The 108,986-nt window shown below is 32.3% G+C and overlaps 3 protein-coding genes across 3 annotated transcripts; all 3 read right to left on the bottom strand.

Moving 5' to 3' along the window:
* Window positions 1–216: 216 nt before the first annotated feature.
* On the bottom strand, window positions 217–38,078 carry LOC127701317 (uncharacterized). Its single transcript, XM_052205201.1, has 7 exons — window positions 37,714–38,078; window positions 22,551–22,656; window positions 18,935–19,057; window positions 7,644–7,741; window positions 3,362–3,497; window positions 2,656–2,711; window positions 217–1,966 (listed from the first exon to the last, which is right to left on the bottom strand). Exons 2-7 carry the CDS (start codon window positions 22,637–22,639, stop codon window positions 1,236–1,238), a joined length of 1,233 nt encoding a protein of 410 aa, XP_052061161.1. The 5' UTR covers window positions 22,640–22,656; window positions 37,714–38,078; the 3' UTR covers window positions 217–1,235.
* A 25,765-nt stretch (window positions 38,079–63,843) lies between these two features.
* LOC127701363 (uncharacterized) lies at window positions 63,844–65,854 on the bottom strand. The gene is made up of 2 exons (XM_052205258.1): window positions 65,755–65,854; window positions 63,844–64,329 (listed from the first exon to the last, which is right to left on the bottom strand). Exons 1-2 carry the CDS (start codon window positions 65,837–65,839, stop codon window positions 63,938–63,940), a joined length of 477 nt encoding a protein of 158 aa, XP_052061218.1. The 5' UTR covers window positions 65,840–65,854; the 3' UTR covers window positions 63,844–63,937.
* A 9,288-nt stretch (window positions 65,855–75,142) lies between these two features.
* On the bottom strand, window positions 75,143–97,299 carry LOC127702742 (putative uncharacterized protein DDB_G0277255). The gene is made up of 3 exons (XM_052207047.1): window positions 96,151–97,299; window positions 83,391–84,962; window positions 75,143–77,149 (listed from the first exon to the last, which is right to left on the bottom strand). The coding sequence occupies exons 1-3, from the start codon at window positions 97,297–97,299 to the stop codon at window positions 76,814–76,816; spliced, it is 3,057 nt and encodes a 1,018-aa protein (XP_052063007.1). The 3' UTR covers window positions 75,143–76,813.
* Between the last annotated feature and the right edge of the window lie 11,687 nt (window positions 97,300–108,986).

A 108,986-nucleotide genomic window follows, 5' to 3' on the forward strand; every position in this document is an offset into this window, starting at 1 on the left:
ATCATTCAGTTACATGAAATATGAACAATTAAATACTTCTTAATGTGCAATTTAATGTTAACAGATTTTTGCTTATGCCATGTATATTATCAAAACAATTTTTACTAATTAATGATCAATAATAACATATACATGTAATATCATTACATTCATTTATTACTAAAAAAAGATGTCTGTCAGTTCCTTCAAACATCTGCTTATACCCCCTCCCCCCCCCCCCCCCCCCCAAAAAAAAAAAAAACAAAACAAAACTAAACAAACATCATGAGGATATTTTTCTGAAATTACTTCCCAAAAACAAAATTGAGATACAACCCTCAACCTAATTTTAAGATTAAGAAACATAATGATGCATGATGCATGACCATTGTAATTTACCCATTTCTTATTTTCTCCTAATTGCTTGCCTTACATTTAGACCAAAGATTATCTTATCAGAATCAAAATGGTAAACTGATTACATAATTATCTACAAGTAATCACTGACAAAAAATGTTTTGGATGAAACTTGTGATCTATATTTATTTGGCAAAAATGTTCTCGAAAATGGCAAATTCTTGCTAAAATCTGTTTTTTCATCCTTTACACAGTCGCTGTGATGCTCTGTTCATAAGGAGGCCAACCATTACCAAGTACTGCTAAGTTATAATTATTGTAGTTAGCAAATTCAAGAATCAATTTATGTTAATAATTATTAAATCTAATGGATGATCTTTGTTGTATCAGTACTGAAAACTATTTAAAATCACATTAATATCAGACCCTGCTCAATTTACAACAAACTCATTTATTTTTCATTCGAAAGATTGAATTTCAAATATCAAATTCCTTGCATTCAAAAACAAGCTTGAGTTATTGAATTTTTTATGATATTTATCTTATATCCCCATCACTGACCACAGTTTAACCACACAAAAAAGTTAGCATACTTGACATTGCAAATATGACCTGCATTATACAAATTCTTTAAAATTTTTCCTAAAAAAAAAATCACTAAAGGTGACTTTTAAAAAGTCAAACTTCTATCACTACATTAACTTAATACCATATAAAAAAAAATAATTCTGCAAGCAGAATGTAGGATTTTCCAAGAATTCCTAGCATGTCAAAAGCTTATTTTATATTCATAATTTACATTCTAAAAAGTTAATGTCGATTTTATTTTATAATCCATAGGCAAGTCCGTATCAATTGCACAAAGAGATAAAAGCACAACCTGGCATAGGATATGATAGTCAGGAACTACTTCCAGTTGTTGACAAATTGCATTCGTTGACAGACACATGTAAGGCATCATATGTTTGTTCAAGGTTGTCTTTTTCACGAGCTGACACATCAAGTTGCTCATAGGAATGTATTTTTGCTGGTGGTGCTGCTGAATTTTGTTCATTATTTGGCACAACAACATTGCTAAAATCTATATAATCATTTGAGACACTGTTTTCTGAGCATTTTGATGGACTGTTACATCCATTTGTGTCACTTCTTGAACAAATGTCGGCATTGCTATCTAAAGAGCTATCTGCCTTATTACAATGCTGTAAACTATTTAATCTGATATTGTCATCAGAACTTTGTAAAAGATTTTCATTAATTGTGGTTCCTCCTTCTTGCACAGGTTGTAGCATTTTCATGGCTGCGTTTTCGTATGAACCAGAATTATTCTCCAGCGAAGGATATGTTTCATTGCTTTCCATTGATTTCTCTATTGTTTCACTTTCATTATTCCCAGAAGCAAGTGATATTAACACATCTCTTGTATATTGGTTATTGTTTGTCTGTTGCTCAGGAGGAGGAAATTCCTGTACATAGTCATTACCTTCAGACACACTATCAACAATAGGGTATTTATCCTTGGCATGATATTCTGGTATTTCTTCATATTCTGACTCGATCAATCTTGAACTTCCATTTTTGTAGTGATAATCACCTTGTCCTTCTAAATAAGGAGCTGATGGCTCTACACCTACAATAGAAATTTTTTTTTTATTTTAAAACGAGAATTTTAATACATTTTTTGTCAACTTTTCTTTACTTTTCAATGACAACTTTTATCTGTCTGGTCAGACTTAGGATTATATATCCAAAGCATGTATTAGGATAGTGTTATGTTCCTTACTCCTCCAAGAACCAGAGCAAAATCTCTTTGTATAGAGAATGTTTTAGTCAAAATCATCCACCCCTACTTTCCCTAGCACAGGCTTTCAAATTATATATCTTTTCAAATATTTACCACTGAACATTAAGCAGCCAACATTTATCAACAATATTATTTGAGCAGTCATTTTGGAACCAGCTTTTGATACTTCTATCAGGAAATTATAAATTTCAAGAATTTCAAGCTATGATACAAACTCGGACAGATTGAAATTAATAAATTTCCATTCAAGGCCACTAAAGTTTATCCTGTCTATGCATGTATGTATTGAACGTGCTGACCGACCACTGGGGACCAGTGACAACCTCTAGCAATTAGAAATCATGTCATGCTTAGACATAACATGCCACAAAAAAAGTAAAATGTATGCCATGCTTATTTGCTCTGAAAATCTTACAATTTAAGTTACACACTCAACTACTGCAAACTGTTATTATATTCCACATTTGCTTGTTTGGCTAATTTAAGAACAACATACAGTAATTCTTATTATTTACCTATTATATCCTCTTCATACATTCTGTGTCTCCTGTTAAAGAAATTTTCAATAAATCTGTAAAAAAAAAAAGAAGGTAAAAATTAACATCTTGTCCTTTATAAATAAAATGTACAGCACTTCTGGTTCTTTTTGTGATTTCTGATAATTTTTCACAACTGATCTTTTCCTCGGTTATATTTGTTGAAGGTCACTGAAACATCCGACAAGTACCTTTTGTATTATCTTTGTTTTTTTTTGTGCTCAATGCAGTCTCTTGACAACACCTCTAATTCTTATTTTCTTCCTATCACAAATCTGATGGTAGATGGTACTTAGTATTAAAAAATGACAAAAAAAGTTTTGTAAGAGACAGGTGGTCAAGATAAGGACTAGATTTATTTTATTTCATTGCTATATACTGATTAAGAATAATTTATACTATTGTTTACATGTTTCTATCATTTCAATGAAAATTTCGTACATAAAAATAAATTGCAGAGATCTTTGAAGCACCTAAGAGGTTAAAACCTTGATTTTCTTCATGATTTTGTTTTGTACAGACAGTACATTTATATATCAACCAACGTTAGGTTGCACCCTATCTTTTTCAAAGGTATAACTGGCAAAACCCAAAAATTTTCAAAAGTTGCTGGATCCATCATTGAATTAAATCAACAGTGTTACTTCAGTGTCCTTACTTATAGTGTTTTGTAAGGATAACATACCTTGGTTGTTTTTTTCGACAGAAACTAATTATAATAATTAGCAATATGATAACTAGAGCTGCTGTTGCTGATCCAAATGTTATAGCCAAGAACTTCTGATCATTTTCATCTAAACCACTTTTTCCCTTTTGGGCTTCTACAATGACATAAACATATTCATTATTTTGCTGAGCTTCAATTAAAATGAAAACGGTAAAATAAGGGAGGTTACAAGGATTTTTGTTTTATCTTGTAATAAGAATGTTTTCATTTTTGTTGTTGTAAAAATTGCAACTTTAATTTAAGCTGACTCATCTGACTTACTGTATTTGGTATACCTATATAATATTCACATTCAATGTGTAATATTATAATAAGGCCTGTATCTAAAGTGGTAGACACAAAATAAATTGCAAAGTCAAAATTAATAGCTACTTTCATGATAAGATGTACTTTTAATATCAAAATGACATGCTGGATAAGATGCATCAAGTATATGACCATATAAAAATCAATACAAGTATCAGAACTCACACGAAAAGAGTACTTAAGACCTTTACAAAACAAAACATAAAATAAAGTGATGGTGTGAAAAATAAAATTTGTTAAGTTTATTGTCAGCAACATTTGGTAATTAGAAGTACTGATAAGATAAATATTTTGTGTGTTAAAAAAAAGTAAAATTTAAGCTAAATCCTGAAATATCTTTCAAATACATGGTTTCACTCTTCAAATTAAACATCAAGAAAAAAGTCCATTTCAATATTTACACAGCATTGTCTAGGATTTAATGTATTTTTGAAGCTATATTACATTCTGTATTGACTAAATGGCCTGTGATGTGACAATATAATCCCCTTGTGACATTCCATCATTTTCCATTACCAATAATTTCTAATTATGTATTATCTCCTCCAGTAGAGATATGATATGATTGATGAAATCACGACAACCAAATGATCAGGTACATAAATATTGTGGTTGCTTGGAAAATATAAAAAGTACTTAGCAAAAGATTTAGTGAGGGTGTAGATATCATTTTCAGTTGGACCAAATTTTATCATTTCGATGAATAAAAAGTGATCTGAGGTATACAACAATAAGACAGGAACCTAACAACACAAAATCTTAAGGCATTTAATAATTAGCAAACAGTCTTCAACAATGGTGTGTTCCCATTTCGCCTTAGCTGGAAATTCCTGGTAAAAAAGGTAAAATAAATACTAAGGCGATATGGGAATTGTACTAAGGCGAAATGTGAATTTAGATGAAAAAATTAAATAAACAAATTAAACCTCTGTGTTTTTATAACAATATAAACAACATGTAATTAGGGATTTTTTTTTCTCTTGGATTATTATTTTAATATTTATTTATAAAAAGACACTTTTTATGATTTAAAAAATTGTGAAATCAGAAAAAAAAATCTACAATAAAACATAAGTCAGTAGGAAAGTTGCTTCTTTTATGCTTTATTTAAGAAAAGTTTCGATTGTATGAATTTTATGCAATTAAAAAATTCTTAATAATTCAATTATCCTTTACATTGTGCAACACAAAAAGTTAAAAAGAAAGAGAAAAAATACATTCCCACAGATTTATTTACATATATGACAGAAATTTTAATAAAATAAATAAAATAATAAAAAAAATTTTTTAATTGTGTTAATTATATATAATAAAGAAAATTTCGCCAGACCACAAGTAGAGAACCATTTCTACAAGCTGATGATGGTGACATCAACAAGCTACTCATATTTACAACTGCTGAAAATCTACGACAACTGTGCACTGCAGACACTGTATACTGTGATGGAACTTTCTACACAGCACCACCAATGTTTGACAGCATTTTCACCATTCATGCATTTGTTGGGACAGCCATGTTTCAAACATATTTGAAATTATCAATGTGTTCAAGAAAGAGCAAGCATCTAACGAGGTAAAGAAAGTACAGTATGCAGCAGGTGGCAAGATGAGGGGGAAAGCAAAGAAGTATAGAGAAATAGAAGAAAGATTCGCCAATTTGAAGGAAACCCTACACAATGGTACAACTGACTATATTCAGTATGGTGATGCAGCATCTTACATCCTCAAACTTGGAAACTAAATGAACTTTGAACATTCAAATGTGTACATCAGTGCCTTGTTTTTCAAAATATGAACTATATGGAAATAATTCTTATGTTTTATGTATAAGTGCTTATTCTCATGCTATTATTTATAACATTGTGCTTTGAATTCAGTGCTGATTCAGAAATAAAATATTTGTTATGATAGTTTGATATTTGTCTTTATTTATTCATTAAAATATGAAACATCCATATCCAATTTGTCATATCTAATAAGACTTTATTTACAAAATATAACACATGAGTAAAAAAATACAATTTCAGAAAAAGAAGAGCAACTATAAAAAAAAATATTTTAAAAGTGGGACACAAAAAATCAAAAAAAAAAATATCTTCTTTTAAATAGTATTTCATGGTAGAATTTGACATCAAAATAACAAATATCAACTAATTGCAACACAAACAAAAAATAACTTAATTACATTGTTTACACAAGCTCCCATTTCGCCTTAGTTAATTCTTGTGTACCTGAAAATTTGTACTAAGGCAAACTGGGATTAATTTTATATAATTATTTTGACAGCTAAGGCGAAATGAGAATAAGCCTCAACAATAGACAATTGCATTCTTAATTTGGTGATATCAGAAATGTTTAGACAAGTTGCTAGCCTTATTAATATCTATGAGGTGATTAATAATTTCAGGAAATTCATTTAATTCCTATTTTCTACATGTTTTTTTATTTTAAATGAACTTCAATTCCTTCTTCGTTTATTTTACAATTTCTTACTTACCAATCTCAAAACAAGATGATAATCAAGCACATATATTTTCTAATTTATTTAAGTTGTTGGGTTACTGTCCTATTGATATGTACCCCCAAATCTTTTATTGAATATGTATAAGTTGTTTGAAAGAAAATATTTTTTCACTACATGATGTGCATGTCCCATACAGAGCCTTAATGAACAAAATGAAACAAGAATATTTCCTAAATTGTTGCTAGATTAAGTAAAAGCTGAAAAATATAATCAATTATAAGTCAATCTTGAATGCCCTGTGGACTCTTGTTGGTTGTGAAATGTAATTTGTCTCAGAAATATCACTGAATATTATCTAAATAATAGCTAATCCGTTGAGGATAAGGTTCAGACCCTTAGGATTCTATCTGTCTGATGTAATGGCTAAATTCCAAGAAAACTTGTTATAAACCATTGATGGAGTTTTGATGATACATTCCCTAACACAATTTTCTGCCTCCATTAAGTCTAAAACATTATTATATTAAACATCTTCTTGTTTTATCGACAGGGCATGTTTTGTTTCTTGGGTAAATTTAATAATTTTTCCTGAAACAAGCAATGAATCTTGTCACTTCGGTATCCTTTTTATGATTGGTTATGGAGAAAATAACAAAAAGATTGTATCATAAATTTTGTTCAGACATGTAAACTGAGGGTGCTAACCAAGCATTAGTTCATTTTTTAAATTAATATAACATTATATGTTGTAAAATTAGTTGGTATTCTCCAGTCAACTATTGTGTTTCCAACAGAAATTCAATTATTTTGCTCTATTAAATGATTGCTTTTGTCACTTTGATGAGTGCTGTGTAATTTCTTATAGCAAATTTGTATTTATGTTCTCCCAAAATTTTATATTATCAACTTTCATATGACAGAAGTGTCATACCAATTTGCCTTTAATTTTAGGTGTAAAAAAATATAATTTGTCGAAACAAAAAACCCAAGCTAATGGTTTTGAATTTTTCTAATTCTCATTAAATATTAAACTGAAACATGAGTTCAACAAATATATTTTCGTGCCTTTTACTTCAACCAGAATTTATCAGTCTTTTTGATAACAAATACAAGCATTTTTTTTTCTTTTTCATGAAGTTAAAAAGACAAAGAAATGATTCAGTTGCTCTTTACATGGAAATCAATAGCAGATTTTGTTGTTTTAACATCTTTACATTGTGGTTACTAGTCATTCAACATATGCTAAGTTAATGTTCCTGAAAATAATATTTTTACTTGGTTTCAAAATTTATTGATATACATTAATCTATTGATAAAATACCAGGGTGTATTTAAACTATTTTTGAAGTGATCTTTGGTAAGCAATTCCAAAAGAATGTTTTGCAATAAATTTTATAGTCCTATACATGTTGTACTAAGAATGTTGGTCATCATATTTTCCATGTATTTTGCCTATAAAGTTATACCTACCAGATCCAGGATTTTTACAATTCAGTTCATGCTGACAACAAACTTTCTGCTCTTTATATACTTGAGTCTTTGCACTGGGAAAGTTCACTGTTTCTAACCTGTTAAATTTAAAACATGGATTTAATCAAAAGCTTTTTCAAAAGCTAATCTATGCATCCTGCAAAGAAATGTGATTTTTAACAAGTATTCACATTGTATTAACCAATAAAAAACTGCTACAATTCAGCAACTTAAATCAATGGCACTTAAACAATGTTTACATATTAAGACACCAACAATAGTTTTGTTTGAGTGAAAAATGTTTGTGCATGCTAGCATGCAAATTTATACCTACAGTAAAGAAGGTTAAATATTACATATGCTATATAGTATAAATATTTTTATCCCACTTATACATTATTACATATCCATTATAAAATACTAGTAAATGAACTACTGGAATCGAGGATTTATATAATATGTTTATTTATTTTACTGAATAATATTCAAATGTATCTTTGATCTCCTATTTGTGGTCCACTTTTGAGCAGTCAATTTCTTTGAATTTAAGAATGCAAAAGAAAAATTATATTTTTGCTAAGTATCTAATTGTCCTTTATGTGACGTGTTGCCCTTGGACAGATAGAATATGTGCAACATGGGGGAGATTGGAACTTTGTTCCTTTATCTAAAATAATATAAAACAATATAAGTTTTTGATATTTAATCAATAGTGGTCCCATTGGCAATCATACCCCATTTTTTATTGTCCCCCGCACAACACGTTGCGGGGGACATAGAAATAAAGGGCGTCCATCCGGTCTTGTCAGAGCTCGCACATGTACAATTCTTGCCAGATTTTTATAAAACTTATATCATAGATTTATATCAGCAAAGTCTTTGATGAGTTCGAAAATCAGTGTCGATCAAATATTTTTAAAAGAGTTATGTCCTTTGGAAATATTAATTATATGGAAAATTGCATTGTTAGCACTCTCATGTGTACAATATTTGCCAGATTTTTATGAGATTTATATTATAGGTTTATATCATCAATGTTTTTGACGAGTTTGAAAATCAGTGCTGATCAATTATTTTTAAAAGAGTTATGCCCCTTGGAAATATTGATTATATGGAAAATTGCATTGTTAGCGCTCGCATACTGTATATGTGTACAATTCTTTGAAATATTAATTATAACGGAAATCGCATTGCATTTGTTCTGAAGCCTTCATTTCTCTAAGATATTTATAAAAAGTTTTAAAAAGCAAAAAAAAGTATTTTTTTAGTTATTGCCCTTGTACCTTGGATAGATAAAATATGTGCAATGCGTGGGACATTGGAACTCTGTTCTTTTATTTTCATTGTTGAAAAATATATTAATGGAGTTTTTTTTTTATCAAATTAAGACAGTATTAGGAAGTTTAGTATAAAATGATATCAACACCACTGAAAATTATGTCCTGTGGTAAAATATCATTTGCTAATGTCATATGTATTAATAAGACATTGTTAAAGCAAGGCAGTTGACACCTTTTATAAATGATTCTTAAAGACAGCAAATATGTAAGAAAACATTAACATTGAATATGATATTATTGATTTCTTACAGAATAATGTCTTGTGTCTTGTCATAATAGTTAATAATTGTTAAGATTCATGACGCCTAGACTTTCAGTCATAAAACTTTGTTCAGTATTTAGAGTACAAAATTTGTGCTTGAAACACCAAATCCAGTATTTTGATTGATTGTTTTTCTGAGTCTGAGTACCACAATCCTACTCAAATTTTTTATGACATAGAGACCTAGTCTTTTTTTCAAATACATCTCTTACTTTTGTAAACACAACTTTCTTGTTTCTAAATTTAGTTCAAGAAAAATACCATATACATGTTTTTACTTCTTAATTTGACCTTCAGAAGAAAAAAATCTGCAAGTCATTAATTATGCTTATCCAGATTAATACAGATGAATAAATCATTTTTCTAAAACTATGTTTCCAATATCCTAGAGCAAAGCTGACCTTGGAAATGCCTGTTCTGGTCTCTCTATCCCCAATCCTGAAATGTTCAAAAATGTTATCTAGACCCTGAGCATTCCTAATGAGGCTTGACCAAGAAAAGTGCTGAGAAAATTAGCATTTTTCACTTAATTCAATCAGTTTAATTGTTTTGTTAATCATAAAAAAAATACTTAATAATAAATGAACATTTATTTCAAATATACAGCATGAAAGATATCCTGTATTAAACCCCAACTTGCAAAATTCAAGCTGAATATTTCTTATTTCATGTTTATAAATCCCTTAAGCATCAATCCAGAACAACAAAAAACATTATACATCATGTTGTAGTAAAATCTACATTAGGAAATTATCTTTGCATTCACAAATTTAAGTTTATGTGCCTATGAAATACGGGATTAATTAGTTAATGCAGCAGAATAATTATAAAAACACTCTAACATTAGTTTGTTTATAGTAATTACATTAACCAAGATCAATGCTTGGAGACCAATGTTCCCTAAAAACCATTAGAAAGATGAATTTTATCGCATAATATCTTTCCAATGGACATTAAGTCAGGCTTGAAAACAGCTATGTAGTTGGCTTTTGACACTTTATTAAGGCCAAGACAATAAATGGTTTGGTTGTTTTTTTGCATTCTCAACTAAACTGAAACTTTTCAATGAGCAATCCCTATTTATCCACACTTTTCCAGTGATGGTCAGAAGTTGTTGTCCATCTGTGTCCTATCATTCCCTTTTTGCTACAAGTTTTTATGATTTTAAGATATTTTTTAATAAATGTATGAATATGTAGGAAAAAAATTTGCTAATGGCCGTCATAGAAAAAGGTAAAACAACAAAAATACCAAACTGCAAGGGAAATTCAAAAAGGAAATTTCCTTTATAAAATGGCAAAATCAAAGGTACAAACACATCAAACAAATGGAAAACAACTGTTATATTCCTGACTTCGTACAGGCATTTCCTGATGTAGAAAATGGTGGATTAAACCTGGTTTTATAGCTAGCTAAACCTCTCATTTGTATGACAGTCGCATAGAATTCCATTACATTGACAACAACACGCGAGCAAAAAAAACCAGACACAATAGGCAAAAATGTCAAAAATTAGGGTACAGCAGTCAACATTGTCATATAATCTTAACCACTAGAACAACAAATAACTATTTCAACATAGAAAAACAAAATGGCATATAGACACTCTATAGACAAAGAACATAAACAAAAATGAAAGACAAGAATACAAAATTGACCATAGTACAATAACACAATGGTGGGATGTATAAGTACAGATCCACACCAAAAGTATATCACCAAAAATGGACTAAACAGTAAAAGTTAAAAATGACCAGGACAAATAAAAAGAACACTATAATATGTAATTAAGATGAGAAACAATGTTAGTATCTAGAATCTATACTTCAAGAACCAACATTCAATGACTAAACTGAAATTATATCTACAAATAGGATAACCTTTATTCAAATCAGAATGTTTAAAATACTATCAATTCAGAAATTTTTGGATGGTTTTATAATTGAAAAAAAATTAGGACAGCATTATGAGGATTCTCAAAAATAAAAACTCACATTTTTAATTTTGATAGCACACTTTTTGTAAGCAGTATATCCTGAAATCACAATAATTAATCTCGCATTTTTGTCCGTTGTTCAAAAATCGAAATAAAAAATACATCAAAAAATTTGTTTATAAATCAAGTATTTAGTATTGTGGATTCACTTTAAAATATTCTTAGAATACCAATTTTAGTGGATTTTGTGGGTATAGGTCAACCACCAATTTAGATGTTCAATTATGTGCAAATTATCTATAAGCTTGTATGGAGACTTTGACAAAACCCCTTTATCAAATATCCAGGAATACTGTAAACCAACTTATTTTCGCGACTTTCGCGAGTAGAAATACAACGCGAATATAAATCGTCGCGAATATGCAAAACTTGGATCTTCCTTTATTAAACTACATCAATTAAATTAGAAAATCGCGAAATTAAATAGCCGACTAGAAAGAGTAAAATGCGAAATAAAGTATCCGCGAAAATAAGTTGGTTTACAGTATACATCTTTTCCTCAATCCATGAAAAATTGGTACCCACCAAAAATAAACCAATCCATAGTAAGCCATTAATTCTTGGAATAAAATTGTTTTTCTTCTATTTTTTTTTTAATTCTAATTATACTGCCAACATTTAACCAGTGGTGTTACATCATTGGCATTATAAAATGTTTACCTTTATTCTATATATATATAAACAAAGGCTAATTTAGAAAATAACTTTTAAAGAGTCAAAATATGTGCTTGGCTCCGCTGACTATTCAAATTATAGACTGAATCCTTTATTGTACAAGATGCCCCATAAGCTGATTTGGCCTTGGTGATGAAATAAAAACTTACCAGACATTGAATGTTGATAAAAGATACAAATAAATGTATTTACCATAAAAAATCATAAAGACATGGACATTTTTTTGTACCTCACAATACTATTTATCATACTACTGTACTTTATATGATAAAGCATACCATCATCATACATTTAAAACAAACGTAACTTTCAATGTTTTCTCAAACTGCACTTAACATGTATAAATTTTGCTAGCATTTTGAAAATTGAGATATTGTAAATTCAGGTAAAATTGCATGTAGTTTTTTAATGTGATTTTTGACCCACATACAAAAATGCAAAATATTAAGTATTGAGATTTTAGGAAAAGCTGTATAAAATTAATATTATGAGTATGAGATTTTATTATACAACTTATTACTTTTTTATGTAACAACATAAATGGAAGTGGTTGCTCTAAGGAATTAAATCTCAAAGCTCAATATTCATTATTTATGCTACATGGTCTGTAGGATTTATTTAGCAAATTTCTATATTGATAGAAAGAACAGTCCCTTAATGTAAAAAGTCTACACTATTTATTTATTGTCACCAATACTAAATAGAAAATGAAATTAAAATTTCATAAATCTGGTGAAAAAACCCTATCCTTATCACAGCTGATATTTAGAAGAATTTATGAGGCATAAAATAAATATCGAAACTAATTGGTAAACCTGATCAATTATTCATCATAGAGCAAAACAATATTTGAACAGCTGATTTAAATAGTTGTCTCATTTGATTTTAAAAGATACAGAAGCTTTTTATATGATTAATAATCAATGTTTTACCCCTGAAGATCAATGCTTTTAGAATATTATATGAAATATTAAATATTAGATTATGAAATGGTGTCCAATATCTTAGATAAATTCCATTTTATTTATATCAAATTCCAAAAATGTAGTATGATTTTAATAATTTATACTTTTTACTTAAAAACTTTAGTTTATCAACTTAATTGCAGTTTATTGGTCATAGAAGTATGTTTTCCTGAACTGTGCAAGGTCAGGAGGTCGATCCATAGCCAGATGAAACCAGAATTTATACTTTAAATTTAAAGGAGACGTGACACAATTTTTTTTTTTTTAATAAATTTATAAATATTGGTCTTAAAACATGTTTCTTACAACTTTAATACAGCTAAGCACACAACAGGTATTGGTAAGAGCAAAGGCTTGTCCTTAATAAAATAGGAAAAACTATTGTGTTGATAGTGAAAACCACAAAATAGTCAATAATTTAGAATTCTTATACTCTTTTAAAAAATAAACATTATCTGTCAATAGAGGGAGAAATTGCAATATCAAATGGATAAGAGCAAGAACACATTAAATAAGCTAAAGTAATTTTAAAAATTTAAACATTAAAAAGGAATAGAAAAAAGGGGGGTTTATACAAGCGCGTGTGGTCAAAAATTAAATACCGGTATTCATATTTGTTTCTTTTTGCCTCCAATAATGAATGAATATTGATCCATTAAGTTTACTTGGAATAAGTAATCTACAAATCTCCAGTTTGTGTCCATTATAAAAGAATGAGCAGTAAAACTTTACTCAGTACTCAAAGATTTGTGCTTGAAACATCAAATCAAATATTTAGTTAGGTTGATTTCCATGTCTGAGTAAGATAATCGGACTCAAAATTTTGTGAAGGCAAGGCCAGATTTCTGTGCAAATGTATTTGGATGGTCTGGATAATAGGTTCAACTTTTTCCCTGTAGCAAAAAATAAATGGTGAAAAAAGTCACCATTTTGATACATTATGACAATGGTTTGTACACTGTTAATAGAAAAGGGGGATGATTGTGACACTTTCTCAGAGTTTGGGATCTTTAATTGGCAATTTGAAATTTACTACGAAAAATGAAACCCAGGAAAGTCAAAAGGTGAAATTTTGGACAATATATAATACTGAAATTTATGCAATTGTTTTGATATAACATTTTGTCAAGCTTACCAAACTAAAACAACTTTCTGGTGACAAATTGTTGTTCATTATTACGACAAGAAGTGTAAAATATACAGAAATGCCTTTGAAAAAAGCTTTAAGAAGATCTGTTAATTTCTAATCACAATCTCAGCTATGTGGGCTACTCGTATGAAAACTGTCACAAAAGTAATTACCGAGGAAAATTAACTTTGGTTTAACAGTCCTCTGAAAAATAGAAGTAATGGTTCAAACAAGCAAATCAACCATTTAGTTATACCTCTACCAATTTACTTTTTAATCAAGTCCCTGATTTTATTTCTAGATTAATGACATTAATGTTGACTTTTTATAATGAAGCACATGTATTAAAGAATCCCCATTAGAATAGAGTTTATTGATTAAAAGTAATGAATAAAACTTTACTGCACACTTTGGAAGCTATAAAACTATCTTTATAATGTTACCCAAAATGTTTGCTAAACAAAAAGATAGTCATTAATGGGAAAAGATTATAAAAGCTTTCCATTGGGAGTCTATGTAATCCAGATATCCTTTCCATTACAGCAACTTTTATCTCTAGAGAAACATTTTGGAAATTGTTTGACTATTTATTCGAAGAATTGATTTTCCTTCTGAAATACACTGCCATAACTAAGGCAGTGAAAATTGGTCATAGACATTGTAGAGTTAAGATAATGCTTGAACAAACATAAAATTGTGATATCACTGTCATTCCTTAAGAGCGAGATGTTGTATTTTTTTATTTTCCAACTAAATATTTGCATTTTGAGCTTATCTTTTGTCTCTGATGAGACTTATTTGTTTTATCGTTGACATTTTGATGAGACTTTAGATTGAACATCCCTGATAAATGATTCCCAGATAGTATGTGGTATTAGAATATCTGTACGACAGAAGATTGTCAGCCTATTCATGCAAACAATAACGGCACTTCATTTTACCAACACAAATAGTCAACTGATATCACTGACATCAAGCTTAATTGGAATGAGAAAAATAAGCATTCCATTTGCTCTTTTTGCTAAAACAGGCGTAAAATGCTAAAACCCATTTAAATGAACAAAAGGATTCAATTTTCTGCTTTTCTTTAGTATTGCATAAAAGTCAATTAAACTGTCAAGGGTTACATGACGTCAGAATAAAGGATTTATTTAAATCTGGTAAATTTATGGCATCAAAAAGACACTTTTGACATGCATAAATTAAAGTGAAGGTTTTATGTAAATGTTAGAACTCAAAACTTAGAATTACACCTCTTTTATTTATTTCTTGGTAAACTGTTTCCAATTTTGAATTTTTTATGTAGTATAACCAATCCTCATAACACACCAAGATTGGAGTTATATTTTAAAGTGAAGCAATTCTTAAGCTTTGCTTATTTTTGTCGAAAAAGCGAGACATAGCGATCCTACATTCCGTCGGCATCGTCGTCCACAAATATTCACTCTGTGGTTAAAGTTTTTGAAATTTTAATAACTTTCTTAAACTATCCTGGATTTCTACCAAACTTGGACAGAAGCTTGTTTATGATCATAATATAGTATCCAGAAGTAAATTTTGTAAAAAAAAATTCCTGTTTTTCCGTATTTTACTTATAAATGGACTTAGTTTTCTGCCAGGAAACATTACATTCACTCTGTGGTTAAAGTTTTTAAAATTTTAATAACTTTTTCAAACTATCCTGGATTTCTACCAAACTTGGACAGAAGCTTGGTTATGATCATAAGATAGTATCCAGAAGTAAATTTAAAAAAAAAAAATTCCTGTTTTTCCGTATTTTACTTATAAATGGACTTAGTTTTTCTGCCAGGAAACATTGCATTCACTCTGTGGTTAAAGTTTTTAAAATTTTAATAACTTTCTTAAACTATCCTGGATTTGTACCAAACATGGACAGAAGTTTGTTTATGATCAAAAGCTAGTATCTAGAAGGAAATTTTTATTAAAATTTTGTACTTGTTTATCCATATTTTACTTATAAATGGACTTAGTTTTTCTTCCAGTTAACATTACATCCAGTCTGCAGTAAAAATTTTTAAAACATTTATTAGATTCATAAACTATCCTGGATTTTTACCAAACTTGGACAGAAGCTTCTTACAATAAAAAAATTGTATCGAAAGGAATATTTTTATTAAATTTTTTCCTCATCTCATTTTTGTTGAGCCTGCGATTAACAGCAAAAGTAGGTGAGACACTGGGTTCCTCGGAACTCTTACGAATTTTTTATTTATGGAAGTTGTAGTTACTATGTAATTAATGCCACATGACACACTATGGATTCAGGCATACTGTTTTGTTATAAATTAGGCCGTTAGTTTTCTCAATTGAACTGTTTCATATTTTTCATGTCGGGGCCTTTTATAACCGACCATATGGTATGGGTTATTCTCATTGTTGAAGGCCGTACGGTTGCCTATAATTGCTTACTATGCATCCACTTCATTTGAACTTTGGTGGTTAGTTGTCTCATTGGCAATCATACCACACGTCCTTATTTTTATACTAATTTTGTTGATTTTGTTAGGAATAGTTGAACAAAAGATTTCAGAGTTTAAAAAAATACAATTTTTATGGCATTTTCTGCAGAATTTCTTAAAATCAGGGATTTCCATGAATATACAATTTTACCATAATCCCCAAAAATGAGGATCCAAGAAAATATATTAATTTACAGTATATACTTCAATCATGCTCCATATTGGTAACAGAAACATCATCACTTAAGGCCATAAAAAAGAATATGTTTGTTTGCCCTAATCCTACCTACCCAGAAAATATCTGCCTACTCAAAATCTTTTATTGTCCTGATGTAAAAAAGTTTTTTTTTAATCAGATACGCATGAAGACTAAAAAACATCTGACACTTCAATTTCTCTTTGCCGAAAAAAAAAGAAAATGCCTACCTACCTACCCACTGTCTCTACCTTTAGGTAGGGTTTGGGCAAACCAAAATATTTTTAAGTGTGGCCTAATGTGTGATCATTCATCACAATTTGTGTAGAATGATTATAAATAATATACCCCATATAATTATAAATTATAATCTGTATTGTCAACTTAAATGAAATATAAACAAGAATGTGTCCATAGTACATGGATGCCCCACTCGCACTATCTTTTTCTATGTTCAGTGGACCAATAAATTGGGGTCAAAACTCTAATTTGGCAATAAAATTAGAAAGATCATATCATAGGGAACATGTGTACTAAGTTTCAAGTTGATTGGACCTCAACTTCATCAAAAACTACCTTGACCAAAAACTTTAACCTGAAGCGGGACAGACAGACGAACGGACGGACGGACGGACGGACGGACGGACGGACGGCGGAACGAACAGACTGAAAAACATAATGCCCCTCTACTATCGTAGGTGGGGCATAAAAATATAACATTGACTTCATGATCCTCAAAGATGAAATCATAATCTTATAAAACTTTATAAAATATTCATATCATTTAACTGTTTTATTTTTGCCCCTAGGTATAGTTTGTTTTTAGATTCTTTTTCAAGGTCAGGTAGTCTTTTATGAATTAATTTTACCAAAGTTGAATTAAAATCTCTCCAAAACTTTTACCATTCAAGATATTTATATTTGCTGGTTTATGCTTTAAAAACACTGAAATCTAATAATTGTGTAAAACTACTTGTTCAATATTTTCCATATATCAATTTCTCAAAGAACTTTTCATTAACGTAAGTGATTGAAATAAGGGCTTTACCAGGAACAAATGTATGAGGGATTTGGCCGACCTTTTTGTCGAGCCTTCGACTTTAGTCGAAAAAGCGAGACATAGCGATCCTACATTCCGTCGGCGTCGTCGTCGGCGGCGTCCACAAATATTCACTCTGTGGTTAAAGTTTTTGAAATTTTAATAACTTTCTTAAACTATCATGGATTTCTACCAAACTTGGAGAGAAGCTTGTTTATGATCATAAGATAGTATCCTGAAGTAAATTTTGTAAAAATAAAATTCCATTTTTTCCGTATTTTACTTATAAATGGACTTAGTTTTTCTGCCGGGAAATATTACATTCACTCTGTGGTTAAAGTTTTTAAAATTTTAATAACTTTCTTAAACTATCCTGGATTTCTACCAAACTTGGACAGAAGCTTGTTTATGATCATAAGATAGTATCCAGAAGTAAATTTTGTAAAAAAAAAAATCCATTTTTTCCTTATTTTACTTTTAAATGGACTTAGATTTTCTGCCAGGAAACAACACATTCACTCTGTGGTTAAAGTTTTTAAAATTTTAATAACTTTCTTATACTATTTGGGATTTGTACCAAACTTGGACAGAAGCTTGTTTATGATCAAAAGCTAGTATCTAAAAGGAAATTTTGTAAAAAAATAAATCCATTTTTTCCGTATTTTACTTTTAAATGGACTTAGATTTTCTGCCAGGAAACAACTCATTCACTCTGTGGTTAAAGTTTTTAAAATTTTAATAACTTTCTTATACTATTTTGGATTTGTACCAAACTTGGACTGAAGCTTGTTTATGATCAAATGCTAGTATCTAGAAAGAAATTTTGTTTTCTTCCAGTTAACATTACATTCAGTCTGCAGTTAAAGTTTTTAAACATTTATTAGATTCATAAACTATCCTGGATTTTTACCAAAGTTGGACAGAAGCTTCTTACAATCAAAAGATAGTATCAAGAGGAATATTTTTATTGATTTACTTCCTCATTTTTGTTGAGCCTGCGATTAACAGAAAAAGTAGGCGAGACACTGGGTTCCGCGGAACCCTTACAAATTTTTTTTATACCTCACCGCCCATAATTTTTATTTTCATTTGCTTTCACCCCTATTAACCACATAAAAAAATATCATGTGGTGCATAACCCTCTAATACATTTTTTCCTGGAATAGCCCTAAGCATTAAATTTTAAATCATAATGGAAATATTCCTTACACATATTTTGTCCCACAGTCCATTCCAGTTATCCAAACCCATGCTTTATCCCAATTAGAACATTTTGCTGGTATCTTTCTGACCATGGTAACTTTCTTGTGCCTTCCAGTACCTTCTTCCACCCTGTAAATTTAATATTATACATATCTATAGGAGACAGTGACACTTTTGAAAAGAAAATTCTTATTAAAAATGGAACTTTCAATGTAGTCTTCTTGATTAACCACAAGCCTACAGCCTAGGCCAGTAATAATGTTGCCAAGTGAAAATGTTTTAGAAACATCCTGGTTCAATCCCCAGAAGACTTGAAAATAGGTATTTGCTGCTTTTCCATTTAGGAGTAAGAGCAAAGACTAGTTGGCCTGGAGTTGGAATAATATGTCTAGGTAGGGTGACATGTCTTCCTGCAGATTTTACTTTGTGAACTAGCTTTTTTAAAATCTGGCTCAGCATGTTGGTCTAGTACAAAGCAGATTTCATATTCATATCACATTAATATGTTCCTGTCCTGAATATGCATTTAATTTTCCACTATACTTTAAATAGCAATCCATCATCATCATTGATCAAAATTAGGAGACAATACTGGAAGAATGCATCAAATGATCTGTATATTTCCAAATAATTGATCTGACATCACCAAATACACTTTTATTGGACTTAGTAAAAATGAAAAAAGAATATCATTTAAATCAGGTACAATCACAAATAAACAAACAAAATTGAAATTATTTGAGTAATTGTTCTCTTTTTAGTTTAAGATTCAGGTATTTATTCTCTTTAACTTTAGATTTTCAGACTAAAAAGCAAGTTTGCAATTTAATTAATAACTCACATAATCATATTCAGTAAAATTCAACCATATCTGATATCAAACTTAAATAAAAATTAAACAAGAATCTGACCAAAATTATACAAATCAATAAATAAAATGTATTGGTAATTTTCCTAATATTTAATTAAAACCTTTGAATCTGAAAACACCTAAAATTGAAATGCATCCTGAATGTATAATTAAAAAAGATGTTACAAATTATTCAAAGTATCTAGATTATAAAATTATGATTAATTGATATTCTAAAATGCATTAATTGGACTTCATGGAAGATATTATTCAGATTTTAATTTGTGGTCCAAGGAGAGTAAGGAATTTTATTTATCATGTAAAGTTATTTCCCACAGGAAAACTTAATTAAATCAAGTCGGAAAAATTCAACCTTCACCAAAGCATGTAATGATGCCTGTGCATGCTTTCTCTTTCAAAGTTTGACATTCAAATTGTTTAAACAGTGACAGATATTAACCATGATTCCAAAGCTTTTAAAACATTCTGTACAAATCAATATAACAGACTAAATATCCTATTTCAATACTTTTATTATACTAAGATTAATTTGAAGAGGGTTTATTGAAACTTGATTACCATAAAAAACATCTCAATTTTCCAAACACTAATGAATCCTTCCAATAACACCTGGTTACAGGTAGCAAAAATCTTTTAATCCTCAGAAATTAATAACAGAATACAGAAATCTCTGGAGTTCTCCATTATTGAAAGATGTAAATACCAATTCCTCAATTTCCCTGCTTGACTATGGTTTTAATTAACATTGGATTACTAATGTTCATTTCTGTAAAAGGATAAATTTCCAGAACAGAAATTTCCTGTGAACTGACTGCAATCTTATTAGGGTTTATGTAATACTGATTAAACTGAAATTAATGGGTGGTATCACTGATGCAGTTATTGCTACCTGAGTATCTATATGTGAACATTTTCCTGAAATTTTGTGTCTATCTTTTAATGTACAATTTGTGTCTATAAAAATAAGAAGATGTGGTACTATTGCCAATGAGACAACTCTCCACAAGAGACTAAATGACACAGAAATTAACAAGTATAGGTCATGGTACGGTATTAACAATGAGCAACGCCCATACTGCATAGTCAGCTATAAAAGGCAACGAAAAGACAAATGTAAAACAAAATTCAAAATAGAAAACTAACGGCCTAATTTATGTACAAAATAATGAACGAAAAAGAAATAAGTTACACAGCAACAAACGACAACCACTGAATTACAGGCTCCTGACTTGGGACAGGCACATACAGAATGTTGCGGGGTTAAACAAGTTATAGGTGCCAACCTTCCCTTAACCTGGGACAGTGGTGTAACTACAACATAAGAACACACGATAAAAATCAGTTGAAAAAGGTTTAACTCATCAGACGGATACAAATAGAAATACATCTAACAAAAACACAGAGTGGACGTGGCAGGGTACTATTAGTATTACATCCCCACAACAAAAAGACACTAAAGACAGTTCTGAGAGTACTCACAGTTACAACTTACTGACAGCTAGTTCAAAGCCAATAACAACTAATAGAAAAAATTATGCATCTAAGGGAGCTACCATTTGATTTTTATGGGGGGCTAGGATGAAATTTGAAAAAAATAGGTAGGACAGGGGTTTTGAGTAAAAAAAAAGGCAGGATGAGATTATTTGCAAGAAAAAAGGCAGGATGACAATTTATGTAAAAAAAAAGTCAGGATAAACTAAAAAAAAAAGGCAGGACCGAATAGAGTGAAAAATAAAAAGGCAGGACAGAATAGAGGGAAAAATAAATAGGCAGGACAACATTTTTCATCCTAGCCCCCCCATAAAAATCAAATGGTAGCTCCCTAAGACTAAAATATCAATCAGTACACATCCAACATCCAATGGATTTAGTGTAAAGACGTCTTTAACAGTCAGAGAAAAACATGACCTTGTGCAATGGCAAGATATAGGTATCAACAGATTGTAGAGCCATGAATGTGAATAAGTATATAAAAATAATATTTAGTTTGATTTTAATTTACTGATAACAAAATCAGTATTAATACCATTAAAAACAATATTCAAAGATCTAATTACACTGTTGAATTGGAAACTTTTTAGAACAAGTTTAATTAAAGGATTGATAAGTTTACCCGGATCATTTCTAAATTTCTGGGTCTTTAAACAACATCTCCTAGTATGTATTCAAGTAAATTTTGTGTCTGGTATGTATTTTAGTACATTTTGTGTCTATTTGTTCAAATATATTTCTTGTCCTCAGAGGTACCGAAATAATAATATGCCAGACCGCCTGACAATTTTGGTTCTATCAGACCAATTGACGGACGAAGTGTTAGACAATTTTTTTTCAATTTTTCTATGTGATCTGCATATCTGCCATGTAAATTATATTTCGGTATTTAAGGTAAAAATTTTTCATTTGCCAAATTTTGAACTTCTGAGAAGACGGTCTCCTTCTTTTTTATGAATATATATATATACATTATATTAATGTCCAATTTGTGTCGTTCTATAAATGTATACTTCACATCTGCCTAGATTTACATATTGACTTTGCTCCCATCTTCTTGAAAATAGTCTCTTTATCAAATGTTATATATGTACATTTTCAAGAAATCTGTAAAGAGCAGTAATGCTGTTGAAAACTTTTTGAATTGTGTAACCATTGTCGTTAATAAATGTTTTATTTCACATTTCTTTTGAACATTTGAATTAAAAGTATAACAAAACAGCAATAATTCAATCGCATTTTTCAATAAACTATACTTACAAGACTTTTTGTGTACAGCTTTGAGCATAAATAACATGTACAATGCATCCTATAATCAAGAATTTGTAAACTGCCATCCTCCACACCATTCTTCATATATTATCACCTGAAACAGATAGAAGGATTGGTAATGCTGTTATGGTCTATCTCAGTATCTGATTCAAAACTTAAGTGGAACCTTGTTTTTATGTTTGTTGTTAAAGATTCATTTGGGGGAAACAAGGCACTTTCTTCATTGGAGATGCCTACAACACAGGCACTATTCTCTGAAAAAAATTACCTATATACCTTAATACAAGAAGTGTTGTATTGAGGTATATATGTAATTTTCTGGAATGTAACCTTCAGCAGGAAAGCTCTAAACTAAAACTTTATAAGCCTGGGATTTATAAAAACTCTAGGAGCTATATGATCAAAAGGGACCTAAATAGAACAGCCGATACCATGAAAGGTCAACTTTGCCTGAGCTTGGGGGAGTTGAACTTCTAAAAAAGTAGACCAATTTAGAGTTCCTTTTTATCAATGACCATGCTTTATTTGTTTATTTCAAAATGTAACCTCTTTTGAATTTCATTTACAGGATAAATTGAAGTGTAAAATTGAAAACTGCAGTTATCTGGTAGACTCCGTCCTTTATATGCAAATATGTTTCTTCCCCTGTCCGTCTGCTGTGTTGGTATGTCGTCTGCATGAAAAAATAACTAATGATTGTAGGAGAATATGGTCATTAATGATACCTCCACTTTTTAGCTAACATTCATTGCTAAACACTTGTGTATCCTGATGAAAATAGTCTCATATTTCTGGCTTGTTGCATGAATAGAAATTATAGGCCGAACATTCAGTAAACTTGATTTGCATCTTCGTAGCAACATACGTACCTCATTTAACAAGATTTATTGAAAGGGGAAGTAATTATGTTGGGTGGGTGTGTTCGTTTGTCAGTTTACAAAGCTTAGGATAAAAGAAAAAGGACTTGAGATATTTGGAAGCTTGTTGCTAGAACGCTGAGGAAATATGTTCGTTTCATAGATTTCATCTCAAATATCAAAAGCAACAGATTTATTTCAAAAACATAGCCTCTTTTAAATTTCAATGGCGGGATGACTCAAAAAGACTATAACAATCGGACGAGTGGTAGAACAATTTATAAAAAAAATGTCAATATGGATATTTTAGTAATTTTTATTTATGTTGATGAATTATAGGAGACACAATACTTATCAGTGGTACAAAGGAAACTATACGCGATCATATAGTACTACATTTGTCAGTTTTACGATTCATGAAAGCAATGTCACTGCGATAGGTATCTGTGACATGTTATTTAATCATTTCTAATATCCTAACCCCCACGATCACCTTATTTTTCTTTGTGTGATCTAATTATTTCCAAAATTTCTGAGAGAACTTCGTACTCTTAGCTGAAAACAGAAATCAAAGCGACTTTATCAATGGTCTATTAAGTAATTACAATGATACGTATCTGCACAGTGGTGTCTCTAATAAATTCGAGTTCACTTCAGATCAAAAAGAAGATATTCTAATGTCATACGTGTTAAAAGTAATTCATTTCCCGTTATTGCATTATTTCTAAAAACTAAATCAATTTCATTTGCTTCAAGCACTGAAGCGATTATTCATTAAAAAAAGATGTAATTATTTTTATCAATGTTTTATTAGCTGCAGGAAATCATAAGTTCCAAATGTTTTAGAGAAAAAGGTATTGACAGAATTACAGAGGCGATAGAACCTGTCACCGTGCCATGTGGTTATGTCATAGAACACTTCTGCTAAATATCCTAAAATTCAATAAAATTCAATAGGAATTTGTTCAATTTCTATAAAAATAAAATCTTATTCGTTCCCCGCCATCGATTTTCAACAAAAACTATAGGTAGAATATTTTAAACGTCTGAGTACATAGATATGCTATATTGGAGCTGAGTGAAAGAATAATGAATTATTAATCTGTACTTGCATGTGCACAACATTATTTTTTTTTTGTAATTTGGGACGAAGATGAGGAAGATAAGCATTATCTGTAAAAAGGATCACACGATTTGTTTTATTATTCATGTTATAGAACATCAGCGTCGGTGCATTATCATTAAAGTAATTTAATTCAAAGTTTTGAAGTTATGATATATCAAACCTATATTATAAAATTATTAATTGATAGATGGTTGTTTTCTTAACATTTAATTGCTAGTATCTCATGCATATTCAGGACGAGAATAAATTCAATAAATCTTAAAATAGATAGGCTCTGCAAAGTTGGTCGACCGGGCATTGAGGACTGGAAATTTTGACAACCACACTAAAATGAGAGCATGTTGAATAGTGGGAAAATGTAAGTTGCAACTGGCCATTTATGCCCAATGAGTTTTTGACACCTTTCCCACAAAAGGCAACGGTTTTAACCTGTTAACGTCAAAATTCAGACCGGTCGTGGCTGTGTATTTATACATCCCATAGATTAAAGGCAGCCCCTTATTATGGAGTCATAGCTCTCATAGGCTGATACAAATTTGTATACCTTTGGATACCCTCGGGTGGATGGGTGATTGAGAATTGAAATGGAGACTGAAAACCTCTTCGTTTATTATATTATCTTTAATGTACAGGTTTTGTTTTTGTTTTAGTTTCCTTTGATTCTTGTAAGTGTTGTTTAAAAATAGCCACCCATTATATCCGTGTTTAAAAAAAAAAGAAGCGTTATTTAGTGTACCAACCTCAACTTCACCTCACCCCAAACACAACCCCTAAAAATAAATAAAAACAAACAATAAAAAAACAACAACATACTAACACACACGCACACATAAATACACAATAACAGAAATATAACACAAGCAATAGTATTATGATGGTATGTTTTTTTATTATTATTCAGTAATTCATTAAAATCATTGGTTTGTACTATTATTCAAGTGATGATTTAAGACATAAAATATGATTTGAAATTATAGGATTGCTTATTTAAAGAATCAATATTAAAACCAGATAGTTAATCTCTAAATTTCGGGTACTAAGTGACCATCGGTCTTGGAAGTTGAAATGGATTATGAGACGAAAGGCTGCGTACATGTATAAAACTGGGTGACAAATACCGCTTTTTATCCCCCGCCATAGGCAATGGGGGCATTTCGTGTTACCCTTGACCGTCCTTCCGTCAGTCAGTCCGTATTTTCGTCCGTCCCATTTTCGTTTCCGCACTCTAACTTAAGTTTCCTCATCCAAATTTTATGAAATTCATATACAATGCTGAGAACCAAAACTCGCAGACCTAGTTCGAATTTGGGCAGCGAGTCATTAAAGTTCTAAAGTTATGCCCCTTTATAACTTAGAAAATTGCTTTTTTTTATTAGCTCACCTGACCCGAAGGGTCAAGTGAGCTTTTCTCATCACTTGGCGTCCGTCGTCCGTCGTCCGTCGGCGTCGTCGTCGTCGTCGTCGTCGTCGTCGTCGTCGTCGTCGTCCGTCGTCGTTAGCTTTTTACAAAAATCTTCTATGAAACCACTGGACAAAATTTAACCAAACTTGGTCACAATCATCATTAGGGTATCTAGTTTAAAAAATGTGTCCGATGACCCCGCCAACCAACCAAGATGGCCGCCATGGCTAAAAATAGAACATAGGGGTAAAATGTAGATTTTGGCTTATATCTCTGAAACCAAAGCATTTAGAGTAAATCTGACATGGGTAAAACTGATTATCAGGTCAAGATCTATCTGCCCTGAAATTTTCAGACAAATCTGACAACCTGTTGTTGGGTTGCTGCCCCTGAATTGGTAATTTTAAGGAAATTTTGCAGTTTTTGGTTATTATCTTGAATATTATTATAGATAGAGATAAACTGTAAACAGCAATAATGTTCAGCAAAGTAAGATCTACAAATAAGTTGTCATGACCAAAATTGTCAGTCGACCCCTTTAGGAGTTATTGCCCTTTATAGTCAATTTTTAACAATTTTTCGTAAATTTTTGTAATCTTTTACAAAAATCTTCTTCTCTGAAACTACTGAGACAAATTTAACCATACTTGGCCATAATCATTATTAGGGTATCTAGTTTAAAAAATTTGTCCGACGACCCCGCCTTCCAACCATCATGGCCAACTTAGTTAAAAATAGAACATAGGGGTAAAATGCAGTTTTTGGTTTATATCTCTGAAACTAAAGCATTTAGAGCAAATCTGAAAGGTGGCAAAAATGTTCATCAGATTTAGATTTATCTGCCCTGAAATTTTAAGACGAATCCGACAACCCGTTGAATTAGTAATTTTACAAAAATTTTGCAGTTTTTTGTTATTATCTTAGATATCATTATAATATCTAATATCTAATACTATTAATTATGATTTTAACCTTATTTTACATGATTTCCAAAGCATCAGTAAATACAGGTGAGCGACACAGGCTCTTGAGAGCCTCTAGTTTGTAACCCAAGGATGTTATAAGAACCGAAACAGTTGGAGAGCTATATGACCAAAAGGACATAAAAATGATAGCCAAATCCATCTATAAGGTCAACTTTGCCTAATGGAGTTGAAACATTAGTTTCTTAATAATTTCTAAATGTATAAAAGGACGATTTAAGAAAGGTTTGTTATAAATCGTGTCAGTACCAAAGTACTGATTACTGAGCTGATGATACCCTCGGGACTTATAGTCCATCAGCAGCGGTATCGACCAAGTGCTGTAAAAAATAAAAACAACACTTCATAAATTTCATGCTAAACGACGTGTATCAATAAAAAACCGCAGGCTCTGGACCTTTTTTTAATATTTGCAAAACAGCCTGATTGGCATTACTTCTTCCATATACTATCCACATTCAAAATGTTGAACAGTCTTGCAGAAACTGGTACATTTAACAAAGGTACAGCTGGTCAAGTAAAAAAAAATCCATATATCTGGATATTCTTTCTCAATTGAGCTCTCTCTCTCTCTTTCTCTCTCTCTCTCTCTCTCTCTCTCTCTCTCTCTCTCTCTCTCTCTCTCTCTCTCTCTCTCTCTCTCTCTCTCTCTCGAAATTCTTGAGAAGAGGCCATTTCTTATAAATTCTTGATTAGATAAGAAATATTAAAGACTGTAATTAAATTTCGTCTTTGTTGCTACCTGAAAATCAAAGCGTTTACGCAGCCTTATATCATCAAAATTTCAGGGAATTTTTGACTGAACAAAGACTATGTTTAATTATTTACAAGTGGTATTTAATGACATCATATGGATGATTTTAATCAATCCTTGGATCTGATTAAAACTTCTCTGCACCTAGTTATCTAATTTTGAAGGATAAAGTTTAAATGCTTTTAAAGACATTATCTTGGAATTATACGTATTAATATAGGAAACGTTGATGCAAACGCGCATCATGCGGTTAGAAAATTATGCATTCACATTGCATTTATAACAAAGAAAACAATCTATGACGATTGTTTAAATCGTTTATGGAATAATCATTATGCATACCAATTAGCATAAATATATATATAAAAAATATTCAATTCAACTGCTTAAGACGTTCTCGTTTTTCACCCTTTTCGAATGGACCAGATCATTGCTTATTTTCAAAAAATATTACCAAGGCAAAACAAAAGTGTGAAATCAGCCCGTTTCGTTAAATTAAAGTCACACAACTGCAAGAGCTCCGCATCATTCGTTGACATGTTCTTGGCTTCGAGGTAAAAATTAACTAATAAATCTCATGCATTATGTAACCCCAAACGAATGTCGGTCGACATATTGCTTTTCCTCAGTTTCTTTTTCCCTATTATTATTCTTCCATCTAATTTTGTCCGAGGCATTCATGGGAGGTTACTGGACCAGTGTTGATGAAACATCAGCACATTGAGAGGCACCATTTGTAGATGTACAGTTAGACTATTGAACTTTTAAAATGGCCACCGTTACCATGGAAACAGCACAAATGAAAAAAATAGGATAGTGTGCAAAACCTAATGAAACTTTATGGAAATGTTACCTGCTATGTGTGGAAGTACCAACAATATTTATAAATTCCAAAATAGCTGCCATTGCCATGGAAACAGGGAAAAGTTTACCGTTGAACCCTATGGGAAAATTCTTAAAGTGCATGCCATTTACTCAATTAACATGGTAGATCAAACACCAATATTATTTCATGGTATGTTCCCTGTCATGTGCCAATGAGGCATCTGTCTATGAAATTTTGGAAACGGTCACTGTTACCATGGAAACAGCACAAATACAAAAATGTCCAAAAATTTCAAAATGCTCCAAATTTTCTGAAAATTTACAGAAAGATGTATAGCCATGCATATATGTGCGTTCACTGTATAACATTTTTCGAAATGGCTGCCGCCTAGTGACAATTGGGGAGGGAGACATCCGCTTTTGCTTGCAATAGCAATTCTAGTTATATTGGAACATGCAAATAAATCGTACGAAATTGACAAAATCTATTTATTAACCAGTACAAAGCTATTGTTTGAACTTTCTATGTGTCATTGGTTGTTTACATGTATATTCACATATCAACATTTTAAGAAAATGGTAGAGATTACTCAGTAAACGGTATAGGTTTTGCTCATTGTTGAAGCCTGTGTCGTGATCTTTAGTTCAACTTGTTAATATCCTTTGGTTTTGGGTGGATAGTTGTCTCGTTGGTTATCAAACATCATCTCCTTATTTTTGTGTATTTTTTGTGCTAAAAACCTCAATGGTAGATTCAGTTAAAATTTTCTTCTTTTTTTTTAAACGAAATATTGCATAAGCTGCTCGATTCATTTCGATGATTTTGCCTTAATTACAGTTTGCTGTCATTTAGTTAATGCCGGTTAATTTTCTGATTTTGTGATATTTTTCAGGCAGTTTGCTTCGATCGATCTATAAAATATCGCACGTTTTACGTTTGAAAGAATTTAAATCAACACGTTCGTTAAAACTGATGAGCTAATTGTACTTTTTGCTGAAGAAAAATCAAGAATCTTTAAATGTAAAATGTCCAATTATACCAAACATGTCTTCAAGATTGACTTTGTTATGGATGAGATGTCACGTAAATCGTTACTAATACACTATCTTAAGGAAAACCTCTTTCCATATAACTCCATAATGAACTCATTACTAAGAAAATCTTAAAATACGAGTCGTTCTCGCGCTCCATTAATTAATTACATAGTGATGGCGTGCGTAATGGCGGTTAAATTGTGTTCATTCAAAATTAAAACATATTGTGGATGTTATAAAGCTATAAAAGGCTACCTTGTCGTGTCTAGAGTGCTAGCCTTTTTGTCAGCGACCGGATTTAATTAAGGAACAAAAAGACAAGATAAGCCATAGAAATGCAAAGACCTGATATGAAAAGACTTACAAAACTTTTTCAATCAGGGTACACGGAACGTTATCTCCGATAAAAATGACAAGATAAAATATATTTCCTATACAGGAATAGGCTTAAATCTAAGCTGCTTTTTAACTGCAAAAATTACGTTGGAAATTCAAGTTAAAGGTTTAATCAAAATTTTATTGACCTGTTCCTTAGAAATGTTCGCCAATTGACTTAGAGAGAAAAATTGTCTAGTAAAACTAAAAAAAAATAAATAAAGGAAAAATATTATGTTCGAACTAAATTCTATGGTTCTTTTTATACACGATGGACAAAGCTCAGGAAATTAAGCTATGTAAAATTAACCGATAATATTTAGACAGTCTTTCATTTCTTCATTCATGAATCCCACATTACACGATTAAGCGACTAATTTATTGTACACATTTTTTCAAAACACCGCAACTCGGGGGTCAAACGTGTGCCATTTGAATTTCGAAACCAAACAACCTCGTTTTCATTCGTTTTCCTATACCGCATCTTATCAACTAATGTTTGCAGTTTAACCCACGAACTACAAAAAGAATGATGGCATGTACTTCCATAGTCTCTTCATATATATTACTGAAGCAAAATGAGACCTGTGTATAGGGTCCATTTCATAGCTAAACAGTAAAAGAATGCAATCACTGTACACCTAATTTTTTTGAGTTCTGGAACCCCAGAGTTATAAAATGGATTCATATCAGTTGTATCAATGGGGTTTACTAAATGAGTAACACTGAATTGAAATAAAAAGGGGGACTGCAAATTGTTACATGAGCTGTTTTTAGCACTTAGTAATCTTGACTGGAATGAAGCGGCTTCTTAAGTTGTTGTTGCTCTCTTGGTACTCAGTAACGGCCAACATATACTGGCTAAGGGGAAGGTAAATAGTGGTGACAATATCATCATGAACGTGAGCAGTGAACATGCAGTCACAGATTACCCTGTATTTAATGGAACTTGCACTAGTAAAGAAGCCGTTTCTCGTCAGGTAAAATTTATTATGTAAAACCTCGAAAACAGCAATCTCTCACCATAAGTATTGTTTACCATATCAATCTGATCAGGTTTCTCTGAGATTAAGCACCCTTTTTCTTCGTGTTTCAAAGATTATCAATTTTTATGGTCCTAACTCATAGTCAGAAATTGTAATTGCTTACGCTTTACGTTAATGGTTAGAAGAAATTTTCTGTAATTCTATTAAAGCTTTGAAGATCCTACTAATTTTCCATTAATTTCAATTAGATCAATTACAAGTGAAGAATGCCACAATGATAAATTAAATTCCGCTGTCTGTTGTAGTGAGAAATTCGTGATTTTGTTTTCTGTTTGAACATCCTTTTACGACGTTGATTGCACATTTACCATAGTTCTTATCGTTGTGTTTTCACGATTTAAACAGTCTTATACATAGTTAAAAGCCAAGCTGCACACTGGAGTCGTAGACCATTTTAAGACTGTTAAAATGACATATGACTCCTGTGTGCATCTTGGCTTTAAGTAAGTCCAAGGCTGATAAAATGAACAATGACTCCTGTGTGCATCTTGAATTTTAACTAATTCATAGACTGATAAAATGCAGTCTTATCAGCCAAGTTGCACACAGGAGTCAAAGGAAATCTTATCAGTCTTTGACTTATTTAAAAGCCAAAATGCAGGTCATTTAATCAGTCTGGGATTACGTTAAAGGTCATGATGCACACATGCGTCATAGTTCGTTTCATGTATAGGTTCAATATGTTAAAAAAATAAAAATAAAAAACATCTTCTGGTTTTGCAGAACCACATCAATCCTTTGATAATCAATGGTAAAGAGTTTAAAGCCGTTCCTAGCAAATATAAACACAAATCAAATATATAATTCACCTTTATTAACACAGACTGAAAAAGAATATACTAGGTATTGATGAAATCTAAATTTTAAAGACAGTAATGTTTGCCATTGAATGGTCGAAAATTGCATAAATTAAACCTGTCATATTTTCAATTTTAGTGAATAAAAGGAGATCTGGAATATGGTCAATCCGCTACAACAACAGAATTTCACAGAAAAAAAAACTTAAAGGACATCTATTACATACGGTCTTTAATAATAGACAGAGGACTATATAATACTTTAATCATAAATCAACCCGGGTCAGAAAACGTTATTTTCAAAAACTATGACTTCACAGATCTGTTATGAGAAAAGCAATGAAAAAACAAAGAATTCGCGACAATGAATGCTCTCATTTTCCAAAGATAACAGAAGCATTTCCCTTGCAAAATTCATTATTCAAATAGTGGTAAAAAAAGTTACGAAAAGATCCAAGGAATGATATGTCCATCGAAACAATCAATTTGAGAATTCGTTTTTAAGTAATAGCTATAAATGTTCTTCCACAGTCAGGCATTGTTCAGATCAGAACTAATAGTATCCTCTTCAAACGTTATCATATAAAAGAATCTTATGTAGAGCCAGTCACTCAATGTTTTCATTTTGTCTTAACCGTTTGTTCTATCCAAATAGGTTTATGATCTTCATTGATATAGTAACAACATTAAAGTCAATGACACACAAGTTGTGACGAAAATATCTGATGTTACAAACCACTATAGATGACTTATTTTGGAAATACCATTTGACATTGTGAACCATAAAAATGAAGAGGTGAGAAAATACCAAAGGGGTATGGAAGTAAAAAAGCTAAAAGGATAGACAACATCATACATAGGCAAAGGAAAAAGGACGAGATGACACACCACAGTCAATAAAACATTACATAGAAAATATTAAAGCAATATGAGCCCTACAAAAGAAATCCAGAGGTAACAATGGGTGCTCCAGAAGGTTAGACATTGTCACCAGTGGTGCCCGTCGTCTTCCTTATAGTAATATGGTAAACAGCTCTGAATGGTATGGTGCATTTTGTGTTACGTCATACATGAGAGTAGGAGAACATACTTTATGCTGCACTTGGGATTATATGTAGTGAAAAAGCTAAATTATTACCCTTTCAAAAATATTTGATGTATGTTAACACATATGAAAAACAAAACCTGTTTCATATTATTTCAAATCATTCAGATTAAAAACACAATCACAGTTCTTTCTATTAAAATATCTCATTTCTCTCTTATATGTTCTCAATCCTGAACTAGACTGATTATCCAACCTGACCAACAGCAGTCTTCCATATACTTGCCCCTGCATTGAAGAGGGACATGAAATAAATTTTTCGATGCCTTTTAACTGTTTAGCCATTTTGCAGTTCAATGTTTATGAAATATTATTTGTCGAGTAAAGTACCAGAGTTAGCGGACATAAGGCTAAGCAAAATTAATATTACATGACTTCAGACCGTTCATTTTGATTAATATACATAAAAACACATATAGAGCTTGAAAATTGAAAGTATTTCGTCCGTAGTTGAATACAATAGTTGTATTTGTTTTGAAATGTGAACTACTATCTTCATTCAAATCCCCCTTTGTCTTTAGTGGATATCCTTATGAAAAATGAGGTAAAGAATAATTCAAATGATTAAGTAAAATATGTTTTAACCCCATTTCGAATGATTTAGTACCGAGGCATGCCGCATTTCCCCGAAATGTTATTCACATTTTGTTTAGGACGAGACCAAGCTTGGCAAAGGATATTATCTATTGTTGAAAACTATATGTTATCCTCTAGATGGTTTATCTTGTGTTGTTAGATTGCTGTAAATTTTATTTGACATTGACACATGGCCCTCGTTCCCTTTTATTCGTCATCCTAAAGAAATGTATTCCTCATGTACCTTGTAAGATTTGGTCCTGAATAGTTTATTGTAATACCATGTCATGAAATTCACTGCTGATACAATTCATCATATTTTGTAAACATTACAATAATTGGGTTAAAACCTAGAAGATTGAACTGATTTTACATTAATTTCAATTACAATCCAAGGATGCGTTTTTGATGAATTTAATTTTACAGCCTTATTTTTATTGGATGAGTTCTACTCGCCTAATTCTTCCGCATGGTAGTCAATTTCTAAACTGATCAAAAATCCTATTTGTCATTCGGTTTCTTGTTACAATAAACTAGAAATTTAAGATTTCCAAAGGCTTTTTTGCATCTGCAAAGACACTTTAGAATAAGCTTTTATAGAGGCGATTTTTCTTCAACACAAAACGTTTTGTCGTTCAAATGAATATAAAGCATGATGAATAAATGAAGAAGTCCTGCTATTTTTATGTGTCATAATAGTGGAAATTAAAACCAATGTAAACGATTTCCTGTTCTATGAAATATAAAAGAGTCTATTAGTTAATATGTCAAAAAGAAAAATCAATTACATTTTTAATACGGAACCGTTGTATTCGAAGTACGTTTATTATGCATACTTTTTTGTGCATAAACTGTACTTGACAATTCTAAACATCCAAAAGATTAAACGGCATATCAAACTAATTTGAATGTGTTTGGAATCTTTTTAAAGTTTGAAAAGACATGAGTAAAAAAACGCAGAAGATACAAATGAGGCCGATCAATACTACAAGTAAAAAAAACTTTGGTCTTGTTCATTTCTTAATTTGTTTTACATTTGATTTCCTAGTGACGCTCGGAACTCTTCCAGGTTTTATAACAACAACTGTATAGAACTCAATACAATCCAGTCTTATACATTTATATACTTATAATGTTAAGTAAAAACATCTCTGTCAATGTATCATTTATAAAACGTAACTTAGTAGTCGTTTTGTTTATTTGTTCTCTATTAAACACGTAAGTGCACGATGTTATGATCAGAACTAACACCTTTATCTAATAGAAGAAATACCAAACAAAGTGGGCAAAAAAAACCCTTAAAAGTCGAAAACCTAAATAACACTGGAAATTAAAAATACCACGCAGCTCACAACTTATTATAAAGCACACGCTTAAATATCAACATGCAGTATATACAACCCTGAAAACTCAAGCATGTGCAATACTAGCTAACAAATTCATAAACAGTGCGGAACGACATGATTCTATGATATGACCATAGTAAATATGTACAGAGTTGATACGGAAAAAGTAAGAGAAACAATCCTTAAACTTGTTTGCTTTATGAATAATATTCCCTTTTAACTGGGTGTAAAATATTATAAACATATATCTGTTTGGTAAATTCTTGCAAGAGGAAATAGACTCAAACGATAAACACATATTCATTGTATACATTTAGTTAAACATTTCGTTTTCAAAAGTTCATACCATTTTGAGAGTCGAACTTTTTTGCATCTACCGTATACTCTATTCCTTCTTAAACGTCTGTACCACCATCTCGCTATTACATATTTTTAGTGTAAACACGAATTGATTAAGAATCTTAATGTTTATGCTTGTGCATATGTATATGTCTTTAAAAGTACATCAGAGACATATAATACAATATATGTATAATGTATTATATGTCTCTGATTACATGTAGGTCACGCAATTCGTTTATTTAGTTATTAATGAGAATCAAGTAAAAATCTTTCCACAAAAAGATGGAGATCACTTTATAACAACCTTCTCTTGACGTGAAAGTAGTCCCACTATTTATGACCATATCATCGGATAAAAATTATAAAAATGATTTAGAGTAGTAATTGTCATATAAAACGTACTGTTTTATTTGTGTGTTTTTGATACCATTTATATCAACTCCCTTAAAATTATAATTGTTTGATTTACAACCCTGGCTGACTTTGTAGTTTCAATGTTTTATCTACATTCGATTACGAACTTGGATAGTAATCGAACATTTTAAATTGTTAATCAATTTCATTTAACGGAAATCGTTTTGTGATTTTATTTCAACGGTTTTAGAGATCTTGTAACACAATTGAGTTGACATAAGTGATATTTGTTCATAGAAATTGTAGGGCAACATTTCGTGGTCTGAAATATTTTCCATTTAAATTTTAATCTGTCCGCCAGAAAATTTAAGCAAATCCAAAACATTTCAACCGTTTTTGCATCTGCCAAATACCTGTTTTTCATATATTGAAACTGGTCAAATAACTGCAGGTTCATTTTGATTCTTGTATGTTATTCTAAGAAATGAAAGATGATTTTAACTTACTCAGTGACTTCTATTTCCATATCAAGTGTAATTTTGACCAATATTTATGATTTTTTTTTACAATATTAGCAACCTTGTCGAATTTTGCAATATTGCAAAATAAGATAAAAGAATATTCATAACTATTAACAACTTTGAAGTGAAATGAAATTAAGCACATTTGCTACAATTGAAAGGTGTCGTCAAGAAATCCAAGTGTTGGCAGAGTAATAATTCTTCATATTCTGAACTGTTATAGTTCATTATTTTATGAATACAAATGTAGTTTGAAGATTTGAAGAATTTGTTTAAATTTCGCTAAATATAGCACATTAACGAATTTTACTGTATAAAGTTACTATTTACGTCTATCAATATGATATAATAACGGTTCTAGAATCTAAGGCTTGTGTGCAAGTTTACATTTCTTTAACCTTTCGGTTACCCCATCGACATTGCGAATTTTCAATTCCAATTAAATTGTGAGATTGCTTTTCACCGTGTTTCTCAATCAAAAATCCATAGTATGATACTGAGGAACCATGCAAATTTTATCAACTAAAACTTCATTTCGACTCGCAATCGACCAAAGGCCGTTCCGAGACGGCAGCTTGGATCTCTCTGAAGTCAGCTACACATCTATTTAATGATAAAATGTCATGTTTAACCGTTAAATTGTACACATTAATGAAACGTTCGACCAACCTATTCCAATTCCCTTTTCCGATGTACATTTAATTAGATAACTGCATATTGAACATCAAGGCAGCGTATAATTCCAGGCGATATTGAATTAAGTATACATAGTTAAAGCGGTCCGCGATTTTCCATTAACTCCAATCAGCACAGAACCACAAGTAGTCATTTTCTTGTTATGGATGTATTAAACATTTCTTCCTTCCGGTGGAAGAAGGTCTGGCGATCTCTGTTCCGTTTCCTTAGAATAACATTCTGTTAAAATGTTCTTATAGTAAAATAAAGATGATAAATCTTTCTTAACTTCATTTTTGTTTAAAAGCTAGAAAAGTGATAAAGGACGATGGTTTGTTATGCTTCAGTTCTTGAAAGATTTCCTCCATATATCAGCTGTAATGCTTTGTTTGGATGTTTATGGCCATCTTGTAATGACAATGCTGAACACAATATCTATTTTAAAGATATATACATCAAAGGAAACATTTGAAAAGTGCAAAGATAACATTAGAAAATGTATCATTACATGTAAACTATATTTAATTTACTTTTTAACTCACGGAATATATTTCATTTCTTACTTTGCGTTAATTGTTACTGAAACAAAAAAATCAGTATATACCTTTCACCAAGTACCCGTCAAATATTGTACATCAGTGTTAACTATATTCAAGTTAAAACTGACAAAAACTATTTCCATAAAAAACGAAATGTACATCAGTGTGGAATTATTCAAGTTAATACTGACAAAAAATCTTTCCCTTATAAACCGAAATGTTCCATTTCATAACCCGCATCTATCGCAAATGTAATTTAGCACATGACCTGTGTTTTAAAAATAATCCACAATAACTGCAGCAGTTTTTTTACACATTTTGAAAAAAGAGCATGAAGATATCAATGTTTTTAGTCAACATTTCAAAAGAGAGCAGGAAACTTTCATAACATATTGAGGAACATTTTCTGAATTAAAGCAAGGATTTGTATAGTCTTACTATTCAAATCCTTGATTAAAGTAAAATAAAATGACAACATTCATGTCTGACTTACCTGTAATATTAAAGATTTTTTTCTACAAATTCATAAGCAGTTTTGTTTTAAAATATAAATTTGGAAACTGAAATCACTAAATAGTTCCGTCAAGCATCCAATGATGATTCTCGTTAAATGACTCTCAATATCCGAAGTACCATGTGCATTTATCCAATATCGATCTGAATTAATATCCGCTGTTTGTGTCGTAATTCAATCATCCGAATGTTTTAAAAGTGAACGTTTTGGTTAATATTATGATTCTATGGTATCGCAGTTTTGATTATTGCGCCTGCGTGACAGTTTGGAATTTCGGGATCATTTGCAGAAATCGGTTGGCTTTTTGCAGTTAAATACGTTCGAGTGACTTTGATTATTTTTGAAGTGTTAGGCACAATGACACTAGAAAAAATGCATTGATTTGTTTGTTGAAAACCATTAGTGATATCTTGAAGTATGTGCTGAAATAATTACCTTTTAATTTCCGACACTATTTGTTCTGGTTAAGGCAAAATTGTTTGAAAGCTCGTAGCTTATCATTTTTGTTTCGGAACAAATCAAGTTATCTCGACTGGCATCACATGAGCAGCACTATTGTGTTGCCTACCAATTTATAATTAAACATCATATTCAATATCGGCCATTGTCTACTTCGTTCGTAAGCTGATTAAATACAAAAGCTACACGACTTCGTCATTATCGAGGGAAACGAGACATTCAACAGATCCAGGCAGGACGCAATGCCTCTAATGGAAGCATTCAATGTCAGGAAACAAAAAACTGCCAACAAGCACAACCTTTGTTCAGACTAATCACCATAAAGTATAACTTATCAATACACCCGATTCAAAAGTCAAATGCAATTACATTTATTTCAGAATTCTATAGGCTTGCTTGTTAAAGAAAATAACAGGCAAAATATGAGGAAACTAATTAATTAATGATGTATATGAAATCGAACTTATCGGTAAACAATCGACATGACAAAAAGACAGAACAATTAACAAACAGAATTTCTGCCTGAAGAAATGTTTTAATGTCCTGGTTTATTGTATTGCTAAATCTCTTACTAAACTGACAATAAGACAAAACTGTTCTTGTACAAACATTTTCCGTATATATAGGTTTATTCTGGAGGCAAATTACTCATTAGGTATTTTGAATGTAAAATAAACTATACAAATAAGTTCATTGATATACAATATGTACTCGAAGCAAAATTGCTCTAACATATACATATGTTTTATATTTCTTATTGTTTTATGGGGACTTGTATCCAATTTACATCGTCCAATCCATCCTTTCAACTTTAAATTGAATTAAGATTGAAATAGCACTTTTGATAATCAAACTGTGACCTGTTTCATACATTTGACCGAATAAACAGAACAAGTTCGAACAATTTTTCAATTCCATGCACAAAAGATATGTCTTGATAATCTATTGCTAATCTATTGCCAATGAAGTATGGCATAATGAAAATGCTGTACATATTATATTACAATTGTCATGTGATTTGAAAGTAGTGTGATGTTGAAGACCCATTTGTGGCCTTGGGCTGTTTTCTGCTCTTTGGTCGGGTTGATGTCTCTTTGACGCATTCCCCGTTTCCATTCTCAATTTAATTTTATGATTATGTGCAAATTCTGAACAGTAGCTGCATACAAAATTGTGATATTAGACAGTGATCGATTATTTTTCTTTTAATATCAGAAAGTATTAAGATGCACATATCTATGCTATTTATATATTGTATACTTTTAGCTAAGTTCACTTTTGAAATCGAATATTTCATACATTTTTAATAAACAAACTTGATAAGATACAAATTAATGACATTCCAGAGACAAAACGCAATTCATATCACAATAAATTTATCACTTCTCATATAACAAACGAGGAAAGATAAATACATTGATAGATGTAAACAACATTTAAATTTATAATTTATTTGTAAAACAAGCGCTTATATTATTATCATGGCTATTGTTGTATATAGTTTTTCAATCGCAATTGAAATGGCTCAGTTCCAGAATAAATTTCATTTTAATGCACGATTTCTCTAAGAGTTTTTTTCATTGTACTGTTTGAATAAATATCTTCGTGGCCAATTCCTAGCAATTTTAGGATGGCAAACAAGGTATGTTTATTCTTCAGAAGCACTTATCACTCCAACTTTTCGTTGAAATGATTTATAATCGTTTGGTTTAACACTGTATGAAAACGATTTCAGTGCGCACGTTATGTGTACTATTCGAAACTAAGATCCTATGTATAGCAACCAAAATCCTATGTAAAGTAACAAAAATCCTGTGTATAGCAACCAACATCCTATGTAAAGTAACAAAAATCCTATGGAAAGCAACCAAAATCCTATGTAAAGTAATAAAAATCCTATATATAGCAAACAACATCCTATGTAAAGTAACAAAAATCCTATGTAAAGCAACCAAAATCCTATGTAAAGTAACAAAAATCCTATGTATAGCCACCAAAATCCTATGTAAAGTAACCAAAGAACCTATGTATAGTAACCAAAATCCTATGTAATAGCAACCATAATCCCTTGTGATAGCAACTAAAGTCCTATGTGATAGCAACCTTAATCCCTTGTGATAACAACCAAAATCCTATATATAGCAATCAAAATCTATGTATACCAACCAAAATCCTATGTGATAGCAACCAAAATCCCATGTGCTAGCGACCAAAATCCTATGTTCTAGCAACCATCATCATATGTGGTAGCAACCAAAATCCTATGTAAAGTAACCAAAGAACCTATGTATAGTAACCAAAATCCTATGTGATAGCAACCATAATCCCTTGTGATAGCAACCAAATCCTATGTATAGCAATCAAAATCTATGTATACCAACCAAAATCCTATGCGATAGCAACCAAAATCCTATGTTCTAGCAACCAACATCTTATGTGATAGCAACCAAAATTCTTTGTGATAGCAACCAAAATCCTATGTGATAGCAACCATAATCCCTTGTGATAGCAACCAAATCCTATGTATAGCAATCAAAATCTATGTATACCAACCAAAATCCTATGCGATAGCAACCAAAATCCTATGTTCTAGCAACCAACATCTTATGTGAAAGCAACCAAAATTCTTAGTGAGAGCAACCAAAATCCTATGTGCTAGCAACCAACATCTTATGTGATAGCAACCAAAATTCTTTGTGATAGCAACCAAAATCCTATGTAATAGCAACAAAAATCCTATGTGCTAGCAACCAACATCCGGTGTGATAGCAACCAAAAATTATGCGGCAAACTTTCAATATAACACATGATTTATAAAACTCAAATTTAACATCAGGTTATAAAACAGTTCATACCGACACAATGTATGATGGCTAGCTATTGTTAGTTAAAGTTCTGAACCTGTTGCGTTAAAATATTTGTATATGTTAGACTTTGAAAATTCCGATTATTTGTGAATTATTTACATAATAAAAGATTAAAATAAAAATAAGGAGATGTGGCATGATTGGCAATGAGACAACTATACAGCAAAGTTTAAATAAAGTGGATATAAGCAATTATAGGAAACCGTACGGCCTTCAACAATGAGAAAACCCCATACCGTATAGTCGGTTATAAAAGTTAAGGTTTTATTTATAAGTGAACGTGCAAATGAAAGTTTCCCTTGATACTAAGTCTTACCACGGTATATTCCTTGGATTTCGGTAAGGTCAATGAAACCAGAAAGTAAAAACCTGTGTAACCCCTTTTCGTGACGTCATGAGAATTGATTCCTTCACAGGCGAAATAGTAAGTGCTAATTTTCGATCTGGACATAGCTAGTACATTTTGTTGAACTTACAAGTAATAAAGGTTTTTTTTCTGAGTTTCTTTGTGTGTTTTCTCGACCAGTCACTTAGGGGAAGAGAAAACATAATTTACATCCCAACTCCTTTGTTCTAACAGGGGTGATCTGAGTCGGATCACCCCTACCAGATCACCCTACCTTTGTTCTGCATGCTTTCTTTTGTTCTGTAACATTTCGGGAATGTTGAACACACAATAAAACTTAGATATATTTATTCGGAATAAACACTAACTTTCAAAATTTATGTAGAAAAAATCCACTAAATTTCCAGTGTCTATGCGGGGAATCGAACTCAAGACCTTAAGCATGTGAAGCCACGATTCATACGACTGGATACAAGCTCATTGTTAATTTAACATATTTAAACATTGTATCCGGGGCTCATAAAGGGTATATACTATATAGTAATATATAAAATATATTATAATTATTGTATGTCATTCTGAACTAGATGTTATGAAGCGTAAATGTTTTTTTCATATAGTCTAGAAGAGCTGGGATGTAAAACAGTTATCCCACTCGGACTTGGTGTGTCAGTGTAAGATCACCCTCTGGCCTCCGGCCATCGGGGTGATCTTACACTGACACATCGCGTCCTCATGGGATAACTATTGCAGTATGAAAACAATATTAAGTCAATGTCAGAAAAATATAAACCTTTTTGTATTCGGCACAACACTGGAGAAGGGCTCGGTAAAACCTCGCCCTTCCCCAGTTTCTCAGCTTCATACAAAAAAGTTCATATTTTATGACATTGACCTAATATTGTATATATACTGCAACTAGTTGTGTTTATGTCCTAATTATCCTGCAATCGACCTTTCTACTATACTAATACAGGGGCGTGTTTTATTGGTCTATTCTGCACATCTCCAGAATGTCTTCTGGTGAAGAGTCCAAAAAAATGAATCTGGAGATATCCTGGAGATATTCTACGGAAGATCAATAAAACAAAAATTCAATTTGCCGTCGAATATAGCAGATTTTTGTTATGTTGGATGACATATTAAATGAAGTTTACGATGATTTTATAGAAAATTAAGATACGTCCGGTAGACATGACTGTAAAAGTGTGCTCTGTTCGTGACATTTTTCTTTGTTCTTTCCTTTAACTCAATTTTGCTTGACAAATCAGGCGTAAACCCCCACCGTAGTATTTGATTTTTAAGAATAATCTTACCCTGCACAAAAATTCGTTAATGTTTGTCTCGAATATGATCAAAAAGGACATCTTGTCTATTCAATTTTTTTAAAGTAACCAAACTGGATTATTTTTGAATAAAGCAAAGATATCGGAAAGTTCTCAAAATCATTTTTCTCTGGTGGTCCTTGAAGAAAATCTTCTGGTCCTAACTATTATTTCTATTGCATAATTTCGATGGTCAAAACCTTCGGACCACTACTTTTCAAAAATGTTCATTGTATATGGATCTATATGCAAGTATACAATGTATACCAGACATTTCTCAGAATGTTTTTTCTTCTTTTTTTTTAATAAATCCGTTGGTTGTGTACTGATTGATACTTCAGTCTTGGAGAACAAGATTTATTTCAGTACTATAGTTGTAATTAGCTTTGAACAAACTTCCAGTAATTGCAAATACCCTTATTTCGGTGCTTGTGTCTATTGCCTTAATGTAAGTTTTTTTTGTGTGTCTCGTACCGATCTTTTGAGTTAATCTAATTGCAATTGATTTGTGCAGGTTGTTCTTATATTGTTCTGTTACACCACTGTCCCAGCTTCGGGGAGGGTTAAGCGCTCACAAACATGTTATTGTACTGTTACACCACTGTCCAAGGTTAGGGGGCTGGTTGGGCCGGATCCCGCTAACATGTTTAACCCCGCCACATTCTGTATGTATGTCCCTGTCCCAAGTCAAGAGCCTGTAATCCAGTGGTTGTCGTTTTTTGCTGTGTTACATATTTGTTTTTCGTTCATTTTTTTTGTACATTAATTAGACCGTTAGTTTTCTCGTTTGAATTGTTTTACATTTGTGATTTCGAGGCCTTTCATAGCTGACTATGCGGTATGGACTTTGCTTATTGTTGAATGCCGTACGGTGACCTATAGCTGTTAATTGCTGTGTCATTTGGTCTCTTGTGGAGGGTTGTCTCATTGGCAATCTTCGTTTTTATATCAACCCTGCCATATTTTTTGTGTGTCTATCCCAAGTCAGGAGCCTGTAGTTCAGTTGTTGTCGTTGGTTCATGTCTCGACTCATATTTGATATTTTGCAAATTATTTTGTTATGTATAATTAGGCCGTAAGTTTTCTCGTTTGAAATGTTTCTCACACTTTTAACGTCGGGCCTATTGACAGTATCGGGTTTTGTCATTGTTGAAGGCCTTAATTACGGTTGTCTATAAGTAGCGTTAAACACCAATCAGTCAAAATCCCTTCCCTAGAATATCAAATAGTCGACCTTTAACTGTTATTGTCCGTGTAGTTCTAATATTTATCCAGCTTATCGTCATACAGGGATGTCCTATTAAGACTGTCATACCATAAAAACGTTTATAACACAGCTCACATTCCAATACATCTGCATTCATAAATTTATTAATGTCATTTAGACTAAATGACGCCATGTTTGTTATGTGCCTCTGCCGTCTAAACTACCTATCAAAAAAGAAGAGGTGGAAGAGAGCCAGAAGATCTTCCTTATGCAAAAAGACAGAAATGAACCTCTTCTGGCTCACTACCGAAGAACAAAAAAACACGCCCCAGGTGTACAGATAAGTTAACACGAAGCGATATACGTATACTAGACGTATATAGTCTCCTGGGGCGTGTTTTTTTGTTCTTCGGTAGTGAGCCAGAAGAGGTCCATTTCTGTTTTTTTGCATAGGGAAGGTCTTCTGGCTCTCTTCCACCTCTTCTTTTTTGATAGGTAGTTTAGACGGCAGAGGCACATAACAAACATGGCGTCGTTTAGTCTAAATGACATTGATAAATTTATGAATGCAGATATATTAGAATGTGAGCTGTGTTATAAACGTTTTTATGGTATGACAGTCTTAGTAGGACATCCCTGTAGGACGATAAGCTGGATAAATATAAGAACTACACGGACAATAACAGTTAAGGGACGACAATTTGATATTCTAGGGAAAGGATTTTGATTGATTGGTGTTTAACGCTACTTTCAACACTAAGTTGGGCTATTCCGTGGTGGTCAGTTTAAATTATAGATGAACGATGGGGAAGGGAAGAGGGCATTATTAACTTTTTTAATCTGTCGCTAATTATGCCTATTTTTCAGCTCTTACCAGGCAACCATATTCATATATGAAATCCTCCTGTCCCCCACCCCAATAAATTAATAAATATCATATGGTTTTTCTTCTTATTTAACACAAGTTTAAATTGATTGATTGTTTGTTGCTAATTTTTAACGCCCAGTGACAAATATGTCATGCATGTTCAGGACTCGGTTCAGGAAAACACGAGTTTAAAAGTCAGGTATATAATAAAAAAACGAAGAGATGTATGATTGCTAATGAGGCAACTATCCACCGGAGTTTAAATATGAAGTGGATGTAAGCAATTATAGGCAACAGTAATTAAGGCCTTCAACAATAACAAAACTCGATACTGTATTAAAAGTCGTCTATAAAAGGCCCGACGTGAAAAGTGTGAGAAACAATTCAAACGAAAAAATTAACGGCCTAATTATTCATAACAAAATAATTTACAAAATATCAAATATGAGTCGAGAAATGAACCAACGACAACCACTAAACTACAGGCTCCTGACTTGGGACAGGCACACAAAGAATATGGCAGGGTTGATATAAAAACGAAGATTGCCAATGAGACAACCATCCACAAGAGACCAAATGACACAGCAATTAACAGCTATAGGTCACCATACGGCCTTCAACAATAAGCAAAGCCCATACCGCATAGTCAGCTATAAAAGGCCCCGAAATCACAAATGTAAAACAATTCAAACGAGAAAACTAACGGTCTAATTAATGTACAAAAAAATGAACGAAAAACAAATATGTAACACAGCAACAAACGACAACCACTGAATTACAGGCTCCCGACTTGGGACAGGCACATACATACAGAATGTGGCGGGGTTAAACATGTTAGCGGGATCCGGCCCAACCCGCCCCCTAACCTTGGACAGTGGTGTAACAGTACAAGAACATGTTTGTGAGCGCTCAACCCTCCCCGAAGCTGGGACAGTGGTGTAATAGTACAATATAAGAACAACCTGCACAAATCAATTGCAATTAGATTAACTCGAAAAATCGGTACGAGACACACACAAAAAACTTACATTAAGACAATAGACACAAAGCACCGAAATAAGAGTATTTGCAATTACTGGAAAATTATTTAAAGTTAATTACAACTAGTACTGAAATAAATCTTGTTCTCCAAGACTGAAGTATCAATCAGTACACAACCAACGGATTTATTAAAAAAAAAAGAATAAAAAGAGTCTGAGAAATGTCTGGTATACATTGTATACTTGCATATGAAGATCCATATACAATGAAAATTTTTGAAAAGTGGTGGTCCGAAGGTTTTGACCATCGAAATTTTGCAATAGAAATAATAGTTAGGACCAGAAGATTTTCTTCAAGGACCACCAGAGAAAAATGATTTTGAGAACTTTCCGATACCTTTGCTTTATACAAAAATAATCCAGTTTGGTTACTTTAAAAAAAAAATGGATAGACAAGATGTCCTTTTTTATCATATTCGAGACAAACATTGACGAATTTTTGTGCAGTTTAAGATTGTTCTTAAAAATCAAATAGTGATTTGTCTAGCAAAATTGAGTTAGAAGAAAGAACAAAGAAAAATGTCACGAACAGAGCACACTTTTACAGTCATGTCTACCGGACGTATCTTAATTTTCTATAAAATCATCGTAAACTTCATTTATATCACCCAACATAACAAAAATCTGCTATATTCGACGGCAAATTGAATTTTTGTTTTTTTTATCTTCCGTAGAATATCTCCAGAAGAGGTCCTGATTCATTTTTTTTGGACTCTTCACCAGAAGACATTCTGGAGATGTGCAGAAGAGACCAATAAAACACGCCCCTGGTATCCTGCTTCTGTTGCAAGCGAACGGTTATGCCAAATTACTGTTTACGTCACAGTTCAATGTGGGTTCCTCAAAGCGGTCCGCGTTAAGTCAGGTCGATTTCTTTCAAAAACAAATTCAACGATTGGGATGAAAAAAAAAATGTACAAATTTAATTGCAGGATAAGACAATAACTGTTTAGTGTCCGTAACTGTTTAGTGTCTTTAAATATCAGCTGTATTTATACTCGGATCGAAACAGTAGTAATAGCTCGCTGAAGCTCGCATTACACCTGTTTCTTTGCCTCGTACAAATACAGCTGATATTTAAAGACACTAAACAGTTATTGTCTATATATAGTAACAAAGCTATATTTTGTGCAATGTCAATTTCATCATGGATTACTTTTTCCACAATCAGGGGTTCATTTAGGGATGAAAATAAGTTTGAAATTTGTACTACAATTTAAATAGCTATCAAAGTATGAATTTAAGTTGCAGTATAAAACCAATATTAGGTCAATGTCAGAAAAATATAAGCTTTTTGTATTCGGCACAAAACTGTGGAAGGGGTCGGTAAAACCTCGCCTTGCCCCAGTTTCTCAGCCGCATACAAAAAAGTTTATATTTTTCTGACATTGACCTAATATTGTATATGCAAGTGATCATAATTGGTCATGTGGCTGACTGTAAAATGCAATTTTGTCGTTTTTAAGAAGTTTTGTCTGCTTTGTTGAATAAAAGCAAACATTTAAAAAAAACCTACCTAAATCGTTTTAACATAAAACTTATACAGATAATTGGAATTTGATATAAAAAAAAATTGTTTATCAGTATCACCTATTGTAAAATTATCCATTTGGTTTATAATTGTTTTATCTACAGAATATTGGATTTTACCACAATCTCATATTGATGTGAACTATATCAGTGAATAATTAAATTCCACACTACAGAAAATAAGCAACATTTATATATGGTTGCATTTAAACATTTATGATTATCTACTCTAATTTGCTTTTGTTGTTACAGACATTTATTCATATAATTCATGTTTTAGTTGATATCTGGAGTTGGTGCACTGCATTATATTACAAAACATTCTTGTTTGAGCACAACTGTAAACAGCAATACGCAAAACTGATTTTGTCATCTGTTCAGTTATTTGATGTTGATTTAAGACATGCACACTGTTTGAAAACAACAAATAAATTACCTAATATTTACTGAAAATACACTTTTATATATATATAAACTGCATTCATTATAGGTGATTTAAGATTTTTTTACTGCTCTTCCTTTTTGTTTGTTCTATATATTTCGGTTAATCTCGGGGTTCTTTATAAATTTTATGTATTTGAATTCTGAAGAGAAAGTGTTGTTATGGACATCTAAGTGCAAGTTCTTCGATTCTCTATGTATCTAGCACATTACATGAAATGTTTGCCACTGAACGTTAATTAAACAACAATTAACCAATATATCGAGTATATTAAGTTTAAAAAAAAAATGGTTGTTTAAATAGTTTGTTTAAATAGTTTGTTTTAAATGTTTTATATGCATTTCTGTCTTTACGTACCTCTGATTTTACTCAGAACCGTTTCGAATATGACAAGACTTGTATGATAGTAATTGATACTCCCAAAAATGCCGGAATATCCCGTATATCTTCAAAATGCTCGTGTTTTTTCAAGAATATGTAATCTTAAATCAAAATCAAAATCGAATAATTTACAAACAGAAATTAGTTCAAAGAGATAATATATACTGTCTTTCTTCTTTTTATTTACTAGTATCAGTAATAACAAGGATTTAATCAAACCAAACGACGAAGAATACTATTCATTTTCGATAAATGTCACTAGATTAATCAAACTGTGAAAGAAGATGAGATCTTGAGGAAAAGTTAATGATGTTTACTTGGTGACGTGCAGAAAAATTGGACAACAATGCTACAAAATTACAATTTGTTCTGTGATAAGCAACTGGCATGAGGTGCCATATTGTCATGCGTTCATATTTCAACATCCTTAATGAAACGCATTTGACATCATTGAATTTTACAAACACGAAATGTTCCTTCATATTTAGATCTTTTGTGATATTACACATGGGATATAGGTTTTTTCGGCTTAAAGACGAACACGTGAAATTGAAATTGATTTAAGCGGAAATTAATTTTGTTCAAAGCTTAGAATTGGAGTGACTATTGCTTCCGATGTAATTGCATTTTAATCCTAAACTGACGAGAATCTAGATAGGATTTATTGAAAATCCAAATTAGAAAATTCATCTGTTTTCTATAAAATAATATTTTTGTAGAAACCTTTGCATACTTATTGTTAGAGTGACGGGTTTATTAGACAATGTTAGTGATTTAGTTCTGCTATAGAAAAGCATTTGTAATAAGAAATTTACAAAAGAAATATATTCAGTTCCTTTCTTTATTTGTCTTCAGGTAATGAAGAAATTTGTCTCATTTGAAAAAGTCAATTGTTTTTAGGTATTGCCTGCCAGCAATATATTGAAAATAATAGTGTATTGACTTGATATAAAACTGATATAAGATAAGGTTTATTTGAGGCTTTGGAGAATCCTTATATTGTTATTATGCCAAGCCAATGCGCTACTGTTTTCTTTATTTTTGGAATCTTAAATCCTTTTAAACAAATTTAATGTTATCAATTTGTTGGGTTTTTTTTTTTAAATATTTTTAACATTGCTTTTGAAGTTACTTTGGCGGAGTAAAATTGCTATGTTTCAAATTTGTGTTTGAGACAAGTGAGGTAAACGAGTGAGGCTAATTACAGAATAAAATATCAACAAAAATTAGTAATAATCGTCATAATTCATAAAATTTTATCAACCTATAAGAACAAGAACAATAATTTTTGTTCAATTTTTTTGAGAAAATTCAGTTCTGCTAACTCACTAGCCAACTGGAAGAGGCATCTCGTTCACAATATTCTGACTGCAAGCATAGCAGGGTTCACTCGTACTTTCAATGAGGTGAGAGTTTTTTTTTGCTCCGCGTTGAAGGCCTTACTGTGACTTTGAGATGAAGAACAGCAATAAAAGCGCTGTTCCTTTGCTTTTTGTGCTTTTTGCTGTGCATGTACCGAGCTTGTGTCATGGATGGATACCCCATATCCTTTCTGTTCTATTTTTGGGAATTTGCAGTTGACAAAATGATATTAAACTAATTAAGTTTAATATAAAATAAGGACATGTAGTATGATTGCCAATGAGACAACTATCCACCAAAGTTCAAATGAAGTGAATGTAAGCAATTATAGGCAACCGTACGGCCTTCAACAATGAGGAAAACCCATACCGTATAGCCGGCTATAAAAGGCCCTGACATGAATTATTATCTTACCTCCTATACATTTCTAGGGATATGATTGGTTAAAAGCAACCGTGATATGCACATTTCGAAAGTCATTTATGGGTAGTGGTGCTCGAAGAAAAAAATATTGAATATCCCCCAATGATACTGTATACATTCATTTAGAGATTATTAGAAATACTGTTGATTTGTATTAATTATAGATCCATATGTATATTCTTACATGCTGGTTCGTTTTTTTTTTCTCCAGTACTTTGTCTTTGGAAACAAAAAAATAATAATGCATTTCAGGGTTTTATCACCTTTTCATTACAAATCATTAAAATATTCACTAAGAAAGCCTGTGAGAATGAAAGTTTAACGATAAACTGGGATTAATCTATTTATAAAAAAAACAAAAACTAGAAGCATAACTACTACAAGTACTCTACGTGTTAACTATTAACGAAATGTCATTTGATTATTTATTTAAAAAGAACAACAAAAGCTTGAATGACAATATGTGAAACAAAAAATTACAATGCGACGATGAATACAAATTCGACATGACTGGAAGGATTATTAGCAATGACTTTTCAATCTATTTCTAGTTGTATTATTTGTTTTGTTACACCACTACCCCCTGATGTTGGGAGATTGAGCACTCACATATATGTGAAACCAAGCCACATAACTACCTGTCCTAAGTCAGAGGACTTTAATCATGTGGTTGCCGTTGTCTTCCCGTGACATTTGTTTTCCATTGTTGCTATTGACGTTAATTTGCCCTAGATTTATCTTTGGTTCATGGATATAGTGTAATATTTGCCGCTGAACAATAAGATTCCATGAATCATCACTTATATCTCTAGAGCTTTTAACAAAGAAGACATAAAAGAATAGCTAAAACTAAATACTCGAAATAAAAATATTCAATATATTGTCTTGAAAATTTAATGTATCTCTCTTATTGATTGCAACCTGCCAACATATTTGAACAATTAATTTGAATAATTAATACTTTCTATAAAGAAAAATAACACGTTTTCTCGTTCTCTGTTTGAATTGAAACAATATAACTTGCTTAGAATTTCATTATGAAACTTATATACATGAAATTTCCCTGTCCTTTTCAACGATTTTATAATTATAGTTTACCCAACACAAACAAAACGTGAGAAAAACATGATATGATTACTCCGACAATTCAAATTTGAAGAGCATTTTGATTACCCATTCTGTTTAAAAAAATAACATGTAATAGTTTTTGTTTATCTCCATCGAACACTTCCTCTAATATCGACCAAGTTCAGGGTTTTCCGATAAATTGTCAATCTCGGAATCCATGAAAAAACACTCGAGACTGATGAATTTCAGCGTCAACAACGTATGGGATCTGCAGATAGGACATGGTTAATAGCATTTGGAAAAGGTGATATCGACTTAAAATGTATTTCTGTTATTACCATCGATGTTCACGGAAGTACCACTGAAGTGATGCTTCATCATTTGTTGTAATATCACCACTTTGATCTTTTAAATTTTTTTTTTTAGATTAACTGCAAGTAAATTTCTTTTTATTTTTGTTGTTGTTGATAAAACAGGTACCAATTCAATAAATAAACGTATATTTTTGTTTTGTAAATCCACTCAATAAGTTTTGTCGTAATATTATTCTATAGTTTTCAAAGGCAATAACGATTAATGTACGATTGTACAATTCTTTCACCTAATATGACATTGTGTTCCTTTAGAAATGACATTCTGTTTTTGTTTCTTTTCAATTATTTCTTTCAATCGGAATAAATATTGCTGAAGAAATTCTATTCACCACAAAGATTCCGTGGCAAATGTATCTACGAAAGTTGACTTGCTATATAGTTTCCGGGTCACCGGTATAACTTGCCAGAAGAAATAAACCCAATAAAATAGATTACAGACACACGTACACATAAATGCCAAGTCCATTGGTCTTTAGTGAATACTACCAAACATACAATCCTTTTAACATTAATAAATGGTAACAGCATATAAAGCATAAATATATTTTCTTATAATTCTGTGTTACTAGATTCTTTGATATTTATACATTTATAACCTCTCCGGAAAATTATTTATGTAGTTTTTATCTCAAAGTTGATACAGTATTCCAGAGGTAGCGTTTCCTATCATGATATCCATGATAGCGGCTTGTTGCTTACAAGGAAGCTATTGAACCCAGAATTATTGTGGTTAATTTGAAGGCATCCTTACGAAAATTTTACAGGCGCCATTATGAGCTGGTTGACTGTTATGGCCGGGTGTATCTGTGTCACAGATGACTACGTCTTTATTCCAATTGTTTTTGCAATTCTCCCGTCTATTTACCTCGATTGTGAAATCATAAAATGAGACTCAACACCAACTTTGTACTTTCTAAGCGTCACGACGGATGCCACATGTGGAGCAGGATTTGCTTCCCCTTTCCTGATACCACCATTGGATGGGTTCGTGTTACGTAGTCTTAATTTATTTTCAATTCATTTTGCCGCTCTCTCTTCGAATTATGTGTTTTGATTCTCCCATCGGCATCTTCTTTTTTTAAACGTGTAATGAAAAATTAACAAATGACTTACATATAGTATGGTGCTGGTAATGACTAATGATATATTTGGTCTTTGAAAATCACAAATAAATATTAATACCTTTCGATTTATTTCAGGAAAGCTAACAGTTTGATTTTTGTAAGAAAGATACTGGTAATGTACAGCAATTTCATTTTTGAACAATGACAAATCTATAGGATGCTTTTAAAGCCTCTCTTCGACATGGAATAGCATTAGCACTTCTTAAGTAATTTATTTTTATCCATGACGAACATAATAGTTATTTACAGCCGAATGCCATTACGTTCAAAGCGGAGATCACTAATGTTTTAATGAACAGCAAGGATCCAGCATTATGTTTCATTAATTTCGATTATTTCTGCCTGACGGCTTTATTATATTTACCTTTAAGAAGATTATTCACAAATAATGAAATAAAAGGCGAGGTGTCTTTTTATTCATTCATATATAATAGAGATCTATGTTGTTGTCGCAGAAATCTATAATTCATAGAATTTGATAAAATTCTCTGGTTCTAGCCGCAGTATTTCAAATATAGTGTATTGAAAGACTTACGAATCTAGATATTTGACGGATCAACGTACACTCTAAACTGCACTCGATCACACAGGACTGTTTTTTTTTGTGTGATATATATACATTGAAAAATAAGAGTTATTATAATATTAAGAATGAAATCGAAAAAGCACTTTAAAAATGTAAACAGATCGTTGTCGACAGTAATGAATACTACAATTTGTAAAACGTTTGAAATGCGTCTATCATGCCTTAATGATGTCTAGTTCTGGTAGTGTCCTTTAGATTTTGATATATATCTGTTCATTCTCTGTGTTGTTGTCTTTAATATCTCGTTCTACTTTGTGTCTTGAGTGATGGATTGCTATTTTTTGACTAGATATTAAGATTTACTCTTAGTTTTAATTTATTAATTATCCTTTTTTCCTCTCTCTCAATATTTTGGTTGTTATAGTTGTTTCTGCTTGTGTCTTACGCCGCAAGTTAAAGTGTCTTGTTTGAACGTCATTATCATCTGATCAAATGTGTATGAAAATATCTGACTGCATCCCGAAACTGGGAAGTTATCTAAATTTTACGCTTAATTAGTTTACATCAGGAAAGCACTCATATAGTTATTACTGCCCTATTTAATACCATTTAAGTATGTTTAGCTCCATTAAAAGTAGCCTTTGGTTACAATGAAGAAAATAATGAAAAATTCCTGACAAGAATTCGATCTTCATTTTGAATTTAAATACCCAATTTGAGCAAAATGGGATGTATGGTATATGACAATTAGATAACAACCCTACAACATAATCTAACAAGAAAAGATATTTAGAGTAGAGGACAGCATGCGAACAACAGACAAATGTCTGTTTTTTTTATCATGCTGTACATTATACTAGTATGCTGAACATTTATTTACCTATTTCTTCTGATGACCTGTACCTTTGATTCAGAATCAAAATTTTTTTTTTATAAAATGTAGAAAACTCGTTTAAAAAAATTCAGTTTCAGTTCTGCTGCTCGTAGAGTTCAGATTGCCGTTGGTACAGTCCATCAAGTAAACGGTACTTCGGTATTGGCATGATTTATATATAAAAATGAAACCGGTTTTGACTCAATCTATTTGCTTCGCATCACGGTGCGAAGTTATTAGTTTCATACTATATTCACGCCATCATGAAATTATAACGTAACAATATCGGTTCTCATTGGTTGCCTTATGATTTTGGAAAGATTCTATTGGCTAATTTGAGATATAGGATTGGGAACATATCCCGGATAGGAGAAGATATCATATACGGCAAATTTACAGTATGGGCTTTCAAGATCCGATCCGATACCCTATTAATGACTATTTTGATTTTAAACATATTTTATTCATTAAGATATGAAAAGGATTGGACAACAGGCACAGCCTATAAAAGCTCTCTCCATATTACATGTACAAGGTATAATTCAATTATGACAACTGTATTTAAAATAATGTAATATAGTGGAACATGCATGCTACTTATGAGCACACACGAGCAAATATATGTTTACAGTGTTACTTACTAAATGTAAAGTATATTTAAGTATATAGGCAATTACTCATCATTTATTCAAGTACCTTGAAACATGCAAATATCCTTTATAAGTCATTAGAAATATATATATATATAGATGGCTTTGAAAGAGACACTAAGCTTGCTTAGTGGAATAAATGAATTAATGTTGAAGTGGAGGAGAAAAAAATAAAAAATAAAACTAAATAAAACAGAAATTAAGTAAATTTCAAACAAAACGTTGAGTGTCACAGATATATTTCTGAACAGATTTAAAAATAGCAATATTCATATCATATGAAAATAATCTGTTTCCAAAAAGTAATAATTCAATATTTATGTCAACATTATCAGTAATGGAGTAAATGGAATCACATAGGATCTGTCTTACATCATTGTACTTAGGGCAAATAAAAAAGAAATGTTGGTTATCCTTAACAGGGTAATGACTATTTTGCTCAGGCAGTTAATTTTGAATAATTGATAATGTTGAAGTGATATGGATAAATGAGTGCCCAATTTGTAATTTTTCGCACCACTGTGTGAAGCTATAAGTTTCATTCGATATTCACGCCATCTTGAAATTATAACTGAACAAATATTGGTTCTTATTGGCTGCCTCATGATTTGGCTAAGTTTATATTGGCTACAATGTGATAATAAATAGAATTGGGAACATGACAGGGGGATATCAAGTACGGTTTATAAGGAATAAAATTGCAGTATGGTATATTCAAGGCCCGATCAACAATTATTGCTGCATGTTGACGTAATTTATTGTAGTGCGAAGCACTCAATACCTTTTTTAGAAAGGTTAAACTTGTTTATGATTTAGGTAGCACTTTCGCATTTTGGCCCCTGTGTATTTGTCAAATATGAAAGCTAGTGTGCAATAAAATTCATTTTGGGATAGCTGAAGATTAATATAGCCTTCATAGTGGGTTTATAGGAACATCAAGATTGTGTAATGTATGTATTATGGGCTGTTGTCTGTATGACAGTCCGTATTTTCATATCCATACTTGACATTAGTCCGGAAATTATTGTAACACGAACTTTGTGATTAAATTTTACGAAAAATTGAGGCGAAAGACACCCACTTTTCATTTGGTAGATTATTGTCAATAGTTTCAGAAAATGTATCACTCAAAGGGATTTAAATTCTAGCTTGAACCACATTATGGGGGAATATGTGACATTTTCATCCCCCTTTTTACAATATTTTAGGGTAAAAAAATGCAGAATGTTGCCATGGATACACAAAAAAGGAATTATGTTTCACCATTTTAACTTTTGAAAATCAAATTTATGGAAGATACTGATTACATGCATATACACATATATGACACAAACAGTTAGCTTAATGGGGCTCCCACAGGGTACCCCCTGAGGTCGCAAGGTCGCTTTTAAATTCGTCGCAAGGTCGCGAGGTCGTTTTTAAGGGAAATGTACAGGTCACAGGTCGTTTTTTCCAACATAGAGGTCGGAAGTCGTTTTTATATTTAAAGGATCCATTTAAGTCATTGTTGTGTCGATTCTTGTGTTATTAAACAAGGGACATATATGTTCCTGATTAAACCTTTTAGTTTTAAATTAGATATTTGGACATTTTGCTGTGCCCTTTGGTTCGGTTGTTCTTGTTTTGTTTGAGGCCATCCAGAGATGGCTGTCTGTAAGTGGAAAGTTCCTGCTCTATTGAAGTTCATGTCGTCAGCTCTAGATTTATTTTTGTGTGGCATTTAATCATCAATATGTGATGTCTTCGTGCCATTTACCCATATCCGTTCTTTTCCATATTGAGACCAAAACAGGACTTGAACTTTTCGATTTTTCAGGACAGTAGTTTCAACCAAACATTCAGTATTTCACTAATCCAACACAATATTCATATTGAGCAAGTCCCAGAACTCTTCTGAAATCACCCGGGATGTAGAGCTGGATTTACCTACTGAGATACTTTGAACACGATTTAAAGACTGATGGCAACAAGGAAATGTCTTGAAGACAGGGGTGTCACGCTCTGCGCTTATTTCCATTTTCGATGGAACTCCCCCATTTTTACACAGTTGTTAGTCCATATCATGATAAATAAAGAGTACGGTACAAAATTTCATGGATTCGACTTGAAACTTTTTAGGAAATCCTCTTAAACGCAAAGGTAAACCAAAGTGTAACTGACGAACGAACGGATGAACGAACAGACTGAAAAAACTATATTTACCGCAACAATGTTGTCGGGACATAAAACATGAAACTGATCATCAACCTTACTTGGATACATTTGTCTCTTTGGAACCACACACAGAGACGCTAGTAGCTAGTGCCTTATGCACTAGTGATGACCATCGCCCATAGTGTCCATAGTGTATTTGAAGCAATAACCCAGACCAACTTAAATCTTTTTTAAGAAACAAAAATGGTCCAAAAATGATCATAACTTGACAATTGGATAGCTTATCAGGCTCTAGAAACAAAGAAACGAAGACTTCTAACTGACTATAGATACAAAAAGAGTCACAAATAGTTCAAAATTGATTATTTGAAAACTGCATGTTGATTTAAGATGAAAATCGAACTTAACTTGTACTTTATAGTGCTAAACAATTGGGAACAAATGAAATAAATCTTTGATCCGTTCTCAAGTTTTCATCTGGATACCACCATGGGACGGTCAGACAGATGGGAGTACGGACGGATACCTAACCATGTAATACTTCTCTACTGCGTGTAGTGGAGTATAATAAAGTAGACAAAAGTGTGACAGATAGCTGGAAGAACAGTACGGCTGACCATGGTTGATGGGACCAACAGTCAGCAGTTTATGTATAATAACAGACATGTGATTTGGGCATTTTATTTTATCAGATCTACCATCCTAATCGGTCATGACGCCAGCCGATTGTTCTTCCCGATCTAGTTCTACTAGTGGGAAGAAAGTAGTTTTCCGACACAATTCTCCGAGGAACAACTCGGTCAACATTGTCAGTCTCATTTTCGTCCTCGTCGGATTCTTCTTCAGGGCGAACCAATTGACACTGATCAAGAAGAATGTTGTAGTCATCTTCATTGAGATGAAAATGGTCACAGTCTTCTTCGTTCATTGAAGTATACTCTGACTTGTCAAGTTTCCGGATTATCGAATTTTTTGTAGTTTTCTCTGCGGTAGTTGTTGATGGCTTTGAAAATTTAAAACATGATTCCAAAATGGCAAGGTCGTTTTTAGCGTGGGTGAAGTCGGAGGTCATTTTTTCCAAATTTTACAGGTCGCAAGTTGTTTTTAGAAGGCCCTCAGGTCGGAAATCGCCTCTAAAAAGCCCGGAGGTCGCAGGTCGTTTTTGGCCCTGCGGGAGCCTCCTTAATGTATTACTGAAGCCAGGAGTAGAAGATGATTAAACATATTGTGGTTCAATATTAAATTTATTTTCTAACTGTGGAGTGCTACCTTATGTAATTGCACTAAAACCAAGGTTACAACTATCTCCAGCAAAGATGAGCTTGGATGGATGGTATTTTACTATGCAGCTAGGAGAATTGCAATGTCTAAAACAGTACACCAACAAAATAGACCGTAGAGTTAACAATAAACAAGGAACATGAAGTGAAATTTTATAAATATACAAATTTCAGCATGATCTTATACTATGGTAACTTATCAAATGTGAAACGTGTTTTGATTTAGGAATACCATTTACTTTTGTTATGTTATGTTAATTTCATGGATAGTGACTTTAAATTAGCATTTAATTTTAAACAAAATATGGAAAATAAATTAGACCGTTGGTTTTTCCCGTTTGAATGGTTTTACACTAGTAATTTTTGGGGCCCTTTATCATGTTTATAGCTTACTGTTCGGTGTGAGCCAAGGCTCCGTGTCGAAGACCGTACTGTGACCTATAATGGTTTACTTTTATAAATTTTGACTTGGATGGAGAGTTGTTTCATTGGCACTCATACCACATCTTCTTATATCTACTTATTGTGAGCTGAACCTTTTCGTAAATTTTCTCATCAATAACCTTTACGTCATGCCTTTTTCTTTTGTTTGCCACATAAATTCAAAGTTGAGCAGAACTAATAGGTTACAATAAACATCATTTAATTGAATCGCATCTCTGAACTAAACTGTAACTATCCTTATGACTTGGTCTCCCTATGCGCACAAGCGACATGTTTTCCCGATCTTGGATCTGTTGATGCTAAAAATAGTCGTCTGATCTCAAATGAAACTGATTATATCCTATACCCTATTGTGGTATGTTGACTGAATGTTGATTCGCAGGACGCGTGCATGACATGAGACGCTTACCCTACTCGATGCACTCGGTCTCGATCCTTTAAGAGTTTATGCAATGTCCTCAGTTTTTTTTGTAATGAATTGTATATTAAGAATTGGATTTTCGAGTTTTGAACATCGATAAACTATTGTTGCCTCAAAATAACCTAATAAAAACAAAACAAAATACAATAAAAAATGTATTTTACTTAAGTGACTAATTTAATATAACTTTATATCCATTCAATCCTATTTCAAATCTTAAAACGGCTTCTGTTCCTATGCACTTTTTCTCATGTTTGCCTTCTGTTAGACAGATTTTTCTTGTGCTTCGGTTGACGCAATTTAGGAACAGACGTTTTACAAGGACTATGTTTAGCGGATCTGCTCAACATAAGCGGACCTACATGATCATGTGTTAAACTTTTAAGATAGATGTGATCAACATAATTACTGATGATTGAATAATTCGAAAAAGAATGCTCTATAGCGAAGCATTCTTTTTTGAGAAATCCGTTACGGCGTCTTTCTCATATGAATAAAATTGCAAGCACAGTTAATTCTATTAGGACAGATAACTGTATGTTGGAAACACGTACACCAAAAATACTAAATAAAAAGTATTTCACAGAATTGCTATACGAGTCAAAAAAAATGAAAACAACACGTTATAAATTTAATGCGTCCGAAGCGCTTTTCTGGATTTACCTTCATCCGGAACGCTCAAAGCCGAATATTTGAAAGCCAAGGATGTATAAAACCGAAACAGTTGAAGAGCTATATAATAAAAAATGACCTAAAATAATAGCCAAAGTATGATCTACCCTTTCCTACAACAGTTTTATCTATTTTAGCCACATTCTTTCTTATGAAACAAAATTGGACTAAATCGTTCAATCTATCTATAAGTTATGAATTAGGAATACACGAATAAAGGTTCATGAAGGCCAATACTTTATACCTTGGCATGCCGAGGGGGTAATATTGTTTTTGAATTTGTGTAGTATCAACATCTGATGTACGTTGCTGTTAAAGTAGGTCGTTTCATATTGATTACATTAGTTACTTTGACACTGCGAAGACAGGTTTTGATACCTGATAGAATAAAGATTACTTATTTCAAAGAGATTTAGATTTTGTAGTGCGTTTAACAAAGTCAGCCGTTTAACGTTGTTTATAAACAATAAAGTGATTAGGGAATCTAGTATAGAGAAGGCCGATGTTGCTGTAATTCCGAAGGAACATATATAAACATATAAACACACTTATGATAAGTGTCGTTGGAGTATATGTGTTTCCTATATTAAGAAGTCTGTATGATATAATTAACACTCACACACAAAATATTGTTGAGGGTCATGACTGGCGGACAACAACACATGTGTCATAGTGGTTAATAAATTCATAATATATACCAGGATTAAAAGTTTTTACGCGAGAAGCGCGTTTCGTCTACAAAAAACTTACAAGTGACGCTCGAATCAAAAAAGTTAAAAAGGCCAAATAAAGTGCGACGTTGAAGCGCAGGTGCTTAGCAAAATTTGAGTCTTTGAAGATTAATTTAGCATGAGTGTTTATATACAGTCGTTATGTTTTAAAAATCCTAGCTTATATCAGCTTATGTAATTGTAATGAAAAAGAGAGGCAAAGGATACCAAAGGGACATTCAAATTCACAAGTCGAAAACAAACTGACAACGCCATGGCTAGAAAAGAAAAAGAAAAAGCCAAACAGACAAACAACAGTACACAAAACACAACATATAAAACCAAAGACTGAGCAACACAAACCCCACCAAAAACTGGGTGGAGACCTCAGGTCTCCGGAGGGGTAAATAGATCTTGCTCCATATGTGGCACCCGTCGTCTTGCTCATGTTAGTAAAAACCCGCTGATAAGTATAATTCGGTACGTCACATTCGGGGGGAAAGAGGACGGGTTGTAGTTACCACACTTGCAACATATCCGTTGTCATCAGTGAAACGGATATGCCATAACGGTCAACCAACTCGTGATGGCGTTCGTAAAATTTACGAAGGGGCGTTTTCAACTTCACCACTTGGAACTCTTGGTTTAATAGCTTCATTGTGAGCAGCAACCCTGGAATATCGTATCAACTGGGAGATATATAATCCGTATGCAGGCACTGCTGTTATGTTGCTACATAGAAATGGAAAGTTCATAATTGGGAAGCTGATATCATCTCTTTTGTCGTAAAGTTTTGTTTTCAACCGACCATTATTTTCAATTTCTAGATGTAAGTCAAGATATGAGGCAGACTTAACTGTATCTGTTGTATCCTTTATCTTAAGTTCGATGGGATAGATGCGTTCAACATAGTCACTAAATTTTGAATTATTTAGTGAGAGAACATAATCTTTATAGCGGAAAGTGAAGTTAAAGGATACTACTTCTCTTCTTTCTTCCTAAGAAGTTCCTGTATGAAGTCATTCTCATATGAATAAAGGAACAAGTCGGCAAGAAGAGGAGCACAGTTGGTTCCCAGTTGGTGAAAACACGTCCTCCAAACGTAACAAATATGTTGTCAATCAAGAAATCAAGCATCTTGATAATGCCAGTTTCAGAGATTTTTTTGTTTGAATCAGAGTGATTTTTTACAAAGTATGATTTATCCCTCCCTAAGACAAGAAACTTGTATCTACGTAGGCCATTCTTTTTGATGAAACAAAGCAGGACAAACTATTTCAATTTGTCAGTTAGTTTGGAATGAGGAATATTTGTGTAAAGTGTAGAAGGTCAAATGTTATAATACAATTGCAAGATGAAAGAGTCTTAGATAGTATGTACTCTAAAAGATCTTTGGATTTTTTAGTATCCACATCTGATTCACACCACCTCTAGAATAGGTATTTTTACAATAACTTTGAAGCCCGGCATTGTTTATGATAAAATTGATGTTCATAATTTAGAAAGGTTTCGTGGAGCACTTGGAAGACCCAGCAATATAACGTTTTTTGTAAGGACACTTATGTAGTTTAGGTATTCAATACAGTGAAGGAAGATCCAGTTCTTCATCTTTGGTTGAAATTTCAAAGAAACATAGAGCAGACCTATGATTATTTAGTGTCGTGGGGGTATAGGTTGAGTTTCCAAATGAATTATCAATACCTAATTCATTTATTAAACAGTTTACGTAATGTGATTTAAGCACAAAAACGATGTTGTTATTGGCTTTATCTGCGGAGACAACACTATATTTGTCATGGTGGTAGGACAGGTGTTTTGCAAAATTTGGGTCATTAAAGATTGATGTAGCATAGGTATTCATAGACCAATTCAGTGTTTTAATTCTGATTTGTATCAACGACCACACAGCGTAATCCATTCGGAAAGAGTATCTACGTCTTCTTTCTCGCGTTTAATCCATTGCCTGGCAAAATCCTCTACTGAATCCATCAGTATTTTGAAGTTGTGTTTCCAATTGATGGATTTAGGGTCACGATAGTTCGGGCCTTTGGATCTAATGTTGCAACTCCTTCGTTTAAAGTTGACAATAATAACTTTTTGACTCATCTGAGGCGCTTTCGAATTGTTTTTGCTCTCAACATTTTTACTACCATTTGTTTTCCGAACTTTATTTCGAGCGTACATGATTTAAATTATTCAGAATAGTGTGTCGTCATACCAAACTGTCGTACCATGGGCTTGTCTTTATATCCGCATCATTTATTATTTTGTCTTCACCATTTGCGTTTGTGATAAGTAGTTGAAAGACCATATCAGTAAGCAAATACATCAGGTTAAGGCTGATACTTCTTAGACATTTAAATATCTTTCGTAAGGAGTGAAGAATAATTGTTGATCACTATGAATTTGTTGTTGATGACATAAGAGTGATGCTTACGCAGTCCGCCCCCATCAACTTTATTTACTCGTTTGATTCCATACTCGGATTTATAAATTTATTCGAAATTGATACCCAAATGAATGAAAGTAAATGTGATGTAATTAAAAATATTAACGAGACAACAACCATACAAAAGACTAAACGGCATCTAGAGGTCAATAACAGGTAGACAAGTGTCTGTAGATTATGCCTTGGTTCTATCTCGCACAAAGTCTTAGAAAGTGGTGAATAGATTGAACAGTGAGCATCAGAGACCCACATGTCTTTAACACCGAATAGTCAACGCTTTGGTGTAGCTCTTAAGTCACAGTAGACGCTGCGACAAACAGAAGAAATTTAGGTGAGATTTTATATTATTTTGTTTATTTTGTTTATTATTGAAAAAAAAAATTCATACCAATTAATCAAGGAATTCAAAATGGCGGCCTCTCTTAGATACAGACTGGTACACCATGAATTTTTCACCCTCAAAATCAAAATATATGATGTCATCCAATCAAAAAAGTGAATACAAACGAGTAGCATTAGGATAATATTGCCTCATACAAAATGGTTGGTAATATTTTAGAATAGAAATAAGCAAAGAAGAGCAACTCTCAATTTCAACAACCGTTTTACAAGCATGTTAAACCTAAAATAAATCGAATTCATAATAACTATTTAATGGATATTATGTTTTTCCATCAGTATTTATATTTTCCACTCCTAATCTCTAGCAGACTTGATCATGCTACAAAAGAATATAGTTTTAGTATGCGTATACCCTCCTTTTTTTTTTAAACAAGAAAAGCGTAGCTTAAAAGTTCTAGATGGATAATATTTTTCTTATATGTACTAACAAAAGCATTTAAAACACAAACTTTAACGACTGATGCCATTATTTATATTTCATTGCATATTTATTTCCCTCACAGCAAATGAAGTGTAATCGGCGAGCATGATTGTGGCCCGCACCCCTTAATCTCCAGCAGAATTTACCCTGCTACAAAAGACAGCCAACCATAGTCTAGTTATGCGTATACCTTGTTTTTAAAACAAGGAGGGCGTAACTAATTTGTTATTGATGGATAATATCTTTCTTCGATGTACTCACAAAAGCATTTTTGAACAAAAACACTATAATGACTGTTTGGTGTTTTTATTAAATTTTACTACATATCTATTTCCCTCGTTACCCCTTAAAACCAATAGTCCTGTATTGTCCAAGAAAAGAAATTTAATGGAGCATTACATCTGTACACTGGTAAAACTGTGGTGGAACCCCTGTATCTGGATTCATCGTGTTGTACACTACTTGGATCATGTATTTTCCTTTCGTTGCTGTGTTTGGAATCATCATGGAAGTAGAATACAAAGACAAAGATGGTTCACCCATATCCATTATAGTTGCAGTAGCTGTTGCTGTGGAGGCATTGTCCATCATAAGGTTGACTTTAAAATTTCCAGGAGTAGGTTTTGAATAATGATCAAGATTCTTCTGAATGACAACTGTAACATTTTCTCCAGTTTTGTAGTAGGTTGGGTTCATTCCCGCCATTCGACCTCCACACGGTGAAGTAGTTAAACCGCAATCATTAGCACCTGCTTTGTTAATACCCATCATTGTACCTACAAAAACCAAAAAACTTAAGGCTTAATTAAAAATGTCCAATTCTATTCTCAAATGAGGTGTTGTATACATATAGACCACATCTACATTTTATGGATACTTGACTTGTCTGTCTTTGTAGTATATAGATTGATATGAATTAATAAGCAGAATACTTTTACATTCGTTCATGGCAACAACCGTCTGAATTGATATTCAGAAGTAAAGATAGCTAATATTTGATTTATACTATATATTATACATCGTCGTTGATTTTTTTTCAGAACATTGTATTGAGATTTATGTTTTAGACAAATTCGACGGATTTCACTAGCGGGACAGGAACTGCTAAATGAACATTTCCGGAACTCTTTAATTCATTTTTTTTGTGGGGTTAAATGTTGCTAAATATCTATGAAAGCTTGACATACTAAAGTTTGTCTTTTTATTCTATTCAAGGAGTATTTCTTACTTTTACTAAAGTTTTTTACTTTTTATTTTCCCCTTGCATCTTTTTGTAATGAGCAATATTTATTCTTGATATTTAACAGCAGTTATACAAAAGTATTACAGAATAGAGTAAAATAAAACTTAACCTAGGGAAAAGATAGAAAAATTGATTTTTGTTCAGCTGATCATATGCTGATGACAAAAAAAGAAGTGTTTTCCCAAAAACTGAACAAAATGAGGTCAGTTATAATTATCTCGTCATATTAACATGGTCAGTAAGTATTGAGCATATTTTAACTTTTTTCAATCCAGCTGGATTTTAGAGGAATGTTTATTGTATTGCATTCGAATATTAGTTTCCACAGAGCGTAAAACCCAAGCATATACAAACTTGCAAAGACTAATATTGGTAACTGTGTGTTTTAGTGTTTTCAAGTTGTGAATTTATCTTTATTATTTTTTTTTATTGTTTTAAAAGTGCAATGAAGGTACATGAAAAAAGATAGGAAGAATTGGCATGCGATATTTTCGTTGACATATCTTGCATGAAAAACACAATTAAAGATGAACGAGACATCATTAATGGTGCCCGGCTAGTAACACAAAAATAAAATAGAAAAAAGAAACAATCAAAAAGGCATGACAGCAGCATTTTAGCATGCCATCATTGCTAAACCAGAAATAGGTTGCTATATGTATTAAAATTAAATATGAAGTAATCAAAGATTTACCATTGTCAGACAATAAAAATTTTGTACAAGTAAAAATAACTCAGCAAATCATAAAAGATACCAGGCTTATAGTCTTGTACGACAGACGCCCGCTTCGTATAGAAAAGACTCGTCAGTGAGGCTCAAATTTAAAAAGTCAAAAGGCCTAAAAGAGTACAAAGTTGAAAATCATAGTTGTTATTATTAAAGTAAGTCATGCCCGATGTTTTACAATTACGTTAAGAAAAAAAAATCTGATTAAGATAAAAAATATTCATCACTTACCTCGCTGAGGAGGGCTTAATAAACACAAATGTGCCGAGCATGCTACAGCCAAACTACCGACAACTACAAACTGAAAGAAATTCATGTTGCAATGTTTGGTTTTTGTCTATGCTAAGCAAACGAACAAGCTTATATATAACATAAAACTAGTTTATCTCAGATATGATAAGGCATGATTGATAAAATTTTTCTACATTCCTTAAGTTACCTTGAAAATGTGAAGGACTTAATTATTTTGAAACTTTCTATAACCTATATATCCTACTACAAGTTTCAAGTTTCAAGTTTTTATTTTTCAAAGACCCCAACAGGGGCATGGGAATAGTAATTAACAACATATCCAGAAATCAACGCCACTTTGCTTATTTGAATACTATACTAAAGAAATCGGATACGGGTCACGGAAATTATATTGAAATGATAGGGAATTTTGAAAAAAAAAATGTCTGTTTTAACTTTAATTTAAGTGATAGACAGATTTCGGGGACAGAAAATAAATATACACAACAATATACACCATTTAAACGAAACATAATGACTGTCGTTGCAAAAATCAAGGTTCCTGAGCTATTTTAAAAATCGAAGCGAGAGGCTTTTAACATTGCAGTATAAAATACAGGCTAAATTTAAATGGCTGAAACGTCAAATTTGCAAACTTTGTGTTGAAAATTGGCTAAAAAGGTCATTACAAAAACAGGTTGCGGAGATGAAACTTGAAACTTGAATGTCCAAAGAATAAGCAAGTCCAAACCTTGTATGTGAAGTCGTTGAACTCTAGGTTCCCACGTAAAGTTAAAATGCACCTATTTCAAGAAGAACACGAAAAATTCACTAAATTCGCGTTCATTGTTTTGATTTTGACCGCCTGACAACTTTACGAAAATATCAGAGTGATTATAAACAAAGACTCTGTGACGGGCAACTTATAATATCCGTGTTTTAAAGATTTTAATGATATCAAGCCAGTCCAGTTCAAACTATTATCACGTGGTACAATTCTCATTTACATATTATGAATATTAATTAGCAAAAGTACTACTAATTTCTGGCTATGAAATTAATACGCAAATATAAGAAAGTAACAAAGTTATGCAGTAGACACTCTAGCTATTAACATATATTCATTAGAAGAAGTAATAAATTTTAAGGAAGATAGCTAAATTGAAATCTACAGAACATCAAATTTCTTCAAACCGCGATTACGTTTGACTGGAAATAAATGAGTATTGGGTTTATGTTTAAATACTTCAAATCCCATTGTTTTTTTTTATAAATTTCTCTGTTCTTATTTCATACTTGATTAGTTAATCATTTTATACTGATGATTAAAAGAGTTATTCCTTGATAGAGGATTGCTGCTCACAAGGGAGCTATTAAACCAAGAGTTCCAAATGGTGAAGTTGAAATCATCCCTTCGTAAATTTTACGGACGCCATCACGAGTTGGTTGACCGTTATGGAATAACCGTTTCACAGATGATATCGGATATGTTCCTTATGTCGTAACTACAATACCCTTCCCTTTTCACGAATGTGACCTACCGAATTAGACTATTTACCGGATTTGTAATAACATAAGCAACACGACGGGTGCCACATGTGGAGCAGGATCTGCTTACCCTTCCGGAGCACCTGAGATCACCCCCAGTTTTTAGTGGGGTTCGTGTTGCTTAGTCTTTAGTTTTCTATGTTGTGTCATCTGTACTATTATTTATCTATTTGTCTTTTTATTTTTGGCCATGGCGTTGTCAGTTTGTTTTCGATCTATGAGTTTGACTGTCCCTCTGGTATCTTTCGTCCCTATTCTATCTTGTAATTTATCATATCAAATGAAACAAAAGTGAAGAAATCATGGTTATACTAATACACGTGCAGTCCATGTCTGTCTATTTATGACTATATTTATTATGTTCCCATCTGAATTCTTTACAAGTCATGCAGACAGTTAAATGGCGTTCAGTCCCAAGATGCACACGATATGTTGATACGGTGTTTTATCCATTCATTGTTTATTGACTCTTATGAAACTTTTGTGATTCATATATACATTTATCCCATCAAACTTGAGATAAAGGATACACCAGATTCAGTTAAGATATAAATTGACAATGAGGGCCGGTTGAAAACAAAACTTTACGTCAAAAGAGAGGATTCAGCTTTTCAATTGTGACTTTTACATTTCTATGTAGCAACATTCCAGCAGCGCCTGCATATGGAGTATATATTTCCCAGTTAATACGATATTCCAGGGTTTGCATTTCCAATCATTATTTCCTTGATAGAAAGCAGAAAACTTCTAGCATCGGGAACATGGTACAACAAATTGGCTATTATCAGATCTTCGAAGAAGTATACGCAAAGAGATACAAATTATGGAACACGGACAAGTAACGCAGACAGAAAGTGATATTTCGACTTCAACCTTTTTTGCCGGTGCTAAATCACAAAGAAAACACAATTTCACTACTAGAAATGTACACCCGCATTTAACAGCTAAGCCGTGCATTTTCTGCAAAGATATTCATTCGCCTACCAATTCAGGCAATTGTCCGAAAATACTCGATTCAGAAAAACGCATCGCTATCATTAAACGTAACAATTTATGTTTCAACTGCCTCGGTACACATCGCATTGGGGAATGCAAATCGAAAAGCTCATGTCGTAACTGTAGTAAACGACACCACACAAGTTTATGTAGTGAAGTTGCACACACCGTGAACACTGACAAGAGAAGTAACAACCGTTTTACTGACACAAATAATACTGTAAACACTTGTAAGAATGAAAGTACGCCATCTACATCAAGTGTAGTAAATCTTGCCAAGAATACGAGAAACAAGAACTCTCCACAATTTTACACTCGTCAGCACAATTTCGCTCAAATGTACTGCTGAAAACCGCTGTGGATCCCGTTTGGTCAGATCGTCATAGCACAAATACGAACATTTTGTTTGATGAAGGCGCTCCAAAGTCTTTTGTAACGGAGAGTCTTGCGCGTAAACTGAACCTGCAAAGAGAAGAAGCCGATAATATTCAACTTTCTTCATTTGGAGAAACCAACATGAATTCTAGGTGACTTGATAACGCCACAGTATATGTTGAAACTGAAACTGGACATACAATCCCAATAGAGGTTTTAATCGTTCCTGCAATAGCTACGCCTTTACAGAACCTAATTCGTTACATTAACAGGAACAGTAACCATTTGACTAAAGCTCGCACATCCAGTTATGCAAAAGGATACCTTTGAAATTTCACTATTAATTAGAGCCGATTTTTATTGGGAAATAGTTGAGGATATAGATGTACGCGGAAACGGACCCACCACAATCAAATCAAACTAGGGTACTTACTTTCTGGACCGTTACATTCAGGAAAATCACAATTATCAACAGCGTCAAATATTTTCAATGTTCTTATTTCACATAAAACTGAGGAACACGACTTAGAAAGGTTTTGGAAGCTTAAAGATGTAGGAATTGAATCTAAAGAAGTGCACAAAAAAGAGAATGACTATATATAAAGTTACCAAGAATCTTCAGTTAGTTGAGTTTCGCGACAACAAATGTTTTGCAAAGTTACCTTGGAAACACGACAATGATTAAAGAGAAAATTCAACTTTTTATGGACTTTCGAAGAAAAGTGATCAAGCATATTTCTTTAAAAATGTGTGACCTGATGAATATGGACTGTTATGCAATTTTATTATATTAAAGTTATTATTATTTAGTTTATTATGTGAAAGATCTGTGAAAAATGTTTAGTTGAGAGACTTTAATTTGGATTTAATTTAATTTATATATATATATTGTATTTCAATTTTCTTTTCTGCGTAAAGTACTTTTTTGAGGCCCGAGAATGCCGAGAAGACCGCGGGACCGGCAAAGGTCCTGTTCACAAGGAAGAAAATTAATCAAGAGTTCTAATTGGTGAACTTGAAATCATTCCTTCGTAAATTTTACGGACGCCATCACGAGTTGGTTGACCGTTATGGAATATGACGACGGATATGTTCCAATTTTCGTAACCACAATTTCGCCCCTTTTTCCCGATATGTTACCTACCGAATTTGACTTATCACGGGGTTTGTACTAACATGAGCTAATGACGGGTGTGCCACATGTGGAGCAGGATATGCTTACCCTTCCTGGGCACCTGGTGTTGTCAGTTTATTTTCGATGAGTTTAAATGTCCCTTTGGTATTTTTCGCCGCTCTTTTTAGTATTACAGAATTTGACATTCTGACAATTCGTGTGGCATGAATTTGACAGCCATTACCGCATTAACAATCATACCGTCAAATAAAAAAAAAAAATCGAAAAAGTGTAAAAAAAATTGCAATCCTTCTGTTTTAAAAATAAGCTTCTTTGATCTTTATAATGAAATTACATAATTCTATAAGTTTTCCTTGATAGAGGGTTGCTGCGTACAAAGATATTTTTATCACTTAAGACATATTTATTTTTTTTGGATATGCAAAAGGGATCTAAGATGCCTTTACTTACCTTTTTAACATACACCGCTAATGATAATAATATGTGATAATCATTCTTGAAGAGTGATGTTCTGGGATACATATACTTTATTTTATCATTCATTGAAACTAATTTTACCCATATTTAAAGGTATCGAACGATACTCATGTTCTCACTGGTAAAAATTTGAAATACAAACAAACTATTTAAAAATGTGAACATATTGATCTTCAATGAAAAAATAGCTTTTTAACAAATTCCTGTCAACTAATACTAGTAAATGAACTTTAGTCTGAAACTAAAAAGATTTAGTCTTGCTAATTTAATTTTCAGATATTTTCTAGCAGTCAATTCAGTATTATCAAGCAACTTATTTCACAACAAGAATGTGTCCATAGTACACGGATGCCCAACTCGCACTATCATTTTCTATGTTCTGTTCAGTGGACCGTGAAATTGGAATAAAAATTCTAATTTGGCTTTAAAATTAGAAAGATCATATGATAGGGAACATGTGTATTAAGTTTCAAGTGGATTGGACTTCAACTTCATCAAAAACTACCTTGACCAAAAACTTTAACCTGAAGCGACCCAAAACTTTAACCTGAAGCAGGACAGTATCATTTTCTATGTTCCGTGGACCGTGAAATTGGGGTCAAAACTCTAATTTGGCATTAAAATTAGAAAGATCATATCATAGGGAACATGTGTACTAAGTTTCAAGTTGATTGGACTTCAACTCCATCAAAAACTACCTTAACCAAACACTTTAAACTGAAGCGACCAAAAACTTTAACCTGAAGCAGGACAGTATTATTTTCTATGTTCAGTGGACCGTGAACGTGGGGTCAAAACTCTAATTTGGCATTAAAATTAGAAAGATCATATCATAGGGAACATGTGTACTAAGTTTCAAGTTGATTGGACTTCAACTTCATTAAAAACTACCTTGACCAAAAACTGTAACCTGAAGCGGGACAGACGGACGAACGGACGGACGTACGAACGGACGCACAGACCGAAAAACATAATGCCCCTAGGTGGGGCATAAAAATCTTACGATAAAAAGTACTCGTCAGTCATGAACATTTCAGTATAGCTCACGATTATTTGTGAAAAGAGCCACATTAGTTTTTCAGACAATTCAGTTTGCTGTATTTATGTACAGGGAAACAACAACTACTCAACAGTCTGAACATTGACTGCAAGAGAAATATCTGAACAGTACTGAATTTACCACCGTGGTTAAGTTTTTTTAAATTCACTGAAAGACTGACCATGACTTAATAATTTATTGTTCAGTCTTTTAAGACCTGTTCAGATGATAATTATCGTTTCAGTTCAAAAAGGTTTACTATTGCAAATGCACCGGGTAGTTATCAAATATGACTTGACCAAAATCCGAACCATTTAGTGGCGAGTTAAAAACAGAAGGACCGACGAACAAGACTAAGTACTTGTACGAGTTCCATGTTCTAAATTTATTTTAATACTTGAAATAATTAGTTTATCTCTTGGTAAACACCTTTGACCTGAAATGACTCTTGAAAAATAGACCTTATAACTAGATCATATACATTTCTCAACTTTTCAACAAGAGAACTCTTGTACTAAGGCTCTAAATTTTCTCTGGGTAAAAAAGACCAATTTTTATGATCTTCATGTCCAAAATTCCGTACATGTGATTTCTGAATTCTTTGAGTTGATGAGATTTTTTATATGCCTGTACTGATAACGTTCATAAAACACAAGACCATTAACAATACAAAAGAATTGCAAATGTTTCATAACGCGACATCCATTTTATACGCCAAAACTTCTATGAAGAGATAGGGTCAGTTTCCCCTGGATTTATTTCAAACAAAGGCTATTTTCTCCAGTTCTCCAATCTTTACTTAAATATTCTGTATCATAGATTCATACATGCAGTTTAGGAATTAACTCCATTTTGCTTATGTTTAACATGTGACCAATTCATAAATGACTTAAGATGCTTCAAAACAGACGACATTGTTAACCAAAACACAAATTTTGTATGAAACTATTCAATTCTGTATATTTATTGTCTTTCAGATTTAAATGAAATAATTTTGGTTAACGACGTCCTTCGAAGCAAACTTTTTACAAAAACATGAGATTATTTTAAAATTGTCTTCAACAGCAATATGTAGAATTGAAATATATAAAACGGTTACATCTTTCATAAGTGTATACAATAGATTCCCCAATATTAAAATTCCTTCATAAGTTTCCAATTGTATTTATACATGTAAATCATGTAATCTTTTAGTTAGGATTTATCTGTTGTATAAAAATAAGAAGATGTGATATGATTGCCAATGAAACAACTCTTCACAAGATACCAACTGACAGAAATAAATCTGTTAGTTTTTCACAGTTTAAATTAATATTGACTGATTTAAAATATTTATAAAATGGCGTTACGAACTGACATCTCTATTTTGGTCCTGAATTGGATTCGATATAGGTTGTGCACATGCATTGATTAATATCGACAACCTCGATAATATACGAGGTTCAATAAGTAAATCCAAAATGTAGTACGGTGTATTTCACTGTATTTTATACATTGATTATCTATACAGGAGTCGCAGATTCAGGATTCAATTATACGAGACCACTGTTCGGTGTGGCGGGGATGTGGAAACAATTAATAACGCTGTAAATACTTCTAACCATCGCTTTAAAATGGCTCTTTGACATCTTTTTATAGTTATATACCATTGATTTCATTTAAGTACGGGATCATGATGTTTTACAACGGGATCTTCCTATTTGAGAAGGTATACACAGGCGTGCCGCTGCAATTGGTCACATTTCAATTAGTCAAATATATCAATGGGTTGCAATTCACCAAGGTAAAATGTCAATGGGTCAGTAATTTTCACCTTTCGATTATATATGGTGTTTTTATCCATTTCAAATAAAGATGTAAAAAATTAATTGAGAAATTCATGAATGGTTATGATTTTGCCATTAAACATTTTAATGGGTTGTGATAATCAATATAGGATATTTTTTGTATGGGGGAGGGGGGGGGGTCGAAATACCAGCTGCACGTCTGTATCCAATATCCCAAAAAAGACTCTCATGTGTTTCACCTTGCATACTACTCTTATGTTTTACAGGGCAATCAGGCTAACTTTCTGCAACAGATATATGATAACATGGGAAAGTTCAAACTGAATATGGACCGACAAACCAATAGAATGGCGCAATTCATGTAAACGGAGATAGAAATAAGACAAAAAAGCCACTCAATTTGAGCAGTAAATGTGCGTCGAACCACAGGCACGAACGTCGTATCTCTGTGAAAAAAAAATATACCTATATACATACGATACATGTCTATAGGAATATAATTTCAGAGACAAGTGACATGAGTTGTATAATCGTGCTGTCTGATTAAAGGACTGTCGGGTCATAGGACTGTCGAATTATGGGACAGTCGGATTATAGGTCTGACAAGAGCTAAATTAATAACGAGTCATCCCTACAATGGCTTCCATTTTCATGATAGAAAACATTCGGTTGGATAATGGGGAGATGTTTTTGAAGAAAAAAGAATCCTGACTGAACTAGGTAGAAAGCACAAACAAGTAAACTAAACGTGCTATACAGTTTGAAATCAGTTTTAAACACTAACATTATCTTAATAAAAAATCTAAATAAAAAAATAAACATCAGTATCAACTGTTTCGGTTCTTATACATCTCTGACTTTCAAATATTCGGCTTTGACCGTTCCTGATGAAGGTTAATCCAGAAAAGCGCTTCGGACGCATGAAATTAATAACGTTGTTTCATTTTTTACAGCACTGGTTCGATACCTCTGCTGGTGGACTATCAGTCCCCGAGGGTATCATCAGCTCAGTAGTCAGTACTTCGATACTGATATGGTTTATAACAAACCTTTCTAAAATTGTTCGTTTATACATTTTAAAATTATAAAGAAACTAAGGTTCAACTCCCTCAGGCAAAGCCACGGATTGGCTATTTTTTTAGGTCCTTTTGGTCATATAGCTCTTCGTCTGTTTCGGTTCTTATATATCCTTGGCTTCAAACATTCGGCTTTGAGCGTTGCTGATGAAGGTAATCTAGAGAAGCTCTTCGGACGCAGGAAGTTTATTACGTGTCGTTTTGATTTTTTTTTTTCTTAAACCAAAAAATGATTGTGTTTGTATTTGAGATATCATCAAGACTAATATGTGTCTACGTCACTTCATGCAATTGATTGATCATGAGGTAACATCTTTATTGCAGCATAACTGCACATTCCCGGAAATCATTGAAGCTAAGAAAACTTCGATGAACATTTTACTTGAACAATGAGTGTTGTAAAAGTTTAACTTTTGGCAAACAGGAAGTGACTGCACAGCAGGAAGCTAAGAAAACTTCGATGAACATTTTACTTGAACAATGAGTGTTGTAAAATTGTAACTTTTGGCAAACAGGAAGTGACTGCACGACAGTTGTTAAAATTAATAACACGTTACTGTTCAACATTATCAAGCTGCAGACCAAATATGAATTATTCCCTTTCATAGAAGCCCAGAAAAGATTGACGAAAATTGTCCTTGTTCTATGAGTGTTCAACTATCGACAAACATAGAGCGGAAACAGAAAGTGGCTGCACGGCGATTGTAAAAATTCCCTACACGCTACAACGCAATATTGTCAAGCAGCAGACCAAATATAAAATCAACCCCTTAAATAGAATCCAAGAAAAACTTTCCACGAAGGCTCTTTCGGACGGACAAACGGAATGACGGACAGAGTCGAGCGGTTACTAAACATGCTTTCGCCGTTTGCGACGCAGGTAAAAACGTAGAAGCAAAAGGACACAAAACAAAAAAGCACAACTTGAACGTAATAAGTTTTTTACAAGCATTTATAAAGCATGTTGACAAAACACACACAGTCACATTTGAACATACGAAACTAACAATCATAAAACATTTAGTTGTTTAACCCCCCTTCCCCAGAAGATAAATGATCGGTGTCTTAATTTTATTGCTGTAGTACAGAAATGATGAAAATGATAAATAAAGCATTTTCTAATTTTGTGCATTGGCTTATCACTTGTCCGTGAACCATCTATGATCTAACTTAAAGATAGAATTAAAGATTGATCATTTTGTCTGTTTGTCACGAATTTCAATTTCATGATAACATTGAAAGCTGTTTATAATTCAGTACTATTAGTGCAAAAGTCTGATAGGGAGTAAGCCGTAAAGTCAGGGCTTTTCCATACTTTCAGTGAGATTAATTGAAATAATTTAAATGAGAAAAGAAAAAATGAAAAGAAATTAGGATCGTGAAATGAGCTAACGTATCCATAAAATACATCTTTCTTCAATGAAATGTGAAGAATGTCTTTTCTTTGCTATACATTCGTTATAGTATACATTTAGAACACCCACGGGTACATGTATAAAGTTTCATTGACATCCATTCAATTATTTATAAGTTGTAGATAAATGTTCACATATCCATTATACAGTTTATGTGTGTGTTCATAAAAAACATATGTGTTCTAAAATCAAAAATAATATATATGCATGAAATATATATACATGTATTGATGAAATGAAACCGTTATTAAATTTAATCTATTTTCTTACATGTGTATATATATATATATATATATGGCCTTCCAAATACCGTTTCGATTCTTAACATCACTGAAGAGACATTAATTGTCGAAATCCGGATATGGTGTACTAATTTTGCACCTTTTGTTTGCGGTATACCATCTTTTCCGCAAGTTTATTGTTTTCTGTTTGGTATTAAATTAATAATCAAGATCCATTTTGTTACATCTTGTGATCCGTTTATTTGGCAATCGCCAATGGCAGTCAGCAGGTTTTAAGAACATCTGTTGTACGACCTGCTAGTCAAATGCGTTTTGTTAAAATATACTTTTTCACTTTTTTTGGTCTTTTGAAAAATGTTGCTTGTGCTGAATTTAGACCCCTCTATCAAGAAATTTGTTTTGCATGCACACGTATAAAAATTGCGGTTTTTATCCAACGCAATCATAGGTTTGAACGTTGTTTTCAATTTAGACTTATATATATATATATATATATGTTAATAGAATCATACGATATTCGATGTAACCTACGAAACTTATTGAATAATTATCTTTTATTCGTTATCAACATTTTTTTTTATATATTTCTTATATACATATTCTTTGTTTTATAAACATATAATTACTTTTATGAACAGATATCCATTTTTTTATGATTGCATATTTATTTACTATGTGCAAAAAAATTATTTTCAAGAATAATTGCAAATTTTGACGCGCCATACTTGGGCTGAATTCCTAAAAATGTCGAACATGTTTTTAATTTCAACATAAAGAATAAAGGAATATTTAGGAATATCGAAAACTTAAAATATTGAGAGTATTAAAACTGCAGTGCTGCACATTTAGATATTCGATTCCACAGATATGTAATCTTACATTCGCTTGAACTGTAAATTAGATATATCAATTTATCATACATACATCATATTTCATTGTTCTAAATAATTTGACACATTATCGATAAGATTATTGTTTCAAAACATATGCAAGTTTCTTTTGCAGATTTGCGTAAGCCTTCACTTTTCTACACTGACTTCTAGGAGATGGAAGGAAAAAGGAATTTTCCCGTGTTTTATTCAAATCGATTCTCTTTAAGGTTTCAGCAAATTTACAGTCAATCGTGTTTTGTCTCCCGTAGAGAAATTCTTTGGAAACGTCCAGTTTTGCAGATGATCTCGCAAACCCAACATTCGTATTGAAATATTGATAAGTAAGTCTGTCTTTATGCATGGAATAGTCTGCTTTTTGGGCGAAATACAGATCCATAATTATTTCATCAACCCGAGATGTTTGCAGTATTTTCTGTAAAAAATATCAAATATAATTAAGATTACATGCAAAACTATTTTTTAAAGGTTTAATGAATACATTGGATACATTTAACATATGTAAACTAATCATATCGTTGATGGATTTTTATCTGCAAATCATTTCGTAAAACCTGTTTACACATATTTTGTTATACCTTGTCCACACGCGCAAAAATTTATCCGACCTAATTCATATTACAATTATTTTTATCGGACTTTCACTTTTGTGACATAAGTACTTGCAATGCTAGAATTTTATAAGACAACCTTCTGTTTAGTATACATTCCATAAACATTAGATTGATAAATTGTTGTTTGCTAAACGTGCAGTGGCAAATATTATATGTTTATTTATGATAATAAACCATTAACAATAACTATAAAAGCCAGTGAAAAGTGTATCGGTCGGGACGAAAACAGGGTGGAAAATTTGGACTGCTACTACAACGAGGGTATGTTGGATAGGGATAGACACTTTCCCTTGCAGTAGACCACTTATGGATACCTCATACAGTTGTTACACAGACCTATACTATTTAAAAAGTGTGGGGATCGGACAAAACACCATCGTTCAAACTTCGACATGACTGCGTATTCATACATCCAACCACATCCAAAGAACATCCATAGGTTTTATTAGTGGACGGGAGAAGTCATGGATGACTATACTTCTATTATATACCCTTGTTAAACCCTAGGGTAATAAAAAAAATAGGAATCATACTTCTATATGGATTACAATTTTCTAAGTGAAAGCAGCTCTCCAGGCTAGTATTGGAATCATTTTCAATATTCCATTTTGGGGCAATTCAATTCATTCCTCAAAAATAAGTTCGAGTTATCTCCAGTTGTATAAAAATTAGTTATACTTTGAAGTGCTTGTGTGAAGAACACAATTTTATTTAAAAAAAATATCAACCGAAGTTCACCTATCGAATTAGACTATGTGATTATTGAAAGCCGTAATTACCAAATTGAAACTTTAAGATTAATGAAATCCTACCTTTTTTTCATGTATATACGAACGTTCCTTAAAGTCCTTCAATTGCACCCAAGAATTTTATTAAGAGATTTACTGATCATGCAAATACTTACTTCTGATACATACAATTTCTTATCTCCTTCGTTTATTGAGATATATATGTTAATCCCAACTCAGATTATTACACAGAATTTTAGATTCAACATATATAAATAAACTTTAATTTCAGATAACGACAACGTTTTGCTTAACAAAAACACAATTGTCACGTTTGTAATTACTAACTGAATAACCATAAATATAGCATGTGTATGTTGCGAACCTGATTGCACAAATATTAATAACATTTCTAAAGTTGTCCGAAGAGTAATAAAATAACATTGAAAATAATTCATTATCACATCTATGCTTCGAACCTGATTGCACTTATTACATATATTTATCTGAAAAGTATTAAAATAGCATTAACAATAATATTACTATATATATATTTATATAAACGCCTGAAAAGTTTACAAAACAACACCAATATCAAAAAAAGGAAACAATAAATGTAAGTATCTATAAATATTTCGGATAACAGATATCCTTCATCAGTATGATTATGATGTAAAATGAATCATGTCAATCTATTCTTATTTTCAGAATAGAATGACATGATTCATTTTACAAGAAAGATCGTTGACTAATATCTAGACGTTTTATATATATATATAATATATATATATATACATAATTACTCTAAATATCAGCACAACTATGTTAAAACTGCAAATTTGCAGAAGCAAATTTTTGTTCTTCCCTCGCCGGGATTCGAACTCATGCTATTGAGATATCGAAACAACACCGCCTGCACTGTATCCAGCGCTCTAGACCACTCGGCCACCTAGACTGAACTAAAAATTCAGCTTTCGGTGGCCTAGTGTTACCTTTCCTCGTCAGTAGAGTCTAGAGTTGTAACACAGTACATAATATATTAGGAATGAAGATGGAATTGATTGCAGATTAGCTAAATTATCTATCATAAAGGATCGTAAGATGCATTCACAGAAATAATTATATGATAAGTACGTCTAAACAAGTGACAACTCTACGACAGATCCATCCATTGGATCACCAGTGAAGGTGATACACGACTGAAAACACACATTATATTCATAATTACTCTAAATATCAGCACAACAATGTTAAATCTGCAAATTTGCGGAAGTATATATATATATATATACACGTCTAAACATGTGACAACTTTATGACAGACATTCTCCATCAGATAACACGTGGTTATACAGTGCTAACACCATAATATATACATAACTCGTCTCAAATTTAGCCCAACAATGTTAGATCTTCAAATTTGCGTTAGCAAATTTTTGTTCTTCCCTCAGTGGGATTCGAACCCTAGCTTATGTGACATCGTGGCAACACCGCCTGTACCGTGTCCAGCGCACTAGACCACTCGACCACCTAGGCTACATATAAATATAGCTTTCGGTGGTCGATGTAATGCCTTTCCTCGTCGGCTTTATCTAGGGTTGTAACACAGTACATGATGTATAGTGGCAAGTAGATGGTGTACCTTTCAGATCAGCTATTTTGTCTGTCGTAAAGGATGATAATGTAAATTACCATGCCGCCACATCAAATTTTAATTTTATTTTACACGTCTAAACATGTAACAACTTTATGACAGACATTCTCCATCGGATAACACGTGGTTATACAGGGCTAACACCATGATATATATATATAACTCGTCTCAAAAACTCAACAATGTTGATCTAACATATTATATATATATATATATATATATATATATATATATATATATATATATGTAAATTAAACAACAATATTACACGGTGATAACAAGATGCATTTGATTTGGCCAGAGATATAATAACACGCATCTATGCTATCCGTAATTATATATAGACATCTATTAAGTTGTGAATGAGAATAGTGAACAAGAAATGTACTAAATTCCAAGGTATGTAGAATTTGAACGATTGGCGAGTTTATAATGTTATAGTCATGACTGGTTACAATATAAAAATAAGGAGACTAGTTATGATTGCCAATGAGACAACTATCCACCAAAGTTCAAATAAAGTGGATGTAAGCAATTATAGGCAACCGTACGGCCTTCAAAAGTGAGAATTTTTGTTTGAATTAATGAAAGTGATGTGCTGAACCAGGTTTAACAGCCAAATTTCCTATGGCCGCTATTATCGCAGTCATTCCAGTTTTGAATAATTTAGCTGGGAGACATCCACGATGACGTGGGCGTGACTTATATTAGATTTAAGTTGATTTTCAAAATATTATTGACGTTGATACACGTATGTGAACTATTTCCTCCAATTTTAATTACTGTATTCCGTTGTCCGTGGACTCCAGCTTGATTATTTTAGACCAATTGAATTGTCTGTTAGGTCTATTGTAGTGCGTTGATATTTGAAATATGTGTCCTCCTCCCGGACGGGAAAAGTCCAGATTGACAGTTTCCTATTCCTTAGTCAACCCTTGGAGTAATAAAACCTTAGGTATTATACATACAATAGATAAGCGTTGATTTTTAAAAAAGAAACCATGAGTCCGGAGGCTAAACTAACGCCTTTTCTCAATTAGAAGGTATCGTAAGTGAATTTAAATAACCATGTTCAGCGATGCATGATAAATCAAAGTTCACAATATATTTGTTAGAGAAATACAAATATAACATAATACTGTCTAAATTATTATGCATCTGAATATTATCCGTAATTTACAAACTAAGACATATTCGAACTAATTTCTAAGTATATATAATAAGTATGTTACCGAAATTTCTAGCAAGAAACCTTATTCTAGGCACATCACGATTTACTCGCCTAGGGATTTGCGAATAAACGTTTGTAAAGATATGTAGTAAATAAAGGCAACAGTAGTATACCGGTGTTCAAAAGTCATAAATTGATTGAAAGAAAACAAATCCGGGTTACAAACTAAAACCGAGGGAAACACATCAATTATAAGAGGAAAACAAAGGAACACCAGGATTAAACAGATGAAATCATACTTTATTTTTTAAACAAAAATGGACAAATTGAATGAATGTAATCATTTTCCTTTCAAATACGTAAACCAGCCAACGATAATCCAAAAATAAACGCGTAAAACCGCTATTATTACAAAGATATCCATAATAACATACAAATTAAGAAAAACTACAGGATAGGGACAACAGAGAGAAAGCAGGAATTCGAACCTAAACTGACAGGTCTACTTCTAACTTGACTCTATAACTCATTGATCTAAACCTCGCGACTACCAACGTATACTATACGATTGTCTATTATGTGTATATAAAGCTACACGCCCTGCGTAACCGTTGCACCGAGTGCATCATATGTTCATTTATTTATATAAAATAGACAGTTTAATTGCTAACCATTGGTAGCCGAGAGGTTTTGTCGATGTGTTGATGTCAGTCATACATAACAGACTTCAAGGAGGGGTTCGATTCCCAGTGAAAGACATATAAAAATTACAAATTTTAAAGTTAAGTTTTTAAATCAATTCCATTAGTGAACAGAAATTAGTAAATTAGCCAATTCCAACTTAATGAAAATAGGCACACACAGGAAACAATTGAATATTATTTATTGAGTTCATTTCAGCGACAGATTTAGGAAGCGTTGATTCTAGGAAAAGAAACCATAGTAAATGAATAGGCTGACGTCACGGCAATGGTTTAATCATTGTAAAGCTATAGTAATTTCCTGGATCAAGATTTCAAAATATATAATTGGTGACCAGAAATTAATACAGTAAGCTACCACATCTTATTATTTCTATATAGATACTATTCAGTTAATGTCGTTACTTTACAATAATTATTAAGTCAACTTGTTATGGATCTTAATAGAGAAATTGATATACTGTTATATACATGTACTTTTGGCAAGATGAAATCGAAATATTCTTTCGTCAATATGAAAACGAAAAGGAATGGTCGTCTTGCAAGCAAGTTCCGTGAGGCATGGCCGTTCTTTTTTTCTAACTACAGAATTGACGACTCGTAATCGGGAGACTTTTTGATGACGCCGATTACTAGTATATGAAAGCATGCCAATACTCATTACTTATTATACGATGTGATTTATATGTTACTAGATGTTGTGCGTCCGGAGCATTTTAAATGTGTCAAATCCGATATCGGATATCGAACAATGAAGTTCTAGATACCAAAGTAGATAAATTGCAAGAACCTTATAAGTCTTGCTAAAACGTGCGAGCTTGATCGAAAGCCTAGATTGAAAAGTAAGGTGCGATATCTAGGATACATATTTTTTTTCTGAATTAATCCTGATGAAGCGAGAGGACCTATCAATTCAAATATAACAGAGATATTTAGTAAATCTGAAAGAAGAATTGTCATTACTAGAGAAAATCGCATAGCCTCATGTACTTAAAGAAAAGGTGAAATTAATTTAGAAAAATTAGAAGAATAAAAAAGCATTGTCCGAATGATTATGGAAACAATAATCTTGTTTCTAATAAAAAGTGATTAAGTAGATTCCATAGAATCAAATAGTTTATAGACTTAAAATATTAATAATAATGTTACATTTTAATCATGAATCACCGAAGCACTGTACACGGAACAGGAAGTACCATCGGCAAACCTGCAGCGGTACGATACGTGTTTTTCGAAAGACGAAAAATCACCAAATACGAAGCACCTTCCGAAGTACATGAGATCACCACTAGGTTTTTGGTGGGGTTCGCGTAGCTCAGTCTATTTTGTGTTTTGTAGAAAGACGAAAAATCACCAAATACGATGCACCTTTCGAAGTACATGAGATCACCACTAGGTTTTTGGTGGGGTTCGCGTAGCTCAGTCTATTTTGTGTTTTGTAGACTTGTTTGTCTTTTTTGCCATGGCAATGTTATTTTGTCTTCGAATCATGAATTTGAATATCCTTTCTGCATCTCTTATACAATTTAGAAACAATCATTTCGTCTTTTAAAAACTAGTTATTAAGTAGATTTGTTAGACTTTAGTACAATGTTTCATTCTAATTATGTCAAAACTGCATCACTGTCCAACTTTGGGAAAACCCTTGACGAGGTACGTTCGAGACAAAATGTACTCAAAATTTGTGCAAACATTGAATAAAACTTTTAAAAATATAAAGATTTAAAATAATTTACGTCATTTTTAATTATTGCTGTTAAACAATGAAATGTAAATAACCAAATTTACCTTATTCTCTTCAAACAAGAGAGTCCCATCCCCAAATTTGTAGTGAGATGAATCTTCTATATCATGCACATGATTTTCACAAGGTACGTGGTGAAGTCTTGTAAATTGACGTTGTAGTTTTGAAAGAGGAGGAAGATGTTCGTCATCTGTATCCCAATTTGTTACTCTTGTTAGTATTTGTTGATCATTTGAAGATCTTACATTTTTGACAGCTTTGTTTGTAGTGACTTTTGTTTCTTTTAATTCAAATGTTGGCACTGGAGTGCAATTTTTTAACGGATATATGTCTTTTGAGGTTATATTATCCCCACCCTCTCCGGGACTGCTATATTTTCTTTTCTCTGTAATTGTCGCATTTTCCTGTTGTCCCGTCTGTTTGCTTGAGCTATTTTTTTCTGACGAACTGTCAAAACTGTTTTTATCACTCATACATTTATCATTAGAATTTTCAGTTTCTGTCTCGTTCAAATTATTTGTCAATTGTTCCTCATTCATTCCATTAGCTATGAATGAACTGCTATCTGTGTTAGATATATTTCTCTTTTCTTTACCGATATGTTCTTCCATGACTTCGTTCGAAATTGTTTGAGGATTTTCTTTTTCGCTTTCTAATACTGCATCTGTCGAATTGTTTGAACTATACAACGCATCCTTCTTTACGGTGTTAGAGTCTGTTTCCTTTTGTTTTCTATCACATTCCTGGGTGTCACCAATAACTTGTTGTTGGGTGTTCTGAACACCATCTGTATGGATCAAGCTTCTGTTATTGTTATCTCCTTCTCTATCGTCATTAATATTCGCATCGTCGTCATTATTATTGCAACTGATCTGATGAACTTCTATATCTTGTTTAGCAGTTGTTTGCTCTTTATTATGTTTATTTTCGCTTTCACTTGCGAACTCAAGCGTCAGTTGACTTTTTCCTACAGCATTAGCATCGGAACAGCTTTCTCCTAGTAAATTTGGATTACCAAAAGCTCCATCATCTTTTACATCAGCAGTATCGACTGCGTTTTCGCTCTGGGTTTCGCTGTTATTTGTTATTCCGTTATCTTCGATATTATTTTCTTGCGGGACACTGAACTGTCTTTCAAGGGGATTAATTCTTTCGTTTGTCGTTACCGAGGATTCTGCGCAGTTGTCGGACTCCTTGCTATCAGTCCTGTTTATATTTTCTTCTGGAATGTCATTTTTGGAATTTTCGTCTTGACATGGTTTTATAACAACACCATCTGATCGTATCGATTTAACATTCGAATAAAGTTTTTTGTGTTTTCGAGTAGTTTTTTTTACCGTTGCCATGGAGTTTTCGCTTTGAATAGATTCCAAATCAGAAGTTTCTTTTGTTGTTTTCATTGCTTCTGAATAAGATTTTCTACTTTCCTCGAGTTCAGACGATTCTTTCCATTTAGAAATTGCTCCTATGACTTGTTCACTGAATAATTGTTCTTCTTGCACGTTTTTGATATAAGTCTGCATAAGAAGTTCAAAATCTTGGGTTCTTTTCTTTTTATCCTTTTCTTGATCTTTGACTCCTTGTAAACCGTTTGCAGGACCTGGTTTTAAAACAACCTATGAAAATAATTATCACCAATATAACAATGAATGGAAAAGACATGAACTATGAGGTATTCCACAATACTAAGAACTCGATTACCATGCAGAAGGTGTCTTACCTTATCTTGAATATAGAAGCATTTTATCCAAAAAACCTTATATAAAAATTGATATGGTGTAGCCTAAAATATACGATATAATCGAAATTACCCGTTATATTGCATGTTGGCTGCAGTATCTAACTTGGAAAAATTTATACATTATTGACTGTACTAAAAAGGGTATCTATTCATGTAAATAGCAACTATATCAATGGCGATTTTTTTGTCTCCTCTTAAATTTATAAAATTTGAATTAATCCATATCTGTAAAATTGCATGACAAACATGACATCAATAGTTTTGAATGGTGATCTATTTAAAAAACACTTAAAACTATATACTGCTTTAACTAATCCAATAATGGACGAGTTTCGGTCAAATGATTATTGATACATGTAATATTATACTGTTTCAGTATTGCACAAAAGCAGTAGAAACAAGTTCGAGAAAGGGATTGATTTGTTTTATAGAAAAGTAACATAAAACAGTTGATTCACATTACCTGAGTTTAAATGAAGTTTTTATATACTATATTATAGACGTACAACTCGTACTCATTGCCAATTTCAACTTTACTTTCTGTGTAGTTTTCTTGCAATTGTCTTATTGATTCCCTGTAATTGTCTTTTTGTAGTTTAATGTATATACAGTAGTGCTCAGAAGACGACATAAACTGGCGTGCTGAAATTATCTATTAGCTGAGTAAATCGCGATTCTCATTGGATATTGACAATAGTGGTCTTATGCTTGGGAAGATTACATTAGGACCCCCAAAAGAGTGGTTCAAAGTTAAATAGACGCCCTAGTCATTATTTGTACTTATGAACTGTAGAATGTCAAAATTATATTATACTTTGCTCTAAACGTTATATAGAAATATTAAACTTAAACCATTAAAAATACTCATGTCAACACCTCTATGAATTAGACAAAAAACATTAACTATTATACGAACACCATTTAACACTTTGATTCCTACGGTCTAAGGTTAAATATTTATCGCTCCCTGGAAAGGAAGACATGACACTGTGGGTAATTCTAAAGTCCTCGACTGCTTGGAATCTTTTTGCTATGGACATAGATATAGGAAGATGTGTTATGAGTGCCAATGAGACAACTCTCCGTCCAAGTTACAATTTATAAAAGTAAACCATTATAGGTCAAGGTACGGCCTTCAACACGGAGCATTGGCTCACACCGAACAGCAAGCTATAAAGGGCCCCAAAAAATTACTAGTGTAAAACCATTCAAACGGAAAAACCAACGGTCTAATCTATATAAAAACGAGAAACACGTATGAACTACATGAACAGACGACAACTACTGTAATCAGATTCCTGACCTGTGACACCTGAATGCAAAAACACAGTTAATAAAAAATTACAAGGGATAAATAATTAAAGTCAAAAGTAAATAAACAGGTTTAAAGTATGATATCACTGTGAAATGTCAAACAATTTTTAGAAAATCATCGCTTTTGAAGAAACCTGCGTCATATTATACACAAGTAAATGAAAATAATTTTGTTGTTAAGTATACTTCTTCTCTTGTGTGTATAAAATCTTCCGTTTAGGAATACCAAGAAATTTTCTTTAATATCAATAAACTAATCTAACACTTGGTACATATGGGGTGAATATCAACAATAAAACTATACAATTAGTGCTAGATAAAACTTCCTGTACAGGTCCAAGAACAGCATCTAAGGAAAAATGAAATAATTTTGATGTTCATAGTACGAAGAAGTGAAAATTTGCAGTAATACCAAATAATCAAAGCTGGTATATAGACAAGATCCATGATAACATTAAATAACCAAAAAGTATTACAAATAGTATCAACAGGTCAAATTAAAAAGAAAGTACGATTTGAGAGTACTCGCAGTTACTGACAGCTAGATAAAAGCCAAAACAATTAATAATAAAAAATCATGCATCAGAGACTAAAATCAACTAAAATACATCCCAGGGATTCAGTATTTTAACGTCATGAACAGTCAAAGAAGACACGACTTGTGCAATGTATGTTTTGTATCATAACTTCGGTACACATGTCATGCATTGATTGTTTAAGAATAAAACAAAAGAACTATATATGTTAGTCAATATTTACCAGATTTTGATACCGAAGACCTAAGACTTTGTATCACAAAGTATAAAAGTATATAATTTCTAGAAAACTTGCTGGGTTGTTAAATTACATTGATTGATTGTTGGTTGCTTAACGTCCAGTGGTGTTAAATTTCAAGATCCGTGTATGCTGGATCGAATTTTTCTGTTACCAAACTCACCATACAAACACACAGTCTTTTTCAAGTACTTCTCGGCTAGTTTGTCCTTAAACCACTCTTTTTGTCAATTTCCGATCATTCCCCCTCCCCTTGACAAAAAGTATCTTGATTTTCCAATGAATGTTTTAGTTGAAACAGTTGTAGTTATTTGACATTTATCATCTTCTGCACACGTTTACGAAGTTAAGCGGGAAATAACTTTCATCAAAAAGGCAACAAAGCAAGTCAACTGGTTCACTTAAACGCGTATTTGTTTTCAATGTCATTTATTCCTTCCAATCGCAGGCTTCAAACAGTCATATTAAACTAGTACGAATAAACAATTGAAAATGACTGTGTGTTTGTTTAGTAGATTAGTACGTCAACATATTATATCTGTCAAAAGTACGTAGTTTTTAAAATTTTTAACTATAATTGTTTATTAAAGATGTTAAAATAAAAACCCGACTTGATATATACAAAATGCAAATAAACGTAATTATACTTCAAATATTTGAAAGTTTAGGAATAACCAACATTAAGCGTTAGAACATGTACTCTTTGTGACGTCTTGCGTAACAAATTATAAGCATGGTATCTTTTATGAGTGTTTGTAGTTACCTCAGTATAACTCGTTCCAGTTGTGAAAATAACCCAATCTGTAAATGTAACACTAGTAAATCAATTTTAGTCTTAAACGGTCATTTTGATCTTGACATGAAAATTCAGAACAATATATTATTAAGTCATGTTCAGTCTTTCAGTCAGTTTTCAGATTTATCTACTGCGGTAAATTCAGACTGAAGGTCGTTTCTCGACATTGGCAAATTGAGCCTCAGAGAATAGTTATATGACAAAGACTTCGTTGTGTAATTAAAACGTAATGTTATTCAGATATATATGAATAGTGATTAATTGTGGTTGGAATATTTTCCAAAACTCTTAAACATATATTTGCATTTTATTTGTCTCTTGTCATTTCATTTAACTTCATTTGTATTGATTCTGTTATTACAGAGGTTATGTATTACTTAAAGATGCAGTTGAGCTTCACCGCCTGTTTCATACCTTGGCGGTTAGTTAATCATTTATAAATTTCATTAGAAATAGTTGGTTTCATTATTACAGATTTGTAAGGCAGGTTTATTGTCATATCTTTTCAATCTACTAGATGCCTATGTAAATGTTCCCTCTGTGGCAATTTTTTTTTCAAAACAGCAATTTTTGAAAAGAGAATGCATTGTGCTATGAATATGTAAATAACAATTCATGTCGTATCTAAGTTGTAATTAGAATCACATATTATATATTCAGACAGCTTCGTGTATCTCTTTATGAAATTGCGTTTATTATATGAGAAATGTAAGCGTTCTTATGTGTTTCGATCATTTGGGTACCACAGAGCTATTGATTTCTCACCAAAAAAAAACCTTCCGAATAGCAACCGTTATTAATGTTAAGGATGTTCGCTACTTTGTTTCAAAATTTCAAAATTAAAAGCTTTTTAAAAACTAAATTAAACTGATAGTGTATATATAACGGAACTAAAAAAGCAGAAAAAATGCAAGGTCCGTGTCTTTGTTTTTGAGATATAAGCCATTAACATTTTGGCGGGAATTGATTAACATTGGCACATTAATCTTTCAAAAGCAATGAAAAAAAACCAAGTATGTAATAAAGTTATGAAAAGAAATGTAGGAGTTAGCAGGCAAAATTTCTTAATGGGACCACATAATAAAACCAGAGGATTTCGAACAGCTGACAAAAAGTCTAAAACAAAATCAGCAAACACCCTTAATCAGTGATGTCGAATATATATATATATCACAGATAATGAAATTCTGTATTAATATTTATTTCTTTTAGATATGATGTTCAGATAACAATTTGGGTAAGAAAACCCCTTATTTATATGTAATATACATAAGACCGACAGGAACAATTTAAATCAACGACACCACGCGCGCCGTCATTGGTTTTGGGACATTTTTAGAAGGAAAACATTGCTTTATATTATACGTTTAATTCTTTTTTTCACAGTTTCATATGATGTGTCCTATATTAAAAGGTTTCAATGTGTACCCTAATGAAGTACAGAACATTATATATTTAATTTTATTGTTTTTATTTTATTTTGTATTGATTCTGCTTTAAAATAAAGTATCATCATGTGATAAACAAATTTTACTTTTTTAAATCAATATTCTGACGTCAACGTAATTATTGGAAAAGAAGAAAAACTATTGTTTTCCCCAGCATAGTAAAATATGCTTTAAATTATATTCGGCTTCAAATAATAATTGATAGAAACAGCCGAGAATAGCGTTTGACGTTGACTTCCGTACGAATTCCATTCCGATTTTGTAAGCTTGTGCCTTGCACACATTGTATGAAACGAAAACGTGTACATAAAAATGTCCTAATTTTTTTACCCTATTTTTTTAAAAATCTTTTCAAATTTATCTTTAGATTCATTATTCTAAACACCAATCTTGCTTTTAACTTTGAAATGTTTTTGTGTTATATGTTTTTAAACTTACAAAATCTGCATTTAAATCTTTTATTTACAGGAAATATGAATAAATATTCACGATATAGGTTCATTTCCCGGGTTAAAAACTATATATTGATGTTTGCACGTGGTTTTAAATGGTTATCGGCTTCAGAAAGAAATGGGAATGGGAGTTAGGTACTAGAGTAAAATAGAGTACATAAGATGCAAAACTACTGTAAGGAGCTCTTATAAAAAGTATATTATGATTTTAATACATAAATTAATCGTTTACCGATGTTCAAATCTCATTTGATTCTCCTTTTTTAAAATAATTTTCTAAATATATCAATTAATTCAGCTAACATACAAATGTCCCAATATGAGCCCAATTTCTTTTCTGATAAAAACCATTCAAATTTCATTGTTAGCATCATTATTCTAAACATCAATCGGAACATGGGAGCGGAAATAATAACTATATTTTAATTGAATCCTTGTAAATTTGAAACGGTTTGTTTAATTCATCGTTTTTGTCTTCCCAAAGATAAAGCAATTTAAATTGAAAATTTAATAGGTAAGTAAATTTTACTCAGATGGAATCAATAAAAGTGTTCGTTTGATTTAAAAAGTACCACAAATATTGTACTAAACGTTATGTAATAATGTAAATAGCATATACATTTTAACCGGTTCAGACCAGTTTTTAAATTTTTTTCAAATAACAAAATGATTAAGCTTTGTCTCGTGTACTTTTCCCTCATATTTTTCGAAGCATTCCACTTAGCATTTTCAATAATATTTTCAAAATGAAATGCAAGGTTAACCGAGCATTTCAAAATTTGAAAATTTAACTATCCAAGAGTTTATTAACATTTTCATTAACGGGGTGGTGTAAAGAATCTATATTTGAATGTGATAACTGCATTCATAGAGAACGTTTTTAGAGAAAAAGAGGGACGAAAGATACCAGAGGGACAGTCAAACTCATAGATCGAAAACAAACTGACAACGTCATGGCCAAAAATAAAAAGACAAACAGACAAATAATAGTACAGATGACACAACATAGAAAACTAAAGACTAAGCAACACGAACCCCACCAAAAACTGGGGGTGATCTCAGGTGCTCCGGAAGGGTAAGCAGATCCTGCTCCACATGTGGCACCCGTCGTGTTGCTTATGTTATTACAAATCCGGTAAATAGTCTCATTCGGTAAGTCACATTCGTGAAAAGGGAAGGGTATTGTAGTTACGACATCAGGAACATATCCGATATCATCTGTGAAACGGTTATTCCATAACGGTCAACCAACTCGTGATGGCGTCCGTAAAATTTACGAAGGGATGACTTCAACTTCACCATTTGAAACTCTTGGTTTAATAGCTTCCTTGTGAGCAGCAATCCTCTATCAAGGAAATCATGATAGGAAACACAAGCCCGGGAATATCGTATCAATTGGGAGATATATACTCCGTATGCAGGCGCTGCTGGAATGTTGCTACATAGAAATGGAAAGTTCACAATTGGGAAGCTGAAATCATCTCTTTTGTCGTAAAGTTTTGTTTTCAACCGACCCTCATTGTCAATTTCTAGATGTAAGTCAAGATATGAGGCAGACTTAACTGTATCTGTAGTATCCTTTATCTCTAGTTCGATGGGATAGATTCGTTCAACATAGTCACCAAATTTTGTATTATTTAGTGAGAGAACATCATCTATATAGCGGAACGTAGAGTTAAAGGATATTGATAACTTCTTATCTCTCTTCCTAAGAAGCTCCTGTATGAAGTCAGCCTCATAATAATAAAGAAACAAGTCGGCAAGAAGAGGGGCACAATTGGTTCCCATTGGAATTCCGACAGTCTGTTGAAAAACACGTCCTCCAAACGTAACAAATATGTTGTCAATCAAGAAATCAAGCATCTTGATAATGTCAGTTTCAGAGAATTTTTTGTTTGAATCAGAGTGATTCTTTACAAAGTAGGATTTATCCCTCCCCAAGACAAGATACTTGTATCTACGTTCGCCATTCTTTTTAATGAAACAAAGAATACCAACTTTTTCAATTTGTCTTTTAGTTTGGAATGGGGAATACTTGTGTAAAGTGTAGAAAAGTCAAATGTTTTAATACTATTGCAAGATGAGAGAGTCTTAGATTGTATGTACTCTAAAAGATCTTTGGAATTTTTTAGTATCCACATCTGATTCACGCCACCTCTAGAATAGGCAGTTTCACAATAACTTTGGAGCCCGGCTTTGATTGCTGATAAAATAGATGTTAATAATTTAGAAAGAGGTTTCGTGGAGCACTTGGAAGACCCAGCAATATACCGTTGTTTGTAAGGACACTTATGTAGTTTAGGTATCCAATACAGTGATGGAAGATCCAGTTCTTCGTCTTTGGTTGAAATTCCAAAAGAACATAGAACAGACCTATGATTATCTAGGATTTCCTCCTTGGTAAGTGTCTTGAGGGTATATGTTGAGTTTCCAAGTGAATTGTCAATACCTAATTCATTTATCAAGCAGTTTATGTAATGATATTTACACACAAAAACGATGTTGTTTGGGGCTTTATCTGCGGGGACAACAACATATTTGTCATGGAGGTAGGACAAGTGTTTTGCAACATTTGGGTCTTTAAAAATTGATGTAGCGTGGGTATTGATATGCCCATTTAGTTTCTTAATACGGATTTGTATCAACGACCTCACAGCCTTAATCCATTCGGAGAGAGAATCTACGTCTTCTTTCTCGCGTTTAGCCCATTGCCTGGCATAATCCTCGACTGAATCCATCAGTATTTTGAAGTTGTATTTCCAATTGATGGATTTAGGCTCACGATATTTCGGACCTTTGGATAACAAATTTCGCAGGGAAGAAAGAGAACAGTCACGGTACCAATTTTACTGCTCCAGAGTCTGAAGTTATCATTATAGTACGGTATATAAAACAATAATATAAAATTCAAAATCAAATCAAAATACTAGTGAATCTAGAACAGCAAGCTTTCTAATTTCACTGTTTAGCATATGCACAGTTATCCTTTTCGTTTTTCGGTTGGGTAACAACAGATCAATCAAAAGGATGCAAATTTTGAAATCCCTTTTTTTCTACAACTGCAAGTTTTTTTAAAGTCCTTGACCACTTAATAAGGTATCGAATGGTTGGCTCGAACCCTGGGGATCTTCGGTAAGCATTAATTCATCTTGATATTTTATCGTTGTTGTCGAAGTAAGTCAGGCAAGAGGACCAATTAGTATTTCTTTTTTGGTTTTGTCGATATATATTTTTTCTGTTGGGGTTCACTTTTGGGGCCTGGTCGATCAAATATTCAGCCCGCACAAAAAAAAGTGTATGCAAGTATGTGACAAAGAAGATGACCACAGGAAGTCAGGTTAAGTCCATTTACTACACCACCGATGCAGGGTAACCGGACGTCTCACGCAATACAACAAGTAATGATATTCCTGCAGGTGTGGACCAACCGATCCATTAGTTAATCATATAACTTATATTCTGTACGGCGTTGAAATGTTTCTTTAGCAGTGTATTACTGCTAAAGAAACTTTTTAACGCCGTACAGAATATAAGTTGTTATACCTTCAACTTACCAGCATACAATCTTATATCAGGTGCAGTAACAGCAACTGGCCTTTTCTGTCCCTAAAAACTTAGACGTGATTACAAAAGGAATAACGGCATTTTAGGTAATACGGACTTCTACCAACTTTACAAGTAACACCTGCTCATATTATTTTTATCATAACAACTACCACTGATTAACCTTCATTTTTCATTGAATTTTCTATTAACAAATAAAACACTAACAAAATATTCAATTTACGCGTGTAAAGATAATTCAAAAGAATGCATAGGTTGCATGCATTGATTTATGAAACACAATCTTGCATGCACTTGACTAAACCCCAAGCAATGGATTCGCGCCATAATTACAGTTGGTAATTTCAAATCACGACGAGGTGTTTATTCAACAGTATAGCATCTATCGTTTCATACTTTTTGTACACAAAGCTTTAAAAATAACACTTAATCTGTATAAATTTGTTTCGGCCGAAGCACTTTTCTGGTTTATCATCATCAGGAACGCCCAAACCCACGAATTGGAGAGCCAGGGATGTATAAGTACGAAAACACGTGAAGAGCTATATGAACATAAGGAACATAAAATGAAAAGCCAACACATCCATCTAAGGTTAACTTTGCCTGAAGTAGTTTGAAACTTAATTTCTTGATAATTTATAAATCTATAAACGCAGAATTTAGAAACATATGTTGATCTATAACATATTTGTTACATTTGGATGACATGTTTTTCAACAAACAATCTGCATTCCTATGGGAACTAATTGTGCTCCTGTTCTTGTCGATTTATTCTTTTATGCATACGGAACAGACTTCATATAGAAGCTTCTCAGGAAGAATGATAAGAAGCTAGCCGTTACCCGAGGATAGGTCGAGAACAAAATTTTACGACAAAAGGATGATTTTCGTTGTCTACAAAATAGTCCACAGTGTGGCCCGTGTATAACTTGCAAAGTTTTTCATACACCTTCCAAATTTATTTCTCTATATTTTATGCATAAAATAGTAAGTAAGGGGATGAAATTACATGTGAAAAAAATTGGAGCATGAACTTTTTAGGTAAAGTAGAGATTTCGTCCAGTTTGAAAAAGTCAAAAATTAGTATATCTGAAGCTGTAAAACTGCATTATAGACCCCCTTAACATAAAGTTGTCCACATTTTGATTTAGAGCCAATAGACTTTTTCTTTTAATTTTGATATAATTTGTCCCAAAAGTAGTACAAAATACACTGTAAAAATATTTTTTGGGGATAGAGCATGTGCGATTTTTTTTAATTTTCGTTTTGTCTAAAAGAAATGCACTAACAAAAAAGCTGTGTTCTCGGACCATTTTCGATCATGATTTTCTTGATTACAGGTTGCTAACTTTACCGGATTTATACTTGCATGAGCAACATGATGGGTGTCACATGTGGAGCAGGGACTGCATAACCATTTGGAGTACCGGATTTAATCCTTGGTTTTTGGTGGGGTTCATGTTGCTAAATCTTCAGTTTTCTATGTAGTGTTTAGTGGACTTGTTCGTCTTTTCGATGTATTTCGTGTTTTGCCATATCTTTGCCAGTCTGTCTTCGACTTATGAGTTTTGCATATCCCCTTGAGGATCTGCTTACCTTCTGGAGCACCTGAAATCACCACCAGTTTTTGATGGGGTTCGTGTTGCTCAGTCTTTAGTTTTCTATGTTGTGTTTTGTGTACTGTCTGTTTGTCTGTTTGTCTGTTTGTCTGTTGGTCTTTTTCTTTTTTAGCCATGGCGTTGTCAGTTTATTTTTAACTTATGACTTTGAATGTCCTTTGGTATTTATGCCTCTCTTTTTCCGCCTCGTTTTTATAAATCATGTAAGTACCGAAGCACTGACTACAAAGCCGATCATACCGTCGGAGACTAACAGTCCACGCGTAGTGGTATAGACCCAGTGTTAGAAAATAAAAACAACACTTTATAAATGTGTTTGGACCCTAAGAGCTTTTCTATATTTCCTTTTACCAGGAACGCTCATACCTAAAAATCGGAAAGGCAGGTGTATTTTAACATAAACACGTGAAAAGAAATTATGACCATCAGGCAACTGTAAAGAATAGTCACCTCCATCCAATGTCAACTCAGCCTGAAGAAGTTTGAACCTTAGTTTCTTCATAAATTCAAAAACGGAGAATTTTTAAACAAATGTAATGAATCATGTCAGTAATTATGCAATGGTATCGACCCTCGACCAGTGCTAGAAAATGGGATTATTTGGAATTCTAAAACCCCAAAATTGAAAAGCTAGTTATGTTTTAGTACCTTAACACGCGAAGGTCTATATGACCATAGTGGACCGAAAGAGAAAAGCCAAACTTATCTTAGGTCAAAGTTGCCTGAGGGAGTATTTGGAATAATTGTACAATATGTAATTGTGCATTGTTTATAGACATATTACTTGTAAAAATAGGTACTAAGTAGTTATAAAGAACCTGATGTTCAGTGGTTGTCGTTTGTTAATGTGGTTCATAAGTGTTTCTCGTTTCTCGTTTTTTATATAGGTTAGACCGTTGGTTTTCCTGTTTGAATGGTTTTACACTAGTCATTTTGGGGGCCCTTTATAGCTTGCTGTTCGGTGTGAGCCAAGGCTCCGTGTTGAAGACCGTACTTTGACCTATAATGGTTTACTTTTGCAGATTGTGACTTGGATGGAGAGTTGTCTCATAGGCACTCATACCACATCTTCTTATATCTATCTATGAAAATATACCTTTGACACAGATCCTCTTTTTGAAATTACTCTGATTTGTCCACCACGGTCATCTGCTTTAGAAATCTCAGTTCTCTTGTGTGAACGATTGTTCTCTGGTTTCTTCATTTTTAAGTTCGACTTGCTTTGTTTATATGTATCAGTTGGGTTGACTTCTTTCGAAGGAACTACTTGGCTGCTATGATCGTTCTTTGTCTTCTCTTTGTCTTTGTTTAATCCAGACAATTTATACTGAGATTGTCCCTGCACTTGTTTGACTTTCCCTCCAGTTCCTGTTTTTGAGACAATATCTTGCTTGTTTTTTACTTCTTTTGTTTTTTCTGAACTAGGTGTTTGCTTTTCTTCGCGCTTTTCGCAAAATTCTTCTTCTGTTTCTGCTCGTAGTTGTTCTCTGACAATTAATTTATCTTTGTCAATAATGTCAACTTTTCTGACGTCTTCTTCTCTTTTGCTATTATTATTAAAGGAGTTGTCGTCTTTCTTTTTTATCATATTATCCGACATAGAAATCTCGTTTTTATCTAAACATAAAATGTCGTTTGCTTCATCAGGACTTTTATTTTCCTCGTTTGAGTTATTCGTAAAAGACGTCTGCTCCTTATCTTCACCTATGACAGGTAAAACAATGTGCTTTTCTTTATTGATTACGGGTATTTCAACATTTACTTTACAAATTTCTTCTTCCGGACTTCTACTACTATTTATTTCTTTATATATATCCTCATTTGTTAGTTCTTCATTTTGTGATCCCTCAACGATTGAAAGAAGATTCCGCGTTTTTTTAGGTGTTATTGTAACTTTTGTAATGTGTTTAACTGTTTCATCCTCTTTTGAATGACTGGTGCTTGGAGCAGTGTTCTGCTTTGAAGAGTTTTCTTCATTTGTTTCCATTTGTAATTGATTGCCTCCAGAATAACTATCCTCAATGGAAACATTGTCGTTACGTCTCATTTCATCTTTAATCATTGTATTTTCTCGTGATCTACTTGAACTTGAAATATCGCATACGCTTTTCTTTGATCCTAATTCTTTTATAACATCTGCCAATGGTCTGGTAAGAGATGACGGCCTTCGTCTGTTTTCGGTACTATTAGAATCACCATATACAACACGACTTCTTGGACTATATTGTGTAGTATAATTTCTCATACTCTGTTTTCTTTTGCGTAAACTAATAAGGCTTTGTGAATCGCTTTCTTTTGTAGCTTCTGTGGTCGGCGTAACATTTTCTTTATAAGAAGAGGCACTTTGTTCTTTTTCAGTGTCGTAATTGACTTGAAAATTCTGTTTTGTTTCTTTTTTTCTGTTTTTCATTCTGTAATTAATAACATCTTCTAACGATGACACAGTGCTAGTTCCTTTGGTTGACGCCGAATTCATATTTCGTTCATCAGTATTTGATGTAGGATTCGATGCTGGAGTAGATATACTGGATGGATTGTCTTGTCTTATTTTTATAATACGTTCTGCTAGTGTATTCTTTTGCATATCTTAGAAGATAAAAATATCAGCATTGAAAAAGGCATTTAGTGCTAATAGCCAAGGATTGGTGCTTTTATACGTTCATTTATCTGCGTTGTTGGGACAGGATCACGAAAAAGGTTGCTCTCAGATTGACGTATACCTAACAGTCTTATTCATATTGTAAAACGATTAGATACTCTTAAAATGACTGTCAGCTAGAACATTTTTCGTATCAGCGATGACCAATGTTTATTTTATTGAGTGTTATAACAATAACGATAAAACAAAGATAGACATATAAAACCATAGAAAAAGTTAATAAATAAATATTGTTGTTACACCAACAGTGATTCCCCTAAGGATGTCTTTAAATGTACTTTGAATGAATTTATTTGCTAGATTAAACATTTTCTGTATAAACAAGGCTATTAAATAGCAAAATTTGGGGACATAAATCCTCAATAAATATTGAGAGTATTTAAAAAGGCGAACAGCATATTTGATGCATAAATTAATAATTTTTTTAAACATTTTAAAGTTTTGTTGATTGCTGTTATGCACCATTTCCTCTCTTCATTATAAAAAAATACATAGACTTAATATATATTTAAATAAAAATGAGATTACTTACTGTATGATGTCAAAGTAAAATGTTTCTGATGCTTTCAGAGTCGAAATTGAATTAAAGTAATGACAATCAAGTTATATATGAAAGATAAAAATATCAATAAATCACTTTCATATACGGTTACTCTTTACAAAATCCTACTCAGTCAATACAAGAGGATTTATACAGTTAATTAAAACATGTATATAAAATTATCTATGTATTATCAATAAAGTGCTCTCCATGGAATTTACAAAATCAACAACGTCAAAATATTGATTATTGTTTGTCGCTGACAAATTTTTACTGTAAACTAAGTTTCAGTTTTAATTTAAGTTCTGTTTGGTTAATGCGATGTAGATTAAATAATTGATTAAATTCAATAGAAATGTATCTACAGTCTAAAAATTATTCAGCAGATGATAGGGTGAGCCATAGGAATCAACAAAATAAAAATAAAAGCTTTTTAATTTGTTACTGTGTCTGGAATGCTGACATCTACAAAGTATTAAAAATAAAATTAAGTTGTAGCACTGTAATTATCAGGAAATTAACACAATCAAACTGATAGCACATGTTCAAGCCCCAACAAACATTATTTTTTATAACTGGACAAGTATTGAACTACAGTTGAATATAAAGTTTGAAGAAAGGAGATATATGGCATTTAACAATGAGTAAGCTACTCAATCCTCCACATACCTTTGAAAGGTTAACATATGACAATAGACACGTGTCGATAAAATATTTCTAGCTCTCAGTTAATCGGAGTTTAGATAACTTGTGAACAAATATCACAGAAAGTCTCAAATATCTACCACTATCAATAAATATTCATTAAACACTAGAACTTATAAAAACTTCTTACGAGGTTCTAGATATTGAGACTGGTTAAAGAATGTGTGTGTGTGTGGGGGGTGGGGGGGGGGGGGGTGGGGGGGGGGGGGGGGGGTTCTCTTTAGCATTTACCACTTCCCCTTTCTATTTCGATCAGTGGAATACCGACAGGAACTAGAACCACCATGTATCTACTATGAAGTGAGTGTTTGTGTGTATTGGTGTAGGCATAAATATTAAATCGCTTCTTTATCAATAAACATTCACCGCTTATCCGAGTACTTTATTATGTATTTTTTCCTATCTCTCAATACAATAATACAATTGCTGTTGTTTAATTGGAAAACTACCATCGAAACTATCTGAAAAGCAAATGTAAAATTGAATCACTTGCAAGCTTGTCATATAAATTATCAAGTTTGTACCTAAAATTTACCTTAAATGATCTCTTCCTTCCTAGGAATCCACATCTCAGAAACATTGCGTGGAGAATATATTTTTTCACAATATCGTGGATAACTTTCTGAACAGAATAGAAGGATAAAAAAAAGAGGTCTTTGTAGATTCTTTGTGGAAAATCATCCCACATTTAGACTTCTTTGATGGAAGATAACTTCCCAGCACATACAAAATTGTTTTGGAATTATTTGTCTGGTCATAGTAGATATACATGTATATTATATAGAATGCGTTACATAATTTAGACAACTCTTTAAATTACAATACATTTTATATACAATATGATAAGAACAAATATCTCATAGGAATATGAAAGGACAAAATAGTTTTCAAAAACTCATGCCATATGTTTTTATTTGTTGTACCAGTAACTAAACAAAACTAAAACTTTGAGTGAATCCACAAAAAGATAACCTACACGCAAATTCGCCTTTTGCATATTACGCCGGGATTATACTCTTTATACACATCCTCAGATAGTGTACTACCACTGTGCAAAATTTAATCAAAATCCATTTAGCCTGTTTGGAGGAGTCACGCTAATAAAGCACAGGGACAAACAAACAGATGGACGGACGAGCGGACGGACGGACAGGGTGATTCCTATTACCCCAAAAGCATTGTAAAAATAGACCTGCCTGGTTTTCAGAAATACATCTCTATCATCTGTGAAACGGATATTCCATAACGGTCAACCAACTCGTGATGGCGTCCGTAAAATTTACGAAGGGATGATTTCAACTCCACCACTTGGTTGACTAGCTTCAAGGAAATACAAGCCTTGGAATATCTTATCAACTGGGAGATATATACTCCGTATGCAGGTGCTGCTGGAATGTTGCTACATAGAAATGGGAAGCTCACAATTAGGAAGCTGAAATCATCTCTTCTGTCGTAAAGTTTTGTTTTCAATCCACCTTCATTGTCAATTTCTAGATTTAAGTCAAGATATGAGCAAGATATGAGGCAGACTTAACTGTATTTGTTGTACCTTTTATCTCGAGTTCAATGGGATAGATGCGTTCAACATAGTCACCAAATTTTAAATTATTTAGTTAGAGAACATCATCTATATATAGCGGAAAGTAAAGATATTTTAAGATACTGCTGACTTCTTTTATAATAGGTATATTGTAAAGAATAGTGTGAATATAGAGCAAAATTTAAAAAAGGCAAAAGTGTATGTTTACACAATAAGAAAGTCGTATGAGAGAATTCATAACACCGCACATTCTTTATGTTATGCGTTAAGTATAAAGTAGAATTCTATTTGAAGCAATGTTATCGATATTTTTTCAGTCTGGTTGTTGTTGTTCTTACGCATACACAATATGTAACGTCACTTCTTAATAAGAAATAAGAAGATGTGGTATGAGTGCCAATGAGACAACTCTCCATCCAAGTCAAAATTTATAAAAGTAAACCATTAAGCATGAGTATTAGTCTTTCTTCGATTCTAAGGGAGACACCATTTGATTCTGATTTTGGTTTTAGGGGAAACGGGGAGTGCATTCAAACAAGGTGTCGTTTGAATATATTTTCTATTTAACTTGTTACAGAATATTTATTTTCAACCCACAAAAATAAAAGTATCTGATTACATTTCAATTTTAAATTAAATTTGAAAAGACTAAATATTTCTGAAAATTTACCATGTTTGACAATCAAATATTATAGAAGTTACTTTTGAAACTCACTCTTTACACTAAATTCGTTGGATGTGTACTGATTGGTAGTTTGTCTGAGAGTCCATGATTTATTAATTAATTAGTTATATTTACTTTAAACTAGGATTCAGTAACTGTGTACTCTTATATCGGTGTTTTATGTCTATTGTTTTTATGTTAATTATTTTTTTGTCACTTACCGATCTTTTGAGTTAAGCCAATTGCAACTGATTTTTACAGTTTTTTCTTCTGTTGTGCTGTTACACCACGGTCCCAGGCTAGGGAACCCCACAACATTCGTTATGTGCCTGTAGCAAGTCAGGTGCCTGTTTTTCATGTCTGTCATATTTGTTTTTCGTAAAATGTTGTATTATGAATTAGGCCTTTATTTTTCTCGTTTGAATTGTTTCACATTTTCATGTCGGGGCCTTTTTAAGCCGACTATACGGTATGGGGTTTTCTCATTGTTGAAGGGCGTGGGATGGCCTATACTTGCTTATTTTCACTTCATTTGAACGGTGGTGGATAGTTGTCTCATTGGCAATCATACCACATCTCCCTAATTTTATTTATGCTTGTAAAACTCGCTGCTTGACATTAAACAACAATCAATCAATATTTTAAATTCGTTTCCATGGATGAAAAAAAGTAAGTTTACTTTTACCATACAAATTAAGGTTTTTCATGTTATAATCCACACTAATGTCTTGTTTTGTTATTCGGCCTCGTTGGGCAGTACAAATGCATGACAAATGTATATATATAATATATCACAGTTATCGCTTGTGAAAACTGTATATTTGTTCAAAATTAAGTATATATTTTTCTAAGTTTATTTTGTATACTTCTCTTTTGTTATGAAATACTAGAAATAGTAAAGATAAAAAAGTATGGTTTACTATATTATATCAGCATGAACTACTTCTGGTCCAGCATTGCATGTATCTGTGGCGAGCGAAATCCCTTCATACTCGAACAACGTTACGCTATGTTCAATTGGGTTAATATGCGCAATTCATTTCAGGTAGGCGGTTATGGTAACCTTTTCCGCTATTTCTCTGACAATATCGTAAACATGGATATGTATGATGGATCGCTTCGAAGCTGATACATTTTTATATATGAGGTTACATTTTAGGGGAACGTAGTGAGATTCCTTTTTCCGTAATTTAACACGCCCCGTAAAGCCCTTTGTGATGCGGCTTCTCGAGGTGAAAAATGTCTTTTTCACACAATAAGTTCTTTGAAAATTAAGTTCTTTGCATACATTTAATAACTCCATAGTTTTTAACCTTTATTCTATGGTCCTCTGCTCTTCAAATCAGCACAAAAGGTTAAACTCAGTCACTTGTTAAAACTTGAAACATGCCCAATATCACTGCACAGAGATTTTTTGCTTACGTACTATATTTGAGTTTCTCAATTTGAAGCGCATTATGGATGATCAGGAGCGTGAAAGGTAATTTAAGAAAGAATTGACTGCTGTCGAAGGTTTGGTATTGTCTAATATATTAGATTATTAAGACATAGTGTGACTGGAAAGTCAACTTTGTCCACATACAACGAGAGATCAACATCAATATAAAAATAAGAAGATCTGGTATGATTACCAATGAGACAACTCTCCACAAGAGACCAAATGACACAGAAATTAACAACTATAGGTCACCGTACGGCCTTCAGCAATGAGCGAATCCCATACCGCATAGTCAGCTATAAAAGGCTCCGAAATGACAAATGTAAAACAATTCAAACGTGAAAACTAACGGCCTGATTTATGTACAAAATAATGAACGAAAAACAAATATGATATACTGTGGATTCATTATTTTTCGTTGGATATCAATTTTCGTGGATTTCGTGGGTACAGGTGAACCACGAATTTAAATGTTCAACGAAATCCAAATTTTCCATTGGCCTGTATGCAGACTATGGTAAAACCACGAAATTAAATATCCACGAAAGTGTGAGTTTTTCTCAATCCACAAAAATTGGTACCCACGAAAATAAATGAATCCACAGTAGCAACAAACGACAACCAATGAATTACAGGCTCCTGACTTGAGACAGGCACATACGGAATGTGGTGGGGTTAAACATGTTAACGGGCGCCCAACCCTCCCCCTAACCTTGGACAGTGGTGTAACAGTACAACATATGAACAAACTATAAAAATCAGTTGAAAAGGACTTAACTCATCAGATAGATGCAAAACACAAAAACAAGTAACAAAAACACAGAGTGGACGTGGCAGGGTACTTATACATCTCCACAACAAAAAGACACTAAGTACAGATCTGAGAGTACTCGTAGTTATTGACAGTTAGTTCAAAGCCAATAACAACTAATAAAGAAAATCATGCATCTAAGACTAAAATATCAATCAGTACACATCCAACATCCAATGGATTTAGTATAAAGACGTCATAAACAGTCAGAGAAAAAACATAACCTTGTGCAATGCCAAGATACAGGTATCGACAGATTGTAGAGCCATGAATATTCATATGTATATAAAAATGATATTTAGTTTGATTTTAATTTACTGATAACAAAATCAATATTGATACCAATAAAAACAATATTCAAAGATCTAAATACAGTGTTGAATTGGTAACCTTTTAGAATAAGTTTATTTAAAGGATCGTTTCTGAATTTCAGGGCTCGGTAAACAACATCTCCGTAAAAATTAGGATGTGCTATCCCGTTTGAAATAAGTTTTCTACAGGTACAATCAAACTTCAAAACCAAATCTTTGTATCTATGGAAGAATTTAGTAAAGGTTTTAAGTAATTTGTGGTAACGAAATCCCTGACTTAATAATTTACCAGTAATACATAGATTACATTTATTGAAATCAAAACGTCACAACAGACACAGGCATAGCGAACGAGTTGTGATGTATAAACACCGTAAGATGGTGCCAAAGGAACATCACCGTTCAAAAAAGGAAAATAACAATAGGGAACGAAAAATCGTCCCTTTTGTCGTCAATTTTAGTGTAGAGTTTCCCGTGTGAAACTGAAATATCTAAACTTAGGAAAGGGCAGTTATTACCGTTTATATTTGATTTATTTAAAGTAAGTTCCTTTGGGTAAATTTCGGCAGTATATATAGAAAATTTTTGATTATTTAACGAAAAAAATATCATCAAGATAACGATTAGTGTTGTTAAATTTATCAATTAAGGTGGTACATAACACTACAGGGAAATAACTCTGTAAAAATCAGCTGAACGTTTTAATCACGTTCTATTGTTAAGGAAATATTAAGCTTCTCAATGATCAAAATTAGTGTTTGTCAAACTGCTATATATCCAATGAAATTTTTCCGATAAAGTGTGTGGTTCAAGTTTTTTTAATTTTTATATTTTTGTCATAGGGTCAAAGTAAATATTTTGTCAAAATTTTATGAAAATTAAACGAGCCAAATTAATTTTAGTCAAGGTGTCTAGTACCACATTAAATGCAATTTAGACGGGTCTTTACTGAGTCTGGTCATAAACTGTGATTCATAACAGTACAAGAACAATTCTGTTATTAAAGGGGTGCAATTGGTGTCCATAGGAATACCTACAACCTGCCGATAAACTTTATTGACGAAACGTACATAAATATTATCAAGGAGAAAATTAACAACTTCAATCATCTCATCACACCTCTAGTAAGTATATCTAGCATATTTACCTTTCTCATTAGAGAAGAAGGCTTTAAATGAGTTCCAGCAAATATATTTGCATTCAGATTTACCAAACGACAATTTAATTAAATAGGAAAAGTTTTGTTTGATAAGATTATGTGGAAGTGTAGTGTAAAGAGTTGAAAATTCAAAACTGGCAACAGAATCAAAAGGACTTTCAAAGCACGTAATTTATCTAAAACATCCAAAGAATTTGTTACACTCCAAAAATAGTTAATTCCACTATTTCCATATATTTTATTACAAAAGTTAATGATAAGTTCTTTGGTAGTAGTTAAGGAACTAGTTAAAAGCGATGAAAGTATGGTTGTAGAACACTTACTAGAGGCCGAGATGAAACGATATTTTACTGGTTTTCTGTGTAGTTTAGGTAACCAATACATAGTAGGGACCTTCAAATGTTCAGAAGAGGCCTTAAGATGTGATGTGATTATGATATGTTTGTTTACTATACAACTCTATGTGGAGCGCACGGACTTGAATGTAGAAGAATTTGAAATTTCATTCTTAAGAACGTCTGTGTAGTATTTACGGCATACCACCACCACATTGTTGGCTGCTTTGTCGGCCGGTACAAACACAAACCGCTTTGAAAGTACTTGAAGTTTGTTTCTTATTCTAGAAATAGGCGTATTATGTAATCTTTAATAATAGATGTCTATACAATTTGTCTAACACAACATTACTAAATGACAATCACCAACGAGATTTCTGACTTCAGATATGTATCTTAATGCAAAAAATAAAAAAAACTGTGTTTTAAACCTTAATGCAGTAATCAAAGCACATATTCTAGCCTTGCTTCAGCTATAAAAACTCTACATTTTTATGTAATCACACTATTTTTGTAGCCGATATAGATAGCAAGTGCATAATACTCTAAAACAACCGGGACCTTTAATTTTACAAAACATCGCTATATTTATATATCAATTCATTCAAAATAGTATAGAGAAGATACTGTAAAAAGTTTTATCATAGTTGGGAGTCAAGAAGGCATCAAGTACAGAATCATATACAACAATGAGAAACCTTCACTTTTACAAAATTAGGCCCATTAATTTGAATTTAAGAAATAATTCTTCTTTCATGTCATGTAAATAAAATTGAGAATGAAAAAGGGGAATATGTCAAAGAGACACAACCGATCAAAGAGCAGAAAACAACCCAAGGCCACCATTAGGTCTTCAACACAGCGAGAAAATCCAAAAACCGGAGGCGGGCTTCAGCTGACCGCTAACCAACAATGTATACTAGTTCAGTGCTCATTTTAACTTGTGTATTTGTCGATACCTTTATTCAGAGCGTTAGGTAATTGCTTAAATTGACAAATTTAATGCCTACCTTTCGCTCAGTGTAAACAGAATGACAACTATAACGCAGACAGTGATAAAGTGAGCATAGAGCATGACTCGAAAGAGTAGTTTCGATTCTAATACGATAACGGATGAGGTCGAGGCAGACTATAAATATATAAGCATTCTTGGATGTTCCTTTTTCCTTCCGTATTTTGCGAGGAATATGTATCAAACGTATTGGAATTATTAGTAAAAGTATTCTTAACTCTCAATCGTATTTTATGACCCGATCTCGGCATTTTTTTGTTTTTAGTTTATTGTTTTTAGCATTAATCAGACCGCTGGTTCTAGTTTTAAATTGTTTCTCTGACTTTGTCATGCCGGAACCTATCATAGCTTATTAACGATATGGAGTTTTTCTCATTGTTGAAGGCAGTATGGGTACTTGCATAATGTCAGTGGTATTGAAAAACAGAATTACCTTAGATTTTTAAATAAAACTTCCACAGATCCAAATTGCACTGCAGATAATATTCAATAATTAGTTTTCAATTATCATAATACATCTCAATCATATTTCATACCCCAGAGAATAGTTGTTTGGAAACCTGATGTTACATTTCAAGTCGCATACGAGAAAATGGCTTTTTACTATAGTAAAACCATTAATTTGTACTCCATCCGTCATCGCATCTGATGAATCAAGATAGCTTCATGTTTTGTTATAATATCAGATCAAAGTTTTTTTTCAAATGATGTCGTCACATCATTTTCCAGCTTTATTATATATATATGTCATCATGGAAGCATCAGGAAACAAAGTTACTCATCGCTATCAAACTTGGATTTAGGTTTACAAGTTTTACAATAATAAATATACATTTTACCATTAGCTTCTGAAATCTTGAGGTACACGTGGAGACTTATCTGAGGAATTTTTTGAATTGACTACAATCTGTTATATTTCCTGCTGTCAGGCATTCATTTGAACCATTCCTGGCAATATTTACTATTATATTTTGATGGATGAACGACTGAAAGCTATTGAGGAATACAAATTAGTAGAGGCAGCATTTGTGGATCTTTCTGAAGCTTTTGATCTTCTTAATCATAAATTGCCCCGTCAACAATTTTAAATGTACAACTTTTCTTCACCTCATTGGTTTACTTCATATGTGTTTGTCAGATATCATGGCGTAACCATTTCAAATACCTTTCTTAATTTAGCAAAAATAAAAACAGTTATACCTTTGTATTTCTTGACACAGAAATTGCTATCTTTTTAAACAAAGATAGTGTTGTTTTTGTAGACAAAGATACTATTGGTTTTCTAATCAAGGATACTGTTGTTTTTTCTAGACAAGGATACTGTTGTTTTTTCTAGTCAATGATACTGTTGTTTTTTTCTTGACAAGGATACTGTTGGTTATTTTTTCAAGACAAAGTTACTGAAACAACTATGCTAAAAGGGTAATAATAAAATCGATTTCCAAAGGACCAAATACAAATGAACAGATAAGATATATACAAACAGCAAACATTTGAAACAAATTAAGGTCTCGGCAATACAAACTTTCATTACAGTTCTTAATAATTCAGTACTAAATCCCCTTTATAAATATATTTATCAAAATTAAGCAAACTCTTGTTTCTATTTTTTTTTTAAAACAAACACACGTTAGTATGTGTCGCAATAACTTTGATTTATTGTGGTTATATATAAAATCTAAGTGATAAACTATTTGAAAATTGTTAACCTCCTCGTAATGTTATGTTTCTTACTCAAGAACTAAAAGTATATATCATGGAACATGTTAAAGATTGGCTCCTTTACAAAACAGTCATTAGAACTGAGGGCAGAAGTCTTACAATTTTTTTCCATGTGTTTATTTATTACAGAATTATCATTTTTTTGCTATATTATGTTTGTTTTTGTTTTTGTAACAAACTTAATATGGTAATTACTATACTATATATAAAAATATTAATTTTCGCGAACCATTTAGGTCACGGAAAATACTATTTTTTACCATCAGTAAGGAGAGTTCTACAAATAATGTGAATACACAGAACCCCGATCCAATTTATCTTTTGCTAAAAGTGTTCATCATTTTCTGTTTTGTATCTACTAGCAAAATTCCATTTTTCTATAATTCCTATTTAAGTGTTCAAAAACCTGCTTTAAAAATAGATATTCCAAAAGTTATGATTGGTTGAACTACTGAGGTGATCCAAAATATTCACAAACCTAAACTATAAATACATTTCCTCCGCGCTGAAGATGAGCTTGAGACTGAATGTAAGTCTTCAGGGAAGCTTCTGTAAAGATAATATATTAATCCTGATGTAATCTTTAATATAAAATGAAGCGGAAACTGTATATCAGTAGATGAGATTGTTAAATGAACGTCTATATAAATGTTACATAAAATCCGATAGTGAGTAAGTATCTATCCCGCCATAAAAAATTCCATGTATGAAAACTTCTTCGACTGTGAGAACGGAGAATTTAATCTTTTTTTTTTCAGAAATTCCATTGAGCATTCATGATTATTTACAATAATTGTATTGTATTTGGGTGCTGTTGACCTTTGTCTTTGAGAGCGGTAAGTAACAATCCCATTTCTTAGCACTCTGGACAAAAATGTGAACCTTGACGATATGGGTCACTGACATTTTTCTCTGATTTAATATCGAACTATTTAATAATTTCTGAATTATCTGTATTTGCAATATCTTTGTATTTAACATGTAATTATGAACATATCCTCAATTTGTTAATACAGGATAAATGGCTATTATACA

The sequence above is a fragment of the Mytilus californianus genome, unplaced genomic scaffold (assembly GCF_021869535.1).
Source record: "Mytilus californianus isolate M0D057914Y unplaced genomic scaffold, xbMytCali1.0.p SCAF_5, whole genome shotgun sequence".
In the NCBI taxonomy this organism is placed as follows: domain Eukaryota; kingdom Metazoa; phylum Mollusca; class Bivalvia; order Mytilida; family Mytilidae; genus Mytilus; species Mytilus californianus.

Bases quoted from the DNA above. Each gene is read 5' to 3' on its own strand.
- LOC127701317 (XM_052205201.1), bottom strand. From the start codon at position 22,639: ATGGTGTGGAGGATGGCAGTTTACAAATTCTTGATTATAGGATGCATT. The intron at 19,058-22,550 runs GTAAGTATAGTT...TTAAATTTACAG, and splicing joins AGCTGTACACAAAAAGTCTT to GGTGGAAGAAGGTACTGGAA. The intron at 2,712-3,361 runs GTATGTTATCCT...TTTTTTTTACAG, and splicing joins TGTCGAAAAAAACAACCAAG to ATTTATTGAAAATTTCTTTA.
- LOC127701363 (XM_052205258.1), bottom strand. From the start codon at position 65,839: ATGAATTTCTTTCAGTTTGTAGTTGTCGGTAGTTTGGCTGTAGCATGC. The intron at 64,330-65,754 runs GTAAGTGATGAA...TGGTTTTTGTAG, and splicing joins ATTAAGCCCTCCTCAGCGAG to GTACAATGATGGGTATTAAC.
- LOC127702742 (XM_052207047.1), bottom strand. From the start codon at position 97,299: ATGAGAAATTATACTACACAATATAGTCCAAGAAGTCGTGTTGTATAT. The intron at 84,963-96,150 runs GTATATTTTCAT...TTATTTTCATAG, and splicing joins AAAGAGGATCTGTGTCAAAG to GTTGTTTTAAAACCAGGTCC. The intron at 77,150-83,390 runs GTAAATTTGGTT...TATTTTTTACAG, and splicing joins TCTTGTTTGAAGAGAATAAG to AAAATACTGCAAACATCTCG.